The sequence below is a fragment of the Bos indicus genome, chromosome 5 (assembly GCF_029378745.1).
Source record: "Bos indicus isolate NIAB-ARS_2022 breed Sahiwal x Tharparkar chromosome 5, NIAB-ARS_B.indTharparkar_mat_pri_1.0, whole genome shotgun sequence".
NCBI lineage: Eukaryota > Metazoa > Chordata > Mammalia > Artiodactyla > Bovidae > Bos > Bos indicus.
This window is the reverse complement of record NC_091764.1, coordinates 18,802,153-18,946,331: the sequence shown is the minus strand read 5'-3', so window position 1 is coordinate 18,946,331 and position 144,179 is coordinate 18,802,153.

Here is a 144,179-nt window from a genome sequence, read left to right as displayed (position 1 = left end):
AAATTAAGACAATTCAGAAAATACTAGGTTTTTTTTTTTTTAAAAAACCTTACACGTAGTAATTGTCAATAAGTATTAATAGGTATTCATCTTTCCAGATCTTTACAAATATCTCTGTGTATTTACATATATAAACATGTATACATATTCATGCACACAATGTAGTTTTTAACACATACATTTTGTCATTTTTGTTATAGTTCTCTCCCCCCACCCCATTTACTGTGTGTGGGAGATTATTCCATGTTCATATTTAGAATTCTGTAGCATTCTATTTAACAGTTGCATAGCATTCCATAGTATGAACATCTCATAATGTTAAAATTATTTCCCTGTTAGTGGGAATTTTCCTTCTTACAAACAATGCTTCCCTGTTCAATTCTTGACCAAGTATGTTAGCACATGTATATGTCTTTCTATAGGTCAGAGTCCTAGAAATGAGGGTGTTGGGTCCAAAATATATATGTGTTTAAAATTTTGTATAAATATTCCCAAATTTGTTATGAATTCAAAGGTTTTGTCTTATGAGTCAGTAAGAAATATTGACATTGGTATGTCAGTTCATTTTTGAGAGGGTGTTTAGCATGAGTCCAAATTATGAGGACAACTGCTTTCCAATTAATTGTTTGAATAGCTAGTAGATACTGTTCTCACGTGCTGGCCTGAACAGCTGGCCAATAGAAGCACAACTGGATTTCTTTTAACCCCCTACTCCCATGTGCTAAGCCACTGCAGTTGTGTCTGACTCTTTGCAACCCCATGGACCGTAGGCCTCCAGGCTCCTCCATGGGATTCTCTAGGCATGAAAACTGGATTGGGTTGCTAGTTCCTCCTCTAGGGGATCTTCCTGACCCAGGGATCACCCACGTCTCTTTCGTCTGCTGCATCGCAGGTAGGTTCTTTACCACTAGCCCAACCTGGGAGAATTCTAAGTAGGAGGGAGAGCCTGGAACATTGTGTTTGAGCTCTGAGAGCAATCTCTCTACGTATTCAATTGGTTCACAGAGGGAGTCTTGAATTGTCCATTTCTGATATATACTATCTTTAATCGTAGTACATGAAAAAGGGTACTTGTGTGTTTTTTGCTTGTGTGTGTATAGAAATTCATTTATATTTATTAAAGAAAATCTAAAAACAATCAGAAAAGTATTAAGAACATTGAAATCAGCTCTAGTTTCATAACCCAGAGATAAACAACATTAATATGTTAGTGTATATCTTACCAGATATATATAGTTTTTCTTTTTAAACAAAAGTAGTACTACCATATAATACTGCTCTGCAATCTGTTTTATTTTCTCACTTAAAAATATATTGTGAGCTTTCTGCCAGTGTTTAAGAGAAAGCATAAGCAATTGATTTTCAGCTGAGAATTTACAAATAGATTTCAGGTGTAAATGGTGGAATTTGAATTAGAATCCAGGTCTATATGCCTGTAAAACTGTTGCTTTTCTGTCATCCTTGCTGTTTTGGTCACCATAAGGAATTTTATGTGTGGTTTTTGTACTCAAAGTCCCAGCTTTACACTCAGTTAGTGATTAGCTTGAAAGTTATTTCTAAGGGAAGTTAAGGAATATTAGTCAATTTCTCCAACTACAGAACAGTGATGAAGCACATGTGTTTATTCTTTTTTCATTAATGGAAACAACCCCTTCTGTGGAATAAGCAGAGAACTGTGACAACTGAAACTAGAGCGCCATCTGTTGGTCATAGAGTTCTAGGCCCTTAACTCAAGAAAATTATGAAGTAAACTATCACTATCGCTTTCCCCAACAAAGAAAAAACTCTCAGCAGCAATCTTGGAACAAATGTCAAGGAAAGTTAGTAGCTAACAGTTGTAGCCCCAGTTTTTAAAAAGTTATTTATTGAGGTGAAATCCATATATGGTGAAATTACCATTTTATGGTAATTCAGAGGCATCTAGTACACTCACAGTGAAACCTCTTCTATCTTATTCTGAATCATTCCCTTGCTATGCTATGCTAAGTCACTTCAGTCGTTTTCGACTCTGTGCGACCCCATAGACGGCAGCCCACCAGGCTCCCCCGTCCCTGGGATTCTCCAGGCAAGAACACTGGAGTGGGCTGCCATTTCCTTCTCCAATGCATGAAAGTGAAAAGTGAAAGTGAAGTCACTCAGTCGTGTCCGACTCTTAGAGACCCCATGGATTGCAGCCTAACAGGCTCCTCCGTCCATGGGATTTTTCCCTTACTCCTAAGTAAAACCCGTTACTCATTAAGCAGTTTTCCCTGATACCGCTACCTCACAGCCCTTGGAAAATATCAACCTGCATTCTGCCTCTATGGGTTTATCTATTCTGGATATTACATGTACACAGAATTGCAGGGTATGTGATGTTTTGCAATCGGTTTCTTTCTCTTAGCAAAGTATTTTGGAAGTTCATCCATGTAGTAGCATGAATATGTATTATGTTCCCTTTCATGACCAAATAATATTCCATTCTGTGTATATATCAAAATCTGTTTATCCAGTCATCCGATGATGGATGTTTAAGCTGTTTCCACATTTGGCAATTATGAAACATTCTGCTATGAACATGAGTGTCTGTGTATTCTTTGAGTACCTGTTTTCAATTCTTTTGGATAAATACCTAGGCATAGAATTGCATTAGCCTCGATTTTAACATAAAGACATGGATGAGAAGTACCTGGCAATGGGACTAAAGTTGTGGTTTGGTGCAAGGTAAAACAAATTATTTCAACAGAAGATAACAAATCTTTAATGGATCTAAGAAAGGACATTTTCTAATGGTCTACTTCAGTGATTCATTAAAAAACTGTCAGAATTACCTGAGGTGCTTGTTTTAGAATGCAGCTTCTGCTCTACTGCCAGCCCGCATTCTGATTTAGCAGCTTTGGGTGTGGGAAGTACCTGTCATTTTAGAATTTTTCTATCATCAAGAGACCCATCAATCAAGTTAACTTGATTAAGCCTCAGGTAGCTTATCTTTGCTATGAGGGCAGCACAACAAAGTATTGTAGATTTGTCTTGAGGATTAATTTAGAAACAGTGTTTTTTCACAGTGCCAGCAAATATCAGGTGTCAAGTAAATGTCAATAATCTTCTCCTTTGTTTCTCTCAGGAGAGGTGACCCATTTACCTGGCATTTTTGGACGTATGAACTTTTCACAGCAAAAATGATCTCTGAGTACCAAGAAGGGAGCTGAGTGGAGGGTTGATCTATGGAGTTGCATGCGTGCTAAATCATTTCAGTCATTTCTGACTCTTTGCGACCCTGTGGACTGTAGCCTTCCAGGCTCCTCTGTCCATAGGATTCTCCAGGCAAGAATACTGGAGTGGGTTGCCATGCCCTCCTCCAGGAGACCTCCCCAACCCAGGGATCGAACTCATGTGTCTTATGTCTCCTGCATCTGCAGGCGGGTTCTTATTAAGCATCACCTGGGAAGCCCTTGGAATTTCTTGGCATGAAGATAATATGGTACATATTCCCCTCCATAGCTCTTGGCAGTGAGATACATGGAATTTAGTCCCTGCCCTCCTCCATAAAGACTACTATTCTTTCTGGCCCAGGAAGAGCTCCCCATCTCTCTGAAGGTGGTCTCAGGAGCTCCTATGAGATGTTTGACAGAAACTAGGAAAGACCACAAATATTGGTTTGTCTTTTACACAGAAACTTACAGATCCCTGCTTTTAAACACATAGTGTTCATGCAAAGGAAATTCAAAATTGCATCCAATATGTTTTTAACATTTAGATATTCCTTCTGTATTTCAAAATATGCATACCCAAGAGAAATTGTACTATCATAGCTTTGCAAATGAGGTCTGAATCCCAAGCGTGAGAAACTTTTAGCTATAAATATTGTAATTGAGGGAAATGCTTATCTGTAACTGGTTTGCCTTGGTGACACACTTATTTCCAAAATAGAATTATTAAGAGTTTCATAAAAATATTATCAATGTGTGTATGTGCATATGTGTGCAGTTCTATATCTGTATATATGTTTCTTACAGATCAGTGACTTTACTAGTGGTAAATAAGAAAAGCTAAGCCATTAGTTTAGAGAGAAAGAAAGAAATGTATACAAGAGATCATAAATAAGACAGAATAATTAAGTGCAATTTGATGTATTTTTGGAAGGGTAGTGCAGGAGACAACAGACTGCACCCAGGAACACAGCCTTGCATGTGCTTGAAAACATATGCTCCACCTATAACCCAGTGTACTGTGTATTTCAGAGAAGGCAATGGCGCCCCACTCCAGTACTCTTGCCTGGAAAATCCCATGGACGGAGGAGCCCGGTGGGCTGTAGTCCATGGGGTCGCTAAGAGTCGGACACGACTGAGCGACTTCACTTTCACTTTTCACTTTCACTCATTGGAGAAGGAAATGGTAACCCACTCCAGTGTTCTTGCCTGGAGAATCCCAGGGACCGGGGAGCCTGGTGGGCTGCCGTCTGTGGGGTCGCACAGAGTCAAACACGACTGAAGAGACTTAGCAGCAGCAGCAGCAGCAGCAACTGTGTATTTAGTGAATGGCAGCCACTACATTCTCTTTCTGGTTTAATAAGGACACTCCCTCATCAAGTAGATAATGCTATCCCCAGTTTCCAGATGAGAAGGCTGGGGCTTAGAGATATTAGCTAAATGCTTAAAGTCTCCAATCTTTTGGTGAAAGAGCTGGCATTTTTATCAAGGCCATTTTGATTTTTAACAAATATTCTCTTGTTTAGGAATATATGAGAAGGAAATATCTCACCAGTTTCTCTTCTGATCTGGGAAAAGGATCCCTCTGGTGGTTATGACATGTACTCTTACTCCACAAAAAGTCTGTTTAAGACTCCTAGAGGTGTAGAGAGCCTTGGATGTTTTCTGGCTCCATTCCCTCATGCAATTCAATGTTTCTTTGTAAGCGGAGTCTGCCAGTCCCTTTAATAAGGCCAGATTTGAGGCCTTTATCTTTTTGTAATCTATCAAATATTTGCAGTTAGGATTGTAAGGAAATACTTTATACAACCCTTTGAATGACCAGTTTTTCCCAGTCAAGTCTCAAAATATTTATTAGTTAGTTGTTTTGTTCATTAAACTGTTCCATTGTTCAATCATTTAAAACTATTAATGAAGCCAGCTTTTATCTGATTCGGCTTTGACAATACAGTCCTAGATAGCTGTGCATGTGTTATGTGTCATCTTTTAGGAAAAATCATTGCATAGTCATTCTTTAACCTGACAGATAAACTTTTTCTCTGGCCTGAAGTGTTGGATTTTTCAGTTTTGATCTTCTTGTCTACTTTTTTGAAATCTGATTATCACCAAAGAAATCATCCCAATTTTCTGAAATCTGAAAAATTGGTAAGCATACCTTCTGTGTCTTTGTTTAAATAAATAATCATTAAAAATATTGGTTGTGTCTCCTGGTAACAAGCCCCTGTCCTTAGGTGGGTGCCAAAGTAATCTCGTTAACACAACAAGAGAAGTTTTTATTGCTCTTATTACTTAGGAAATTCCAAAGGTTTTAGGAGCTCTGTGCCAGAAATTGGATAAAGGCCGAATATATGTTTCTTATTATAAATCACAATATCATATACAATAATATCACATATATTTACAGGGGTTAATTCTGCTAAATCTCTGTTGTTTGCAAGTAAGAGGACCTCTCTTTTCTTAGAAAAGTGCCCCACCCCCCCAAAATTCATTTGCATCATGAAGATCAGGTTTTGAGAGATCCAATTTGGCTCTTGTATAGAATATTCCTCATGATTGGTACATGGACATTGTTAGTGTCAAAAGCAAAGGTTATTGAGGGAATGTCTTGAAAAAGTCCAAATGAGAACTCATTATACAAGTGTCCATTTGAGCTTGATATTTTTCCATGATAAATTACTATTCTGAAGTGACTGACCCATTTCCCAAAAGGGAATATTTTTAACTCTTTCCTGGTAGCATCAATTCTGGCTCCTTTATCAGTTTAGTTATTCCTTCACTCCACCCTGCATTCATACATCCATTCATTCATTTAATAAATATTTATTGATCAACAACTATGCCAGTTACTCATCTATGTGTTGTGAATACAAAGGTGAACGGGACACAGAATGTGCTGACCTCAAGGAATTTACGTCTGAGGGACACAGAAATGAGCAAGATACTAGAGGCTGTGATAAGAGCTGTCTCTACAAGACACAGGTTGCAGTGATGGAGACCAACCAGGCGGAGGGTGGGGTGGCTATTTCAGAGGAAGTGGTCTGGGAAGATCTCTATGAAAAAATGAAATTTGACCTAACATCTAAAGCAGCCATGTGAAAACTCAATCATTTCCATTCAAATTCAGCTGTGTGAATTCTAAGCCTTTAGAATTCACATTCTAAATGTGAATTTAGAATTCACATTTGTCACATGCCTGTGACATGTGACAAATGTTTTGTTGGCAAGAAGGGTTGGAAGACCAAGCTCCAGATCAGCACCAGACAACCTCAAGATCATTAAAATGACGCCATTTATCAAGGAGGAGGCTACTATGAAAACAAACATTCTAGAGTGCTACTTCCAGTGCCAGACTCTCAAAACTGGGAATTAACACTCAATGAGATTAGGAAGATACCCTGGAGGAAGGCATGGCAACTCCAGTATTCTTGCCTGGAGATTCCCATGGACAGAGGAGCCTGGTAGGTTATGATCCATAGGGTTGCAGAGTCAGACACAACTGAAGTGACCTAGGATGCAAGCAAATTCAGTTCCATTTAAATGGTGAAGCTGCTTCCCAATGGTCACAGGAGTCTCTGCAGACTATTGTGTATATATGTTTTTTTAATTAATTAATTTTTTAATTGACGTGTAGTTGATTTATAATGTTGTGTTACTTTCAGGTGTACAGTGAAGTGATTCAGTTATACATATGCATTCTTTTCAGATTCTTTTCCCATATAGGTTATTACAAAACTGAAAAAGACTCACAGATATAGGAAAAAAAACCATGATTACCATAGGGGAAAGGTGGACAGGGGAGGATAAATGAGGAATTTGGGAATAACATATACACACTACTATATATAAAATAGTATATATATGTAGTAGTGTGCGACCCCATGGACTGTAGCCTACCAGGCTCCTCTGTCCATGGGATTTTCCAGGCAATAGTACTGGAGTGCATTGGCATTTCCTTCTCCAGTGGATCTTCCCGACCCAGGGATTGAACCTGGGTCTCCCGTATTGTAGACAGACGCTTTACCGTCTGAGCCTCCAGGGCAGTCCGTATATAAACTATATAAGCAACACGGACCTACTGTATAGGACAGGGAACTACACTCAGCACTTTGGGTATGTTTGTTTTAATGAACAGTCAGCCAACCAGCCATCCGACTATTGACTAATTTCATTCTTCTTCTCCAAAACAACTACCTATTTGACTGTCAACTGCTTTATTTCTATTACTTTCTGTACCTAATCTCCTGAAGACCATTCTAGAATTTTCTTGGTTTTCCTCTGTGCTAGCTGTGTTCCAACTTCATGTGGATGCCCATGACACACACATGCCTTAAAAAAAAGAGCACATGATGAAAAATTTATGCTAGTACTTATATAACTTCAATACAGTTGTCTAGTATTTTCTCAAATAGGTGACTTGTATTAGTGTTTACACAAAGGCAAGGCTACTGGGTGCTTTCACCTAAGACATATGGACCCAAAGGAAATGTGGACCTCAGGTTCTTGAAGAAGAGAATTTGTGCTCTTGATGCTTGGGAATAGCCTACTTGTAGGGCAATTTTTCTAAGCCACAAGCATGGCTCTCTTCATGGAGGGTGTTCCATAGGTATTCTTTCTCTCTTCCTGCCTTTCATTTGCAATCTTAAATCTTGTCATTAAAATATAAATTTTAGATTTTTTTTTAATTGGAGGATAATTGCTTTTCAATGTTGGTTTGGTTTCTGCCATACAACAATGAGAATCAGTCATAATTGTATATATCCCCTCCCTCTTGAGCTTCCCTCCCAAGATGTGTTTTTATAACATGCATTTCAAGACTTTCCGTATGTATATATCTAATAAAGCATGAAAATCCTTACAAAAATCTGACCACATTACTCCCACATTACTTCTCTATTGCCTTTGAGATGAAGTCCAAGATGATCAGAATGGCACAGTAAGTCCAGTGCAGTCCGGTCTCTGCCTAATGTCTTTAGCCTCATCTCCTGAGTCCACTCTCCTCCCTCCAGCAAAAATAGTCATACTACTAAGTACTGTGTGAATAGTTTTCATGCATTTTCTCAGTTAGTCTTCACAACAGTTTCCTAAATTGCTATTCTATTTCACACCTCTGCATGTTGACCATGGTATTCCCTCCACCTGGAATTCCCTTCCTGCTTTGGCTGGCAAACTGCATCTCAGCCTTCAAATCTCAGCTGAAGAATCTCCTCTGAGAAGCCCTCCTTACTTTCTCAGAAAGAGCTAATCACTTCCTAAGTTCTACTCTGATTATAACTCATACAATTCAGCTGAAGTCTACTCACTCAGTGAGCTTCTAGTACAAACCAGACATTGTCTTAGGCCTGATCATAAACTAATTCAAGTCCTAGTCACCACCTTAATCAATTCGCATCTTAGTGGAATAGATAGACATGGCAATGGAATAATATTATGCATACTGATGAGTGCTGTGAAATTTATTATCATTATGCATAGAATTATTCCATCATTAGACCTGATGCAAAGAACTGACTCATTTGAAAAGACCCTGATGCTGGGAAAGATTGAAGGCGGGAGGAGATGGGGATGACAGAGGATGCGATGGTTGGATGGCATCACCAACTCAATGGACATGAGTTTAAGTAAACTCCAGGAGTTGGTGATGGACAGGGAGGCCTGGAGTGCTGCAGTCCATGGGGTGGCAAAGAGTTGGACACGACTGAGCGACTGAACTGAACTGATTTCTGAGTAGAATTAAGTTGAACTGAATTAAAGATAACAATTTTATATTTATCAGCATTTATCAGTGGGTTGAATGGTGGTCCTCCAAAGGTATGTCCAAGTCCTAATCCCCAGGACCTTGGAATATTACCTTATGTGGCAAGAGTTAATATTAATCTACATGGATCTTGAGAGGAGGAGTTTGTCCGGGATTGTGAGGGAGTGCCCTAAATGCAATCACATATGTCAGGTAAGCGGAGAAAGACACAGAAAAGTGAAGGAGGCCATGTGACCATGTTGGCAGAAAGTGGAGTTGCTTGTGGCTTCGGAAGGGAGCATGGCCCTGAGGACAGCTTACTTTGGACTTCTGGCCTCTAGAATCATGAGAGAATGAATGTCTATCATTTTAAGTCACTCAGTTTGTGAAAATGTGTCAAAGTAGCATGGGTAACTAACATTATAAATTGTGGTCCATCTTTTCAAAACAAGTTCCCTTGAAATTGAAAATAATTTTATGAACCTAATAAGATAGAGAACACTATGAAAAGTTTTATAATTTTTTTCCTTTTTCAGATCCTTTAGTATGAGTTATGGTGCTTTATGAATCTCAAAAATATATATCTATCTGTTTATCCTGAAGTATTTCTCAGCATCTTTTATCACACGATCCTTTTTTTCATGGGCTATATATTAATATCTTTCTGTAGATGTTAATGTTCTATAGAACAGAGTTTTGAGTCTATGAGACTTAAGAGTTTTCTGTAATGAAATCCAAGTGAGAGCATTTGCAATACATACACAGGAAACCACCATGGGTCATGATAAAATACTTCTGTAAATATCTAATGTTTATTTGGCACAGCTTCTCTTGGGTTTAGCTTTGCAAAATCTTCCTCAGGCTTTGTTTTCCTGTTGCCATGGAGCCAATTCACTTCTAAAGGCAACTTGGGACTGGGCCTAAGGAAATAATTGAGGAATTAAGTGACTGTGCTTGGTCTCCAGGGACAGAAGGAAACTGCCAGACCAACTTGTAATCTGGAACATTAGTGTTCATTTTTGGTATACTTTCTCCTCCCTCTGCTATTCTTTCTGCTTCAACCTCTTGGAATCTGTCTTTCTCAATGCAAGTCAGAGCCCAGTGTATCATGATGCATTTTGGTTTGGTTGTGTAAGAAGTAATAGTAACTGCATTTGTTTAGACAAACTCATCATCATTTATATCTGAGGCAGGGTGGGGGGAAATTAGGAAGCAAAGGATTACTCATAATATAGATTAAACTTAGCTGATAAAAAAGTTCTGAGGTTTTATATTTACAATATGAGAGTGTGAGAGAGACATGAATAGATTTGCAGGATCTGGTTAGTGGGGTTTAGTAAGTTTTGCAAACTTTAGAAGATATGCAGGGAATACATTATATGATCCAAACTCCTGGACATCTTGAGGTGTAAAGATAATTATTTCTAGTAATTAGGCAACTTTAGCAGAATAAGGCTGAAGATGGTAAGAAGAAAGACCTTAAAAATGCTAGAAATGTTATTTCTACCAATAGCTCAATTGGAAGGATTCCTCATTAGCCTGTGGCTACAAAGAGTTACTTTTCTTTTTTAAAACTTTAATTACATTGTTTCAAAGCCTTCTCAAAAATTTCAAAATTGCTTATCTAATGTTAGGGCCACTCAAGGAGTTCTCCGTTTTTCTGTGTACCCCAAATAGGTAACTCTCATGAGTCCACAGGTAAACTGGTCAGCTGCAGTCACCTTATTTACCTTTTTAGTTTTTCCTCTTCTGTCCTTGAAGGTGGGTGGAAATAACTTGTAAAATGACTATGTGCCTTGATGTACCAACATTTTCCTGTTTGAATGTCATTTCCAAGCACATAAACATATGCAAATAGACCCTGGAAGTAGAGTAAGAAAGACATGGAAAGAGTGAGGAAGAAATGAAAATCCTGTATATATGTGCTGTGTCTGGGCCCTAGTTCTATCAGCCCTTAATGACAGCTGTAAATACTCATCGCAACCATGGTGCTGCCCACATCTTAAGGTGAACTCTGCCCATATGAGAGAGAAGACTGAGAGAACTCTTTTTCTCTTCCTTTCTTCATTCTTTTCCTTCCTTCCTTCTTTCTTTCTTTCCTCAATTGTTCTTTCACACAGCAAGTATTTATTGAATGTTGACTATGTGAGGGACACTGTGCTATGGGCGGGGAAAAATAGTGGTTAACAAAATACAGTCTTGTCTCTCATGGAGCCTCACGTTTAGGGTGGCATAGAGACCATTTGTAAACAAGGCATCGTAAAAAAATTCATTAAGTATAACTTTGTTAAGTACTATGAAGGAAAAGCTTATGCAACTCTTTGTGCGTGTATGTGTTAAGAACAGTTACCATGAAATCTACCCTTTGAACGGTTTTTAAGTGCACAATACAATATTGCTGACTACAGGCACAATGCCGTACAGCATATCTCTAGAACTTATTTATCTTGTGTAACTGTGACTCTACACCTGTTGAACAGCAACTCCTCATTTTGCCCTCTCCCGAGCCTTTGCAACCAGCATTCTGTGTTTGGCTGTTTTAGACACCTTATATCAATAGAACCACACAGCATTTGTCCTGCGGTTGCCTTATTTCATGTAGCGTAACGTCCTCTGGTTTTAGCCATGTTATCACACACAGCAAGACTGCCTTTTTTAAAAGACCGATTAATGTTCCACTGTACATATATACCACATTTTCTTTATTCATTCATGTGTTAGTGGATATTCGGGTTTTTTCATATCTTAGCTATTGTAAATAATGCTGTGATGAATATGAGAGTAGGGAATCTCTTCAAGATCCTGATTTTAATTACTTTGGATATATATTCAGAAGTAGGATTACTGGATCATATGGTAGTTCTAATTTTAATTTCTGGAGGAAACTTCATACTGTTTTTTATAGTGGCTGAACCATTTTCCATTCCTGCTGCTGCTGCTGCTGCTGCTAAGTTGCTTCAGTCATGTTCAGTCATCTGTGTGACCCCATAGACGTCAGCCCACTAGGCTCCCCCGTCCCTGGGATTCTCCAGGCAAGAACACTGGAGTGGGTTGCCATTTCCTTCTCCAATGCATGAAAATGAAAAGTGAAAGTGAAATTGCTCAGTCGTGTCCAACTCTTAGCAACCCCATGGACTGCAGCCTACCAGGCTCCTCCGTCCATGGGATTTTCCTACCAACAGTGTTTCAAGGGTTTTCTCTCTACCCTTACCAACACTTGTTACCTTTTGTTTTTTGATTATAGCATGTGCTGTGCTTAGTCACTCAATCATGTCTGACTCTGATCCCATGGACAGTAGCCCACCAGGCTCCTCTGTCCATGGGGATTCTCCAGGCAAGAAGACTGGAGTGGGTTGCGATGCCCTCCTCCAGGGGATCTTCCCAACCCAGGGATTGAACCCAGGTCTCCCACATTGTAGGTGGATTCTTTACCAGATGAGCCACCAGGGAAGCCCAATAGCATATGTAAGGTGATATTTTATTACTTCTGATTTGCATTTCCCTCATTATTAGTGATGTTGAGCATCATTTCATGTATACGTTGGCCATTTGTATGTCTTTTTTGGAAGAACATTTATTCAAGTCCTTTGCTCATTTTTCCTCATTCCCTCAAGAGTGTATAACAAGGGGGAACCGACCTCATCTGGAAATGTATGTAGTGTTGCCAGACTGAGAAGACAAAAATACAGAATATTCAGCTAAATTTTAATTTCAGATAGACAAATCTTTTAGTATTCAGTTCAGTCGCTCAGTCATGTCTGACTCTTTGCAACCCCATGAATCGCAGCACGCCAGGCCTCCCTGTCCATCCTCCCAGAGTCCACCCAAACTCATGTCCATTGAGTCGGTGATGCCATCCAACCATCTCATCCTCTGTTGTCCCCTTCTTCTCCTGCCCTCAATCTTTCCCAGCATCAGGGTCTTTTCAAATGAGTCAGCTCTTCACATCAGGTGGCCAAAGTATTGGAGTTTCAGTTTCAGCATCAGTCCTTCCAATAAATATTCAGGACTGATTTTCTTTAGAATGGACTGGTTGGATCTCCTTGCTGTCTAAGGGACTTTCAAGAGTCTTCTCCAAAACCACAGTTCAAAAGCATCAATTCTTCTGTGCTCAGCTTTCTTTATAGTCCAACTCTCACATCCATACATGACTACTGGAAAAACCATAGCCTTGACTATATGGACCTTTGTTGACAAAGTAATGTCTCTGCTTTTGAATATGCTGTCTAGGTTGGTCATAACTTTCCTTCTGAGGAAGTGTCTTTTCACTTCATGGCTGCAGTCACCATCTGCAGTGATTTTGAAGCCCCCAAAAATAAAGTCAGCCACTGTTTCCCCATCTATTTCCCATGAAGTGATGGGACCAGATGCCATGATCTTCATTTTCTGAATGCTGAGCTTTAAGCCAACTTTTTCACTCTCCTCTTTCACTTTCATCAAGAGGCTCTTTAATTCTTCACTTTCTGTCATAAGGGTGGTGTCATCTGCATATCTGATGTTATTGATATTTCTCCCCGCAGTCTTGCTTGTGCTTCTAGCTTGTGCTTCTTCCAGCCCAGCGTTTCTCATAATGTACTCTTTTAGTATTAGGATGCTTTATATAGTATCTGAGGTATACTAAAACCTTATTTCTTGTTTATTTGAAATTAAAATTTAACTAGGTTTCTGTATTTCATCTAGCAAATCTTATGTGTGGGCTTGGGGAGGGAATAGTTAAGGAAGGCCACTTTTAGGAGGTGATATCTGAACTTAGATCTAAAGGGTAATTGGCAACAGAGGGCAAGGGCAATCAGACAGACAGAAGGAATAGAATGTGTACTGATGTGAGAAAGACTGGCAATTTTAGTCATTGTGGGTATAATGTAAGGAATAGCAGGGAGAAATGGCACTTGTTGATGTTGGAAAGTGGGAAGAAACCAGAGATATCAGGGATTAGCAAGCTAGATTAAGAATGTTGGGTGTTATAGCGAATGGACTTGAGGTTGCTAAGAGGGAAGGAGGGAAGAGAGGGATGCACTGGGAGTTTGGGGTTGGTAGATACGAACTGTTACATTTAGAGCAGAAAAACAACAAGGTCCTGCAGGATAGCACAGGGAACTGTTATATATTCAATATCCTGCGATAAAACATAATGGAAAAGAATATAAAAAAGAATGTTTATGTGTATAACTGAGTCACTCTGCTGTACAGCAGAAATTGATACTAAATCAACTATACTTCAATTTAAAAAGAGAGAGAGAATGGGGAAACCGCTCTCCCCCCTCCCCTAAATAGCACGATAGCATAAGTGAATGAAGTTGCTCAGTCGTGTCCGACTCTTTGCGACCCCATGGACTGTAGCCCACCAGGCTCCTCCGTCCATGGGATTCTCCAGGCAAGAGTACTGGAGTGGGGTGCCATTTCCTTCTCCAGGAGGTCTTCCTGATCCAGGGATTGAACCCAGGTCTCCTGCATTGTAGGCAGATGCTTTATCATTGAGCCACCAGCATGATAGCATGTCTGATATTAACTACACTGGGGAGGGGTGATAGAAACTGGGCTCTTGTCCTGAGGCTACAGTGAGTCTCCAGCCAGCCTGAGGCCCATCAATTTACCTCTCTGGATCTCATTTTACCTATGCACCAAGTAGATGTTAAATTGCTGACAAAAGAGATAAGGGAACACAAGTCCTGAGTGCTCCACCCAGAAAGAAAACTCAAGGTCACTTCATCTAAAACCTTTAAGGTAGAACCAGCAATTGACTAAAAACAAAAGCATGAAGAACTTTGAAGTCAGCCTTGGAGGCAGAGCCTGGTTCTCTCACTTGCCAGCTCTGTGGCCATGGGTGAGCAATCAGCCTCTCTCTAAGCCTCCACATGTTTGTGAGCAGCATGAGATTAACATCTTCCTTCCTAAATTGTTGGTAAAATACATGACGAAATAAATGGAAAGCTTGTCACAAAATTACTCATCCCTCCCCCCCTTTTTTTTTGCCTGTATAGATTGGCTGTCGGTTCATAATTTAAAATAATTATGGAAACACTTGTGGAAGTCTAGAAAGTGAGGAGAAAAGAAGCAAATTGTTGCCATAGACGCTATGTATATCAGGGTTTTTGCCTATGGCCATTGTTACTTTTGGAAATAGTTGATCTGTCAGTTCTGGAGGCTCAGGGAAGATGAGGATTCAAAAAACAGATGTCTTGAGACTCGCATGCTATGAAGTGTCAAAAGTTCAAGAGATGCAGGGGGAGAAAGAAAGAAAAACTATGAACCTTAAAAACGTCCTCATTTTCCAGGTAACATTTTAGGGGGTCTTCTAGAGATAATTTGATTCAAATACATTCAACTAATTAAGCAAACAATATCTTTGTGCCTTTTTTTTTTTTTTTTTTGGCTCTTCCCCAGTAGTATACTGGATACCCATCGACCTGGGGGTTCATCTCTCAGTGTCACATCTTTTTGCCTTTTCATACTGTTCATGAGTATACTGTCACCTTTCTTATTTAACTTATTTGCAGAGTACATCATGAGAAACACAGGACTGGTTGAAGCACAAGCTGGAATCAGGATTTTGGGGAGAAATATCAACAACCTCAGATATGCAGATGATACTACTTTAATGTCAGAAAGTGAAGAGGAAATAAAGGGCCTCTTGATGAAGGTGAAAGAGGAGAGTGAAAAAGTTGACTTAAAACTCAACATTCAAAAAAATGAAGATCATGGCATCCAGTCCTATCACTTCCTGGCAAATAGATATGGAGAAAGTGGAAACAAAGTCAGATTTCATTTTCTTGGGCTCCAGTGACTGCAGCCAGGAAATTAAAAGACACTTGCTCCTTGGAAGAAAAGCTATGACAAACCTAGATAGTGTATGAAAAAAAACAGAGACATCACTTTGCTGACAAAGGTCTATAGAGTCAAAGCTATGGTTTTTCTAGTAGTCATGTAAGGATGTGAGAGCTGGACCATAAAGAAGGCTGAACACCAAAGAATTGATGCTTTCGAACTGTGGTGCTGGAGAAGACTCTTGAGAGTCCCTTGGACTGCAAGGAGATCAAACCAGTCAATTCTAAAGGAAATAAACCCTGAATATTGGGAGGACTGATGCTTTGAAGCTGAAGCTCCAAAACTTTGGCCACCTGATGCGAAGAGCTGACCCATTGGAAAAGACCTTGATGCTGGTAAAGATTGAGGGCAAGAGGAGAATGGGGTGACAGAGGATGAGATGGTTGGATGGCATCACTGACTCAACGGACATGAGTTTGAGCAAATTCAGGTAGTGAATGACAGGGAAGCCTGGCATGCTGCAGTTCATGGGGTCACAAAGAGTCAGACACGACTTAGCAACTGAACAACAGTTGTCTTTATGCAACTATTAAGCAGCTTGCAATCTATGTGCTCAGTCATGTCCAACTCTTTGCAGCCCAATGAACTGTGTGCATGCTCAGGTGCTTCAGCTTTGTCTGATTCCTTGTGACCCCGTGGACTGTAGCCCACCAGGTTCCTCTGTCCGTGGGATTGTCCAGGCAAGAATACTGGAGTAGGTTGCACTTTCCTTCTCCAGGCCATCTTCCCAACCCAGGGATGGAATGTTTCCTACGGCTCCTGCATTGGCAGGGGGGTTCTTTACCACTAGAGTCACCTGGGAAGTCCGCATTTACATATACACATATATACATACATAAGCACATCTACCTAGAGGAAAACAAGCAAATCAATTGAATAGATACATGTTTATTGATGTCACAGGGGCATGGATTTTATTAGTAGGGATTTTACACCAGGTTAAGAAGATGGCCTTCCCAGGTGGTGCTAGTGGTAAATGAACCTGCCTGCCAATGCAGGAGATGTAAGAGACATAGGTTCGATTCCTGGGTCAAGTAGATCCCTGAAGGAGGGCATGGCAACACACTCTAGTATCTTGCGTGGAGAATACTATGGACAGAGGAGCCTGGTGGGCTACAGTCCATAGGGTCACATGGAGTCAGACACAACTGAAGCAGCTTAGCAGGCACACACACACAAGGAGAAGATGGCTCTGGAGAGACCTGGAGCATCCCTCAGCCCAAAGAAGGCTGTCCCTGCTCTCCAACGATAGCACTAGCTCTGTGTCCTCCTGCCCAAGCTGTCCTGCTGGTTAGGGCTGTACACCTAATTTGTGACTGAGTTTCTCAGTCCTCTCTAACACACTGGGAACAAATGGTAGGCACTTGCTGTGGTAGGTTAGCATTTGATAAATGTTGGGGGAACTCAACTGTTTACCTAAGGGCTCAGTGCCAAGTAAATGGCAAAATATTTAGTGGACTCTTTCATATGTTGAAAAAGCAGTAGAAGCACAAGCTCAATGAGCTGTTCGTTTTTTCAGCACAGATGTACGTGTGTGAATCTATCCATGGCTGAGTCTAGTCCATGCTTTTGCAAAGCAACTGGCCATATTAGGAGAGGACGTGGTGGCTGAGAATAGCTACGCTAATCTTTTACCAAAGGTGATGTCTGTGACTCTAATTCTAGACTGTAGATTGAAAAACAGAACCCAGAGTGAGCAGAAGGTAAGCATTTACAATTTCGAGTCCTATGAAACATTTAATTTAAATTGATCACAGTTTAATACTGCTCGGAAGTGTTTTTATTTATTTATTTTTTTTGAGCTCCTCTTTTAGAAGAGAGGAAACTTAAGAAAACCATCTGGTGTAAAGGATTCCATTTAAGAAGGTCAACCTCCCACACTTTCCACAGTTATGGTTTTGGGCAAAGGAAACTGCTGTTTCAGAGGATGTCCCTGAGGTACGGATCTTCAGAATCACCAAAGAAAGGTTTAATTGTGTTCAGAAAGGCTGCCTTTCCTCACAGGAAAGGGAGTAGCATGTTTTAGAATTACTGCCAACTGCAAGTAATTCTAAAATTACTTGAGATGAAAATATCAGAGACTCTGAGTTAGAATATTTGAGTGACCTCTAGTCTTCCAGTGGTCAGAGATTTGGGAAATTAGGTGAGGAAACTCTGCCTTCTTGGAGGTTTTGGTCTAGGGAAAAAGAAAGAACAGATGGTATGAAAAGTATATAAAAGTAAAAACCTCAAATAATGTGAAAATGTGTATCTGACACACATTGGTTTTATGCTTTTCCCATTTAACCACTCGGTGCGTTTGTGTTGTTACTCCTTTGTGGGGTTATCCTTTTCTCTGTTTAAAAAATCTGTGTTGGCAATTTATGAGTAAATGTGTGAGACCTATAGGGATGCTCATCAGGAGCTCTGTTCTGGCCAGTTAACATGTGAAATGTACTCAGACCTGCTTCCTCTGGTTTATAGCAAGCTTTCCTAAATACAAATGTGCTCGCTCACTCAGCCATGTCCAACTCTTTGCAACCCCATGGACTGTAGCCGGACAGGCTTCTCTGTCCATGGGGTTCTCCAGGCAAGAATACTGGAGTGGGTTGCTGTTTCCTCCTCCAGGGGATCTTCCCAACCAGGGGTTGAACTCACCTCTCCTGCGCCTCCTGCATTGGTAGGCAGATTCTTCACCACTGTGCCACCTGAAAGAAATGTTAGTTGCTCAGTCACATCTGACTCTTTGGGGTCTCATGGACTGTAACCTGCCAGGTTCCTCTGTCCACAGAATTCTCCAGGTAAGAAAACTGGAGTGGGTTGTCATTCCCTTCTCCAGGGGATCTTCCCAACCCAAGGATTGAACCCAGGTCTCTGGCATTAGAGGCAGATTCTTTAAGCCCTTATAACTAACTACAAAAGCCACTGTCTTAACGAAAAGTCTATGGTCCTCTATTAGAATCATTATCAGTGTCATGACAGAGATGAATTTTTATAAAATCAAGGTTATATTTTAAAATCCAGTTTCCTTTTTGCATTGAGTTCATTGGAAAATGGGTTCACAATGAAATATAATAATTGCCAGGAGTACAAATCTCATATTCCAGGAAGTTAAGAAATTTGAGAGTTACAAGTAAACTAGAAATACACATAATATTCTATTAAGGAAAATAAATATTCTTTATTTCCTCAGTGCACTAAAAGTATGTTATTGTTGTGGAAGAGTTGAAGTTTAGACTATAGATATTTTAAGTATTGTTTATATGCTAGTGAAAGTTGCTCAGTCGTGTCTGACTCTTTGCAACGCCATGGATTATACAATCAGTGGAATCCTCCAGGCCAGAATACTGGAATGGGTAGCCATTCCGTTCTCCAGGGGATATTCCCAACCCAGGGATGGAACCCAGGTCTCCCGCATTGCGGGTGGATTCTTTACTAGCTGAGCCACCAAGGAAGTCCTTTGTTTATATGCTCATCTCTGATAAATACATGAGGTTTTCTAACTCACTTGACAGATATAGTATTTGACAGTACCTGTATAGAATAACCAGCACAGATGGAGTAAATGGCTTTGGATGGCTGGAGACGGGGCTGTAGGCACGGTGCTTTTCCCAGTGGCATGTCTGGTATAAGTGAAGGAGAGAGGTTCGTCCATGGGCCAGAGATGGTAAATGTCCCACGATGTGGGGGACAGCGCTGTGCGGTGTTCTCATCTGTTCAGGTGAATGGAATGTGCTGTGGCTCTCCAATGCTGACGATTCTCCATAAAAAACTCTAGAAATGATTATTCCTGCCTATGGGATTGAAAACAGCTTCAGTTGTATTAGAATGATACTTTTTTCAACATTGGTGAAAATCCTTAAGCAATGAATGCAATTTCACCTACTTGTTCCATAGATAGAAATTTATCCTAGAAAAATAATAAGGGGATTTGTTATAGAGAAAAATGTGTATAATTTTTCTCAACAACAGAATAGTGTGAGCAACCATCTTGACTTGGAAGGTGGGGCCTTCCTCCTTTTTAGCACTGCAATTCCCTCAGTGCTGGGCAAGTCCTGACCACCTAGCTGGTGACCACCCTACAGCAGAAACCTCCCATTTTGCTCAGTGAATGCTTTGAGATGCTACCTAAAAATAGAAAATATGGTCATCAAATTGCCTTCTAAGGCATTTGGGTTTAGTTAAATTCAAGAGTTTAGCTTTTCAGAGTGGACAATATGACCTAGGGGCTGAGATGAATTCCTTGGAGAATTAAAGGCAATTAGAAGAGGTTAAATGAGGAAAGAAGTTTAAAAAAGGAGTAGGCTTGTGGCCAACAAAGGAAATGGAAGAATTTAAGTCAAAGAGAGATGTTAATAAAGTTGTTTGCTACGCAGTGCATAAAGTTTCTTTTTCTTCTTCCCATTCTGGCTGATATTTAAAATTTGATTGATGGGTTAAACAGAAGTTTAGATATAGGAAAAAAGAGAATGAGTCAACAGAAAAATAGAGCCCTGTACATCCCTCCTTGCAAAAACCACTAAAATGTTGTATTGAGAGACAGAAAATGCATAAGGGAGATTCACAGCATGTATAATTGGCCTTGGATTTGTATTCAGAATTTTAAAAGAAAGGAAAAACAATCCTTTAAAAATCAGTGAGAAGCCAAATAAAATAATGCGTAGGCAAAAATATGAACAGGTAAATCATATGAAAGGAAATATGAATGGCAAGTAAATACGCATGAAATTCAATTTCACCAGGAAAATAGAAATACAAATTAAAGCCATACTGAGATATCGTTTTCATACCCAGTACATGGGCTTGTGTGTGCATATGTGTGTTTAAGAATATCAAATCTTGGCACAAACATAGATCAATGGGAACTTACATTCTCTTACATTCTAATGGTGAAAATATAAACTGATTCAGGCATGTGGAGGGCAATTCAACCATATATACCATGTAACATGATTTCAGTGAGCAAACTTTCTGCTAGGTGTGCTCCAAGGATATTCTCTTACACATTGCATACAGATACAGATGCCGATGCAGATTTGTACTGCAGCATTGTTGCTAATTGTCAACATTACTCTGCTGACAAAGGTCTGTATAGTCAAGCCTATGGTCTTCCCAGTGGTCACATACAGTTGTGAAAGCTGGACGGTAAAGAAGATGGAGCTCTGAAGAATGGATGCCTTCGAACTGTGGTGCTAGAGAAGACTCCTGAGAGCCTCTTGGACAGCAAGGAGATCAAACCAGTCATTCTTAAGGGAAATCAAACCTGAATACTCATTGGAAGGACTGATGCTGAAGCTGAAGCTCTAGTATTTTGGTCATCTGATGTGAACAGCTGACTCATTGAAAAGTCCCTGATGCTGGGAAAGATTGAGGGCAGAAGGAGAAGAGGGCATGAGAGGATGAGATGGCTGGATGGCATCACCGATGCAATGGGCATGAACTTGGCAAACTTCAGGAGATGGTGTGGGACAGACTGGCAAGCTGCAGTTCATGGGGTCGCAAAGAGTTAGACATGACCAAGTAACTGACTGACAACAACAATCATTGTTCATAGGGCTTCCCTGATGCCAAAGATGGAGAAGCTCTATACAGTCAGCAAAAACAAGACCAGGAGCTGACTGTGGCTCAGACCATGAACTCCTTATTGCCAAATTCAGACTTAAATTGAAGAAAGTAGGGAAAACCACTAGACCATTCAGGTATGACCTAAATCAAATCCCTTATGATTATACAGTGGAAGTGAGAAATAAATTTAAGGGACTAGATCTGATAGACAGAGTGCCTGATGAACTATGGAATGAGGTTCATGACATTGTACAGGAGACAGGGATCAAGACCATCCCCATGGAAAAGAAATGCCAAAAAGCAAAATGGCTGTCTGGGGAGGCCTTACAAATAGCTGTGAAAAGAAGAGAAGCGAAAAGCAAAGGAGAAAAGGAAAGATATAAACATCTGAATGCAGAGTTCCAAAGAATAGCAAGAAGAGATGAGAAAGCCTTCTTCAGTGATCAATGCTAAGAAATAGAGGAAAACAAGAGACTGGGAAAGACTAGAGATCTCTTCCAGAAAATTAGAGATACCAAGGGAATATTTCATGCAAAGATGGGCTCGATAAAGGACAGAAATGGTATGGACCTAACAGAAGCAGAAGACATTAAAAAGAGATGGCAAGAATACACAGAAGAACTGTACAAAAAAGATCTTCATGACCCAGATAATAACGATGGTGTTATCACTGACCTAGAGCCAGACATCCTGGAATGTGAAGTCAAGTGGGCCTTAGAAAGCATCACTACGAACAAAGCTAGTGGAGGTGATAGAATTCCAGTTGAGCTATTCCAAATCCTGAAAGATGATGCTGTGAAAGTGCCGCACTCAATATGCCAGCAAATTTGGAAAACTCAGCAGTGGCCACAGGACTGGAAAAGGTCAGTTTTCATTCCAATCCCAAAGAAAGGCAATGCCAAAGAATGCTCAAACTACCACACAATTGCACTCATCTCACACGCTAGTAAAGTAATGCTCAAAATTTTCCAAGCCAGGCTTCAGCAATATGTGAACCGTGAACTTCCAGATGTTCAAGCTGGTTTTAGAAAAGGCAGAGGAACCAGAGATCAAATTGCCAACATCTGCTGGATCATCAAAAAAGCAAGAGAGTTCCAGAAAAACATCTATTTCTGCTTTATTGACTATGCCAAAGCATTTGACTGTGTGGATCACAAAAAACTGTGGAAAATTCTTCAAGAGATGGGAATACCAGACCACCTGATCTGCCTCTTGAGAAATTTGTATGCAGGTCAGGAAGCAACAGTTAGAACTGGACATGGAACAACAGACTGGTTCCAAATAGGAAAAGGAGTATGTCAAGGCTGTATATTGTCACCCTGTTTATTTAACTTATATGCAGAGTACATCATGAGAAATGCTGGACTGGAAGAAACACAAGCTGGAATCAAGATTGCCGGGAGAAATATCAATAACCTCAGATATGCAGATGACACCATCCTTATGGCAGAAAGTGAAGAGGAACTCAAAAGTCTCTTGATGAAAGTGAAAGTGGAGAGTGAAAAAGTTTGCTTAAAGCTCAACATTCAGAAAATGAAGATCATGGCATCTGGTCCCATCACTTCATGGGAAATAGATGGGGAAACAGTGTCAGACTTTATTTTTGGGGGCTCCAAAATCACTGCAGATGGTGACTGCAGCCATGAAATTAAAAGACACTTACTCCTTGGAAGGAAAGTTATGACCAACCTAGATAGCATATTCAAAAGCAGAGACATTACTTTGCCAACAAAGGTTCATCTAGTCAAGGCTATGGTTTTTCCTGTGGTCATGTATGGATGTGAGAGTTGGACTATGAAGAAGGCTGAGTGCCGAAGAATTGATGCTTTTGAACTGTGGTGTTGGAGAAGACTCTTGAGAGTCCCTTGGACTGCAAGGAGATCCAACCAGTCCATTCTGAAGGAGATCAGCCCTGGGATTTCTTTGGAGGGAATGATGCTAAAGCTGAAGCTCCAATACTTTGGCCACCTCATGCGAAGAGTTGACTCATTGGAAAAAAGACTCTGATGCTGGGAGGGATTGGGGGCAAGAGGAGAAGGGAACGACAGAGGATGAGATGGCTGGATGGCATCACTGACTCAATGGACGTGAGTCTAAGTGAACTCTGGGAGTTGGTGATGGACAGGGAGGCCTGGCATGCTGCGATTCATAGGGTCAAAAAGAGTCAGACATGACTGAGCGACTGATCTGATCTGATCTGAAATGATGGCTCAATGATAAATAATTTGCCTGCAATGCAGGAGATTCAGGAGATGAAGGTTTGATCTCTGGATCGGAAAGAACTCTTGGAGAGGGAAATGGCACCCACCTAGTGTTCTTGCCTGAAAAATCCCATAGACAGAGGAGCCTGGCAGGCTAGAGTCCATGGGATCATGAAGAGTTGGACACAACTGAGCACAAGCATATAACATAATTTGTTAATTGCAGGGAAACCAGGAAGTAATACATAGTTTATTGTAAGTCAGAACACTTATACCCTTATAATGATGTTTTGCTCCAATGAGGGAATATTAATTAGCACAGCCTCTCATGTTCTTTTCACAGGAAGAGAAGTTACTAGTGAGTCTTACATAAGCAAATGAACTTGCATGGCTTGGCTCCAAGTGGCTCCAGGTCAAAGTGCACATTTTGCTTTGCTTCACTGTACAAATTGTATAGTTCTGCCCTGTTGGAGTGGGGAGGACAGCCCTGTGTGACCACTGCTTATGCCTTAGATGCTGGAGTTCAGAATTAGGATGCCTCTTTGTCCACAGATATAAGCCATATTCTCCAGTTCAATTTTGCCAGTAAAAAGGTGATATCTTGATCTTCCTCTGCCATCCTCTTTTATCTCATTTATTGAATAGGTCAGTGCCAAGGTATGCTATTTATTGAGCCTCTTGAATCCCAACATTAAGGCATTATTAAGAAATACAATTTGGGAGAAAAGAACATATGGATAAAGATGCTCTTAGATGCCCAAGGTGAATAATCTCTGCTTTGTGGACACTATGCTAGGCTGTGACCATGGGAAAGGTTTACCTTAGTGAGCTGCTTCAACTTTAGGAACTTTTTACACAGGTGTGTGTTTGTGTGTAAGACTGTTTTCAGAAGGATGAGGCTAGACACATGAAGTCATAGGCAGACATTATCTAACCCTGCCCTACATTTAAGGAAAGCAAATGTTCAGCTAGCTGCAAGCTTCAGCAGACATTCAGGCCAAGGTGACATCTGAATCAAGTGGTGGGGACTTGAAAATGCAGATTGCCAGGTCCATCTGGACCCACACCTGGAGCAGATATCCAGCTGAGGCAGGACTGGATCTTCTGAGCCCTTCCTCTCTTCCTCCCTCCCTCCCTTCCATCCTTTCTTTTCCTTTCTCTCCTGTTCTTGTTATAAAACCTTGTGTCGAGGGCTGACTGTCAATAGATCTTAGTGAGGGAACTGCTGCTGCGTAGGAAACCCTGACCCAGAAGCAGGCTGTGTATAAATGGTTTAACACCAGTTTCCCCACGAATGTGCGGTGCCAGATGGGTGAGGGGGTGGCCGCTTTTCTGGCCTTGCCCAGTGTTCCAGGACAAAGGGCTCTCCCTGGCGGACCCGGGTGGGAATGGCGAGGCATTCTAGATATTTAGAAGCAGGCCTAGCTAGGTAACCCTAGATTGACGTTTCAAATTCCATTTTACTTCCAAGACTATAGAGGACTTCAGAGGTACAAACCTTAGATATTTTGGATTTATGTGGCTTGCTCACAGGCAGAGAGTCACCCAGTGATATGCAGAAACTAGTTTGTGTTAACTGATGAGAGCTGATTGTTACATTTCCAGTAATTTTGTGAGGTGATTGATATCACATTGGTAGCTTGAATTTGGCTGTGATAGGAGAATTTATTGGAGAAGGAAACAGCAACCCACTCCAGTGTTCTTGCCTGGAGAATCCCAGGGACGGGGGAGCCTGGTGGGCTGCCGTCTATGGGGTCGCACAGAGTCGGACACGACTGAAGTGACTTGGCAGCAGCAGCAGCAGCAGGAGAATTTATGCTTCTGAAATCAGTAAATCCCACACATTCTCCAGGCAAGAATACTGGAGTGGGTTGCCATGCCCTCCTCCAGAGGATCTTCCCAACCCAAGTTCTTGTATTGCAGGCTAACTCTTGACAGTCTGAGCCACCAGGGAAACCCCATACACATGGGTTTCCCCCTTTCCTAACTCCCAGCCAACTGTTAAACCTCTTTCATCAGGTGCTTCTCTATGCACTTTGGACTTGAAAATTACATGAATTCAGACCTGAATTGAGATTCAGTCTGTGATATATGCCCACAATTGGGATGCCTGAGTGGTTACGGGGTTGGACTTAAGATCCAGTGGACATGTGTCTGCCTGGGTTTGAACCCCACTCCTGGTAGAGTTTTTTTGGGGGGCTTCTCTGGTGGCTCAGATGGTAAAGAATCTGCAGTGCAAGAGACCTGAGTTCAGTCCTTGGGTTGGGAAGATGCCCTGGAGAAGGGAATGGCAGCCCACTCCACTATTCTTGCCTGGAGAATCCCAAGGACACGGGAGCCTGGTTGGGCTACAGTCCATCATGTCGTAAAGAATCATAACAACTTATATGATAATAACCATTATTATCATAACTACATAACACTTTCACTTTTTTCACGCTTTCTGTGATAGATGTTATTATTTTCAAGCAAATGACAAAGAGGACCAGGGCACCAATTACAAAGAGCATTTTGGGCAGACTGAAGTAGCGCACTCAATGAAACTATTGCAGACTCAATAATTAGAAAGACAATAAAATAATTTTGTGCCTGGAATAATCTCTCACAGTCTGGTCTATGTAGGAACTCAAAGATAAACTGCAGAGGTTGGAAACACAGGGTATAATAAAACAAGAATAAACAGACACAGGCTAATTAAACTGGGAGAGAAGAAGTTTCTTTAGGAAAACAGTGGATACTCTTGAGTATCAGCAAGACTTATACAAGGGAAATGAAAATTTTAAGGATGGAGCATATAAATAATATTAAAGAAGAATGGAGGTGCAAGTTAAACTAAGTCTCTTAGAGTCATTAGATGGGCTGAGGGAGGAACTACCTTCTTTTGCCCTGTCATTGACTGGGGCCCAGTGAAGAAAGGCAAAATCTTAGGGAACAAACCAGAATGATTGCCCCAGGGAAGGCCAGGATTCAGGGCACTGTTAAGAGGCAACTTTTTTAAACTTTGTATAAGCAAGTTGCTACATTCTTGTTCCTTCAATGGAGGTACTTGAGATTTGTTTTGGAAAGTTTAGAGATTCAGTTCAGTTCAGTGGCTCAGTCATGTCCGACTCTTTACAACCCCATGAATTGCAGCACGCCAGGCCTCCCTGTCCATCACCAACTCCCAGAGTTCACTCAAACTCACGTCCATTGAGTCGGTGATGCCATCCAGCCATCTCATCCTCTGTCGTTCCCTTCTCCTCCTGCCCCCAATCCCTCCCAGCATCAAAGTCTTTTCCAATGAGTCAACTCTTCACATGAGGTGGCCAAAGTACTGGAGCTTCAGCTTTAGCATCATTTCCTCCAAAGAAATCCCAGGGCTGATCTCCTTCAGAATGGACTGGTTGGATCTCCTTGCAATCCAAAGGACTCTCAAGAGTCTTCTCCAACACCACAGTTCAAAAGCATCAATTCTTCGGTGCTCAGCTTTCTTCACAGTCCAATTCTCACATCCATACATGACCACTGGAAAAACCATAGCCTTGACTAGACGGACCTTTGTTGACAAAGTAATGTCTCTGTTTTTGAATATGCTATCTAGGTTGGTCATAACTGTCCTTCCAAGGAGTAAGTGTCTTTTAATTTCATGGCTGCAATCACCATCTGCAGTGATTTTTGAGCCCAAAAATATAAAGTCTGACACTATTTCCACTGTTTTCCCATCTATTTCCTATGAAGTGATGGGTTAGAGATTGAATCCTCTTAAAGAAGGAAACAGCTCTCCAGAGTGGGGTCAGCAAATCTAGACAGATTTCAAAAGAGAAAATGAGGAAGATCAGTATCAGACTCAATTATTGGGGGAGTTTCAGGGCACTGGTTTCTATATATGGGAACAGAGGAATTGCTTGTTGGAGCAATTTCTTAGAGGGAATATGTCTGAGAAAATTAAGAAATTAAAGCTCTACAGGAAGACCCAGCAAGGAATAAATATTAAAGGAGCACACGCTGCAGTAACTGGTCAAGTCCAGACCTGGCTGAAGCTTTAGCTACACGAAACACCTTCCAGCTGAGAGTCTTCAACCAAGAAAGGTGACAGCGGATAAGGTTTGCTGAGCACTGGATAATTCTGGCAGGTTCAGAACAAGCCAAGTTCATATCTCTTGTTAAGAAAGAAATACAGTATAAACTCTGGAGAAATAAGATAGAAACTCAGTATATGAGTCAGAAGTCAAAATGTAAGTTTAAGGAAAGAAGACATTCAGAGCAAAATCATCATACTTCATGAGGTAGAGAAGGAAAGGGAGTAACTTAGGAAGCAGGATAAACTGTTTACAAACCCTGTAGAATCATTCTCCAAGATGCAGAGGAAGAGTAGAGAGTTGTAAACCATTAGAGGATTATCCAGCTATACACACACCACACACTTAATGGAAAGAATGCTGTGCAAGAACATTTAAAAACAGAATTGACAGTCCCTTGAGGAACATGTGAGTTACTGGACTCTGCTACGTGACTAGGGGCACAGACTTCAGAATAACCAACTACAGCTTCATTTTAAGAACCTGCTAAGAAAAAAAACCCCAAAACTACATGATCTTACTTCATGTAGGTTCTTAAAAATAGAATATCTGAAGGCAGAGAGTAGAAAGAAAGTTGGTGGGGCAAGGAAGTGTGAGTAATGAAAGACATCGGCCAAAAGGTACGAACTTGCATAACGTAAAATAAATAGTTCTAAAGATCTAATGTAGAGCAAGATATGAGAATACAGTGGTCCCCCTTATCTGTGGTTTCCCTTTCCAGGTTTCAGTTACCTGTGGTCAACTGCATTCTGAAAATACTAAATGGGAAATTCCAGAAACAAACAGTTCATAAGTTTTAAATCGCAGCAACGTTCTGAGTTATGCGGTGAAATCTCACTCCCTCACACTCTGTCCCACCTGGGACATGAATCGTCCCTTTGTCCAGCATGTCCCTCCCGCCTGTTAGTCACTTAGCAGCCTTCAGGCTGTCAGATCTACTGTCGTGGTATCACAGTGCTGGTGTTCAAGTAGCCCTTCTTTTACTATGACCCAGAGGGATGGGAAGGGGAGGGAGGTGGGAGTGGGGTTCAGGATGGGGGACATATGTACACCCATGGCTGATTCATGTCACTGTATGGCAAAACCACTACAATATTGTAAAGTAATTAGCCTCCAATTAAAATTAAAAAAAAAAATTGTGCCCTGGAGCACAAGAGGAGTGATGCAGGTAATTTGGATTTGTCAAAGAGAAGCTGCAAGCTGCTTGTTTTAAGTAAAAAAGGTGAAAGTTCTCAACTTAATAAGGAAAGAAAAAAAAATTGTACACTGAGATTGCTAAGATCTATGGTAAGAATGAATCTTCTATTAATGATATTGTGAAGAAGAAAAAGACATTTATGCTCGTGTTGCTGTTCCATCTCAGACTGCAGATATTACAGCCAGTGTGTGATAAGTGGAAAAGGTATTAAATATGTACAGTATTTTGAGAGAAAGAGGCCACATTCATGTAACTTTTATGACAGTATATTGGTATAATTGGGTTTCCCAGATAGTGCTAGTGGTAAAGAACCCGCCTGCCAATGCAGGAGACATGAGACCACGAGTTCTATCCCTGGGTTAGGAAGATCCTCTGGAGGAGGGCACGACAACCCGCTCTAGTATTCTTGCCTAGAGAATCCTATGGACAGAGGAGCCTGGCGGGCTACAGTCCACAGGGTCACAAAGCGTTGAACACAACTGAAGTGACTTAGCACACTGCTATAATGATTCTATTTTACTGTTAATCATTATTAATCTCTTGCTGTCCCTAATTTATGAATTGAACTTTATCCTGGGCATGTATAAATATATATAGGAAAAAACAATATATAGAGAGTTCAGTGTTATCCATGGGTTCAGGCATCTACTGGAGGTTTTAGGATATATCCCCTTCAGATAAGGCAGAACTAAAAACTGTATTGAATACAGGAAATTTGCTAAGAGGGTAGATTTCAGATATTCTCATCATACAAAAAAAGTAACTCCATGAGAAGATATGTCATTGGCCTGGCTGTAGTAATTATTTTGTTTCCCTCTACATATGTATAGGAAATCACCATATTGTACACTATATATATATACATGCATAATTTTTCTTTTATAAATAGTAAACAAAATTACCTGCTGAGGTCAGATTCTCTGGATGAGTAAATTCAGAGAGTTGGGGAAAATCTTTTCTAAAAGGTTTATCTTAAGCAAATCTATTGCAAATGCCCGTAGTGAAAGCCATGAAGACACTGGAATGAATGTGTCTACTCATAAGGGTGGATGTGTCTCTCACAAGGCATGGTCCTACCTGAAAGCAACACTAAAATGCCAGGAGCATCAGGTACAAAGGGGAAATAGAAATTAAGAGGGATTGGATATTCTGGACATGAGAAGGCATTTTGAGTTAGATTTCTAGGCTACTATCACTAGAGTTTCTAAGCATGGCAAGAAGGCTATAGTATCTCAGATGCCACAGTCAGAGAAATAAGATAGTAAGCATGAATGGATTTTCCATACCAACCTCCACTCTCTAGATATTTCAAATGGCGAATTCACAGCCTCTAAAGTAACCACTTGCTGGGAGATCTTTCCCATTTGAATTTAAATTCACAGTTTGTAGACAGTGAACATCTGGAATAGATTTATTAGCATTCTAATGAGATTGGAACCAAGTTTTTTGCTCTGCTTTCCTTACCTCAGGTATCACTGAGATTTTGCTATGTTCTTTGATATCATTAACTAATAAGTTCCAGGAACTTAACTTTGCCTGAGATAACTACTTTAGAAGTTACTTTTTTACCCCTGCATTTTATAGATGTTGTACTGGTGCTGGGCTAAAATTCTGTGTCCTATTAATCTTTTGAACCATTTATTAGGTGAGATTCATTATTGAAATTAGCTATAGTTTGAGACCGTGAAGAGACTAAATAAGTGAGTGGGTGAAGTCGCTCAGTCATGTCTGACTCTTTGCAACCCCGTGGACTGTAGCCTACCAGGCTCCTCTGTCCATGGGATTCTCCAGGCAAGAATACTGGAGTGGGTTGCCATTTCCTTCTCCAGGGATTGAACCCAGGTCTCCTGCATTGCGGGCAGATGCTTTAACATCTGAGCCACCAGGGAAGCCCATAGTTTGAGACCTTGAAGAGACTAAATTAGTTCCTGTAAATTCAGCCCAGGCTGCCACTGCTGAAACACTCTGGGTTCTTCTTAGCCACTAGAACCTCTCTAGCTTAGGCTGAGTAAAATAAAAAATTGGAGAGGATAAATTTTAGACTCTTTTCTCATTTATTTCAACTTTAAATTACAGTGGAAACCAATTTGATTTTTGGCTTTGATATCATTGACCTTGAACATTTGAGAAGCTTACACGTTAAATTGGAATTTCTCATAAGTCATATTGAACAATGATGCTGGACAAAATCTGTGATGAGAAATAGAATGAAGAGTGAATTTCAGCTTTGGAATGATGTGCTCTTAGAGTTAACATAACTAATTCATTGCTCTGACATAGAACTTTTTGAGAGGATATTTTGCACTTGAATTTGAGGCTGCTTTCTTTACTGGCAGTGGTTCCAGAAGGAAATCATAGGACTAATGGTTGGTATTAGGGGAATGGCTTTGTAAAGGTAGGGAAGGCCTACCCTAGAAAGAGGAAGGGTGCCTCCCTGTTTGACTTCATACATTTATGGGTTAAATCTAATAGGTTAAGAGGAGCACGGGAAATTGTTATGAAGCACATTCCTTCCACCCACCCTTACTCACTCCCTTCTCTGTTAGGAGTGAAATATATGATTGATCATTTGGGATATGGGACTGCACGTACAGCTCTTGGGAGCTAGCATTGCTTCCAGTTGCTCTCAGGAATGCTGTCATCTTAGTGGTGAAGGTCATGCTCCATGAATGAAGCTTGTGTTGGTCCAGCACTGACTGTGGGTGGTTGATTGTGCGTGAGTGAGTCAATCTAATTCCGAGGTTCAGTATTATGAAACTGATTTCTCTGCAGATATAAGCTATGTTTCCTGGTTTCAGATTTACATATTATAGTTGGTGACATTTTGGTTCTTCATCCAACAATTCTATTATTGCAGAAGGGACATAATCCACACTCCATAATCCATCACTCCACTTCCATGTGGAGTGATCCGCACTTGTATGACATTCCTGACCTCTCTCTATCTCCACTTACCACTTGGAGAAGTGAAGCAACTTACATTATTGATACTTTTGGTGGGGGAAACTGGGCATGCCTCTGTCTTTTCCTCCATTTCAGAATGTTTCCTACAATCGTTCCTGGCCATATCATAAACTTGATGGTAAAGGTTCTGCTCTTACAGGAAAAGCCTGCAGCTGTCCAGCTTCAATTTATACTGTGTGTTTTCACATTGGGACTTCCCTAATGGTTCAGATGGCAAAAAATCTACCTGCAATTCAGGAGGCCCAGGTTCAACCCCAGGGTCAGGAAGATCCCCTGGAAAAGGAAATGTCAACCCACTCCAGTATTCTTGCCTGGGAAATCCCATAGACAAGAAGAGCCTGGCGGGTGATGGTCCATGGGGTCACGGAGTTGGACATGACTGAGTGACTAACTTTCCATCTTATTTGAGAATATTCAACTTTGCAGTAGAGGGCAAGAAAAACAATTAGGAAGGTGAAACTCATAGGATGTGTTTAAGTATAGACAAGTTAGCAATCTGTAAGATAAAAATAGAGATGGATGAAGTAAATAGAGCATATGAGTATTAGAAACAGATAGGAAGGAAAGAAGAATCAAGACACAAATAACCACAATTCATTAAATACATACATATATAGTAGCACTCAATATTTATGAAGATTTAAATAAGCCATCTATTGGGAAAACCCATTTATGGCACCACAAGTTCTCTGCCTGGAAAGTGCAGATAAAACTTTTGGTTGCTCATTAGCTTAATTGCCCCTAGAACTCTTAAATGAAGCAAGACTTGTGGTAACTTAGCCATCTTCTGTCTGTGGACCGCTTGCCCGAAAACTCAACTCTGGTCCTCACAATCACATCATTAGTAGAGAAGGCAAATGATCAGAGACAGGATTCAGGTTCTGTGGTCTTTCCATCCTGCTGTATTCTGTCATAACTGTATTAACCTACCCATCTTTCTGCTCTTGCTTCTCACTTTATATTGATTTAGTAAACTGTGTGATCTGGGAATCTTAACTTAGTCTGTGAACCCTTCTGTTGTATGGCCTCTGGAATAGCTTTCCTGGTGGTATACTTGGAGGCCACCATTGCATAAAGGCAATTTCCCACATGATAAAATTGATTCTCAATTAGCTCAACATTCAGGGAAGATGAGTGTTATTTACTAGATTTTTATACTTCAGTATTTATCAGTAAATAGTTGCATAAAGTATGACTTATAGCTATAATGGGATCTGTACAGTTAACAAAATAAACTAAAATGTATTTATATGTAATAATAAGGATAAATCTCAAATTTACTTTTCTTTCTTCCCATAAAAGAGCAGCCACTCACCCAAGATTCAGCAGAGCATGTGAGTATATGTCTATATCATTAGATATTTTCTAGCTTCTTTGAAGCTCACTGTAGCCATAAGCCAAATTCTGCCCAGTATGATGTGAGCAGGATTATGCATGTGATTGTGTGTGTAATTTCACTGTTACATACTTCAATGTGTAAAGGGTACTGAAAGCCCACCACTGCCTCTCCTTCCCCTTCTGATGGCTGAACACCAGCTCAACTGTTAGGACACCCAAGATGATGATGTTACACCAAGAATAGAAACCTAGGTTGCAGATGCCTTATGGTCATCTGGCCTGGACTGCTGGTCTATCCCTGGACTCCTCGATTGAGTCACGGTTTTTCTGAGTCATTGTATTTTGGGGCTTCTCTGTTATAGCAGCTCCATATGTATCCTAATTAATGTGACACAAAATGATACATTTATTTTAAAATACTTATGCAATAAAATACAGTAAGTCCCCTACATAGGAACCTTCAAATTGCAGACTTTCAGAGACGTAGATGTGCATTCGCACGTCCAATCACGTAAGTTAGTTCATGTGTCTGATGTATATTGTCATGTGCGTGAATCCTCTGGAAGTGGTTGTGCTTTTCTGTACTTTGCCGTATAGTGTACAGTATTGTAGTACAGTATCTTTATTTCAAGCCCTGGATGTCCAAGTGCGTGTGTGTGCTGCTCCTGCTGCTGCTAAGTCACTTCAGTCATGTCCGATTCTGTGCGACCCCATAGATGGCAGCGCATAAGGCTCCCCCATCCCTGGGATTCTCCAGGCAAGAACACTGGAGTGGGTTGCCATTTCCTTCTCCAATGCATGAAAGTGAAAAGTGAAGTCGCTCAGTCGTGCCCAACTCTTCACGACCCCATGGATTGCAGCCCACCAGGCTCCTCCGTCCATGGAATTTTCCAGGCAAGAGTACTGGAGTGGGTTGCCACTTCAATTGTGTCTGACTCTTTGTGACCCTATGGACTGTAGCCTGTCCAGAAGCAAGCATAAAATCAGCTGTGATGTAGTTGTTACCGTACTATTCTTTTCAAGGTACTGTACTATAAGATTAAAAACGTTTTCTTTATTTTTTGTGTTTGTTTTTTTATGGACTATTTGTGTGAAAAGTATTATACATCTATTACAGTACAGTATTATATAGCTAATTTTGTTAGTTGGGTACCTAGGCTAACTTTGTTAGACTTATGAACAAATTGGACTTATGAACACTCTCAGAAAGAAACACGTTCATATGTAGGGGACTTAAGATATAAAATATTTGTGACATGATACACATCAACTTCAGGATAATGGTAACCGGAAAAAGAGAGACAAGAATGGATGCAGGGGTGCTTGGGAGGTGATCTATAATTTGTAAGATGAATTCACAAAGTCATAGGAATCCAGACTCACCATTTGCTTTGCTCATTCACATGTGTCACTTCTTTATCTCAAGGTCTCAATATATTTGCTGGAATCTAGCCATCACATTCTTATTCCAAGTAGACAGCAATAACTTACCACATGTTTTAAAGTTGTTTATTTAATTCTCTTTCTCTTCTACTATACTGAGTCCTTAAAGGGTAGAGATTTTCTTGTATCTGTAGTGCTTAGTATGCATGAGCTGTTTCATAAATAGGGCAACCCTATAATTTGCCTTCCAAACTAGGTTGCTATTAATCATTCCATGGGAACAATGGATGTAAGATGGACAAGCTGGAAAATATGCTCTTCCTGTCAACAAATGTTTGGTTAAAAAGATATACATACCTTCGGATTGGTATGTGTACCTTCACATATCAGTGATATGTGAACATATATCATTGCATTGGAATTAAAAAAATAATGTGCCTCCCTGACTAGACTTTTAGTTACTTGATGACATCAGCCCCCAGTATGGTTCGTGGTACACTGTAAGTGCCCCAGGATGCTGAATAAATGAATAAGGACACGTTATCACCTACCATTTCAGAAAGAGCATTCACCCTTTATGTACTGGAGAGAACTGGTAGAGATTGATGACTCAAATGTTTAAAAAGGAGCACTTCCGGTAGAATGTACAAGAAAACACTTTTATATAGAAGAGGTAGTAGGCATCTTGGTATTTTCTACCATTAATATTTACTCATATGACTGTTTCTGAGAAGGTTCTTTTCCCCCTTGTCTACTTAAACTTCTGTGATCTCCCACAATCTTCAAAGTCCATCATAAGGACTTCATCCACCAGAACTTCAGCATTGTGCCTCACACCATCGAATGTGGTCACTGTGTTGAGACAGGTTATGTACCAAAAACATGTGAAATGTGGAACATCTTTAATTTGAGCATGAGATCAGAAAGGCCAGAGTAACTCCCTTCCCGCACATTTTTTGGCTACCAATTCAGGATAATCAGACCACTTTCAAGAAAATATTTCTTAATTCTCTTTTTTTTTTCCTTTCTGTTTTGTTGTTATATTAGCTGCTTCTAAGGAGACTTGTTTTCCTCTTGTGTGGGAGTCTTCTGCCCAGAGGACAGTTTTGTGTTAAAATTAACACATACTTTGATTAAGTGGTGAAAAGCAAATACCATGAAGATTTACAGAGGTCTTTGTTCAAGCTTTGTGTTGAAAACAATTACTTCCAGACATGCTCCTTACCTGATTACTACTCCAAGTTTCCAAAGCACAATTAAATTTGGTTAAAAATTATAAACTTGTTGGTACACAGTTATTCCTAGACACATATTCAGGCAAGAGTGTCAACATTTAGTCACGGTCTGAGGAATGCAGGGCTCTGGTGATTGAGTTCCTGAGATGTTTAAATATGTAGACAGAGGACTTATCTGTCCTGGGGAGCTTAGTCCTGATAGAGGATTCCAAGTTTCCATCTGCTTGTTCAACAACAACTCCATTGAAAAAGTTTCAGTACACACATATGGACCAAAATAAATACATAACACCTACTCCTTTTTAGAAAGTTCAAAACCAATTAGAAATTAAAACAAATCTCTACCAAAATTCTTCAGGAAGACAACGGTATAAAGTTCCCAGTTTTGAGCATACTGGTTTCAGCTTGCCTTTGCGCAATGAACCAAATTCTTCTAAATGATACCAAAGGAATCTAAGCTAATTATTTTTTATTGCATATTCCAAAGAAAATAAAAAGATCTGAAAGTGGTACTAAATAGACAGGACTGAACTCAGTTCAGTTCAGTCATGTCCAACTTTTTTTGACCTCCATGGACTGTGGTATTCTCTAGGCCAGAATACTGGAGTGGGTAGATTTTCCCTTCTCCAGCATATTTTACCAACCCAGGGATCGAACCCAGGTCTCCCGAATTGTGGGCGGATTCTTTACCAGCTGAGCCACAAGGGAAGTCCAAGAATCCTGGAGTGGGTAGCCTATCACTTCTCTAGAGGATCTTCCTCACTCAGGAATCGAGCCAGGGTCTCCTGCATTGCAGGCAGATTCTTTACCAACTGAGCTATTAGGGAATCTTGAGTAGTTAATTCACTTCTCCTGTTCATGGCCTCATTTTTTCTCAGTGATAAACCTAAACTGAATGATCTGTAAATCTAACTTTAAATATTTGAGTCTATGAACTCAAAGCATGAGACATGGTGAGGAGTACATTTTCTCACCACTAGTCGTCCTTCTTGTGCAGAAGATGAGGATGCTGGATTGAGATGCTTTTAGTTCAGCTGGTTATTTATCAGAAGTAGAAGATGTGCCTTTAAAATGCTTTTTTTAAAGAAAATTTATTACCGTTCTATTTCTTTTTTTTTTGGAGGGATGGTATGGGGAGGGAGGAGGGAGGAGGGTTCAGGATGGGGAACACATGTATACCTGTGGCAGATTCATTTTGATATTTGGCAAAACTAATACAATTATGTAAAGTTTAAAAATAAAATAAAATTTAAAAAAATTATTATTGTTCTATTTCTTCTAGGAGTTCTTTGTATACAGACGTGGGGCTCTGTGTAATAAAGATGTTGATATTTGGGATAAGGTAGTGATGGGACTGCAGTGTATTCAGCTATTAACTCTTTTCTCACAGGAGAGTTTTTATTAGTCTCCATCTGAGTGGCCATGCGAACCTGGTTAGGAATTTGATGTATGAGAGTCTATGGTTTCTAAAGAGAGGAATTTGGAAAATGCTGCCTTTGCCTGGGAATGTATGTGGCAGCTTTCTGGGCACAAGTGCAAGAGGAAACCTCAAGGGAAAAGGACTAGCATTTACTTGCACTGTAGCTGCTATCAGGACAAGGGATCAGCCTTGCCTTTATGTGACTCAGATCTTGACACCCCCAGACGGCTTCTGGAATGAATGACTGACATCTCTAATAAGGGCCTATATCTAGGTGTCCGTTTTCAGATAGAAAATATTCCTCAACTCCCAGCGGCAAAAATAATTGTTTTTTTCTGAAGTAGTTTCAAACCAAAAGCAATTCAAATTCATGCAAAAATACAGTGAAATATATCACCTGTATCCTAGGATGAAAAGAAAGGTGTTGATGACAACATGTTCTTCTCTAAAGTGTATGGTTGAAGTACTAAAAGTTTGTAGAGACTAATTCTTATCACTTTAATTTCTGGACCATCCAAATGAAAATAGAGTTAAATTAACAGTCCTCTTGATGTCACATTAGCTTATATACATTGGGGGGTATGAGGAAGGGGGTTATAGTTGCAATTATATTACTATATATATAAAAACATAACTATATATACTATATTGTCTATAATATATCGTTACATACATATTATATTCTGTATTCTGTATACTATTTTACATTATATTACTATTATGTAGTAATTGTTATAATAATATCTTGAATTTACTGGCATTACTCTTTGCCAGGCACCATGTTAAGTGTTTAACTATTTTATTTGCTGAATACTCATGTGAGCCTATGAGGTACAATTATTAATCCCTCTTTGCCTACAAGGAAAGCAAGGACTAGAGAGGAGCCTGAGAAGACCTAACTAGTATGTAGTAGAGCCTACTTGTATCCATACCCAAACTCTAACTACTGCACTCCACAGCTAACAGCCAAATATTTATCACTGGCCATAAAGCAGTCCATGGGGTTGCAAAGAGTCAGACAAGATTGAGCGACTGAACTGAACTGATAAAGATGGAAACATAATTTTGAAATGAATCAATATTAATAGTGATGTCTTTTCCTGACCTTATCAATGTGGAGGAGAAAACATGTAGAATGTAATTTTATTTTATATGGCATTTGTAAATTTTTTTCAAATTGAAGAAATTAACCTGAATTTATTAACATTTTAATGTTTCACCAATCAGATAAGCCAACATTACTTCCTACTACTGTTTCCACACAACATTTAAAATTAAGTAAAAAGGTAAGATCATGTGTCCAAATGAATTATACTTTTGACAAATATTTTTATATAAATAGTAGTTATGTTCTATACTCTGTCAGTTTAAACAAAATTTCCAAAATCTCCAATTAATTTTAAAATTAAAAAGAAATTCTTAAAGTATTATTATATGCAGGTAATTAATCTTGGATATATAAATACTTTTTCAGTAAGGCAGAATACTAAAACACTGGTCACCAAATATTGTTTTAATCCATATATTTTTTTGCCTCATTTTTATTTTTATATGTTTGCAGGGAGACTTATCACTGGATTATGTTAATGATTTGCTACCTTAAGAAGGTGTAAAATAAATTGGTGTGGCTCTGCTGCTGCTGCGGCTAAGTCGCTTCAATCATGTCTAACTCTGTGCAACCCCATAGATGGCAGCCCACTAGGCTCCTCTGTCCCTGGGATTCTCCAGGCAAGAATACTGGAGTGGGTTGCCATTTCCTTCTCCAAGGCATGAAAGTGAAAAGTGAAAGTTAAGTCGTTTAGTTGCGCCCAACTCTTAGCGACTCCATGGACTGCAGCCTACCAGGCTTCTCCGTCCATGGGATTTTCCAGGCAAGAGTATTGGAGTGGGGTGCCATTGCCTAGGGAGTGGAATTATACTATCTAGAGGGAAATTTTTACTTCTCTCCATTCATGACTTTTGTTGGTATGCTAAAATGCTTGCCAATGACACACAGTTAACAATTACCTATCTTCTATCTCTCTGTGGAAAAGTAGTTACTCTTTTAACACTACAACCACACTCAGAACACTTGCGACATCAGATGTGTGTTCCCCCTTGCCCGCCATGTAATTCTCTGTGACACCTAGGTGTCCTACAATTCAATTCAATTCTGCCACTAACCTGAGTTAGGACAGAACACACAAGCTAAGGATTGGTCCCAGGTTATAAGTAAGTAGGTCCCCAGGTTACCCATAACTTCTGCCTGACGTGGTTACAAATCAGAGGTTCCTATGATTTCCTTCTCTTTGGATTCAATTATTTGCTAGAACAAACTAGCACAGAAGTAAGGAAACACTTATGTTTACCAGTTTATTACACAATAAGGGACATGATAAAAGATACAGATGGACAACCAGATGAAGAGATACATAGAGTGAGGTTTGAAGGGGTCCCAAGAGCAAGAGCTTCTGTCTTTGTGGAGTTGCAGTGTTGCACCCTTCTGGCACTTGAATGTGAACACCAACCTAGAAGTTCCCCAAACTCCCTCCATGTTTCTGGGATTTTTATGGAGATTTTATCACATGATAAATCATTAACTCAATTTCTAGCCCTTGTCTGCAGAATGGTGGAGGGGGCTGAAAGATCCAAGCTTCTAATCATGGCTTGGCCTTTCTGGTGACCAGCCCCCATCTAGGGGCCCATCAGGAATCATCATTAAAACAAACAAAAAACTCCTATCACCCAGGACATCCCAAGGTATTTAGTAACTCTCTGTTAGGAACCGAGGTAAAAAACCAAATATTAGAAGAAAAGGGGCTTCTAGTGCTCTTATCATTTAAAAAAGTACAAGGATTTTAGGAGCTCTGTGCCAGTGGCAAAGACTTACATATATATTTTACTATACACCTGTTATTTCACAGTGACTGAGACTATGTAAGGAACAATAATGATGAAGGAGTACGATCATGTAACAATACATACTACTACTACTAATAGTACAATCAATGTAATAAATGTGCTTTGGTTTATCGAGGGTAAAAGACCCAAAGTAAAGAATCAGGTTGTTCAGAATAGGAAAATGGACAGCAAGAGACAAAATTAGTATGGATGTAGAAAATTGTAGAAGGCTTATAGAAATTAACCTTTACTTCTTTGCCTTATGATCTCTAAAAATAATGAATCTGAAAAGGAGTAAGAAAATATGTTAAATTTCAGCCAAATTTATTCAGTTTTGAGGGAGTTATTTAAGATATAATTTATAAAGAAGGACTTTGTGTATTCCTTACTGCTGAATATATTCATGTAACACTAGAGTTTCATTTTCTCTTTTTCAAAATGCTAAGTGTGCCTTGGCATAGTCTACTCTTTACAGATGTAATACAAGTTTATCCTTTACTTTTCTTTTTTTTTTTTCAATTGAAGGATAATTGCTTTACAGAATTTTGTTGTTTTCTGTCAAACCTCAAAATGAATCAGCCACAGGTAGACATATATCCCCTCCCTTTTGAACCTCCCTCCCATCTCCCGCCCCATCCCATCCTCTGCTGCTGCTAAGTCGCTTCAGTCGTGTCTGACTCTGTGCAACCCCATAGATGGCAGCCCACCAGGTGCCCCCGTCTCTGGGATTCTCCAGGCAAGAACACTGGAGTGGGTTGCCATTTCCTTCTCCAATGCATGAAAGTGAAAAGTGAAAGTGAAGTTGTTCAGTCGTGTCCAACTCTTCGCGACCCCATGGACTGCAGCCTACCAGGCTCTTCCATCCATGGGACCTTCCAGGCAAGCGTACTAGAGTGGGTTGCCATTGCCTTCTCCAATTCCATCCTCTAGATTGATACAAAGCCCCTGTTTGAGTTTCCTGAGTCATACAGCAAATTCCCGTTGGCTATGTATTTTCCACATGGTAATATAAGTTTCCATGGTACTCTTTCCATACATCTCACCCACTCCTCCCCTCTCCCCATGTCCATAAGTCTATTCTCTATGTCTGTTTCTCCATTGCTGCCCTGAAAATACTTTCTTCAGTACCATTTTTCTAGATTCCATATATATGCATTAGAATGTGATATTTATCTTTCTCTTTCTGAGTCACTTCACTCTGTATATGAGGTTCTAGGTTCATCCACCTTATCAGAACTGACTCAAATGCATTCCTTTCTATGTCTGAGTAATATTCCATTGTGTATATGCACCACAACTTCTTTATCCATTCATCTGTCGATGAATATCTAGGTTGCTTCCATGTTCTAGCTATTGTAAATATTGCTGCAATGAACAATGGGATACATGTGTCTTTTTCAATTTTGGTTTCCTCAGGGTATGTGCCGAGGAGTGGGATTGCTGGGTTATATGGTGGTTTTATTCTTAGTTGTTTAAGGAATCTCCATACCGTCTTCCATAGTGGCTGTATCAATTTACATTCCCACCAACAGTGCAAGAGTGTTCCCTTTTTTCCACACCCTCTCCAGCATTTATTGTTTGTAGACTTTCTGATGATGGCCATTCTAATTGGTGTGAGGTGACATCTCATTGTAGTTTTGATTTGCATTTCTCTAATAAAGAGCGATGTTGAGCATCTTTTCATGTGTTTGTTGGCCATCTGTATATCTTCTTTGGAGAAATGTCTGTTTAAGTCTTTTTCCCACTTTTTTATTGGGTGGTTTGTTTTTCTGGCATTGAGTTGTACGAGCTGTTTGTATATTTTGGAAGTTAATCCTTTGTCAGTTGTTTCATTCACTATTATTTTCTCCCATTCTGAGGGTTGTCTTTTCACTTTGCTTATAGTTCCTTTGTTTTAAAACAAAAGCTTTGTTGTTTAAAAGCAAAAGCTTTTAAATTTAATCAGGTCTCACTTGTTTACTTTTGTTTTTATTTACGTTACTCTAGGAGGTGGGTCATAGAGGATCTTGCTTTGATTTATGTCATCGAGTGTTCTGCCTATGCTTTCCTCTAGGAGTTTTATAGTTTCTGGTCTTGCATTTAGGTCTTTCATCCATTTTGAGTTTATCTTTGTGTACGGTTTAGGAAGTGTTCTAGTTTCATTCTTTTACATATAGCTATGCAGTTTTCCCAGCACCATTTATTGAAGAGGCTCTCTTTGCCCCATTGTATATTCTGGTCTCCTTTGTCAAAAATAATGTACCCATAGGTGCATGGGTTTATTTTTGGGCTTTCTATCTTGTTGCATTGGTCTATATTTCTGTTTTTGTGCTGGTACCATACTGTCTTGATGACTGTAGCTTTGTAGTATAATCTGAAGTCAGGAAGGTTGATTCCTCTAGCTACCTTATCTTTCTCAGGATTGCTTTGGCTATTCAAGGTCTTTTGTGTTTCCATAAGAACTGTGAAATTTTTTGTTTTAGTTCTGTGAAAAAATGCCATTGGTAATTTGACAGGGGTTGCATTGAATCTGTAAATTGTATTTGGTAATATAGTCATTTTCACAATATTGATTCTTCCTACCCAGGAACATGTAATATCTCTCCATCTGTTTATGTCATCTTTGACTACTTTTATCAGTGTCTTACAATTTTCTGTGTACAGTTCTTTTGTCTCCTTAGGTAAGTTTATTCCTAGATATTTAGTTCTTTTTGTTGCAATGGTGAATGGAATTGATTCTTTATTTTTCCTTTCTGATTTTTCATTGCTAGTATATAGAAATGCAAGTGATTTCTGTGTATTGATTTTGTATCCTGCAACTTTGCTAAATTCACTAATTAGCTCTAGTAATTTTCTGATACTATCTTTAGGGTTTTCAGTGTACAGTATCATGTCACCTGCAAACAGTGAGAACTTTACTTCTTCTTTTCCAATCTGGATTCCTTTTATTTATTTTTCTTCTCTGATTGCTGTAGCTAGGACTTCCAGAACTATGTTGAATAATAGTGGTGAAAGTGGACACCTTTGTCTTGTTCCTGATCTTAGGGGGAATGCTTTCAGTTTTTCACCATTGAGAATAATGTTTGCTGTAGGCTTATCATATATGGGTTTGGTGTCTTGAGGTAAATTCCTTCTATACCCATTTTTTGAAGAGTTTTAATCATGAATTGGTGCTGAATTTTGTCAAAGGCTTTTTCTGCATCTCTTGAGATTATCATATGGTTTTTATCTTTCAGTTTGTTAATGTGGTGTATCACATTGATTTGTATATATTGAAGAATCCTTGCATTCCTGGAATAAACCCAAATTGATCACAGTATATGAGCTTTTTGATGTGTTGCTGAGTTCTGTTTGCTAAAATTTTGTGGAGGATTTTTGCATCTATGTTCATCAGTGATGTTGGCCTGTAGTTTTCTTTTTCTGTGTGTTGTCTTTGTCTGGTTTTGGTAGTAGGGTGATGGTGGCCTCATAGAATGAGTTTGGAAGTGTTCCTTCCTCTGCAATTTTTTGAGAGTCTTAGAAGGCTAGGCATTAGCTCTTCTCTAACTAGAATTCTAGATAGAATTCTCCTGTGAAGCCATCTGGTCCTGGGCTTTTGTTTTTTAGGAGATTTTTGATCACAGCTTCAATTTCAGTACTTGTGATAGAGTGGTTCATAGTTTCTATTTCTTCCCGGTTCAGTCTTGGGAGACTGAACTTTTCTAAAAATCTGTCCATTTCTTCCAGCTTATCCATTTTATTGTCATATGGTTGTTTATAATAGTATCTTATAATCCTTTGCATTATCTTTTGTAACCTCTCCTTTTTCATTTCTAATTTTGTTCATTTGATTCTTCTCTCTTTTTTTCTTGATGAGTCTGAATAAAAGCTTGTCAATTTTCTTTATCTTCTCAAAGAACCAGCTTTTAGTTTTATTAATCTTTACTATTGCTTCTGGAATTCCATCACCTCCACTAGCTTTGTTTGTAGTGATGCTTTCTAAGGCCCACTTGACTTTACATTCCAGGATGTCTGGCTCTAGATGAGTGATCGCACCATCATGATTATCTGGGTTGTGAAGATCTTTTTTTGTACAGTTCTTCTGTGTATTCTTTCCACCTCTTCTTAATATCTTCTGCTTCTGTTAGGTCCATACCATTTCTGTCCTTTATCGAGCCCATCTTTGCATGAAATGTTCCTTTGGTATCTCTGATTTTCTGGAAGAGATCTCTAGTCTTTCCCATTCTGTTGTTTTCCTCTATTTCTTGGCATTGATCGCTGAGGAAGGCTTTCTTATCTCTTCTTGCTATTCTTTGGAACTCTGCATTCAGATGCTTATATCTTTCCTTTTCTCCTTTGCTTTTCACTTCTCTTCTTTTCACAGCTATTTGTAAGGCCACCCCAGACAGCCAGTTTGCTTTTTGCATTTCTTTTCCATGGGGATGATCTTGATCCCTATTTCCTGTACAATGTCACGAACCTCCGTCCATAGTTCATTAGGCACTCTATCTATCAGATCTAGTCCCTTAAATCTATTTCTCACTTCCACTGTATAATCATAAGGAATTTGATTTAGGTCATACCTGAATGGTCTAGTGGTTTTCCCTACTTTCTTCAATTTAAGTCTGAATTTGGTAATTAGGGGTTCATGATCTGAGCCACAGTCAGCTCCTGGTCTTCTTTTTGTTGACTGTATAGAGCTTTTCCATCTTTGGCTGCAAAGAATATAATCAATCTGATTTCGGTATTAACCATCTGGTGATGTCCATGTGTAGAGTCTTCTCTTGTGTTGTTGGAAGAGGGTGTTTGCTATGACCAGTGCATTTTCTTGGCAAAACTCTATTAGTCTTTGCCCTGCTTCATTCCGTATTCCAAGGCCAAATTTGCCTGTTACTCCAGGTGTTTCTTGACTTCCTACTTTTGCATTCCAGTCCCCTATAATGAAAAGGACATCTTTTTTGGGTGTTAGTTCTAAAAGGTCTTGGAGGTCTTCATAGAACAGTTCAATTTCAGCTTCTTCAGCATTACTGGTTGGGGAATAGACTTGGATTACTGTGATATTGAATGGTTTGCCTTGGAAACGAACAGAGATCATTCTGTTGTTTTTGAGATTGCATCCAAGTACTGCATTTCAGACTCTTTTGTTGACCATGATGGCTACTCCATTTCTTCTGAGGGATTCCTGCCTGCAGTAGTAGATATAATGGTCATCTGAGTTAAATTCCCCCATTCCAGTCCATTTTAGTTTGCTGATTCCTAGAATGTCGACATTCACTCTTGTCATCTCTTGTTTGACCACTTCCAATTTGCCATGATTCATGGACCTGACATTCCAGGTTCCTATGCAATATTGTTCTTTACAGCATCGGACCTTGCTTCTATCACCAGTCACATCCACAGCTGGGTATTGTTTTTGCTTTGGCTCCATCCCTTCATTCTTTCTGAAGTTATTTCTCCACTGATCTCCAGTAGCATATTGGGTGCCTACTGACCTGGGGAGTTCCTCTTTCAGTATCCTATCATTTTGCCTTTTCATACTGTTCATGGGGTTCTCAAAGCAAGAATACTGAAGTGGTTTGCCATTCCTTTCTCCAGTGGACCACTATTGGTTCTTTCATTTCTTTTTCACTTTTCAACCTTTTCATTCTTTCATTTTTCATTTTCATTCTTTCATTTCTTTTCATTTTTTTCATTTCATTTCTTTTTCATTTATTTCTGCTCAGATCTTTATGATTTCTTTCCTTCTACTATTTTGTTGTTGTTGTTGTTCTTCTTCTTCTTCTTTTTCCAGTTATTTTAGATGTAAAGTTAGGTTGTCTGTTCGATGTTTTTCTTGTTTCTTGAGGTAGGATTGTATTGCTATAAACTTCCCTCTTAGAACTGCTTTTGCTGCATCTCATAGGTTTTGAGTTGTCATGTTTTTCATTGTCATTTGTTTCTAGAAACTTTCTGATTTCCCTTTTGATTTCTTCAGTAACCTGTTGGTTATTTAGAAATGTGCTATTTAATCTCCATGTGTTTGTGTTTCTTACAGTTTTTTTTTCTTTCTTGTAATTGATATCTAGTCTCATTGCATTGTGGTCAGAGAAGATGCTTGACATGATTTGAATTTTCTTAAATCTACTGAGGCTTGATTTGTGACCCAAGATTTGGTCTATCCTGGAGATGTTCCATGTGCACTTGAGAAAAGGTGTATTCTTCTGCATTTGGATGGAATGTCCTGAAGAGATCAATGAGATCCATCTCATCTAATGTATCATTTAAGACTTGTGTTTCCTTAGTAATTTTTGGTTTGATGATCTGTCCATTGGTTTGAGTGGGGTGTTAAAGTCTCCTACTATTATTGTGTTACTGTCCATTTCTCCTTTTACGTCTGTTAGCATCTGTCTTATGTATTGAAGTGATCCTATGTTGGGTCCATAGATATTTATAATTGTTATGTCTTCCTCTTGGATTGATCCCTTGATCGTTATGTAGTGTCTGTCCTTATCTCTTGTAATCGTCTTCATTTTAAGGTCTATTTTGTCCAATATGAGGATTGCTACCCCAGCTTTCTTTTGCTTCCCATTTGCATGGAATATATTTTCCATCCTCTCACTTTCAGTCTATATGTGTCTTTAGGTCTGAAGTGGGTTTCTTATAGACAGCATATACATGGGTCTTGTTTTTGTATTCATTCAGCCAGTCTGTGTCTTCTGGTTGGAGCATTTAATCCATTTACATTTAAAGTAATTATTGGTATATATGTTCCTACTGCCCTTTTCTTAATTGGGGTTGATTTTATAGATCTTTTTTTATTCTCTTGTATTTCTTGACTATATAAGTCTGTTTAACATTTATTGTAAAGCTGGTTTGGTGGTACTGAATTCTTTTAACTTTTGTTTGTCTGAAAAGCTTTTTATTTCTTCATCAATTTTTAATGAGATCCTTGCTAGGTACTGTAATCTTGGTTGTATATTTTTCCCTTTCAGTACTTTAAATATATCCTGCCATTCCCTTCTGGCCTGCAGAGTTTCTGCTGAAAGATCAGCTGTTAAGCATATGGGGTTTCCTTTGTATGTTACTTGCTGCTTCTCCCTTGTTGCTTTTAATATTTTTTCTTTGTGTTTCATTTTTGTTGGTTTGATTAGTATGTGTCTTGGTGTTTCTCTTGGGGTTTATCCTGTATGGGACTTTTTGTGCCTCTTGGACTTCACTGACTATTTCCTTTACCATGTTGGGGAAATTTTCAACTATAATCTCTTCAAAATTTTTCTCATACCCTTTCTTTTTCTCTTCTTCCTCTGGGACCCCTATAATTTGAATGTTGATACATTTGATATTGTCCCAGAGGTCTCTGAGACTATCCTCAGTTCTTTTCATTCTTTTTACTTTATTCTGCTCTTCAGAAGTTATTTCCACCATTTTATCTTCCAGCTCACTAATTCATTCTTCTGTTTCATATATTCTGCTATTGATTCCTTCTAGAGTATTTTTAATTTTGGTAATTGTGTTGTTTGTCTCTGCATGTTTATTCTTTAGTTCTTCTAGGTCTTTGTTAATTGATTCTTGCATTTCCTCCATTTTGTTTTCAAGGTTTGTGATCATGTTTACTACCATTATTCTGAATTCTTTTTTGGTAGTTTGCCTATTTTGTCTTCATTTATTTGGACTTCTGTGTTTCTAGTTTGTTCCTTCATTTGTGTAGTATTTCTCTGCCTTTTCTTTTTTTCTCTCTCTTTTTTTTTTTAGCTTATTGTGTTTGAAGTCTCCTTTTCCCAAGCTTCAAGGTTGAATTCTTTCTTCCTTTTGGTTTCTGCCCTCCTAAGGTTGGTCCAGTGGTTTGTGTAAGCTTCCTAGGGGGTGAGATTTGTGCTGAGTGTTTGTTTGTTTGTTTTTCCTCTGATGGGCAAGGCTGAGTAAGGTGGTAATCCTGTCTGCTGATGATTGGGTTTGTATTTTTGTTACACTTGGATAATAGGGTCCAATAGAGAAGCAAATAATTTCTGAGCCACAGAAGAGAAAATCCCAAAGATTACTGCCCTGGAAGACATTGATCAGTTTTGCATCAGCTTAGCAGTTGTATTCAAATACATATAGATACCCACTTCTTCAAATACCCACTTTGAACCAGTTTCACCATCTGCTGGTTTCCTAAATAATGGGTTAAATTTATAAACACTGTGTTTTTAAATTTTTGAAATTATACTTTGACAAATGTTTAACAAAGTGTACTCTGGTGTATACATGTCCAAAGAGATATTTTATGGGGAAAGTGATTTCATATTCATCCTCTTGCCACCAACGTCTGAGGACATTTCACACACACACACACACACACACACACACACACACACACACTCAGAGGCTTCCCTATAGCCCTGTGTTTTCTAAATGTACTTGAACCTGGCAGACTTCTCCTTTCTCCCCACTGCTGCTGCTGCTGCTGCTAAATCGCTTCAGTCGTGTCCGACTCTGTGCGACCCCATAGATGGCAGCCCACCAGGCTCCCCCGTCCCTGGGATTCTCCAGGCAAGAACAGTGGAGTGGGTTGCCATTTCCTTCTCCAATGCATGAAAGTGAAAAGTGAAAGGGAAGTTGCTCAGCCGTGTCCGACTCTTAGCAACCCCATAGACTGCAGCCTACCAGGCTCCGCCTTCCATGGCATTTTCCAGGCAAGAGTACTGGAGTGGGTTGCCATTGCCTTCTCCTTTCTGCCCACTACCTTTGGTTATTATGTATATGTTACATCAGGTTGATTTTTTTCTCCAAAACACATGCTGAGTGTATCTGTCTCTCTCCACCTCTGCTGACACCATCCTAGTTTGAGTTATTACTACCTTTTGCTTGAGTTTAGCATGAATCTGAAACATGGGTTCCCTGTTCTATCCTGCTGCTCTTCAACCCATTTTTCATACAGTGATCTAAGTGATCTTTCAAAAACAAAATTATATTCTGTTTTCGCCTTTTAAAAACTTCCCTACCATGTGTAAAATAGATATCTAGTGGGAACCTGCTGTATAACACAGGGAGCTCGGCTTGGTGCTCTGTGGTGACCTCAAGGGGTGGGATGGGGATAAGTGGGAGAGAGGGCTCTGAGGGAGGGGATATATGTATACATATAGCTGATTCACTTCGTTGTACAGCAGAAACTAACACAGCATTGGAAAACAATTATACTCCAATAAAATAAATACATAAAAAGGGGGAAAAATAAAACCTTCCCATTGGGTTCCCACTGCACTCAAACCAGAATCCAAGCTTCTTCCTCACCAGGCCCTACATGAGGTGCCTCCTGCCTGCCCCTCTCTCTTCAGATCAGAGGCCCCCTCCTCCTCTCTGTCTGTATTCTAGCCTCACCAACCTTCCTTCTCTTCCTAGAATAACCTTAGGGCCCTGCTTCCTGGAATGATCCTCCTCCAGATCTTTACATGATGGTTTCTCCATATCCTTCAGTCTCAGTTTAAATGTCACCTCTTCAGAGAAGCCTTCTTGATCACCTAGTTTAAAATAAGTCCTCCATAAAACACATGATCTGAAAGGAATATGCACCCTAATGTTCAATGAAGCACTGTGTACAATAGCCAAGACATGGAAGCAACGTAAATGCCCATCAACAGAGGAATGGATAAAGAAGATGGGGTACGTATATATATATACACAATGGAATATTGCTCAGCCATTAAAAAGAATGAAATAATGCCATTTGTAGCAACATGGATGGACCTAGAGAATTTCATACCAAGTGAAGTAAGTCACACAGAGAAGGAGAAATATCACATGACATCCTTTATATGTGGGATCTAAACAGAAACGATACAACTGAACTTACAAAACAGAAAGAGACTCACAGACTTAGGGAACGAGCTTATGGTTGCTGGGGGAAAGGGATAGTTAGGGAGTTTGGGATGGGCAGGTACACACTGCTGTATTTAAAATGGATAATCAACAAAGACCTATTGTATAGCACATGGAACTCTAATCAATATTATGTGGCAGCTTGTGGGAGGAGGGGGTTTGAGGGAGAATGGATCCATGTATATGTATGACGGAGTTCCTTCACTATTTATCTGAAATTATCACAACATTGCTAATTGGCTATGTATTTTATATACCCCAATACAAAATAAAAAGTTCCAAGCAAAATAAAATAGATCCTCCATGTATCAAAGAGGCCAAGGAAGAAAAGTCTAATCTTCTAAGTTAAGGGAGCTGAAAACGTGTTGTGTTGTAAATGTCTTCTAGTTTTACTGTAGGGTTGCCTGAAAGTCTACCGTACAGTCTTTTTAAGGATATCTTTGTTCTCTTTTAAAATTCATGAATTCTCATGAATTCCTAGAAGTATTAAGGCAAAGATGGAAGGGAAAAACAGTTGGCTGGGGGCAGGAATTCGGTCTGCAGATAGGCTTTGTGTGGCCTAAACAAGTGTTTAAGTATTTGAATTATTGCCAACATTTAAAGAATTAAGAGGTTTTCAAGTAAACATTTGTTGTGTGTGTGGGTGTTGAAATCAGTTTGACTTTCTCCCTGGGCGATAATCTTGTGAAAGGACAGCACCCTCTAGGCGTCTCCAATTCCCACCCAATTCACATCATTCTTTGGAATGACTGCCTCCACTTTGCAACACCTCTATCATCTCTTACATAATGGCTTGAGAACAACTTGGATGAGACAAGATTTTTTTGCAAGGCAATGGTGATTAAAAAAAAAAAAAACAGAGCTATGTAATTACAGATGTATAATCTGAGTCTTAGAAAGTAATTTAGAGATCCTCTAGGTACCCTTTCTTTCCAGTGAAAGAATTATTTTAATTTTTACAGCCTTTTGAAGAAAGTATTAAACTTTTCTTGGGTGAGGACATGAATCCTCATAGAGATCATATAGATAAGTGGTGGAATCTAGACTCTCTTTCTCACTGGAATTTGTTTCATTTCTAGAGTTCTTCCACACTGCTTCCCTACATGATAGCAGGCTTTGTGTATAACCAGTGTGAGAATCTGGCCAACAGCTAACAAGAATTTCTGCTCAGTTCTCTGGGCTCTGCATCCTTGCCCTAGGCTTTGACTCTAGGCCTCTTTCTGGACCTTCTGTGTCACGGATTCAAGAACCATGTCATGTGTCTCCTCTTGATTTAGCTTGTGGTCTCCTGGCTCATGTTCCTTTCTTGTTGTTGTTTGTTCACATTGTGTTTTGTGTGTGTGTGTGTGTGTGTGTTTTTCCTTCAGATATTTTTATTTAATAAGTGAGTGAGGGAGTGAGTGCTCAGTGGTGTCTGACTCTGTGACTCCATGGACTGTAGCCCATGGCACTCCTCTGTCCATAGGATTTTCCCAGCAAGAATATTGGAGTGGGTTGCCATTTCCTCCTGCAGGGGATTTTCTCCACCCAGCACTGGAATGTGCATCTCATGCAATGCAGGCAGATTCTTTACCACTGAGCCACTGGGGAATCCCTTTTTATTCAATACAGAGTTTTAATTAATTTTCCAAGTTTTATAGAAGTGTAAATGACATAAGGTTTAAGACGTAAAATATGTTCATTTGATATACTAATACATCACAAAATGATTACCAGAGTAGCATCAGTTAACACCTCCATCATCTTACCTAATTAGCATTTCTTTTTTTGTGATGAGAACATTTAACTTTCTTATTCTCTTAGCAATTTCAAGTATATAATACAGTTTTGTTAAGTATAATCACCATACTGTGTATTAGATTCCCCTGAACTTCTAACTGGAAGTTTGTTTCTTTTGACCACACCTCCCCGTTTCTACTCTTATCCACCAACCTGGCTCCTGACAGCAGCAATTCTACTCTCTATTCTTTGAGTTTGGTTTTTTAGACTTCACATAGTAGTGATTTGGATGGGTGGTATTTGTTGAATAGTGCTCAGTGGCTCAGTCATGTCTGACTCTGCAACCGCATGAACTCTAGCCTGCCAGGCTCCTCTGTCCATGGAAATTTTTCGGGCAAGAATACTGGAGTGGGTTTGCATTTCCTACTCAAGGGGATCTTCCTGACCCAGGGATCGAAATTGAGTCTCTTGAATCTCCTACATTGGGAGGCAGATTCTTTATCACTGCTCCTCATGGGAAGCTCCATATTAGTGATACCATATACTATTTGCTTTCTCTGTCTGGTTTATTTCACTTAGCGTAATGTTCTCAAGGTTCATTCATGTAGTCACAAATGGAAGGATCTCCTTCTTCCTCATGGCTGAATACTATTCATTGTATATTTATAATAATATGTTATATTGTATGTATAAATAATATCTTCTTTATCCATTCTTCATCTGCACACAGACACAGAGGTTGTTTCTATATCTTAGCTACTGTGAGTAATGCTACATGATTATGAGAATGTAGGTATCTTTTTGAGATTCTGATTTCATTTTTTTTTTGGCTATATACCCAGAAGCAGAATTGTTAAGTCACATGGTTCACTTCAGTCGCTCAGTTGTGTCTGACTTTTTGTGACCCCAATGGACTGCAGCATGCCAGGCTACCCCATCCATCACCAACTCCTAGAGTTCACTCAAACTCATGTCCATTGAGTTAGTGGTGCCATCCAATGATCTCATGTTCTGTCATCCCCTTCTCCTGCCACCTTCAATCCTTTGCAGCATCAGGGTCTTTTCAAATGAGTAAGTTCTTCACATGAGGTGGCCAAAGTATTGGAGTTTCAGTTTCAGCATCAGTCCTTCCAATGAATATTCAGTATTGATTTCCTTTAGGATGGGCTGGTTGGATCTCCTTGTTATACAAGTGACTCTCAAGAGTCTTCTCCAATACCACAGTTCAAAAGCATTAATTCTTTGGTGCTCAGCTTTCCTTATAGTCCAACTCTCACATCCATACATGACCACTGGAAAAACCATAGCCTTGACTAGACGGACCTTTGTTGGCAAAGTAATGTCTCTGCTTTTGAATATGCTATCTAGGTTGGTCATAACTTTCCTTCCAAGGAGTAAGCGTCTTTTACTTTCATGGCTGCAGTCACCATCTGCAGTGATTTTGGAGCCCAAAAAGATAAAGTCAGCCACTGTTTCCACTGTTTCCCCATCTGTTTGCCATGAAGTGATGGGACCAGATGACATGATCTTAGTTTTCTGAATGTTGAGTTTTAAGACAGTTTTTCACTCTCCTCTTTCACTTTCATCAAGAGGCTCTTTAGTTCTTCTTCATTTCTGCCATAAGTGTGGTGTCATCTGTATATCTGACACATGGTTAGTTCTGTTTTTAATTTTTTGAGGAAATTTCATAGTGCTTTACATAGTGACTGTATCATCTTTCTTTGACATAAACAAACAGTGCATGAGAGGGTTCCCTTTTCTCCCTATCCTTGCCAACATTTGTTATCTCTTGTCTTCTTGATGATAGCCATTTGAACAGGCATGAGGTGATATTTCCTTGTAGTTTTGATATGCATTTCCCTCATGATTAGCAATATTAAGCATATTTTTGTGTACCTTTTGGCCTTTTGTATATATTCCTTGAAAAATGTCTAGAATTTGTATATATTCTTTGAAAAATTCTACCCAGTTCCTCTGCATATTTTTTAAGTCAGATTTTTTTCCTCTTCAGTTCTGGGAATTCCTTAAATATTTTAAATATTAACCCCTTATCAGATTTACGGTCTTCCTTCCTAGCTCAATCAGTAAAAATCTGCCTGCAATGCAGGAGACATGGGTTCAATTCCTGGACTGGGAAGATCCCCTGGAGAAGGAAATGGCAACCCACTCCAGTATTCTTGCCTGGAGAATCCCATGGACAGAGGAGCCTTGCAGGCTACAATCCGTGGGGTCCAAGAGTCGGACACGACTGAGTGACTTTCACTACTATCAGATTTATGCTTTGCAAATGTTTTCTCTCACTCTGCAGGTTGACATTTCATTTTGTTGATTGTTTCTGTTGCTGTGCAGTTTTTTAGTTTGATGTAGTCCCACTTATTTGGAGAAGGCAATGGCACCCCACTCCAGTACTCTTGCCTGGAAAATCCCATGGATGGAGGAGCCTGGTAGGCTGCAGTCCATGGGGTTGCTAAGAGTCGGACATGGCTGACCGACTTCAATTTCACTTTTTACTTTCATTCATTGGAGAAGGAAATGGCAACCCACTCCAGTATTCTTGCCTGGAGAACCCCAGGGACAGGGGAGCCTGGTGGGCTGCTGTCTATGGAGTCACACAGAGTCGGACACGACTAAGACGACTTAGCAGAAGCAACTAGGTACTTTCATACCTGAAGCGATATAGCAGCAGCAGCAGCAGCAGCAATTCTGTTACTGGCTTTGTTTCTATTTTTATGCTAGTGCTATGCCATTTTCATTACTTACTACAACTTTGTGGTATAGTTTGAAATCAAGACATGTGGTGCCTCCAACTTTGTTCTTTTTAGAATTTCTTTGGTTATTTGCAGGTTTTTGTGCTTCTGTATGAATTTTAGAATTGTTTTTTCCTATTTTTTATAGGATATAAAAATATATACTTATTAACAAATTATTATGTCTATCAGTTCAGTTCAGTCACTCAGTCGTGTCCAACTCTTTGCAACCTCATGAACTGCAGCACACCAGGCCTCCCTGTTCATCACCAACTCCTGGAGCTTATTCAAACTCATATCCATTGTGTCGGTGATGCCATCCAACCATCCAACCATCTCCTCCTCTGTCGTCCCCTTCTCCTCCTGCCTTCAATCTTTCCCAGCATCACGATCTTTTCAAATGAGTCAGTTCTTCGAATCAGGTGGCCAAACTATTGGAGTTTCAGCATTAGCATCAGTCCTTCCAATGAACACCCAGGACTGATCTCCTTTAGGATGGACTGGTTGGACCTCCTTGCAGTCCAAGGGACTCTCAAAAGTCTTCTCCAACACCACAGTTCAAAAGCATCAATTCTTCAGCACTCAGCTTTCTTTACAGTCCAACTCTCACATCCATAAATGACTCTGCTTTTTAATACGTTGTTTAGGTTGGTCATATTATACCTATAATTATGTTTAATACTCTTGTTCTTTAAACTTTATGCTAGAATTAAGTGGTTAACATACCACCAGATAATGACATTAAGATATTATGAATTTGACTAGATACTTTTACCAGTGCGTTGTATATTTTCACATGTTTTCATGTTACTAATTAGCATTCTTTTATTTCAGCTTGGAGAATGCCTTTCAGCCTTTCTTGTAAGGCAAGTTTAGTGGTGGTGATCTACTACAGCTTTTTTTCTCTGGGAAAGTCTGTTTCTGAAGGAAAACTTGCCTGATAGAGTGTGCTTGCTTGATAGGTTTTTGTTGTTGTTTTTCATTCAGCACTTTGAATATATTATCCCACTTTCTCCTAGACTATAAGATTTCTGCTGAGAAATTCACTATGAGCTTCTTGGACTTTGATTGCATATCTCTTCCCAGATTTGGAATATTCTCAGCCATTATTTATTTAAATAAACTTTCTGTTACCTTCTCCCTCTCCCTCTTTTGGAACTCCAATAATTGGGAAAACGTTTCTTTTGATGGTATCCAATAGATTGTGAAGGTTTTCTTCATTGATCTTTGTTTTCCTGACTGAATAAAGTTCCTGTTTTTAACTCACAGATTCTTTCTTCCTTTTGATGAATTTTGATATTGATGTTCTCTATGCATTTTAAAATTGCATTTCATTCATTGTATTCTTTAGCTTCACAATTTCTGTTTGGTAATTTTAAAATTTCTATCTCTGTGTTAAACCTATTGTGTTTTTGTATCAATTTTCTGATTTCATTAAATTGTTTCATATAGCTCATTGAGTTTCTCTAAAAGAGCTATTTTGAATTTTTTGTTAAGTATATCCTAGATCTCCATATCTTTGAGATCATCTACTAGAAGATTATTGTGGTCTTTTGTTAGGTGTCATTTTCTTGATTGTTTTTCATATTCCTTGAAGTTTTGTAAAGTTGCTGCCTTTACATGTGAAGTAGCAGTCACTTCCTTCAGTCTTAAATGCATACAAGAGAGAAATACCTTCCATCAGCTCTGCTAGGACACTGAGACTTTCTCAAACCTTCTATGGATACCACCTGCTCTATGTTTCTTGCTCTGCTGCTGCTGCTGCTGCTAAGTCGCTTCAGTCGTGTCCGACTCTGTGCGACCCCATGGACTGCAGCCTACCAGGCTTCTCCGTCCATGGGATTCTCCAGGCAAGAACACGGGAGTGGGTTGCCATTTCCTTCTCCAGTTTCTTGCTCTAGAAATCTTAAGTATCTATGCATGCATGCTAAGTCACTTCAGTCATGTCTGACTCTTCACAGCTCACAACCCAATGGATTGTAGCCCGTTGCCAGGCTCCTCTGTCCATGGAGTTACCCAGACAAGAATACTGGAGTGGGTTGCCATGCCTTTCTCCAGGGGGTCTTCCCAATCTAGAGATCGAACCCACATCTCCTAGGTCTCCTACATTGGCAGGCGGGTTCTTTACCACTAGTACCACCTGGGAAGCCCCTATGCCTTCTCTTATTCCTGCAATACATCAAGTTGAGAGTTGACAGTTTCCCTTCAGTTTTCTGACAGTGGCACTAAAGCTCTAGTGTGTGGTCTCTCTCTGGCTCACAGATCCACGCTGGTTTCCTGTATTTGCTCACCAACCATCTGCCAAAGCTCAGTCTCCCTGCCATAACTGGGAGTACACATGGAGATGGCCACAGGTCACGTGTGATTGAGGTGCGTAGGGTGCTGGGAATGCTCATGAGCGAGTTGGGGAGATCTAGAGGTGAGGCGTCCCCAGCATAGGCTTCCTAATGGTGTCTGCAATATGGTTAGTAAGATCTGCATTCCTTTAATGTCCTGTAAGAATCCTATTTGCCTTTCTTTCCAGCTCCTTCTCAGAACCACTAAATTGGAATCTGCACCTTAATAAGATCCCTGGGTGATTCATATGCCCACTAAAGTTTGCAAAGCGCACATTATATGACTTCTTTTTCAGCCATCATGGAGTAAATCTGCTGCAGTTATCTGCATTCCCATTGGACCAATTCTAGCCAATCAGATATCTGGAGACAGTTCCTTTTTCCTTTGGAGTCATTCCTAGCCTGTGGCCTATGACTGCCTTATTCTTTTCTAGACTCTACTTGGATATTACATTTATTTGGTTGACACGGACAACAGTGTGTGTGTGTGTGTGCTCGCGCGCATGTGTGCACAGGTGCGTGCACATGTGTAGAAATGTGCAGGCGTGAAAGTACCTAGTTGCTTCTGCTAAGTCGCCTTAGTTGTGTCCGACTCTGTGCGACCCCATAGACGGCAGCCCACCAGGCTCCCCCGTCCCTGGGATTCTCCAGGCAAGAACACTGGAGTGGGTTGCCACTCCCTTCTCCAGTGCATGAAAGTAAAAAGTCAAAGTGAAGTCGCTCAGTCGTGTCCGACTCTTAGCGACCCCATGGACTGTAGCCCACTAGGCTCCTCCATCCACGGAATTTTCCAGGCCAGAGTACTGGAGTGGGGTGCCATTGCCTTCTCTGGATTTTCATCAAGATGGTAGGTTTTTTAACTGAATATGAAAAGATAAGGAGGACTTTTTAAAGGTGGAATTTGGCAACAGAGAAGGAAGAAGAAAATCCCTTAGAATCATAACAAATGAAATTAGGCATTTCTTGGTAACAACCCACTTACTAATGCTTCACATACATTTCTCTCATTTAATCCTCACAATTCTATAAATTATGCTTATTATTATCCCTCTTTTACAAATGGGGAAACAGAGGTGCAAAGATACTAATTAACTTGCCCAAGGCCACAAAATAAGTAAATGGTGGAGCAGGCCTTTGATCCCAGACAGTATGAGTAATGCACCCAGGGTCTTAACCACATCACTGCTTATGGAGAAACATGTATCTAGGTTTTAGGAAAATGGAACTCAACCCATTATACACCAAAGAGTCCAGATTAATTGAAACATAGTATATAAAAAGAGAAGTAATTGGAAAGAAGAGACAGCTAGAGAATTTCTACATAAAGGGTCTAGCTCGGAAATCTAGTGAAGGAATTGCTTAGAGTCTTACCTTGATGTTTTGTTTGCATAATGAGTACTCTTTTTAACTTAAAAAGAGTATAGTCGTGGGTGCAGGCAAAGGCTAATAAGTGAGCATGTGTAAGAGCCCTGTAAAGCTAGCTCTTCTCATGGCCAAATCTGGAGAATTTAGCTGGGGCAAGGTATGCATGTTGAACTGGCCCAAATTAATGACTTCTTGGGATTTGTGTGTAAAAGAGATGGGGGAAAAGGGCTAGTGAAGGGCCATGAGAGGTAGAGAGAGGAGTTGGGGAATTACTACAGCAGACTAAGAAGTAGTAAGATTTCAGCTAGAACAGAGGCTGCTAGTTTATGAGGAAATAGACAGTAGACAGCTGTACCTTATGACTGATATGGGCAGGATGGAGTGGAAACAGATGAAAGTGACTCTAGTATTTGTAAACTCAGTGACTATGAGTCTTATAGAATACTAACAAAAATGGAGTAGCTCGAGACAATGTTGATTTGGACAGATTATAGATCTAGCCTCTATTTAAACCCTTGGAAGGACAGAGATCGCTTTTGTGAATCACACAGTCTGTTAAATCATGAGATAATTCAAATTATTATTATTTAAAAATTTAATTTATTCACTTATTTATTTATTTTTGGCTGTGCTGAGTCTGTGTTGCTGTGTTTGGGCTTCTTACTGCGGTGGCTTCTCTTGCTGCAGAACATGGGCGCTAGGAAATCTGGCTCAGTAGTTGTGGCACACAGACTTAGCTGCCTTGTGGCATGTGAATCTTCCTGGACCAGGGATCACACCCATGTCTCCTGCATTGGCAGGTGGATTCTTAACACTGGACCACCAGGGATGTCTCAAATTATTACTGATGAGATAACTAAAGTTCATGTTAAAGGAAAAATATTTCTGAAATCCAAAGCTAATCTTGGAATACTGAGGTCATACTACTCCAAGAATATTTTTTCTATATACAATTAGAAACAGTTTATACATTATTGGGCTTCCCTTGTGGCTCAGCAGGTAAAGAACATGCCCGCCAATGCAGGAGACGCAGGAGACACTGGTTCAATCCCTGGGTCAGAAGATCCCTTGGAGAAGGGAATGGCAGTCTACTCCAGTATTCTTGCCTGGGAAATCCCATGGACAGAGGAGCCTGGTGGGCTAATGTTCATAGGGTTTCAAAGAGTCAGACACAGCCAAACAACTGAGCACACACATACATTATTAAAGCAAAATAAATAGATAATTATGTTTAAAAATTAGTGAAATAAGTGCTTATAACAATATGTGAAAATTTAGATGAAAAACTTCAAGGGAAGATAAAAATTAAATGAGAGAAAAAAAAGTTTTCCAGGGGGAAAGAATAGTTTGTGTGACAATCCTGGGCTGATAAGGAACAGGCAGTGCGTGGGGGGAACTATAATTAGTTCTGAAGAGATACAGCATAGGTAGGTTGCTGCTGCTGCTGCTGCTGCTGCTGCTAAGTCGCTTCAGTCGTGTCCGACTCTGTGCGACCCCATAGACGGCAGCCCACTAGGCACCTCCGTCCCTGGGATTCTCCAGGCAAGAACACTGGAGTGGGTTGCCATTTCCTTCTCCAATGCATGAAAGTGAAAAGTGAAAGTGAAGTCACTCAGTTGTGTCCGACTCTTTGAGACCCCATGGACTGCAGCCTACCAGGCTCCTCCATCCACGGGATTCTCCAGGCAAGAACACTGGAGTGGGTTGCCATTTCCTTCTCCCATGCATGAAAGTGAAAAGTGAAAGTGAAGTCACTCAGTCGTGTCCGACTCTTTGAGACCCCATGGACTGCAGCCTACCAGGCTCCTCCGTCCATGGGATTTTCCAGGCAAGAGTACTGGAGTGGGGTGCCATTGCCTTCTCTGATAGGTAGGTTGGGGTGGAGCAGATCCCAAAGTCTAGTGAGCTAAGTTAACTGTTTAGGATTCATAACTATAGAGGAAACCTGGGGTAGACAATCACTGTGCTGTGCTTAGTTGCTCAGTCATGTCCGACTTTTTGCAACTCCATGGACTGTAACCCGTCAGGCTCCTCTGTCCACGGGGATTCTCCAGGCAAGAATATTGGAGTGGGTTGTCATGCCCTTTTCCAGGCAATCTTCCCAACCCAGGGATCAAACCCAGGTCTCCTGCATTGCAGGCAGATTCTTTACTGTCTGATTCACCTAGCTCAGCTGGTAAAGACATTACTAGTGCTCACCAATATCTGGTTCTCTTCTCCTTTCAGGTCACATTTAAGACTCTGCTTCTCAGAACACTTGCAGTTGTGGGGATGTGACTAGTTCTGGTAATAGAATGTATGTAGCAAAAGAGTTGGACAAGACTGAGTGACTAAGCACAGCACAGCACAGCACAGCAATTGGACTGTGGTAAACAATGCCCATTCCCAAAGAGATTAATATCCCAGTTACAAGAACCTGTGACTATGTTTACTTACATGGCTAAAGTCATTTTTCAGATGTGTTCAAGTTAAGGACCTTGAGATGGGGTAGCTAACCTGGATTATCCAATTAAACTGAAAATGTTAGTCACTCAGTTGTGTGTGATTCCTTGTGACCCCATGGATTGTAGCCCACCAAGCTCCTCCATCCATGGAATTCTCCAGGCAAGAATACTAGAGTGGGTGGCCATTCCCTTCTCCAGGGGATCTTCCCAGGTCTTCTACATTGCAAACACATTCTTTACCATCTGAGCCACTAGAGAAGCCCCTGGATTATCCAACAGGCTGAGTAATTGTAAGGGGCCAGAAGAGATGTGTTAACAGAAGCAGCGAGGAGGGAGGGAGGGAAAGATAGAGAGGGAGGGCAAAGTGGGGAGAGAGAGAGGTAGAGGGATTTGAAGACGCTATACTGCTAGCTTTGGAGATGGAGGAATGGGTTCTGAGCCAAGGAATGTAGGCAGCTTCTAGAAGCTGCTGCTGCTGCTAAGTTGCTTCAGTCATGTCCGACTCTGTGCGACCCCATAGACGGCAGCCTACCAGGCTCCTCCATCCCTGGGATTCTCCAGGCAAGAACGCTGGAGTGGGTTGCCATTTCCTTCTCCAATGCATGAAAGTGAAAAGTGAAAGTGAAGTCACTCAGTCGTGTCCGACTCTTTGAGACCCCATGGACTGCAGCCTACCAGGCTCCTCCGTCCATGGGATTTTCCAGGCAAGAGTACTGGAGTGGGGTGCCATTGCCTTCTCCATCTAGAAGCTAGAAAAAGCAATGAAAAGGATCCTCTCTTAGACCCTCCAGAAAGAACCAGCTGACACCTAGACTTTAGCCCAATGAGACCAGTTGAGCCTCTTGCCCTTCAGAGCTGTAAGATAAAAACTTTGTGTTGTCCTAAGCCACTGTACTTGTGGTAATTTGTTATTAGTAGAAATAGGAAACTCTCACATGTCCTGAGGTAATGAATATCTCTGAAGGATTTTACATCCCTCTCCATCCCCCAAGATTGAACATGGAAGCCCTGTGATGGTAGAACTATGAGACAGGTCCAATCTGGATTGATGATAAAGAAAGCTGCCTGGGAGAAACCCTGGTCTAGGAACAGAGAGGTGTTCTGTCTTTGAAATGATTGAGATTTTGGCTTTGATTCAGAAGCATTGGCTTCTTCTATCCTAACTGTTATGAAACCATTAATGGTTTTTAAGTAGAAAAACTTCTGCATTATTATTATTATTTTATCCATAGTGTGGAGAATGGATTGGAGGGATACAAAGTGGTTAGACTATTTAACTAGAAGACTATTATAAGCATCCATTAAAAATAGAGTCATTACTGGTAGGAATATGAAGAGAAAAAGACAGCTTGAAAGATGTTTCTGGAAGTTGAATCAACAAGATTCAGTGGTTAATTGGATCTAGGAAGTGTGGGAGAGAGAAGATGCAAGGATGACCAAGTTTCTTGTTTGGAAGGTGGATGGTGGTGTCCATTGTTGAAAAAGGAAACACAGGAGAAGGGAGATGAGAGTGCAGAGATGAGGCATTTGTGTTGACCACCCAAATACAGGTACATTATAGGAAGCAGAATATATGGATCTAGATCTCAGCAAGTGTGTTAAGTTGGAGGTTAAAGAATCATCAGCATAGAAATCGTAAGTGGATCCGTTCATTTACACAGTAAGTATTGGAGTGCTTACTGCGTGATGAGCTCTAGGCACTGGGAATTCAGCAAGGAAAACAGGCTAAAAATCTCAGCTCTCATACAGTATGCATTCTAATGGGAAAGGCCAAGATAACTCAGGGAGCAGATGGGGAATGAGGAAAGATGAGGGTTTAGGACCAAAATAAGAATAACACCCATATTCAAAGAATAGCTGAAGGAATAAAGTCCAGACTCTAGAGTCTGATATAAAAGATCCTTCATAACCTGACTTTTCTCTCTCTCTCTCCAGCCTTAACCTTCTTAAGTTTCCATGATACCAGCTTTACTCTAAAGGAGAAGGGGAAAGATCAACAGAAAGAATGAAAACCAGAAAAGTATGATACCAAGAAGACCAGAGGGGAATGTTTTCTGAAGAAAATATTCAACTCTATTAAATGCTATAGAGAGAGCAAGAAAGAGACAGAATGAAAGATATGTGTTCACTTTGGAGTAGTGGTCAGAGGCATTGGCAAGAGTAGTTTCAGGGCCCAAGGAGTTCCCAGAAGGTCTAGGCCTGAGTGGGCTACAAGAGGAGAAATGTTATATGTTTCTTGCATGATAAAATATTATAAGATGATATCTTATCATCTCTCTGTTTAACAACTTATCCCAAAACTTAGGGGGATACTTAAAGCATAAATGTTTGTTTCTTCACACAGTTTTGGAAGGTAAGGAATTCAGGAACAGGTTAGCTGAGTGGTCTAGCTCAAGGTTTCTCATGAGGTTGCCATGGAGATGTCAATCATGGCAGCAGACTCTGAAAGCTGTTCGAAAGAGGTGGTTCCTCACTAGCTATACTGATTGAAGGATCATTGTCAAGAGGCCCTTCTTGGAGGCTGGTTACCACTGTGGGCCATGGCAATGCAGAGTCAGAAATCTTACTTAACTATTTATGTTAGTGAAGTGGCCAGTAGTAACATATTACATTGCTTTCTTAAAAATCTCTGTTGTAAATGTTATTAAAAATAATAGCTTCCCTGATGGTCCTGCTTCCCTAAGATTCTGTGCTCTCTGGTGGCTTGGGTTAGATCTTCCAAGCTGCAACTAAAAGACGCCTAAGATCCCATGTTCCACAACAAAGATCCCTGTTCAGCCAAATAAAAAACAAACAAAAAAAACTTTTTTTAAGGATTTCTTTTGGTGAGGAATCAAGGTACCATTGCTTGAAAGATTAAAAAGAAGTCTGGCAAGAGCTGCAACTTTAAATTATTGTGATCTGGCTTTTAGACTTTCTTTGACACACTTGTGACAGATTGCCCCATTAAACATCTTGGTGAAGAGCCATATTGAAATATTTCTCTATATTTAAGAGATTATAATAAATTATGTATTATACTTGTATTATTTCCTATTTTAATATTATTTCTTTTATTATTTATCATATGTGTTTTACAGTATCTTATCACTTTTTTAAAAAACTCTCTAATCCAGTATTTTCAAAAGAGTGGTCAAAAAAGTATCCAGTTAGCATAGAAAAGGAATTGGCAAAGTTACTACTTTGAGATAGCTAATCTGCTGTGAGATAGTTAATCTACACATTAGTATATTACGTGTTCTGAGAAGCCTTGCAGTAAACAGTGACCTCACTTTATTTGGCTACGATATCCTTTTTTTTTTTCACATTAATATCAAACTGAATTAGTGTTCCTTGGAAAATTCTTTGGAAAAAAAATGATGACCTAATCCTTCTCCTCTCAACTTTTGTTCCATTATGTTGCTGAAAACAACCATAGTAGCCTTCTCATGGGTCATCTGCTTCAGCAGTCTCTCACCTCTTGGCACCAGGAACCAATTTCATGGAAGACAATTTTTCCATGGACGAAGGGTGGAGGGGGTAGGAGGGGATGGTTTGGGGGTGATTCAAGCACATTACACATATTGTGCACTTTATTTCTATTATTATTACATCAGTTCCACCTTAGATCATCAGGCATTGGAAGGTGGAGGCTAGGGACACCTGATCTGCTTTATCCCTCCCACCCAATCCAGTTTTACATGATTGACTTGGCTGTCCTCCTAAAACAAAGTCTGGTCATCCTCATCGCCTCTTTAGAACCATTGGATGACACTCAGAAGCAGGTGCTAATTCTTCAGCATGGTGTGAAAGACCCTTGTGCTACTTCTCCAGTCTTGTATCCGGACATCTTCACAACCCAGATCTGCATGGGATTTCCATAGCTCCTCAAATATACCATGTTCTTTCACCCTGCCATGCCATGTTTTGTACTTTTTTCCTGAAAAGTCCTGCTCTCTTTTCTTACTTTGGCCTTTAGATTTCTTCTTAAATATAACTATCTGAAATCTTTTGGCACTGCCCTGCCAGACAGATTTTTCTCCTCAATAGACTTTATGTTCAAATCTTCCAACCTTGTTTTGCATTTTAACTACACTGAGTTGAAACTCTTTCCAACGAGTCTGGGTGACAAGCCAATCTGGCTCAAGAGTGCAGCTGGGAAGGCATTGACTTTCCTGGAGGGGTTGGATACTATGCAGCTGGTGTTTGGCAAAACTGGAGAAACTGTTTGGCAGACTTGGTTATGACTCTTTCAGAGATCAGAATGGGGATTTTGTGTGTTCTTTAAACGTTGACAGTCAATCAGCTCCTAGTTAAGTGTAATTAGTCCTTTTTCCTCATCTCTATACCACCCAGTGACACTTCACACCTGTATTTATTTACATGGAACAAATCCATTGAAATGGTTGTGTGTTCCTTTTGCCTGTCCTCTGTCTATTAAATCATTTTCTTCTCACAGTGCTCTGTCTGCCTTTTCCTTTTGGGGAATCCCTCTCCTTTGCTCTCACCTTTGCAGTTAGGGGGAGTTGACTCCATGCCACCCTCAAGAGTAGCGTCATGATCCACAGCTATTCAGAGTATTTTATTCCTATGTTCACAGTGATTGGCTCAGGGGTGAGTAACATAGCAAGCTAGATTAATGAGACTTCACGTTTTAAATTTGACTAGAGCTATTGCAGAAGAGGCACCCTTTTTCAGCAGAAGTGGCTAAGTTGGTCAAGTCCCTGTCCATAGCAAGAGGGAGCCACTGCACAAGAGGGTGTGCTCCAGCTGAAAGATCATATCAAAGAAGAAAGGGTTGAGAAACAGAGACCTGTTTGTGATGTCATTTTAGTACCTGATCAGATCAGATCAGATCAGTCACTCAGTTGTGTCCCACTCTTTGCGACCCCATGAATCGCAGCACTCCAGGCCTCCCTGTCCATCACCAACTCCCAGAGCTCACTCAGACTCACGCCCATCGAGTCAGTGATGCCATCCAGCTATCTCATCTTCTGTCGTCCCCTTCTCCTCCGGCCCCCAATTCCTCCCAGCATTAGAGTCTTTTCCAGTGAGTCAACTTTTTGCATGAGGTGGCCAAAGTACTGGAGTTTCAGCTTTAGCATCATTCCTTCCAAAGAAGTCCCAGGGCTGATCTCCCTCAGAATGCACTGGTTGGATCTCCTTGCAGTCCAAGGGACTCTCAAGAGTCTTCTCCAACACCACAGTTCAAAAGCATCAATTCTTCGGCACTCAGCCTTCTTCACAGTCCAATTCTCCCATCCATACATGACCACAGGAAAAACCATAGCCTTGACTAGACGGACCTTTGTTGGCAAAGTAATGTCTCTGCTTTTGAATATGCTATCTAGGTTGGTCATAACTTTCCTTCCAAGGAGTAAGCGTCTTTTAATTTCATGGCTGCAGTCACCATCTGCAGTGATTTTGGAGCCCAGAAAAATAAAGCCTGACACTGTTTCCCCATCTATTTCCCATGAAGTGATGGGACTGGATGCTGTGATCTTAGTTTTCTGAACATTGAGCTTTAAACCAACTTTTCACTCTCCACTCTCACCAAGAGGCTTTTGAGTTCCTCTTCACTTTCTGCCATAAGGGTGGTGTCATCTGCATATCTGAGGTTATTGATATTTCTCCCGGCAATTTTGATTCCAGCTTGTGTTTCTGAACCCAGTCTAAATTGGGAATTTCAATTGTATGAGTCAATTAATGTCTTTTTTTCCCCTTAAGTTAGTTGGAGTGTGGTTTCTATGGCTTGGTGTTAAAAAGCACCTTTTTTGATAATAAAGAATGTATTTGTTTACACAACTCATTTCCAAGTAATTTTAAACTGTATTTTTTCCACTGTAGCTCCTGGCTGGCATATTATACCAGGTACAATCTTTCATTGTATGAATCGCCGAGCCTCCATCACAAAGCAAATATGTGACTTTCCAAAGTTAAAAGATTACTGGTACTAAGAGTTAGTCACTTTGTTGATTCTGACTCTTTGTGACTCCATGGACTGTAGTCCACCAGGCTCCTCTATCCATGGAATTCACCAGGCAAGAATATTGGAGTGAGTTGCCATTTCCTTCTCCAGGGGATTTTCCTGACCCAGGGATTGAACCTGGGTCTCCTGCATTGCAGGCAGACTCTTCACTGACTGAGCCACCAGGGAAGTCCATTGGTACTAAGGATATTATCAAATTCTTCTCCCCCTACCCTTGGAGTTAAACACATTGATTATAAAATTTATTTGTAAAAATAAACAAGTGAGATTATCCAGGAAAACCTTGGGGGAAAATGGGGGGTTTCTCAAGCAGGTATATTAAACACAATAAATTCTCTATAATTAAAACAATATTGGGATTTCCCTGGTGGCCAGTGGTTAAGAATCCACCTTCCAATGTAGGATGCTTGGGTTCAATCCCTGGTCTGGAAAATAAAAGTCCCCCATGTTGCTGGGCAACTAAACCTGTGCACCACAACTACTGAGCCTGTGCTCTGCAACAAGAGAAGCCTGAGCACCGCAACAAAGACCCATCACAGCCGAAAAACCAGCCAACAAAACAAACAAACAAAAAAACCAAACCAAACAAACAAAAATCAGTATCATATTGGCATCAGCTTCCCAGGTGGCACAGATGGTAAAGAATTTGCCTGCAATTCAGGAGACTTAAGAGAAGTGGGTTTGATCCCTGGGTTGGGAAGATCTTCTGGAGTGGGAAATGGCAATCCACTATAGTATTCTTGCCTAAAAAATCCCATGGACAGAGGAGCCTGGAGGGTTATAGTCCATGGAGCTGCAAAGAGTCAGACATGACTGAGTGCACGTGTGCACACATGCACACACACACACACACACATTGGCACATGGAAAGACAAACGAAGGAATAGAATAGAAAATGCAGAAATAAATCCAAAATAATTCTTATATTTAGTTTATGATAAAGATGATGTATGAGTTTCCTATTGCTATTACCACAAACTTAGTGACTCAATATGACACAAATTTAGTAATAGTTCTGAAGATCAGAACTTGGAAAAGGTTCTCAGTGGGTTAAAATCAAGGTGCCTGCAGGGCTGCATTACTTCTGTAGGCTTTAGGAGAGAGCTGTTTCCTTGTTCTCTCCAGCTTCAACAGGCCTTCTGTATTTTATGGTTCATGGCTTGCTGGGGAAGGAAAAAATCTATCTACCCCACTACCCCTTTTGAGTTCTTCTGGCTGGAATAACAATAAAATTGACACAAGCCAGATTAACAGGAGAAAAATAAACAAATTTTAATTCATGTGCATGGAGATTTCATAGAAATGGAACCTAAGAAGTGTCCAGAGCAAGCAGCTTTTACACTTTTTTAGAAAAAGAAACAAATTCATGAGGAGTTGACAGGACAAAGAAACTTGGGTTTTGGGTGCTCAATTAGTGGAGAATCTGAACAGAATTTGGTTTGAGGGCAGTAAATTAAAGAAGTAAGAAGGTTTGTTTATACTGGCTTTTCGGTTCAGATTCCCTGTCATTGGCAAAAGGGTGTCCTTCTATCTCCAGATGCAGGGAGGGCACCTTTCACATGGGAGATTTATTTTTTGTTTTTAGGGAGACAAAAAAGAGGGTCAGCATGCCCCTTCTGCACTGGCCATTACTTAAGTAACTTTAATTCAAAATAATCAATATACCTGTTAGGCATGTTCTAGTGTGGTCTATCCTGGGCCCCTACAGGCTCATGGCTCCCTCCTTTCTTATCAAAGCCAGCAATGTTACGTTTCACCTCAAATCTTTCTCTGACTCTGGCTTACTTTTCTGCCTCCCTCTCCCACTTTAAAGGACCCTGTGATTATTCTGAGCCTACCTAGATAAAAGTAATCTCTTTATTTTAAGGTTGGCTAATTAGCAAACGTAATTCCATCTGCTACTGTAATTCCCCCTTGCCATGTAAACAAGTTTGCAGGTTTCAAGGGTTAGGACTTGAACATTTTTATGGGAGAGAGTGCTTTATTCCATCTACCGCAGATAGCATCTTAAATGAGTTAAAAAATGAATTTATAAAATAAGTGATGTCCAGATAAATAGTTTATGGAAAAAGATAAAAGTGGATTCACTCTTCACATCTTCATATTAATCCTAGGATAAATTTCACATGTACAATTGTCCCTTGAACATGAGTTTGAATTGTGTGGGTCTTATACAGGAATTTTTTCAATAACTGTTTATTATAGTACTACACTATGCTGGGGTTGGTTGAACCTGAGGATGCAAAAGCTCAGATATGGAGGGTTGACAGTTAGTGATACTCAGAATTTTAACTGCCTGGAGGGTCAACATCCTTAATCCTTTGTGTTGTTCAAGAGTCAACTTCCTAAGAGATTTAGATGTAAAACTACAAAACCATACAAGCAACAGAAAAGATATGGGTGAATTCCTTTATAAATATAAGTAGGTAAAGCTTTCCTGAGTGAAAAGTGAAAGTGTTAGTTGCTCAGTTGTGTCCGACTCTTTGCTACCCCAAGGAATGTAGCCCACCAGGTTTCTCTGTCTGTGGAATTCTCCAGGCAGGAATACTGGAGTGGGTTGCCATTCCCTTCTTCAGGGGATCTTCCCAACCCAGGGACTGAACCCAGGTCTCCTGCATTGCTGGCAGATTCTTTACATCTGAGCCACCTGGGAAGCCCTAAATCTTTCCTAAATCTAACACTAAATTTAGAAGCAATAAGGGTAGATAAAGATATGTGTATGTTTGTATATACACACAAATATACACTCAGATGCCTGTATATTGATATACATATTGTTCATGGCAAGAAAAATGACAACTTAGGAGCATGTTTTCAGCTTATCTCACAAATATTTCTAATATTTGAATAACTAGAGAGGAGAAAGATTACTAACACTATAGAAAATTGAGCGAGAAAAACGAATAGTTAAAAAAAGAAGTGCAAATGTCTTTAAAAACATGGAATGATGATTAACATTGCCTATAGTAAGAGAAGGGCTTCCCTGATGGCTCAGCTCATAAAGAATCTGCCTGCAATGTGGGAGACCTGGGTTCGATCCCTGGGTTGAGAAGATTCCCTGGAGAAGGGAATGGCTACCCACTCTAGTATTCTGGCCTGGAGAATTCCATGGACTATATACATCACAAAGAGTCGGACACAACTGAGCAAATTTGTTTGATTTTGATGTTTTGATAGTAAGAGAAGGCTTCCCAGATGGCTCAGTGGTAAAGAATTTTTTGCAACCCCATGGACTATGTAGTCCATGGAATTCTCCAGGCCAGAATACTGGAATGGGTAGCCTTTCCCTTCTCCAGGGGATCTTCCCAACCCAGGGATTGAATCCAGGTCTCCCACATTGCAGGCGGATTCTTTGCCAGCTGAGCTATGAGGGAAGCCATACTTTATCATTACTATTATTATTTATTCGCTGCCCTGGGTCTTCATTGCTGTGCACGGGCTTTCTCTAGTTACAGTGAGCAGGGGCTACTCTCTAACTGCAGTGCATGGGCTTGTCATTGCAGCGGCTTCACTGGCTGCAGAGCACAGGCTCTGGAGTGCATGGGCTTCAGCAGTCGTGACACGTGGGCTCTAGGGTACGGTTCAGTAGTTGCGGTCCACAGACTTAGTTCCCCCACAGCACATGGGATCTTCCCAGGCCAGGGACTAACTCTGTTGACCCCTGCATTGGCAGGTGGATTCTTAACCACTGGACCACCAGGGAAGTCCCTTAAATATTTTGATGTAATTTATCTTAAACATAAATCCTAACAGTGTGATTTATAATAAGAAACAAGTATTTGGTCTCTGTCCACTGTTTCTGGCACAGAGTTCCTAAAACCCTTGGAATTTTCAGTGTTGAGAGTAATAAAGGTGTCATTTGTTATGTTAATGAGGTGACTTTTGGACCTCTCTGAAGGATGGTGGCTGACTGCCAGGAGAATCAACCTTGTTGTTAGAGACTTGGAACTTTCAATCCTACCCTCTTGACCCTGAGAGAGGGGAGAGGAGTTGGAGGTTGAATCAGTAACCTATGGCTAATGATTTAATCAATCATGTCTAGGTAATAAAGCCTCCATTAAAAACCCAAATGGACAGGGTTCAGAGAACTTCTGGGTGGGTGAACACGTGGAAGTTTGTGAAGAGTGGCCTGTCTGGAGAGGCATGGAAGCTCCATGCCTTTTCCCTGTACCTTGCGCTATGCATTTCTTCCATCTGGCTATTTCTGAATTATATCCTTTTATAATAATCCAGTGATCTAGTAAGCAAGATACTTACTGAGCTTTGTGAGTAGTGCTAGCAAATTAATAGAACCCGAGGAAGGGGTTGTTGGAACCTTAAATATGTGACAGTTCAGTTAAAAGCAAAGAGGACCATCTGGGCTTGCAAGTGGCTTTGGAAATGTATGTGTTGGGGGCGGTTTTGTAGGGCTGAACCCTTATCCTGTGGAATCTGATGCTGTCTCTGAGTAGACAGTGTCATAAATGGGTTGAAATGTAGGACACTCACAAGGGGCCTGAGAATTGCTTGTTGCAGATGTGGGGGAACACCCTATTCCCAATAATGGGATTAGGTGCAGAACTTTTACTTAGTCTAATGAAAAGGCCAAAAATCCATGACTTGCCAAAGAGCAAGAAGCCCCCTTGCACTCAGAATTTGGTCTTATTATATTGTTTTCCTCTAAAACATACCAAAGTGCTTGGGACAGAGGCTTCCCTGGTGGCTCAGCAGCAAAGAATCTGCCTGCAGTACAAGAGCTGCAAGAGATACAGGTTTGATCCCTTATTAGGGAAGATTCCCCTGGAGGTGGGCATGGCAACGCCCTCCAGTATTCTTGCCTGGAGAATCTCTTGGACAGAGGAACCTGGCAGGCTACAATCCTTAGGGTCACAAAGAGTCAGACACGACTGAAGCGACTTAGCACTCATGCAAGCACAGTTAGCAAAGAAGCTATCAAAAAAACTACTAATGTCACATTAAAAGGATTCAGGAATCAGCCTAAAGAGGACCCCACAGGCAGAAGATGGAACAATTCCAAAGGTACTAGATAAAAACATAGTTGTTTTGATTAATGTTTTATATGTACAACTATGTGAACTCTGTTAGTCACTTTTTAAAGTTTGTTTAAATTTACTGATTTGGGTCTGATAATATCCTTCACTTTCACTTTTCACTTTCATGCATTGGAGAAGGAAATGGCAACCCACTCCAGCGTTCTTGCCTGGAGAATCCCAGGGACGGCGGATCCTGGTGGGCTGCCGTCTATGGGGTCGCACAGAGTTGGACATGACTGAAGCGACTTAGCAGCAGCAGCAGCATCCTTGTGGATGATAAAGAATCTATCTGAAATGTGAGAGACCAGGGTCCGACCCCTGGGTCAGGAAGATCCCTTGGAAAAGGGAATGGCTACCCACTCCAGTATTCTTGCTTGGAGAATTCCATGAACAGAGGATCCTGGTGGGCTGCAGTCCATGGGGTTGAAAAGAGATGGACAGGACTGAGCGACTAACACTTTCACTTTTCAATTTCATTGAAAAGAATTTAGACGCAACTGAGCGACTAACACTTTCACCTTTCATTTACTGGGCAAGTATTCACACATTACAGCAAAATCAACTTTATCAGAAAAAAGATGGAACAATTTTAGCATCAATAATCATGCTAACTGCAGTGACTTTAATACTAAATATATTTTAATCAGTTGTTTCACAATAATACTTACTAAAAAAAAATCACCACCACCACCACCAAATAAATTGGTTCCATAATGCTAGAGAACCAATTTATTATTAAAAAAAAAATAATATATTCCTTCTATTGGTCAGCACTAGGTAGATGCCTTCCTATATTGTACCATTGGTAACTATTGGGTAGATGAGGGGAAGTTTCCCTTTATAGAAATATTCTAGGAAATAAATGAAGTAATAATACTATTGGAGTATTATCTTTTTACTGCTCCTTGCCACCCCCTATTGATTGCCATTAGGAATCAAGACACAGAGCATCAATCAGTTCAGCTCAGTCGCTCAGTCATGTCCAGCTCTTTACAACTCCATCACAGCATGCCAGGCTTCCCTGTCCATCGCCAACTCCTGGAGTCCACCCAAACCCATGTCCATTGAGTTCGAGAGGCTATACAACCATCTCATCCTCTGTTGTCCCCTTCTCCTCCTGCCTTCAATCTTTCGCAGAATCAGGGTCTTTTCAAATGAGTCAGCTCTTCACATCAGGTGGCCAAAGTATTGGAGTTTCAGCTTCAACATCAGTCCTTCCAATGAACACCCAGGACTGATCTCCTTTAGGATGGACTGGTTGGATCTGCTTGCAGTCCAAGGGACTCTCAAGAGTCTTCTCCAACACCACAATTCAAAAACATCAGTTCTTCTGTGCTCAGCTTTCTTTATAGTCCAACTCTCACATCCATACATGACTACTGGAAAAACCATAGCCTTGACTAGACAGACCTTTGTTGACAAAGTAATGTCTCTGCTTTTTAATATGCTGCCTAGGTTGGCCATAACTTTTCTTCCAAGGAGTAAGCGTCTTTTAATTTCATGGCTGCAATCACCATCTGCAGTGATTTTGGCAGCTTATAAAATTGAAAGAGAGACAGTGTGCTTCCTCCTAATGAACAATACTACATCATCTATAGAGAAGTCTTGTTAAAAACCAAATTTGAATCTGATCAAGCTTTAGATCTAGCAACTGACAAGGAAAATAGAGAACAGAGGAACCTATGAACTACTCCATTGGGATGCAATTAACAAAATGCGAACTGAGGGAAACTAAAGATCTGTAAAGATCAAATGACAGTATTTCCAACAATCAACTTTTAAGCTAAAAAAAAAAAAAAAAAAAAACAAAAACTGGAAACTACCAATTTAAAGAGACTTAAGAGATTCATCAACCAAATTTAATGTGCTAAACTGATAAACAGAAAGAATCAAGCATTCATCTTGTATTTCTTACTAAAACTGGAATAACCCACAGAGCAGACCGCAGCGATGGCACCTGCATTCTGATCATCTTTTTCAGTCTGTGTTTTGGACACTGAATGAACTCCACAGAGATTTACTCACCAGTTGGTGAAGATAATTATCATTATGATAATGCTAATGTATTATTAATGAAAATAACAATGATGATAATAATGTAATTAAATTCTTGAGCCCACCTTATGTGTGAGGAACTGTGTATTATTTCATTTACTTTCCCAGTGATGCTAATGCAAGTACTTTATTACTTGAATATTACAGATATTATTTCCATATTTCCTTATTACAGTTGAGGAAACAGAGGTTTAGATAAATTGAATGACTTGCTCATGATCTCACAGCCAATATTAAGCTAGAAGCTTGTGCTTGAGAACAAGATTCCTGACTGTCCAGGGCTTTTTACCTTCCCCAAGGACTTAATTCACCATAAATGTGAAAGAAAAAGTAACTCTTTCAGTTGCATGTTATCTGACACTATAAATATAGTTAAGCAAGAGGTTCCATAGCCTCTAAAATAAATAATATGAAGAGGAAATTCAATGAAATCCACACCCCGTTTATAGCTGAAGGATCTGTGCCTTTGCACCTCAACTGGAGCTCTGCTTTAAATGGATTGTCATTTCAGGATTGCTTCAGGGACCTATGGTGGTAGAGAGGAATGTTTTAGTCTAATAATATTAACCTGAATATTAAAAATGTGTTATCTAGGGACACAGTGTACTCTTGCATTATAGAGGAAGAAAGGGAAAAAAATTAAAACTAGAGCAGAGAGGTAGAAAGGTGAAGAGGAAAATAGGTTATGGAAATGAGAATTCAGCTGGGGAATAAGCTTAATGGATGATTAGTGAGAGGGGCTGGGGTATATGTAAGGCTGCGCTCACTGCTCACTGCATACTGCGCGGAAGTCAGAAGGACACCGCGCACTGTGTAATGTTTTTGTTTTTGTTTTTTTCCCCTCATATCATTATGGTAACAATTTAAATACTGCTAATATGTTATGGAGGCCTGGCAGACTGGCTGGGTGAGGTGATGACATTCATCTTCTTCTGCTCTGCATTTGACCTCTGTGTCATTCGATTAGGACTCAGTGAGGACCATTTGGATCATGCTGGCAATTATTCTGGATGCAGTAGAATCTGGAAATTTTGTACCAAGATTTATCCAGGACTATGTTCATTTTTATTCGAAAATGAGGATAAATTGGAATGTTTGATCTCCAAGAGTCATTCTTGAATCTACGAACCAGCTAGCCCCAGAAGTGTTGTGTTAATTGCTCAGTCATGTCCGACTCTTTGCAACCCCATGGACTGTAGTCTGCCAGGCTCCTCTGACAATGGACTTCTCCAGGCCAGAATACTCGAGTGGGTAGCCATTTCCTTCTCCAGGGGAACTTCTCGACCTAGGAATTAAACCCGGGTCTCCTGTACTACAGACTCAGAAGAGCGGTTGGCAAGTCGATTTTTAGGTTTGCTTCAAAATACCAAGATATAGTTTGGGCACTATTTTTTGTTGTGTTTCATTTTATAAGGTTGAATGTTAAATTTTATTCTCAATGCATAAAGTATAGAAGAATCATAACAAAGTAATGATGATAATATTTTGAGCATGAAATGTACTAGACCAGGTAAAGTTAGAAATGTGAAAAAAAACATCTAGGGATAGGCTCAGACTATTCAAAGCTCAAACAATCTAAATTTAAATGTCCCTCTATCATGTGACTGACAAAAATCTGTGTCCTTGGGTTTACCCTTCTGTCAAACTTTCTAGTATTTTCTCCTATCTTTTGTTAGTGTCACGCGAGTGTATGTTCCTCGGTTCTTTGTCTCATCACAACAAAGATTTGGAGCGACGGACATTAAAGCCCTCAGCCCATCACAGCTCACCGGTCTTGGACAATTCGTGTTATAGCTCTTAGGCAAGTCAGTGTTACAGCTCTGTTTTATTTAGAAGATAGCAGGAGAGAGAGAGTGAGAAAGTGAGAAAGAGAGAGAGAAAGAGCGCACGCATGCGGGAGAGTGAGAGTCTGTGAGAAAGCGCTTTGGCTCTTCCTTTTATGTTTTTTCCTCCACCTGGGCCTGCCCTATGCAAATTGGGCTTAGCCACAGTGCTGTTTGTTCTACCTGAAGTCTTCACTCTGGTCCTTGGACCTTCCTTTGACCTTCCTTTGTTCTATTTTCGCAGGCTTTTCCCTTCCTCGTCTTTTAGCCACTGCCATTTTGGACTCCTTTTCCCTATTCTACCTACCTAACATTAACTATAGCACAGAGATCACAGAATTATGTTTCCTTCCCCTCTATCCACTCCTTTCCCAGTAATTCTGCCTTCTCTGAAGGCTGAGGGGCTCATTACCACAGAGAGATTTGATTTCTTGAGTTCTCCCTTAAAAAATACCTGACAACATTTTGGAATACCTCAATTAGTTGTGGATTAGATACTGGTTTGTATCCCTATTTTATGAAATTACTAATCCCAGGGAATAACACAGGTGTTGAATATGTTAGGTGCTTAGAAATATAGTTTGTGATTTGATCAAATACATGTCCTGTTCTTAGAACACATGAAGTTCTTCCCAAGCAATTCTTATTTTTGTTTTGGCTCTGAATTAAGCCTTGACTAATTTTGACTGGCTTGTTCTTCAGAATAACAGGGCCCCACCCTGAAGTCCAGCAGCCTCATGCAGTGTAGGATTTCCTCTCTCCAAGGCCAAAGAGTCATTGAATTCACTATTGTGATGACAAACCAAGAACTCTCCACCCTGTAAACAAAACAATTTAAAACACACTGAAGTTAAAAACAAAAGTAACCCCACGTAAATAGGAGAAACAGTAATTTATCAGACAGTTTCTTAAAGGGATCTCTGTTATTTGTGAACCTGCACTTGAATTGTATACACAGACTATGCTTCCATGGTGGCTGTTCTCAAGTTTATTTAGATGTTTAATGTATAAACCTCTAAGACTTTCATAAACTGTTGAACTGATCTCTATATTTTCTTTATTCCTATCCGTGTTATAAATGAAATAAGTACTTAACAATTCATCTATGTTTTGACCTGAGTTATGATTCACTGGTGGAGAAGGAAATGGCAACCCACTCCAGTGTTCTTGCCTGGAGAATCCCAGGGACAGGGGAGCCTGGTGGGCTGCTGTCTCTGGGGTCGCACAGAGTTGGACACGACTGAAGCGACTTAGCAGCAGCAGCAGCATACTTCACTGGTGGCTCAGATGGTAAAAAATCTGCCTGCAGTGCAGGAGAGCCCTGTTCGATCCCTGGGTCAGGAAGATCCTCTAGAGAAGGGAATAGCTACCCACTCCAGTATTCTTGCCTGGAGAACTCCAAGGACAGAAGAGCCTGGAAGGCTATGGGCATGGTGTCTCAAAGAGTTAGACACGACTGAGTGACTAACACTTTCACACAAACCCACACATGCAGTATGCTAGCCATTAGCTATACATGTCTATTGAATAGGGCTTCCCAGGTGGAGCAGTGATAAAGAATTTGCCTGCTAATGCAGTAGACACAAGAGATGCAGGTTTGATCCCTGGGTTGGGAAGATCCCCTGGAGTAGGAAATGCAACCCACTCTAGTCTTCTTGCCTGGAAAACTCCATAGGCAGAGGAGCCTGGTGAGCAACAGTCCAAATACTTGAAATGTGGGTAGTACAAATTAAGATGTACTGTAAGTGTACATGCAGAATTTCTGATGTAGAAGAACAAGAAAAACCTATAAAATATCTCATTAATATTTTTATAGTGATTATATATTTAAATGCTAATATCTGTGATATATACTGAGTTAAATCACATACATCACTGAATTCAATTATTTCTTCTTCTTTAAATGTTACCTCTGGAACATTTAAATTAAATATATGTGGCTCATATATTCTCTTGAGAAGAACATTTATAAACAATATAGATCATTATTAATGATATGCCATATCTGGTGTAAGGAGTTGACCAATGAAAGAAAAAAATCATGTAGAGGAAACTTTGTGTGATTGTGTAATCATCTAGAGGACACTTCACAGCACTGGCAGGTGTAAAACACTGTAGCTATTCACCTATCCTTTCATCCAGGAAACAGATGCGCCCATGGGTACTCTTACTTGCATTCCTGGTGTTGTACATGTTCCAATCAGGGAAGCCAGAGCAATCATTTTCTTAAGGGCTCAAGCAAATTCTTATCCCAGACTTGGGGGTATTTACCATTCTCCCTCCACGTGAGGCCTTCTGACTGCTTCTCATTTACCCCCTAACACATCGTGTTTTTCCTTACTGTGCTTAGTGGCATCTTTATGAATGTGTAACCATTTGAAAGTAGGGGCTATGACTCTTTCATCTTCATATCCACCATAGTGCCTGGTGATTCTTTTTCTTAAGAGAGAAAGAGAAGAAGGGAAGGAGGGTAGGGAAGAAAAGCACAGGAATCCTTCCTGCCTCTAACTGGCAGCATTTCAGTCTGTAGGTGGGGAAGCGGGGAGAGGTGTGGTGGATAATAGTGAGGCTATGGGAGCAGCTGCAGATACCTATCTGTTCCAGGACGCTCATGGCCTTTACCTAGGCCAGTGGTTGTTCCCACCAGGCTCTCCCAGTCCAACCTACCCCTTGTTTAAGTAGGTGAAACTTTCAGAAGTAATTGTTATCACTAAAGCCTTCTCCTGGCTCAGAGCTTTCTGGATACTGGTTCCAGATGAAAATGTCCTAGGTGCACATGGATAAGTCTAACTAAGTGAAGCACATTCATCAATCACTTTGGGTGTCTCAGACCATAAAGAATCTGCCCACAATGCGGGAGACTCGAGTTCGATCCCTGGGTTGGGAAGATGCCCTGGAAAAGGGAATGGCTACCCATTCCAGAACTCCATGGACAGAGGAGCCTGCTAGGCTAGAGTCTATGGGGTCACAAAGATTCAGACACGACTGAGCGACTAACGCTTTTTGAGGATACAAGTGGTTTTTTGAGTGGTGGTGGTTGTTTGGTATGCTTGCTTGGCTTTGACCTCTGTTCTAACATATATTCTTTCTTACTGCACTTTTGACATTTACTAAAATTGACTCTTACTGGGCCCTGATGAAAGAGTCAAGAAATTTCAAGGGGTTAATATAATATGGACCACTTTTTCTTACAAAGTGCAATCAAATTAGAAATCAATAAAAAATAATTAGAACTCTTCCAAAAATTTGAACATTGGAAACTCACTTTAAATTAGACATGGGAAAAAATTAACATGGAAGCTAGAAAATATCTGCTTTTTTATACAGTTCATGGGGTTCTCACAGCTAGTATACTGGAGTGGTTTGCCATTTCCTCCTCCAGTGGACCACATATTATCAGAACTCTCCACCATGACCTATCCATCTTGTGTGGCCTTACATGACTCATAGCTTCATTGAGTTATGCAATCCCCTTCACCATAACAAGGCAGGGTGAAAAAAATATTTATAACTGAATGGTTATAAACCTATCACATACCAAAACTTACAGAAATCTGTTAAAACAGTACTTAGAAAAAATATTATAGCCTGGATTTATTTTATTAGGACAAAAAAAAATATGAAAACTAATGAACAAACCATGCCTTTAGGTTAGTCTTTCTATGGTAACACACAACCACGAATCCTAGTGCTTTCTTATGATAAAAAATTTATTTCCTCCTCATATTACACAAAACTAGGAATCAGCTACTGCTTCTTAGCACACATGTACTTACTACTGTTTGCTGTCTTGATCAAAAATATTGTTTCCTTCCTTCTGCAATCAAAATATATTCAACTGCACCTCTAAGGAAGAAATTCTGAACATTTCATTTAATCTGGGCACAAAGTGAAAAACTTATTGTCTTTCCACAGAGTGAGGATTTGAAGATCTATCAAATAAAACTGTTCAGTTCAGTTGCTCAGTCGTGATCGACTCTTTGCGACCCCACGAATCGCAGCACGCCAGGCCTCCCTGTCTATTACCAACTCCTGGAGTTTACTCAAACTTAGGTCCATCAAGTCGGTGATGCCATCCAGCCATCTCATCCTCTGTCGTCCCCTCCTCCTCCTGCCCCCAATCCCTCCCAGCATCAGGGTCTTTTCCAGTGAATCAACTCTTTGCATGAGGTGGCCAAAGTATTGGAGTTTCAGCTTCAGCATCAGCCTTTCCAATAAACCCCCAGGACTGATCTCCTTTAGGATGGACTGGTTGGATCTCCTTTCAGTCCAAGAGACTCTCAAGAGTCTTCTCCACACCACAGTTCAAAAGCATCAATTCTTCAGTGCTCAGCTTTCTTCACAGTCCAACTCTCACATCCATACATGACCACTAGAAAAACCATAGCCTTGACTAGATGGACCTTTGTTGGCAAAGTAATGTCTATTCTTTTTAATATGCTATCTAGGTTGGTCATATGGAGAAGGCAATGGCAACCCACTCCAGCACTCTTGCCTGGAAAATCCCATGGGTGGAGGAGCCTGGTAGGCTGCAGTCCATGGGGTCTCAAAGAGTTGGACACGACTGAGGGACTTCATTTCACTTTTCACTTTCATGCATTGGAGAAGGAAATGGCAACCCACTCCAGTGTTCTTGCCTGGAGAATCCCAGGGACGGGGGAGCCTGGTGGGCTGCTGTCTATGGGGTCACACAGAGTCAGACACGACTGAAGCAACTTAGCAGCAACAGCAGCAGGTTGGTCATAACTTTCCTTCCAAGGAGTAAGCATCTTTTAATTTCATGGCTGCAATCACCATCTGCAGTGATTTTGGAGCCCCCCAAAATAAAGTCTGACACTGTTTCCACTGTTTCCCCATCTATTTCCCATGAAGTGATGGGATCGGATGCCATGATCTTCGTTTTCTGAATGTTGAGCTTTAAGCCAACTTTTTTACTCTCTACTTTCACTTTCATCAAGAGGCTTTTTAGTTCCTCTTCACTTTCTGCCATAAGGGTGGTGTCATCTGCATATCTGAGGTGATTGATATTTCTCCTGGCAATCTTGATTCCAGCTTGTGCTTCTTCCAGCCCAGCATTCCTCATGATGTACTCTGCATATAAGTTAAATAGGCAGGGTGACAATATACAGCCTTGACGTACTCCTTTTCTTATTTGGAACCAGTCTGTTGTTCCATGTCCAGTTCTAACTGTTGCTTCCTGACCTGCATATAGGTTTCTCAAGAGGCAGGTCAGGTGGTCTGGTATTCCCATCTCTTGAAGAATTTTCCACAGTTTATTGTGATCCACACAGTCAAAGGCTTTGGCATAGTCAATAAAGCAGAAATAGATGTTTTTCTGGAACTTTCTTGCTTTTTTGATGATCCAGTGGATGTTGGCAATTTGATCTCTGGTTCCTCTGCCTTTTCTAAAACCAGCTTGAACATCTGGAAGTTCATGGTTCACATATTGCTGAAGCCTGGCTTGGAAAATTTTGAGCATTACTTTACTAGCGTGAGATGAGTGCAAAAGTGTATTTCCCTCAAAATAGAATAGTGAGTCAGTGAACAATAACTTCAACAAACACTCTTATTGGAAAGAAGATAAGAACTATTACTTGATAAGGCCTTTATTTTTCTTAATCCATTGTTTTTCTAGGTGGTAGAATCATTTCTCTGGAAGAGCATGCATTTCTATTATACTCCTCAGCCACATCTCATAAGAGTACTGGAATAATATGCATCTTTGGGGGGCTGAGCAGCTTACTAAGCCTCCTTTCTCCTTCTAGAAAACTGGGGGCCTCAAAGTTGTTTTATGTCTTAGAAGTCTCTTGGAATTTTTGGCCAAAACTCTCTAAAAAATGTAGGTTTTAAAAAATTATTTGATTTCAGTCAGCAACTAGCACACTCCTGTTCTGAGATGCTCTGTTCTCTCTAGACTTCTAAATAACTTGAGCTACCAGGCTTTGAGGAGAGTGTGGATATCTCTTTTTTGCTAAGGCACTTTATCCAGTTAACATTTCTAAGGGTCACCTTAAGTCAGCCAGTTTTCAACACAGGTTATGAATGGCAATGCCATTTGTCTGGGCATGTATTTTCATCTGAATCTTAATTGTGCCTTTTTGCTCTAAAGCATTTCTATTTCTCTTTCCACTTTAGTTCAGTTCAGTCGCTCTGTCATGTCCAACTCTTTGTGACCCCATGGACTGCAACACACCAGGCCTCCTTGTCCATCACCAACTCCTGGAGTTTAGTCAAACTCATGTCCATTGAGTTGGTGATGCCATTCAACCATCTCATCCTCTGTCATCCCCTTCTCCTCCCGCCTTCAATCTTTCCCAGCATCAGGGTCTTTTCAAATGAGTTAACTCTTCGCATCAGGTAGCCAAAATATTGGAGTTTCAGCTTCAACATCAGTCCTTCCAAGGAAACAGTTTTGTTTTCCAGCTCTAAAATCCCTGTAATTCCTGCTTACTTTCATTTCTCTTTCTTCCCTGATGATTGGGTTATAAATCAGCCCAATTCTTTTCTGAGATGATCTGACAATTCTGGGGGAAAAAATAACCAAGTCACACTGGTAACATTGTGTTTTGAAACCTCTTTCTCTGAAGCCACTCATTCATTAGGTAGATTATCTGCTTTCTAAGCCGTTGCAGGTGATGGCTTGCTAAAGTGTTTTGCGTCTGCATATTGTGGGCCACTGTTTCTTCATACTCTAATAACTATTTATAACTTGTCTCTTGGACCCAAGGTCAATATAACAGATTTTCGGCTTTTTGCAACAGGAGCACTTAACCTTAAGATACTAGTATCTATTTTAGTCAACTTGCTATAATAACAAATAAGCTCAAAAGCTTAGTGCAACAAGAAAAAAATTAATTTCTCACTCATGTTATACAGAATTGTGGGTCAGTTGTTGTTCAGTCAGATGCTTTAAATAGGTCGGGCTCTGCTCTGCTGTCCTCTTATGTGACTGAAAGTCCAGCTTCTGTGGCAGCAGTTCACAATGCCTCTTAATGCTTCCACTTAGAATTAGAAGTCAAAGAGCCGGCATCCTGTCCCTACTGTTCACATTATATTTCCCAAAGCAAATTACAGAATTTAGGCCACAATCAGTGGACAAAGAAATGCAGAAATATATGTGGAAATATAAAGAAGTATTGAGAAGGAAGACATGAATGATGGGAGTATTAACAAAATTTACCCATGATCCCATCTTAAGTGGTTTGAAAGACAGCACATAATAAACTATCCCCATAAAAATAGAAACAGAAAAAAATTAACTGAAACTATCAAAGAGTTATTAACTAAACCAAATTCTTAAAAAGTAACAAACACAGAACTGAGAAACCTCTGACAACTTGGTCAAATGAAAGAGGCTAAAACATGAAAAGGGGACCATCACCAGAAATGTAGCAAAGATTACAAAGAGTAAGGGAATCATACAAACAATTTGGAAAAGATGGGTAACGAATTTGTAGAGCTGTCACTAACACAGCTCTTCACACAGACTGTAAATACTTGAATGACACCACAAAGAAATTGTGTCAGTACTTCAAGATCTTCCCTAAGTTAAAACACCGAATCCAGATAGTATTATAGGCAAGTTTTAGCAAACATTTAAAGAACAAGTGCTTTGACGTTATACAATATTGTAGAGACTACAAAATAAAAAAGAAACTATCTCCCCCTAAATAATTCTACAAGGCTAAGTCAACCTTGGTAGCAAAACCGGACAAGAATAGAAAGAAAATTTATAGAACCATCTTAATCATGAATATGAATGCCAATTTTTTATATATAATATTAGCAAAAAATACCAGGAATATATTAAAAGTTTAATATACCTTCAACAATCTGGGTTTATTCCAGTAGTGAAAGTCTTGCTTACCATTAGAAAGTCAGTTATTATAATTTTTAATATAAAAAGTTTAAATGATTGGGATTAACAGATACAAACTGCTATATATAAAATAGATAAGCAACAAGGATTTATTGTATAGCATAGGGAACTATATTCAATATTTATAACCTATAGGAGTCCCTTGGACTTCAAAGAGATCCAATCAGTCCATTCTAAACGAGATCAGTCCTGGGTATTCTTTGAAAGGACTGATGCTAAAGCTGAAATTCCAGTACTTTGGTCACCTCATGTGAAGAGTTGACTCATTGGAAAAGACTCTGATGCTGGGAGGGATTGGGGGCAGGAGGAGAAGGGGACAACAGAGGATGAAATGGCTGGATGGCATCATGGACTCTATGGACATGAGTTTGGGTAAACTCAGGGAGTTGGTGATGGACAGGGAGGCCTGGCGTGCTGCAATTCATGGGATCGCAAAGAGTCGAACACGACTGAGTGACTGAACTGAACTGATAATGGAAAATAATCTAAAAATATATATCTACATAACTGAATCACTTTGCTGTACACTTAAAACTAACTTAACATTGTAAATCAACTATACTTTAATAAAAAAAAGTTTAAATGACAAAAATTAGGCTATTATCTCAATAGAATCATAAAAAGTTTTGGATGAAATTTAATAGTGGTTGATAAAACACCTAGTATGTTAGGGAGAAAAAAAAAACAAAACTCTTCAATAAACAGGATCTAGAAAAATACTCAGGAAGTATTTTAATAATGGAATATTAAAAATCTCTAGAACTTTCAGACCATAAAAGATAAGGCATCATTCTAGCACTAATTTTATTCAATTTTGTGTCTAAGGCAATGAGGTAAGAAAAAGATGTGAGTATAAAGATTGCAAAGATAGAAAAAATTATCATTTTCAATATAAAGTGTATTGATTATTCTAGATATAAAACCAGATATAAAAATCAATTACTTTCTAAGACAGACAACAAGGAAGAAAATGCAATAATAATAGTAATATGCCAGTTATAGCATTTCTAAGGAATATTAAACACCTAAGAATAGGTGTAACATAAGATGTGTCAGATCATAATAGAAAAAAAGTAATTTTGGGTCTTCTCTGGTGGCTCAGTAGTAAAATATCCACCTGCAATGCAGGAGAAGTAGGTTTTATCCCTTGGTCAGGAAGATCTTCTGAAGAAGGAAATGGCAACCCACTCTAGTATTCTTGCCTGGGAAATCCCATGGACAGAAGAGCCTGGTAGGCTACAGTCCACAGGGCCGCAGCAGAGTTGGACATGACTTAGTAACTAAACAACAAATTCGATTTTATTGAAATATATTAAAGAGACTTGCATAAAGAGATGTGTCACTTTTGTGAATAAAAACCTCAATACAAGTAATATATGAGTTTCAAGATCCTAACATATTTTTGTGAAAATTGGCAAGTTAATTTCAAATTTTATATTGAAAAAAAAAAGAAAGACTGAAAGTAGGTAGAACTCTCCTGGAGAAAAGACCAATGACTGGGCCTCTATTATCAGATATAAAGACTGAAAACCATTTAATAATTAAAATGGTGTGCAATCAGTGTAGAGACAGATAAATGGACCACTGAGACACGAAGTGTCCAGAAACATACCTCTGACTGTATGGAACATAGATTTATAACAGAGATAGGATTATTAAGTAGATCTGGGGACTTAAGTAGAACTGGACAATTGTTTTTCCATGCAGAAAAAAGAAATTGGGTTCCTTATCCCACAGCTTGCAAATTGGGGAATTAAGTAGAGCTGGAGAGTTGTTTTTTCATGCAGAGAAAAGAAATTGGTTCCTTATCCCACAGCTTGCAAAACATATTTTCCCCCAAATAGGTATTAAGTGAATTAGGTGAATTCATTTAATTCTAGGTGAATTAAAACTTAAATGTAAAAGTCAAAATAATAAAACACTGAGAAAATCATATAACATACTCTGCTTAAAAATATATATTAAAGGGCATTAAAATTATCACTATTAGTCTGCCAAGTTGACTACACTATAACTAGAAGTAATATTCATTAAAACATACCATAAGGGGAATGAAGAACTACAGACTTGAAAATGTAGTTACAAAGCATAAGATGCAAACTGCTGCTGCTGCTGCTAAGTCGCTTCAGTCATGTCTGACTCTGTGAGACCGCATAGGCGGAAGCCCACCAGGCTCCCCCGTCCCTGGGATTCTCCAGGCAAGAACACTGGAGTGGGTTGCCATTTCCTTCTCCAATGCATGAAAGTGAAAAGTGACAGTGAAGTCGCTCAGTCGTGTCTGACTGTTAGTGACCCCATGGACTGTAGCCCTCCAGGCTCCTCCGTCCATGGAATTTCCAGGCAAGAGTACTGGAGTGGGGTGCCGTTGCCTTCTCCATAAGATGCAAACTAAATGTACACAAAAAACACAAAGAGCTCTTACTCACCCCCATTCCCCAAAACAATCCAAAAGAAAAGACTTTGTCAAAGAGAAATCATGGATAATCATTAGCTTAATATTATTCATTCCCATTAGCAATTAGGGAAATACAAATTAAATCTATATTGAGATATCATTTCATGTCTACTAACTAGTTTAATTTCAAATATTGGTGAAGCTGTGGAACAATCAGAACACTATGTACTAATAGGGGGAGTTTTAATGGGTGTAACAACTTTGGAAGAAATTGAATACTTTTGTAACATATGATAAAGCAATTTCATGTCTTGTTGTATATTCTAGAAAAATTCATGCACATATTCACTAGGAGAGGAGATACTATTTATAAACACCAAAAACCAAACAACCCCCAAATTTAGAAAGCTAACTAAATGCTCATTATCAGTAAAATTGATAAATCCTATTATTTTTTATGTAAAAAATACCACATATTTCAGAAAAATTAGGAAAAGATTATACCCAGAAATTTGGGTGAATTCAGGAACACTATGTTTGGTGAAAAAATAAATTTAAAAATGCCAACACAGGTAGTAAAACTATAAAGAAAAGCAAGGGAGTGATAAAATGTAACATCATGCTCTCCCTAAACAATGAGAGAATTGAGTAAGATGAAAGACCCAGGGGATAACGAAGGGCAAAGCTAATTATTTTTATTAAATCAGGCAGTCAGTAAATGGATTGTATACTTTTTATATTTATGTATATATAAATATTGGGCTTCCCGGATGGTGCTACTGGTAAAGAACCTGCTGCCAATACAGGAGACATAAGAGATGTAGGTTTGATCCCTGGGTCAGGAAGATCCCCTGGAGGAGGGCATGGCAACCCACTCCAGTACTCTTGCCTAGAGAATTCCCATGGACAGAAGAGCCTGGTGGGCTATAGTCCATGGAGTCTCAAAGAATCTGACCTGACTAAAGTAACAGTGCTTTTATAAATATTTCATATCTATATTCATTTCATGTTCCTTTATAAAACAATAACAAAAAATGCAAGATATAGAAAGAATAGTCATACCTCTGGGATCACACACTGCTCTGACACTATGAACATAATAAATAGGCTTTCCTTTCCTTTAGATGCCAAGTAGGAAAAGAAGGCATCAGGAAAGCCTGTTCCTTTAAAAAAGACAGAGACAGCTCTAATAAAGACTTTAAACTTTGAATTGACAAACCAGCTTTCACAAAGAAAATTTTTTTAATCTGAAAGAGGTTGAATTTCATTCAGTTGATGAATTTTCTCCCCTCCAAGCATTATCAATGAGAATAGGGACTCCAAATATAGCATAAAATAAAACTATACTTTGGGGACATCTAAGCCATTGACTCGGAGAAGGCAATGGCACCCCACTCTAGTACTCTTACCTGGAAAATCCCATGGACGGAGGAGCCTGGTGGGCTGCAGTCTATGGGGTCGCAAAGAGTCGGACACGACTGAGCGACTTCCCTTTCACTTTTCACTTTCACACATTGGAGAAGGAAATGGCAACCCACTCTGGTGTTCTTGGCTGGAGAACCCCAGGGATGGAGGAGCCTGGTGGGCTGCCGTCTGTGGGGTTGCACAGAGTCGGACATGACTGAAGCGACTTAGCAGCAGTAGCAGCAGCAAGCCATTGACTGAGCGACTGAACTGAACTGAACTGAAGCCACCGGGCACACTCGGTTTCAGTTCCATGAGAATTTACAGGGGTAAATTCAAGATGACACTGTGGCACAATAGGAACCTGTCTCCAAACTGGATTTGGGAAAGAAGCGGTCAGAGAAGGCTTCCTGAGAGAGCTGACAACGTGAGACTTAAGAGACGAGGAGGATTTAATCAGGGAAGTTTTTCCATCAGAAGAAGAAGCGCATATAAGGACCACTCTCTTTTCATCTTCCACTGACCCTGGGAGTAACTGATAGACATCAAAGGTATTCTACTTTTCTATGAACTGAAGTGAAGTAAAAGTGAAAGTCCCTCAGTTGTGTCCACCTCTTTGTGACCTCATGGACTATGGTCCGTGAAATTCTCCAGGCTAGAATACTGGAATGGATAGCCATTCCCTTCCCCAGGGGATCTTCCCAATCCAGGGATCGAACCCAGGTCTCCCACATTGCAGGCAGATTCTTTACCAGCTGAGCCACCGGGGAAGCCAAACTGAAGTGCCAATCCTTTACTAAATGCATATTCTGGCCCGAGAGAGCTATGGGCATTTATTCTCTAGTCTAGCCATCCCCGACATTTTTGGCATCGTGGAAGACAATTTTTCCACAGGCTGTGTGGTGCAGGGGATGGTTTAGGAATGACTGGAGTACTTTATATTTATTGTGTACTATATTTCTATTGTGATAGATAATGAAATAATTATACAACTCATCATCACTTGCCACTCACAGATAGGGTTTTGAAATGAGTCTGCAAGTCACTGATTTATTATGGTCTCTGTGTGGTCAAGCCTCTCTGCTAATGATAATCTGTATTTGCTGCCTCTCCCCAGTGCTAGCATCATTGCCTCAGTGTCACCTCAGATTATCAGGCATTAGATTCTCATAATGAGTGGGTAACCTGGATCCCTTGCGTTTGCAGTTCAGAGTAGGCTTCATGCTCCTATGAGAATCTAATGTTGCCTCTGAATTGACAGGAAGTGGAGCTCAGGCTTACGGTAATTTGAGCAATGGGGAGCAGCTATATATACAGATGAAACTTTGCACATCCTAACGGGCCACAGACTGCTGGTTGGATACCTCCGCTCTAGTCTCACACAGCCCAGAGAGCTTCCTGTCCTCAGAGCTCTTATTATTATGTATTATAATGTGTTCTTTATTTGTCTGCCCTTCTCAATTAAGAAATCCTTGAGGACCTCTTTCACTTTATCCATAAAGCCCATCACAGACTTTAGTACAAAGAAGAGTTTAAAAAAATGTTTAATGAGAGTTGAAAGAATAAAAAACAGGATACGATGATCTAGGGGAAAAGGCATATTGGTGAATTGAATATATCCCAAAGGAAAGAAATCTATGAATGTGCAAGATACCAGTTCAGAAGTAAATTGGAGAAAAGATATATTTTAATTCCAACAAATTCCTCTCAGTCTCCATTGACCTTGTGCTATTTAATCCATCAAAGACTGCTGCTATCCTTTAGTAAATTGCTTCAAAATGTTATTGGTTTATAGGTTCTGGGAATTGAGACAGGTTTATCCAAAATATAATCAATATTGGATTGAAGTTTGATTATGAGATCTGAAACTTCAGAAGTGACCCCCAAAGATGATGAATTTTCTGTATAGCATAGCATATTTAATTGTATTAAACTGTGCCACTAAACTGATGATCCCTATAACTGAATTAAAGTCACTGCCACTACCTTAAGTGGTTCTTAGCATTCCAGGTGACACGACTCTGACAAATGAAAAAGACAAAAAAAAAATTGGCATTACATTCTAGGCCTGGAAAGAGTGATATAATGTCACTGTAGGGGCTTGGGGCAGGTATTATAAAGAGAGCTCTCCAATAATAATTGGGCTCTAGCTTTGAATGGATCTTGGGCTTTCTTTTTAAGTAGAAGTCTGTATTATAGGACAAAGAGCTTTATCTCTTGTGACGGGAAAGCTAAGAATAACTGCTCTTTATGAGTCATGCAAACACATTCCAAAAAGAGCTTTCTTCTATTAAACATCTGTAACAGCATTTCCTGTCCTTTCCCACCACCTCAGCCCAGGTAGAGCTGATAGGCAAGCGATAATGGGCAGCAGCTATTTTTATTCTATTGAATTTTATAAAGGAACAAAAAATAATTCACATGGATAAATAATCCAGTTCTCTATCTTCAGAGACAAAATGTGGCCAGGAGTGACCTTTGGGGACAGAAACTGTAGAAGGATTCCTTTTTCAGCTTGTAGCTGGTGCCAATTTCTCACCAGTTGGAGATAATTCTAGCTCTCTGGTTGAATCCTTATTTCAGCATCTTTTATGGGGATGACCATTTGATGTTTGGAGAAAATGTTTTGCCCTGGGTGGTACACAGTTGTTCACAGACAGCTCCCTAATACCGTTTTTCCTTCATAAATGAATCTAACTTGTATTATTTTAGAAAGCTGACATGTAGGGTTCAGCATATAATATGAGGACACTTTTTATATATTTAAAAATCAGAAAGGAACTTTGTTTCTTTTTAGCAAAATCTTAGATTTCTTCATTAAAAATTGACCAGAGAGACTACTCCTTAACTCTTTCTCAACTTGGAGAGATTGTGCAGGGGTTGAATGATAATGACTTTTTGATGATGTTGTTGGCTGTAGAATACTGTTGCCCTTCCATAAAGGGTAGGGGGAAGTAGATAGTCAAAGGTATTTGTTGAATGAATGAACATCCTTCTAAGAAGAGAAACAACCATTGATATATTTTCAGTCTGGATGTCTGTGTTCCCAAGTGTCATGACCTCAGACTGAAACAAACACAAACCAGTCTAGCTAGAATATTATAGTTTCTTTTACTAGTGTAGCAAGCCAGCATATTTCAGGCATCTATTGTACCATGTAAGCAACAGCAGCTGCTTAATGAATCCTCAAATCAGAGACTTTATTTTTTCCTTTACAACCCAGCACGGTGGAGCTAACGGAGGGCAACATTTACAAAAATAATTAAAATGGTGCCAGCTTTTACAAGAAAGAGGAGGGGCCCTGACTAGCAAAGACTTGAAAGACCAGCAGCTGCAGATGCCACTTTGAAGAGACAACAACCTTCCTCACCCTTGAGGGGCGGCAGCGGCTTTACTGTTTGACAGCAACTCTTTCCCAGATGAAAACCCTCTTATGCCTGGAAAGTCATCCAAACAGGAGAAGAACCCTTCCACAGCAGCTATACTGGTTACTAGGATTTTCTGACTGGTTCCAGTTTTCTTTGTGTTTCCCTGCTGCAGAGCAACAGAAGGAAGGGACTGCCTGCAGGGCTTTTGATGTAGTGCACAGAATTTTTTTTCTCCGAATGTATTTCTGTTGCCATCTGCATCAAAGTAACAATTTTTTTTATATTCAATGAATGCCTTCAATTCATATAAACAATTTGCCTAAATTGTTTAATATCTCTGTTTTTTTTTCACCTCTCCCTTGCTGCCCCATATTTCTCAACTAAATACATCTTCTCTTTGAATCCTGTGTTCTTACTTATCCATGTACCCACTTCCTTCCTTCCACATCCTTATGTCCAGAAGAGGGAATAGTAACAGTTTTTGAAAACTTATTGAATTGTTAAATTATTTTTAGGCACAGTTAAGTTAGATAATTTTCAGAACTATGAAATTTGAAAGGCTGGAAGAAAGTGAACATTTTTTTATACCTTTTACTCCATGGGTTTCCACTATAAACTCGGGAAGATGTTGCTTTTGGAGAAAAGAGTCAGTCTTGAAAGATAATTTTTATAAGTCACACAATAAATAATTTAAAAATCAGAAATGTGCAATTCTCCCTTGTTAGGGTGGATATTACAGCTGGCCATTCATATCTGAGGGTTCTGACAGTATTCAGAGAAAAAAATTCCAGAAAGCTTCAAAAAGCAAAACTTGAATTTGCTGCATGCCAGCAACTATTTTTGTAGTATTTATATTGTATTAGGTATTATAAGTAATCTAGAGATGATTTCAAGTATGCATTAGGATGTGCATAGTTTATATGCAAATACTATGCAATTTTATTTAAGAGACTTAAGCATCTGTGGATTTTGGTTTCGAAGGATATTGGGAGGGGGGCAGGGTCTTAGAATCAATTCCCCATGGATACCAAGGGATGACTATATCTTGTTTGGATATTCTTATTGACATATTCATCTAGTCTGCTAAAGTAAGTACACTGCTAAACTATTAGTTTTCTTCTATAGCAGCTGGAAGAGATGGCATTTCAAATGAGGGAATATTTTTCTCATGACTTTTGTGACCACTACCATTTCAGGCAGACCCTTAACGTTAATCTGTGCACCCATGCAGTTCATGCTCTGTCTAAAGGGTGAGCTAGATAATGAGGCCTGGGTGTAGAATGTATCTCTCTATTACCATCATCAAAGTATTTTCATCTTTGTGCAACAGTTATTTATTGAACGTTAGCTAAAGTCTTCTAAGGCTCCAGAACAGTATGCAAAAGAGGCCCTTCAGCAACTGACTATGCTAAAACATGATAAACATTTATATTGGTTTCAGTTGCAAGTAACAGAAAAATGCAAAGTAGCTTACATCAGAAATAGCTGTTTTGATAAACAAATGAAAGTACATGGGCAGGACTGGCATTGGTTATGGCTGGATTTAGAGGGTCAAATGATGTCCTATCTGTTGGATTAGCTCTGCTTCTCTCTGTGGCTTGCCTTCCTTCCCAGACTGATGTGATGGTAAGATGGTTCTAGAAGCTCTTCATATCATTTCTTCTTGAATGGGAAAGAGACAGTATCTCTTACTAATAATTTCTACAAAAATACGGGAGTTCCTTCTAATGGAAATGTCTTCCCCAAGTCTCTTTTGTAAACTGAACAAGGGAGACCAGATTAGCAGGCTTATGTGGATTGATGAAGCCAGGTCACATGACCAAGAAAGGGAATTCAGTGCTCTGATTGGTCATACCTGGGTCATGTGACCAGAAAGAAGACTAAGTGGTCTGATTGGCCAAACCTAAGACATTTGCCCAAAAAGTGGATTCAGTATGGGTTGTTGTTGTTCACTCATTAAATTGTATCTGACTCTTTGTGACCTCATGGATTGTAGCCCACCAGACTTCCCTGTCCTTCACTTTCTCCCTGAGTTTGCTCAAACTCATGTCCATTGAGTTGGTGATGCTATCTACCCATCTCATCCTCTGTCATCCCCTTTTCCTTTTGCCATCAATCTTTCCCAACATCAGGGTCTTTTTCAATGAGTTGGCTCTTTGCATCTGGTTGTCAAAGTATTGGAGCTTCAGCTTCAGCATCAGTCCTTCTAATGAATATTCAGGGCTGATTTCCTTTTGGATTGACTGGTTTGATCTCCACGCTGTCCAAGGGACTCTCAAGAGTCTTCCCCAGCATCACAGTTTGAAAGCATCAATTCTCAGTTGGATAACATTCCCCAGAAGGGAATTCAGTGCTTGGATTTGCCAGGCATATTTGAGTACTTACTATGTTCTGGACTTAGTTCTAAGCACTTACATGCTTTACTTCTTTTTATCTGTTTCTATCATAAACTCTGTGAGGTGGTTATAACTACTATATACATTTTATATTTAAGAATTCAAAGTTTCAAAATTAAGTATTCTGCCTTAGGTTACACAGTTATAAGGAGGTAGAGCCAGGATTTGAGGGACAATGTCTGATTTTGGAGCCTGCTCTCTGAAGCAGTATGATGTTCCATTGTTCAAATGGCAGTGATAGCACCAGAAAAGCTAATTCTTTTTGGGTACTTACTATGCAAAGGCTTTATGTGGATTATGAGCAAGGTACTAAATCTGCTAGGCAGAGCATAGCAGCTTAGTTTCCTAGAAAGGCTTTACAAGCCTGGTGGGCTGCTGTCGATGGGGTCGCACAGAGTCGAACATGACTGAAGTGACTTAGCAGCAGCAGCAGAAGGAGACACAAGAGCTGAGACTTTGCTTGGAGTGAAGTAAGTCTAGGAACACAGTTTACAGTAGCAGTGCAGAGCTCAGCCTTAGGAAGCTGTTTTCAGTAGCAGAAGGATATATGCCTGTTTGTGGGCTGAGAAGGGGTCAAGAGAGGCAGCAATTGATAATGCAAAAGAAAACAGGGTGTTGTTTATGCAGCTGAATCTCAGGAGAGGTGGGAGGGAATGCGACTTGGAGCTTTGATGGAGGTTTCAGCCTTGGATAAGAAGGACACCCTTTCTACTGAGATAGAAGGAAAAAAGGAAGAATAGGTCAAAGGGAATAGATAGGTTCTTTGTTGAAGAAAATATATTTCTTCACATTTATGTTAAGAATACCCAACTCTATGAGTAATAACAGAAATTGCATTTTTATTTCTTCTTTTGTTCCATCCTCTTCAACATCAGGAATCAGTTGACAGCACTAAATCACCAGGTTTGGGGCTAGTTTTACACAGTTGAAAGCATTAGCATTTTAAAGGCATTCATTATGTTCCATTATGAAATTCTTGCTTAATTTGCTTGCTTGGTTATTTATTAACTTTGAATAGGCATTTTAAAAGTGCTTTCTTTTTGTTTTTCTGGTGTTTTTATACTATTTCATATTATTTTATTTTATTGTGAATGTCCACAAAGCACTAGTTTCACAGTTTATTACAGAATAATGTATAGCTTGTTATTCATAGAACTTATGTACATAAATTAACATAAAGTGGGGAAATAGCATGTTTCCAAGAATGAGATAGAATAAGCTAACTAATTAGATACAGCTGCAATGTAGATAATTTGGCAACTGGAAGTGACAACCCATTACTTTATAATTAATTGACTTAGGCCTTTTTAAAATTAATTAGTGAAGAAGTACAGCTGGGCAAAGATTGATGCCCAAGAAGGCTTTGGTACTCCCATCAGAAATCAAGGTCAAGCAAGCGATTATGGCTATTCCACCTTTCTATTGCCTGTTTAGCAGTAATTCAACCAGCTAGAAATTGCTAAAATGCTCCCTGTCTCCTCCAGATTCTGTTGAGTCTCCCAGTAAATCCACAGATAGCTATATTTTCTAAATAGTGACTTATTCTAATTATAGCTCTATTGTCCTGTAGACATTAAAAAATATGTACCACACTGAATGCTTAATATTCACCAGGCCCTTTGATGAACCACTTATACACTTTATTTCATTTTTCCTCACAGGATCCCTATGAATTAAGCACCTTAAGAAATGGCATAGTATAATGGTGAAAGGCAAGATTAAAAAACCTGACCTCGTAGGTTGAGCCGTGCTATTTACTGCTGTGTGACTTTGGAAAATTACTGAACCTCTCTGTCTCTCAAATTTCCTTATCTGTAAGATGGTGATGATTGTATCTTATAAGTATATATAGATTAAGTTAGATAATCTAAATAAAATGATTAAAATAAAATAAGACTGTCATGTAGCTATAATTACTTTTTCCCATCAGTTCAGTTCAGTTCAGTCGCTCAGTCGTGTCCGACTCTTTGCGACCCCATGAATCACAGCATATCAGGCCTCCCTGTCCATCACCAACTCCTGGAGTTCACTTAAACTCATGTACATAGAGTCGGTGATGCCATCCAGCCATCTCATCCTCTGTTGTCCCCTTCTCCTCCTGCTCCCGATCCCTCCCACCATCACAGTCTTTTCCAATGAGTCAACTCTTTGAATCAGGTGGCTGAAGTATTGGAGTTTCAGCTGCAGCATCAGTCCTTCCAATGAACACCCAGGACTGGTCTCCTTTAGGATGGACTGGTTGGATCTGCTTGCAGTCCAAGGGACTCTCAAGAGTCTTCTCCAACACCACAGTTCAAAAGCATCAATTCTTCGGCCCTCAGCTTTCTTCACAGTCCAACTCTCACATCCATACATGACCACTGGAAAAACCATAGCCTTGACTAGACGGACCTTTGTTGACAAAGTAATGTCTCTGCTTTTCAATATGTATTCTAGGTTGGTCATAACTTTTCTTCCAAGGAGTAAGTGTCTTTTAATTTCATGGCTGCAATCACCATCTGCAGTGATTTTGGAGCCCCCAAAAATAAAGTCTGACACTGTTTCCACTGTTTCCCCATCTATTTCCCATGAAGTGATGGGACCAGAAGCCATGATCTTAATTTTCTGAATGTTGAGCTTTAAGCCAACTTTTTCACTCTCCACTTTCACTTTCATCAAGAGGCTTTTGAGTTCCTCTTCACTTTCTGCAATAAAGGCGATGTCATCTGCATGTCTGAGGTTATTGATATTTCTCCCGGCAATCTTGATTCCAGCTTGTGCTTCTTCCAGCCCAGCGTTTCTCATGATATACTATGCGTATAAGTTAAATAACCAGGATAGCAATATACAGCCTTAACGTACTCCTTTTTCTATTTTGGAACCAGTCTGTTGTTCCATGTCCAGTTCTAACTGTTTCTTCCTGACCAGCATATAGGTTTCTCAAGAGGCTGGTCAGGTGGCCTGGTATTCCCATCTCCTGAAGAATTTTCCACACTTTATTGTGATCCACACAGTCAAAGGATTTGGCATAGTCAATAAAGCAGAAATAGATGTTTTTCTGGAACTCTCTTGCTTTTTCCATGATCCAGTGGATGTTGGCAATTTGGTCTCTGGTTCCTCTGCCTTTTCTAAAACCAGCTTGAACATCTGGAAGCTCACAGTTCATGTATTGCTGAAGCCTGGCTTGGAAAATTTTGAGCATTACTTTACTAGCATGTGAGATGAGTGCAGTTGTGCAGTAGTTTGAGCATTCTTTGGCATTGCCTTTCTTTGGGATTGGAATGAAAACTGACCTTTTCCAGTTCTGTGGCCACTGCTGAGTTTTCCAAATTTGCTGGCATATTGAGTGCAGCACTTTCACAACATCATCTTTTGGATTTGCAATAGCTCAGCTGGAATTTCATCACCTCCACTAGCTTTGTTCATAGTGATGCTTTCTAAGGCCCACTTGACTTCACATTCCAGGATGTCTGGCTCTAGGTAAGTGATCACACCATCGTGATTATCTGGGTCATGAAGCTCTTTTTTGTACAGTTCTTCTGTGTATTCTTTCCACCTCTTCTTAATATCTTCTGCTTCAGTTAGGTCCATACCATTTCTGTCCTTTATGGAGCCCATCTTTGCATGAAATGTTCCCTTGGTATCTCTAATTTTCTTGAAGAGATCTCTAGTCTTTCCCATTCTATTGTTTTCCTCTATTTCTTTGCACTGGTCACTGAGGAAGGCTTTCTTATCTCTCCTTGCTATTCTTTGGAACTCTGCATTCAGATGCTTATATCTTTCCTTTTCTCCTTTGCTTTTCAGTTCTCTTCTTTTCATAGCTATTTGTAAGGCCTCCCCAGACAGCCATTTTGCTTCTTTGCATTTCTTTTCCACGTGGATGGTCTTGATCCTTGTCTCCTGTACAATGTCATGAACCTCTGTCCATAGTTCATCAGGCACTCTGTCTATCAGATCTAGTCCCTTAAATCTATTTCTCATTCCACTGTATAATCATAAAGGGTTTGATTTAGGTCATACCTGAATGGTCTAGTGGTTTTCCCCACTTTCTTCAATTTAAGTCTGAATTTGGCGATAAGGAGTTCATGATCTGAGCCACAGTCAGCTCCTGGTCATTTTTGCTGACTGTATAGAGCTTCTCCATCTTTGGCTGCAAAGAATATAATCAATCTGATTTCGGTGTTGACCATCTGGTGATGTCCATGTGTAGAGTCTTCTCTTGTATTGTTGGAAGAGGGTGTTTGCTATGATCATTGCGTTCTCTTGGCAAACTCTATAAGCCTTTGCCCTGCTTCATTGTGTACTCCAAGGCCAAATTTGCCTGTTACTCCAGGTGTTTATTGACGTCCTACTTTTGCATTCCAGTCCCCTATAATGAAAAGGACATCTTTTTAGGGTGTTAGTTGTAAAAGTTCTTGTAGGTTCAACTTCAGCTTCTTCAGCATTACTGGTTGGAGCATAGGCTTGGATTACTGTGATAGTGAATGGTTTGCCTTGGAAACGAACAGAGATCATTCTGTTGTTTTTGAGATTGCATCCAAGTACTGCATTTCAGACTCTTTTGTTGACCATGATGGCTACTCCATTTCTTCTAAGGGATTCCTGCTCGCAGTAGTAGATATAATGGTCATCTGAGTTAAATTCACCCATTCCAGTCCATTTTAGTTTGCTGATTCCTAGAATGTCAATGTTCACTCTTGCCATCTCCTGTTTGACCACTTCCAATTTGCCTTGATTCATGGACGTGACACCCCCTGTCAATAAAAACATTTTTGAGTGCTAGCCCTTTTTAAAATTTTTTACATATATTAACTGACATAATACTTTCCAGAATCATATTCCCATTTTAGATTAGGTAACTGAAGCACAAAGAAGACTGATAAGTTGTATGATATCACCTAAATATTAGTAGAAGAACCAGGATTTACAGGCATCCCTTGGAGATACTGCAGGTTTGGTTCCGGATGACTGCAATAAAGTGAACATCACAATAAAATGAGGCACACGACTCTTTTGGCTTCTCAGTACATATAAAAGTTGTGTTTATACCATACTGTAGGCTATTAGGCTTCCCTCGTGGTTCAGCAGTAAAGAATCTGCCGGCAATTCAGGAGCCACAGGAGCTGAGGGTTTGACATCTGTGTCGAGAAGATCCCCTGGAGAAGGGAATGGCAACCCACTTCAGTATTGTGCCTGGAGAATCTTATGGACAGAGGAGCCTGGTTAGCTACTGTCCATGGGATTGCAGAGTCAGATACGACTCTGCAACTTAGCATGCATGCACGTAGCTATTAAACATGCAATAGCATGTTGTCTCCAAAAACAATGCACAGGCCTAAAAAATCATGCTCTAGGAAAATGGTGCCAATAGATTTGCTCAATGCGTGCTTGCATGCGTGCCCACTCAGTTGTCCAACTCTCTTGTAATCCTGTGGACTGTAGCCTGCCAGGTTCCTCTGTCCATGGGATTCTCCAGGCAATTACACTGAAATGGGTTGCCATGTCCTCCTCCAGGGGATCTTCCTGACCCAGGGATTGAACCTGTGTCTCCTGCATTGCAGCCAGATTCTTCACCATTGAGCCAAGGGGGAAGCCCCTTTGCTCAACACAGGGTTGCCACAAATCTTCAATTTGTTTAAGAAAAGAAAAAACGCATAATATTTGCAAAGCACAATAAAGTGAAGCACAATAAAATGAGCTATGCCTGTCTTTTCAGAAAGTTTAGCTTCAAAGATTGTGCTTTTCACAGTGGGCTTGCTGCGCTTGCCCCAATAAAAGCAATTCAAACCTCAAAAAAAAAAAAAAAAAAAAAAAAGAAAGAAAGAAAGAAAGAAAAGCTTGGGCTTTTAACTACAGTTCATCTTGTTAATTCACATTCACAGATTCAACCAACTGCTACTGGAATTTCTACAGAACCCGCAGATATTGAGGGCCAATTGTATGAGGGCAGTTTTAATAGAAGACTTTATGATCCTTGCATTTGGGTATCTGCTGTGGTCTTGGAACTAATATCCCATGGACACTGAAGGGACAACTGTATTCTACTGAGACTATCCCATTCTGTACAACACCATCTGTATCCTAGACACTCTAAGTAAAAGGCAGTTTCCAGAAGTAGGGCTCAACACAGGAGCTCTTGGCCTGCAATGCTCTGCTGCCCTTGCCCACTTCTTGCACGCCTACTCAAGCTTACATATTTAACAATGACAATAAAATCACCCCACCTAAGAAACTTTCCACAGTGTTCTCATAGTGGAGTTTTTTTGTGTCTTCTGACACCACAGAATCCTATGCTTATGTCTTTTATGACATTCTTATGTCAATTTATTAGTCAAATAGTCAAAAAATATTCATCAATGACTTCGTCAACGGCTTACCACTGAGTTTCCTTCCTCAAGGAACTTACGTCCTAGTACAGTCTGATTTTGAACCTGTGTGATAATAAAAAATTAAGATAATTTCAGACATTGAAAATGGACTTTTGCAGAAGATAACAGCAAGTGAGTGTAGACCAGGATTGGGTATGCTGCTTCAATGGGTGGGTGGGAGATGAGACTTAAACAGTAGGGGGTCACCAGTCATGTAAAGGTAAGTGTGGAGAACATTTCAAAGAGACTGACCAATAAGCCCAAAACCCCTTTTGTAGGATCAGGGTTTGCCACATTTGAAGGACAAAAAGAAATGGAGTGCAACTAAGAATAATATTAATGTATGAACTGCATTTTTACGTGTATGTTAATTTTCCTACTTAAACTGTGAATTCTTTAGGGTTAAGGCTGTGTCCCACTGTCTTTGAGCCCCTAGCATTATTTATCTCCTGGACAATGGTCTTTTTGGCTAACTGGTTGAATCAGTGGTTGACACAAATGAACTATTACCCAAGATGTCTTACTTCATCTTTTGCTTCTCTTCTTCCTGCTTTTTTCGTATGTGTTACTCTACTGAAGTGATTTCTATTATTCTTTTTTCTTTTGCTCTAATATCCTCTCCACATTTCTGTTTTCTTTTGGTCCTGCCTTAGCCCACATCTATTTTCCCATCCTTTGATCTATTTTGGTTCAGGTAATTCCACCTTAAACTACAGGGGTCTAGCGGTAGGTAGGGTCTTTGGTTAGGGGATAAAGATGGTCATATATCTCTCACCTCCCCATTCTCTGTACCCTCTTGCATAGACTCTAAAGGAATCCTAACATTTTGGGGTCAACACCAAAGCTGAAAACATAACAGAGTCCCCAGATCCTTTTTTCGAAAAAGCAGCAAAAGGACGCAAGCTCGTTTTCTTTTAAGCCATTGTTCTGGATGCTGGGTTTGGAAGAAAAAAAGAATAAGGTGAGCTACTTTGGTGTTTCCTGCTCACCTAGTGAGAAGTTTTATTGCTTGATTGCTGTTAGAGATAGAGGTTAAAGAAGTTTAAAAAAGCAAAAAAAAAAAAAAAAAGGAAAAGCCAATTTTAATAGTTAACTCTAAAGGATTCCTTGAGTTGCTTTTCTTCCATCTGAGAGAGAAAAGAAGCGACTCCTGTGCCTTTGTCTTGCAGGGCAGCTTTCTTCTGCTCCCCAGGAGTTTATACTGCTATTCAGGAGGAAAAGATAACCAAGGGTAAGCTCAAAGCTCCCCTGGGGCCATAAAGGCCATCTCTTAAGTTGCTAATCAGCTGAACCCACAAATCTTAGATATATACATTTCAATCAGCTCCCCATCCAGTTTTTTTTCATTTATTTTTTTATTCTTGTCTTTTAGGGAGTGAGTTCTCCCTACAAAGAGTCTGGAAAGAATTTTGAAAATATAAGAGATCAACTTCTTCTTGCCTGTGATCCTTCTTGAGATCCAACTAGGATGACCTAATTCCTCTCCCCGTCCTCCCAGGCACTGTGGGGATTTCTGTGTGGCCACTTTCATTCTATTGCTGCAAACACAAAGGAGCCCAATGACTGTTGCAAAGGAAAGCCTGATTCTTCTTTAAAAGCTATTTTTCTTTTAGTGTCTGCTTTAGCTACTAGTTATAAAATGCCCATATTTTCAATTATTCTAAGAGATGATAAAAATTATCTTGGTGACAAAAAATTATCTTTATTGTCTTAAATAGGAGGCTATTTTCCAGGAATCCAACAATAGAGAGGCAATAATATACAGATTCTAATTGGGGCTCGGAAGTCTGATTGCCTGGGTCAAATGCCTGTACCAACACTTACAGAGATGCCATCTTTGAAGTGATATATTGCCTCTGAAGCTCAGTTTTCTGATACTTAAATGAGAATAATAGTCCCATGTTATAGGATTTGGTAGAGGAGTAAATGAGATAATGCAAGTAAAGCACTGAGCATAGTGCCAAACTCAATATAAACACTCAGCAGAAGCGGTGATTATTTTGGCCATTAGAATAAAGAGGTAGAAAAGAACAAGGTGGCTATGAATCAGAGTACATGAGTCCTCGTGGCCTCAGCTGCTCGTCCTCAGCTGGAATGACCTTGCCAGGAATTAGAGGCTTCTGTACCCACCAACACTGTTCAGGTGGATGCCTGCGTGGTCCCAGGAGGCACAAAATTCCTAACTTTGAGAGATCAGGCATGAATCCTCTTATTTGCCAATGTCATCACAAAGCAGAATTTAAAACAATAAATAAATCTCTCAGAATTTCAAGGGGAGTTAAGACAAAATGAGAAAGAAATCATCAAATCTAATTTGAAAAGAAATGTCTACTGTCAGTCAATGCTGTGTGAGGCTTTCTTGGGAGTCTGGGGGGAAAAAAGGAAAAAAGAGGAAGAAGACCTAGTGAGCCCATTCTACTGGCCTGGTTACAGGGTCCTCACGTGGAGAAGGAGAGCCACGTCACACGTTCCTTCCCATCTCTCTGGATTTGTTACTATTTTGCACTCTTCAGTTCACTTCAGTCGCTCAGTCGTGTCCGACTCTTTGCGACCCCATGAATCGTAGCACGCCAGGCCTCCCTGTCCATCACCAACTCCCGGAGTTCACTCAAACTCACGTCCATCGAGTCAGTGATGCCATCCAGCCATCTCATCCTCTGTTGTCCCCTTCTCCTCTTGCTCCCAATCCCTCCCAGCATCAGAGTCTTTTCCAATGAGTCAACTCTTCACATGAGGTGGCCAAAGTACTGGAGTTTCAGCTTTAGCAGCATTCCTTCCAAAGAAATCCCAGGGCTGATCTCCTTCAGAATGGACTGGTTGGATCTCCTTGCAGTCCAAGGGACTCTCAAGAGTCTTCTCCAACACCACAGTTCAAAAACATCAATTCTTCGGCGCTCAGCCTTCTTCACAGTCCAACTCTTACATCCATACATGACCACAGGAAAAACCATAGTCTTGACTAGATGAACCTTTGTTGGCAAAGTAATGTCTCTGCTTTTGAATATGCTATCTAGGTTGGTCATAACTTTCCTTCCAAGGAGTAAGCGTCTTTTAATTTCATGGCTGCAGTCGCCATCTGCAGTGATTTTGGAGCCCCCCCAAAATAGAGTCTGACACTGTTTCCACTGTTTCCCCATCTATTTCCCATGAAGTGATGGGACCAGATGCCATGATATTAGTTTTCTGAATGTTGAGCTTTAAGCCAACTTACACTCTTAACACCTGCCAATAAAGATTGTCTACACTGAAAAAAAAAAAAAAACAAACCCTCCCCTCTCCCCCACCTCATTTCAATATGGGAGTAGAAATTTTAAAAAATAAGTTTCTTGTTTGCAAATGGGCCCATACTTTATTGAGGAGAAAGGGTACACCTTACTCTTAGGTTGCTGAAGGCTCCCTGTATCATATAAAATACAGGCACAGGTGCTCATTAATGTGCACTGTACGGTCAAAGAGAGTGTGCCATTTCCAATGTGAAGGGAAAAATACACTTGCTATCTGTCTAACCTGGAATGATTTACTTTTACCTCTCTGCATGCTTTTTCTCATCTCTCAAGTGGGAATAAGAACATTCGTCCCTCATCGAGCTGTCAGCAGTAAATGAGAAAAAGCACATGGGCTCACAGTTGAAGCTCAGGAGCTTGGTAAGTGGCAGTTTTTATTATTATTAGCCAAGATTACTTTCATGGATCTTTCTTTATAAAAATTCATTTCTTTTCTATACAGTAGGTCCTTGTTGGTTATCTATTTTAAATATAGCAGTGTTTACATGCCAATCCCAGGCTCCCAATAACTGAATCACTTTGCTGTACATCTGAAACTAACACAGCATTGTTAATTAACAATACTCCAACATAAAATTAAAAAAAATCATTTCTTTTCAACCTGTTAATGGGTTTGCGTAAAGTCAGTTTTGTCCTCATCAAACCATTTTTAGGTGACAAGTTGCCCATTGATACATAAGGGTTAAGAAATTTATTTGGAAAGGGCTCTTAAGTTTTTCAATGGAAATCAATTTAGTTTTTTTGTTTGGGAAGCAAAAATAGATGTGGATGGTAAAAAAATTGACTGGTTTCTCAAATGGACTTCAGAATTGGTATCCTTACTTTCCTGGTGGCTCAGTGGTGAAGAATCTGCCTGTGATGCAGGAGATCTGAGTTTGATCCCTGGGTTGGGAAGATCCCCTGGAGAAGGAAATGGCAGCCCATTCTAGTATTCTTCCCTGGGAAATACCTTGGATAGAGGAGCCTGACAGGCTAGTCCACAGGGTCACAAAAGAGTCAGACACGACTTAGCAACTGAACAACAGCATCAATCTCCTCACTCCACAGATGAGCAGCTCTGAGAAAATTAGATGACGTAATTAGTTAAAGCAGACAGCTAGGCATCAGGAACTGAGGCCATTTCTGCCTCTCCTACCGGCTGGCTGGGCAAGTCCCTTCACCTCACTGAACCTGTTTCTCTCAGCTTCAAAATGAGAATGGAGGACTTTCTACCCACACAGGGATGTTGGGATGTTAGTTAATTGATGTTTGTGTTATACTGGGAGATAAAAGACACTATGGAAATATAAAGTATATGAAAAAGAACAAAGGTGTTAAAAGTGACTGAGGGTGCAATGGAAGTAATGGACACATTGGGCAACAGAACGTAGAGGATAATAAAGTTGGTGCAACACTAAGTCATTGTATTGATACTGGAGCTCATTGAAAAGAATATCTTTTGATATGCAATCATTTCTGAGTATTACAACACTTTTCTTCTTCTCCAAATAAATTCTGACCTTAAAGATGGGAGGTACTTATCTTAATTAAGGCTAGGTCTTTTGCACTCTTAGGTGAGTTAATGTGACCTTTGTAATCCTAATCCTTGATGCTGCGAGTGTCATTCTGATGATACTTATTGTATTTTTATGGTATTTTTTTCTAGGTCAGAGACTGTCTACCCAGGAAAATTAGCTAGATAAAAAGTTAATAAAATGTTTTCTAGAAGTCGGTCTTTTTCGTTCCCCAATTCAGTTCAGAAGCCAGTTGGACTTTATTTCTGCTCACGGCAATAAAAATGAACTTGATCAAAGTGACTTCTTTTTTTTCCTGTTACTATTTCTTTTCTGTTCCTATTCCTGAGCCATCTGGTTTGACAACCGTAAGAGCTAAAATACTTTCCGTTGCAGTCTTTAGAAATGCCCCCTAGAGGCAAATAAGCATTTGGCAGAACCAGTAAATAAAAGTATAAGAGGATGTTTCCTGCTTGTTCTTTTTAAGGTGCTGTGTGAAAGAGGGCAAGAGGTAAGAACAGCTGCTGTCTACTTGGCAGATTTATAGAGACTTTTCCAGGGGGACAATCATTTGCAAATCCCAAAAGAATTTGATCTCATTTCCATTCTACAGTAAATAAAGTAATAGCACCTTGTTATTCAACCGTGTGCCAGTGACCTTGAATAATTTTAAAAGTGTGCAGAAATCACCCTTCGCTCTGAAATACATGTGTTAGTACTGACTTTCCCCACCCCATCCATCTTTCTCATCAGCTTTACCAATGTCTTTGCTAACTAAAAACATCCCAAAGAATAAGATTTTTGAGGGGCCCTGGGGTAAGGTCTGAGAAACACACAGTCCACCCATTCAAAAATATATTTTTTGGAATTGACTTGGAGAATGGCTGTCTGGTTCTAAAATCATAAACTAGCATTTGATGACATTTTAGAATTTACACATTGTTGTACTTTTTATACTATATATTGATCGTATCTCATTAATCTTTTCCATAAATATATTAGGATTACAGAGATCAGAAATCAGAATAAAATCAGAAATTAAGCAAACAAGAGACATTTGAGCTTTTGCTTCCTTGGTTTTTGCACAGAAAAAGTTGAGGGTTCCTTGGAAGCTAAAAGCCAATTGGCCTTTCTTCAAAAAGTGCTCTGGGTGAATGTTAGGAGAAGATGCTGGAGGAACACAGAGGGAGACCTGATATCAGACAAGAGGGGTTTGTGGTTTGTCATTTCCCTCAACACTGTACAATATATTGAATTTGTTTTTAAAATTCGCTCCGGTAAAAGTGCTTGCCAGATTCATGCATGAAATCTTCAGTTTGACATAGGAGTCTTTTCCATTTTTTAAAACAACAAGCTATAAATAACACAGACAATGACAGGATTGTGTTGGTTTCCTCCTGACATACCCTGCCTGAGGGCCATGGTCAGAATCCTGAGGTAGAAAGCAGAAATTCTGTCTGAGCTACAGGGTGATCCATCGCTTTTCCAAGATTAGCTGAGGAGGCAGCTTGCAGGAAGCAGTCCTCCTCTCCAGGCACTTGCTGTGGGGCTTCTTGAATTATTTACTGTGTAAGAGAGCTCCTGGCTTTGAGCACAGGGAATGTGGTTCCCCAGGCCACAGAGGCTCAAAATAGATGCCTATCTCTCTCCCTTCTCCCAATTTATGGACAAGCAAATTATCCATCCTCTCACCCCTCCCCCAGGCATGCATTTTTTTTTTTTTCCCCCTTCTGGTAGCAAGGGACAGTAACACTTAATTTCTGCTTATTAGGAGTTGCTCTCAGGATGGCTCACTTCCCCCAGGGGAGAGCTTGTGTAATGGGTGACACGGAATCACATTCATAAATTCACTGTGATTCATCTCAGTGCTATTACAAATGGCAGGCCCTTCAAAATTAGCACTGCATTTAAGCACAGCCACAGAACAGGAAGATTGCTTCTGGGCATGCTGCATGGTTCATGATTTTTCTGTGTTCCAAAGTGTGTGCTTTAATGACTCATTAAGTACAAGCTTTTATCTGAACCAGTTAGCCCATCATTAATTGGGACGTGTTTCACCCAGCTAACTTAAGGCAACTGCTGTTTTACTTTGATTCCTCTGGTGAAGACAGCGTAATGTGGACCCCAACTGCCTTCTCTCTTCTTACTATTCACCCTATACACTCATCTGGCCATGTTCATAACGGCAGCCTTGTATGCCCTCAGCATAAAGGGAGATCCTAATTGACCTCTAGGGAATCGGGGAGAATTATTATGAGACCAAAAGGAATTATGGCTGTTTCTGTTTGCCTTGCACAGAATAGGTACTTAGCAAACATTTGAACTTTGTATGGTTTTGCTACTTTTAAAAATCAGATGGAAAGTGTGGGAGGGGTGAAAAAAATCTGGGAAAATTAGTATTTAATCCCTAAATTTGGAAAGAAAGATATTTGGTATTAATGCAGCAACTCAGACCAAGGTAGATGGTCTTTGTCAAAACTGAATCCGTATATTTAATTCATTTGGTTCAAAAGCTTTTATTGAGCATCTATTGATATGACTTACCAAGAAATGCACTGCATGCTGGGAATAGAATGATGATCCCTTGAGAATCCTCTAGTCGTAAGGACAGTCATGAAATACATCATTTAGATATGCCAAGTGTGCTTTTAGTCCTAGAGTTGCTGAGGCTATAGTTTGCTCTCAAATGTGAAGAGCAATTAGACAGGCTTTTGCCACGTGTGCATATGGCAAACTATAGCCTCAGTGTTCCATTCTGGCGGTTTCCTTGAGCATGCAGACCCTCTAAATAAAGGCAGTTCTCAAGTAAAGTTATGTTTACTGACAACTGAGCTCATTCTACTGAAAGGTAGGCTCCATGTTCTCTGAAAGGAAGAATGTCCATAGGTTGGGTAATATCTTAAAAGTCTCACCTGGATTTTATTCAGCATGCTTTCTTGGTATTCACAGTCAACCAGAGTCTATACCAGGGGTCAGTAAACTTTCCAAAGAGGGACAGAGGAGTATTTGGGTGTCCCCAGTGGCTTAGTGGTAAAGAACCCACCTGCCAATACAGGAGACATGGGTTCGATCCCCGAGTCAGAAAGATGCCCTGGAGAAGGACATGGCAACCCACTCCAGTATTTGTGCCTGGGAAATCCCATGGGCAGAGGAGCTTGGCCAGCTACATTCCATGGGGTCACAAAGAGTCGGACAACATGACTTAGTGACTAAACAACGACAACAAATATTTAAAATTTTGCAGGATAGGCAGTTTCTATAACAACTATTCATAGTAGCTTTTGCAGCTTGAAAGCAGTTATAGACTATATGTAAAAGAACAGCTATGACTGTACTACGTGCTAGTAAAACTGTATAAAACAGGAAGAGGGCTGCATCTGGCCCATGGGGCATAGTTTGGTGATGATACAGCATTAAAAAAATATATCTGGCTATTCAGATCAGATCAGATCTGTCACTCAGTCGTGATCGACTCTTTGCGACCCCATGAATCGCAGCACACCAGGCCTCCCTGTCCATCACCAACTCCCGGAGTTCACTCAGACTCACGCCCATCGAGTCAGTGATGCCATCCAGCCATCTCATCCTCTGTCGTCCCCTTCTCCCCTGCCCCCAATCCCTCCCAGCATCAGGGTCTTTTCCAATGAGTCAACTATTCGCATGAGGTGGCCAAAGTACTGGAGTTTCAGCTTTGGCAGCATTCCTTCCAAAGAAATCCCAGGGCTGATCTCCTTCAGAATGGACTGGTTGGATCTCCTTGCAGTCCAAGGGACTCTCAAGAGTCTTCTCCAACACCACAGTTCAAAAGCATCAATTCTTCAGTGGCGCTCAGCCTTCTTCACGGTCCAACTCTCACATCCATACATGATCACTGGAAAAACCATAGCCTTGACTAGACGAACCTTTGTTGGCAAAGTAATGTCTCTGCTTTTGAATATGCTATCTAGGTTGGTCATAACTTTCCTTCCAAGGAGTAAGCATCTTTTAATTTCATGGCTGCGGTCACCATCTGTATTTTGAGCCCAGAAAAATAAAGTCTGACACTGTTTCCACTGTTTCCCCATCTATTTCCCATAAAGTGGTGGGACCGGATGCCATGATCTTCGTTTTCTGAATGTTGAGCTTTAAGCCAACTTTTTCACTCTCCACTTTCATTTTCATCAAGAGGCTTTTTTAGTTCCTCTTCAATTTCTGCCATAAGGGTGGTGTCATCTGCATATCTGAGGTTATTGATATTTCTCCCGGCAATCTTGATTCCAGCTTGTGTTTCTTCCAGTCCAGCGTTTCTCATGATGTACTCTGCATATAAGTTAAACTTGTGGTCAAAAAACATTTAAAATCTTTAGGTAAAAATCAAAATTTCAGATATTGAATACTAAAACTAGTGCTTTAAAATCTTAAAATTTCTCTTATGTAGTGTCTGCTTTATAGAAGAGCTTCCCTGGTGGCTCAGACGGTAAAGAATCTACCTGTAATGCAGGAGACTGGGGCTGGGTTCCTGGGTCTGAAAGATATTTTGGAGTAGGAAATGGCCACCCACTCCAGTATTCTTGCCTTTGAAATCCCATGGATAGAGGAGCCTGGACAGCTACAGTCCATAGGGTCACAGACAATTCTATGCTAGGCAATTGGGATACAGAGAAATGAACCTTTGTGCTCATTCTCAAGGTACTTATAAGAGAGCAGGAAGGCATCTTCTACAGATGAGGAAATTGGCACTTCCTTGGTGATCCAATGGCTAAGAATTCGCTCCTAATGCAGGGAGGCTGGGTTGAATCTCTGGTCAAGGAAATAGATCCCACATACTGTAACCGAATTGCATGCTACAACTATATCTTTCACTTCACAACTAACACTCAGTGCAGTCAAATAAATAAATATTTTTTAAAAAAGAAGAAGAAAAAAGAAAAAGAAATGACTTGCTCTTGGTTGCATGCTTAGTCAGTCACATGTCTGACTGTGTTTGTGACACCATGAATTGTAACCTTCTAGGCCCACCAGGCTCCTCTGTCCATGGGCTTCTCCAGGCAAGAACACTGGAGTGGGTTGCTGTGTCCTCCCCCAGGGGATCTTCCTGACACAGGGATCAAACTTGCATTTCTTATGTTTTCTGCACTGGCAGACAGGTCCTTTACCAGTAGCACCACCTGGGAAGTCCCTGCTCTTGGTTCAATTCAGTTCAGTCTCTCAGTCGTGTCCAGCTCTTTGCGACCCCATGAACTGAAGCATGCCGGGCTTCTCTGTCCATCACCAACTCCTGAAGTTTGCTCAAAGTCATGTCTATTGAGTCAGTGATGCCATCAAACCATCTCACCCTCTGTCATCCCCTTCTCCTCCTGTCTTCAGCCTTTCCCAGCATCAGGCTCTTTCCCAATGAGTCAGTTCTTCACATCAGGTGGCCAAAGTACTGGAGCTTCAGCTTCAGCATCAGTCCATCCAATGAGTATTCAGGACTGATTTCCTTTAGAATGGACTTTCCTTGTGGCTCATTTGTAAAGAATCCACCTGCAATGCAGGAGACCTGGGTTCAATTCCTGGGTTGGGAAGATGCTCTGGAGAAGGGAAAGGTTACCCACTCCAGTATTCTGACCTAGAGAATTCCATGGACTGTATAGTCCATGGGGTCACAAAGAGTCAGACACAACTGAGCAACTTTCACTTCACTTCACTTCCTTTAATGTTGACTAGTTTGATCTTCTTGCAGTCTAAGGGACTCAAGAATCTTCTCCAAAAACCACAGTTCAAAAGCATCAATTCTTCAGTGCTCAGCATTCTTTATGGTCCAACTTCACATCCATATATGACTACTGGAAAAACCATAGCTTTGACTACATGTACCTTTGCTGGTAAAGTAATGTCTCTGCTTTTTAATATGTTGTCTAGATTTGTTATAGTTTTTCTTCAAAGGAGCAAGCATCTTTTAATTCTATGGCTGCACTCACCATCTGCAGTAATTTTGGAGCCCAAGAAAATTAAGTCTCTCACTGTTTCCATTGTTTTCCCATCTGTTTGCCATGAGGTGGGACCAGATGCCATTAGTTTTTTGAATGCTGAATTTTAAGATAGTTTTTTCATGCTCCTCTTTCACTTTCATCAAGAGACTCTTTAGTTCTTTTTCACTTTTTGCCATAAGGGTGGTGTCTTCTGTATATCTGAGGTTATTGATATTTCTCTCGGCAATCTTGATTTCAGCTTGTGCTTCATCCAGCTCAGCATTTCGCATGATGTACTCTGCATAGAAGTTAAATAAGCAGGGTGACAATATACAGCCTTGATGTACTCCTTTCTCAATTTTGAACCAGTCCATTGTTCATGGCCAGTTCCAACTGTTGCTTCTTGACCTGCATCAGATTTCTCAGGAGGCAGGTAAGGTAGTCTGGTATTCCCATCTCTTTAAAAAATTTCCACAGTTTGTTGGGATCCAAATGGCCAAAGACTTTAGTTTAGTCAATGAAGCAGATGTAGATGTTTTTCTGGAACTCTCTTTCTTTTTCTATGATCCAACAGATACTGGCAATTTGATCTCTGCTCTTGGTTAGGCAGTAGCAAAGTCAGGGCTCAGAATCAGGCCTCCATGAGTTCAGGCCTCTTTCCAGCACAGCACTTTATCCGGGAATGTGAAGATCATTGAGTCAGAATGGAGTCTATGAGAAGGAAGAGAGGATGTATGATTCATCAGGTTTTTCATGCTTTTGAACCTTTGCCTCAACCACCTGCTAGAAGTAAGTGAAAGAAGAAACTGAAGCTGTTTTCTTAACAATGCTTAGAGTCAGGCCATTCATGGCTCATGCTAACAAGAGAAATCACCCAACTTCCTTTGTTGCTGGGAGTTCACAGCTCACTGTATGTTCACTGAAGGCATCTGCCAGACTTCAAAAGAGTTTTGTGGTCATTTGGCAGAATAATCTCATCCTTTCTTAAGGTCTTTGTAATGCTCATAGATCAAAAAACAAAGACATCATTGCTAAAGCTAAAGAGGTCACTAGGAAATTTATTCTGTAGTGTTTTGATATGAATTCAGATAACAAATGTAACACAACAGCCAAATGCGAGTCTTCCTGCAATCTTATTCTTATGATATCCCTGCAGTGTTTGACAGTATTCTTCTCCACACTCTCTTTGAGAAATCCTCTTCTGTATAGAATTCTTTTCTTCTAAAATGGAGATTTTCTCAAAACACAGTCCTGAACTCTCTACATTTTGGATTCTTTCTTCTGTCTCCGATGCAGGAGACAACAAGAGACGTGGGTTTGATCCCTGGGTCAGGAAGATCCCTTGGAGTATGGAACGGTAACCCACTCCAGTATTCTTGCAGGGACAATCCCATGGACAGAGAAGCCTGGCAGGCTACAGTATATGGGGCCACAAAGCGTCAGACATGACTGAGCAACTGAGCACACGTTGTCTTTCAGTTCTTTCTGTTTTGGGGAGTTCAGCTCTTACCTCTAATTGAAGAAACAGGAAAGAAAGAGAAAGAGAAAATATTTACTTGGTACTTGAAGCTTTCTAAGCATCTAGAATTAGAAAACAAAATTCTTTCCTTCAAGGATTTCATAATCTAATGGAGACAGAGAGGAAACAAAAAAGATTATGGCTCTATAGATGGTCGATGCTAGTGGAGGTATACACGGGGTAATAGGTGAATAGCTGGGGTGTGGAGAGGCAACTGTGAATGTTTTCAGAGGAGGGACAGCTGCCCTGAATACAGAAATCTGAATATGGATGATCAGAGTGAAGGAATCTGACCCTCTTTAAGATTGAATTTGCGACTCCTCAGTATTTATCCAACTATGACAACAACCCATTACTACCCACTTTCCTTAATGCTTCCTGGACTAGATCAGAGCTTTTGGAGGTCAAGGTTGGGCCTTATTCTTCATAGTGTCTTCAGCATCTGAGCAGTGCCTGGCACTTGATAGGCTCCAATAATATTTACTGAGGATAAAAAGGACTATTCCTACTTTACCACCAATAAATGAGTCTCAGCAATTGGAGATGAATTTATTCATGACCAAACAGTGCGTACTGAGAGATGTGGACCTTTAAACAGAGGCCTTTGCCTCTGGATCACAATGCGAGTTCTTCACCTTTTTTTGCTTCAGTTTATGTAGTAATACGACACCTCAGGTCCTACCTTCACTGCCAAGCTTCAGTTTCATGTCTTTCATCCTTTTTCACATTCTCTCTGGATGCACTATCTCAAACACAGTATGGCCAAAATAAAACTCATCTTTTTCTAGGATGGAGATGATTCTGTAATATCGATATACGTGATATCAATACCCATTTTCTTTTGTTCTTAGACTGTAGTGTGTGGTGGTAGTGGTTTAGTTGCTAAGTTGTGTCTGACTCTTGCAACCCCAGGGACTATAGGCTGCCAGGCTCCTCTGTCCATGGGATTCTCCAGGCAAGCATACTAGGGAGTTAATAAAAAAAAAAAAAAAAGAAGGCAGGGGTAACTTAGCTGACAGAATGTGACAATTTTGGCACATAGTTTCTCCCATGCCATGATAATTAGCCCTCAGTATTGGTCAAACCTTACTTTAGAGCAGGACCATTCAACAGATATTAAATATGGGCTACAAACATAAACCTCACATGCTATTTTAGATTTTCCTGTAGCCATACTGAAGAAAGTAAAAAGAAAAAGAAAAAAGAAATTTTATCAATTACTCAATAGCCACATACTGACTCATATAGACCAATGTAGTTCTAGACAATCTTCACAAGGATTTTATAAACTACAAAATAGCATTATATTTCCAAGTCTTCTCCAATCATTTGCATTTGCCTTTTAATTGAGTACCTTATTGCTCAGATCCAACCGATTGGAAGGCAGATGGTGTTTCCAGGGGACCTCAGCAGCAATACTGAGGAGAAAAGCTATCAGGAAAAGAGATCAGTGCTGCAATTCTAGGTCTTTTTATTGATGCATTTTTGATCTGAAAAACCCCAAATGTATTTGACAGACATGTTTACAGAGGTGACATGTTTACAAAAGTAATGTGTTTACAAGAGGCCTGTGGCTTTCAGATCTCCAGTCTAAGACCAGGAGGATACTTATATAGTTCAAGGGAAGAGAAGTCATAATAAAGCATTTGACCATCAAAGTCAATTGCTTGGAGTAGACTGCAATGTTAAGGGAAGTTTAATGTTTTCTACTTACTTCACATTCACTGCTTCTTCCATGTAACTATATATGGTTATTAACACAGATCCTAATGTGGATCACAATAAACTGGAAAATTCTGAAAGCAATGGGAATACCAGACCACCTGACCTGCCTCTTGATAAACCTATATGCAGGTCAGGAAGCAACAGTTAGAACTGGACATGGAACAACAGACTGGTTCCAAATAGGAAAAGGAGGATGTCAAGGCTGTATATTGTCACCCTGCTTATTTAACTTATATGCAGAGTACATCATGAGAAACGCTGGGCTGGAAGAAGCACAAGCTGGAATCAAGATTGCCGGGAGAAATACCAATAACCTCAGATATGCAGATGATACCACTCTTATGGCGGAAAGTGAAGAGGAAAAGAAAGAGAGGAAAAGGAAAAAAAAAAAAAAAACAAAGTCACAAAAATTATAAAGAAAATATAGGTAAAAAATTGATAACAAATACCAAAAAGCATAAATTAAAAACCTATTTCTGCTTTATTGACTATGCCAAAGCCTTTGACTGTGTGGATCACAATAAACTGTGGAAAATTCTTCAAGAGATGGGAATACCAGACCATCCAATCTGCCTCTTGAGAAATTCGTATACAGGTCAGGAAGCAACAGTTAGAACTGGACATGGAACAACAGACTGCTTCCAAATAGGAAAAGGAGTTCGTCAAGGCTGTATATTGTCACCCTGTTTATTTAACTTATATGCAGAGTACATCATGAGAAACGCTGGACTGGAAGAAACACAAGCTGGAATCAAGATTGCCAGGAGAAATATAAATAACCTCAGATATACAGATGACACCACCCTTATGGCAGAAAGTGAAGAGGAACTCAAAAGCCTCTTGATGAAAGTGAAAGTGGAGAGTGAAAAAGTTGGCTTAAAGCTCAACATTCAGAAAACAAAGATCATGGCATCCGGTCCCATCACTTCATGGGAAATAGATGGGGAAACAGTGGAAACAGTGTCAGACTTTATTTTTCTGGGCTCCAAAATCACTGCAGATGGTGACTGCAGCCATGAAATTAAAAGACGCTTACTCCTTGGAAGGAAAGTTATGACCAACCTAGATAGCATATTCAAAAGCAGAGACATTACTTTGCCAACAAAGGTCCGTCTAGTCAAGGCTATGGTTTTTCCTGTGGTCATGTATGGATGTAAGAGTTGGACTGTGAAGAAGGCTGAGCGCCGAAGAATTGATGCTTTTGAACTGTGGTGTTGGAGAAGACTCTTGAGAGTCCCTTGGACTGCAAGGAGATCCAACCAGTCCATTCTGAAGGAGATCAGCCCTGGGATTTCTTTGGAAGGAATGATGCTAAAGCTGAAACTCCAGTACTTTGGCCACCTCATGTGAAGAGTTGACTCATTGGAAAAGACTCTGATGCTGGGAGGGATTGGGGGCAGGAGGAGAAGGGGATGACAGAAGATGAGATGGCTGGATGGCATCACTGACTCGATGGACGTGAGTCTGAGTGAACTCTGGGAGTTGGTGATGGATAGGGAGGCCTGGCGTGCTACGATTCATAGGGTCGCAAAGAGTGGGACACGACTGAGTGACTGATCTGATCTGAAAAATCTAGAGTAAAGTTTGGAATTTCAGAAATACAGTGTTAAAGAAAAGAAGAAGAGAAAGAAAGAGAGAAAAAAAAAACCTCTCACTACTTGCAGATGACATGATCCTCTACATAGAAAACCCTAAAGACTCCACCAGAAAATTACTTGAACTAATCAATGATTATAGTAAAGTTGCAGGATATAAAATCAACACACAGAAATCCCTTGCATTCCTATACACTAATAATGAGAAAATAGAAAGAGAAATTAAGGAAATTTCTATTTACCATTGCAATGAAAAGAATAAAATACTTAGGAATATATCTACTTAAAGAAACTAAAGACCTATATATAGAAAACTATAAAACACTGGTGAAAGAAATCAAAGAGGACACTAATAGATGGAGAAATATACCATGTTCATGGATTGGAAGACTCAATATAGTGAAAATGAGTATACTACCCAAAGCAATTTATAGATTCAATGCAATCCCTATCAAGCTACCAACGGTATTCTTCACAGAGCTAGAACAAATAATTTCACAATTTGTATGGAAATACAAAAAACCTCGAATAGCCAAAGCAATCTTGAGAAAGAAGAATGGCACTGGAGGAATCAACCTGCCTGACTTCAGGCTCTACTACAAAGCCACAGTTATCAAGACAGTATGGTACTGGCACAAAGATAGAATATAGATCAGTGGAACAAAATAGAAAGCCCCGAGATAAATCCATGCACATATGGACACCTTATCTTTGACAAAGGAGGCAAGAATATACAATGGATTAAAGACAATCTCTTTAACAAGTGGTGCTGGGAAAACTGGTCAACCACTTGTAAAAGAATGAAACTAGAACACTTCCTAACACCCTACACAAAAATAAACTCAAAATGGATTAAAGATCTAAACGTAAGACCAGAAACTATAAAACTCCTAGAGGAGAACATAGGCAAAACACTCTCCGACATACATCACAGCAGAATCCTCTATGACCCACCTCTCAGAATATTGGAAATAAAGGCAAAAATAAACAAATGGGACCTAATTAAACTTAAAAGCTTCTGCACAACAAAGGAAATTATAAACAAGGTCAAAAGACAGCCTTCAGAAGGGGAGAGAATAATAGCAAATGAAGCAACTGACAAACAACTGATCTCAAAAATATACAAGCAACTCCTACAGCTCAATTCCAGAAAAATAAATGACCCAATCAAAAAATGGGCCAAAGAACTAAATAGACATTTCTCCAAAGAAGACATACAAATGGCTAACAAGCACATGAAAAGATGCTCAACATCCCTCATTATCAGAGAAATGCAAGTCAAAACCACAATGAGGTACCATTTCATGCCAGTCAGAATGGCTGTGATCCAAAAGTCTATAAGCAATAAATGCTGGAGAGGGTGTGGAGAAAAGGGAAACCTCTTACACTGTTGGTGGGAATGCAAACTAGTACAGCCACTATGGAGAACAGTGTGGAGATTCCTTAAAAAACTGGAAATAGAACTGCCTTATGACCCAGCAATCCCACTGCTGGGCATACACACTGAGGAAACCAGAATTGAAAGAGACACGTGTACCCCAATGTTCATCGCAGCACTGTTTATAATAGCCAGGACATGGAAGCAACCTAGATGTCCATCAGCAGACGAATGGATAAGAAAGCTTTGGTACATATACACAATGGAGTATTACTCAGCCATTAAAAAGAATACATTTGAATCAGTTCTAATGAGGTGGATGAAACTGGAGCCTATTATACAGAGTGAAGTAAGCCAGAAGGAAAAACACCAATACAGTATACTAACGCATATATATGGAATTTAGAAAGATGGTAACAATAACCCTGTATATGAGACAGCAAAAGAGACACTGATGTGTAGAACAGTCTTTTGGACTCTGTGGGAGAGGGAGAGGGTGGGATGATTTGGGAGAATGGCATTGAAACATGTATAATATCATATATGAAATGAGTCGCCAGTCCAGGTTTGATGCACGATACTGGATGCTTGGGGCTGGTGCACTGGGACGACTCAGAGGGATGGTATGGGGAGGGAGGAGGGAGGAGGGTTCAGGATGGGGACACATGTATACCTGTGGCGGATTTATGTTGATATATGGCAAAACCAATACAATATTGTAAGGTTAAAAAATAAAATTAAATTAAAAAAAGAAAAAGAAAAAAAAAAAAGAAAGAAAGTGAAGAGGAACTGAAAAGCCTCTTGATGAAAGTGAAAGAGGAGAGTGGAAAAAGTTGGCTTAAAGCTCAAAATTCAGAAAACGAAGATCATGGCATCTGGTCCCCTCACTTCATGGGAAATAGATGGGGAAACAGTGGAAACAGTGTCAGACTTTATTTTTCTGGGCTCCAAAATCACTGCAGATGGTGACTGCAGCCTTGAAATTAAAAGATGCTTACTCCTTGGAAGGAAAGTTATGACCAACCTAGATAGCATATGAAAAAGCAGAGACATTACTTTGCCAACAAAGGTCTGTCTAGTCAAGGCTATCGTTTTTCCAGTGTCATGTATGGATGTGAGAGTTGGACTGTGAAGAAAGCTGAGCACCGAAGAATTGATGCTTTTGAACTGTGGTGTTGGAGAAGACTCTTGAGAGTCCCTTGGACTGCAAGGAGATCCAACCAGTCCATTCTGAAGGAGATCAGCCCTGGGATTTCTTTGGAAGGAATGATGCTAAAGCTGAAACTCCAGTACTTTGGCCACCTCATGTGAAGAGTTGACTCATTGGAAAAGACTCTGATGCTGGGAGGGATTGGGGGCAGGAGGAGAAGGGGACGACAGAGGATGAGATAGCTGGATGGCATCACTGACTCGATGGACATGAGTTTGAGTGAACCCTGGGAGTTGGTGATGGACAGGGAGGCCTGGCGTGCTGCAATTCATGGGGTTGCAAAGAGTCTGACATGACTGAGCGACTGAACTGAACTGAACCGAACGCAATATTTATTAACCACCTACTTCCTGATGGCTCAGAAGGTAAAGCGTCTGTCTGCAATGCAGCATACCCGTGTTCGATCCCTGGGTTGGGAAGATCCCCTGGAGAAGGAAATGGCAGCCCACTCCAGTATTCTTGCCTGAAAAATCCCATAAACGGCGGAGCCTGGTAGGCTACCGTCCATGGAGTCGTGAAGTGTCGGACATGACTGAGCGACTTCACTTTCACTTTCCTTGTCTTTAAGGTCTTTCCTGTATCTTAAATTCAGAAACCATAACACTTTCTGAATTTTTCCTCTCCTCTCTCTAACTGGATACCGAATCCTGCAAATTCTTTATTCATAGAGTTGCTTACATCCTCTTTCTTCTGTTTTATTCTTAATGCTGCTTTGTGGCTTTATCAAATTTATTGCTTCACAGTTTGACCAATGCAATGATCTCCAAAATGACTTTTGTATCTCAAGATAGTTTTCTGCTTCACATCCCCTTTTAACATGACATCAGTCTTTCTAAGCAACTTATTTTGAGAACATATCCCTTCCTCAAATTGGTCTTTACCTGATGAAAACAAAAAACTAAAACTTCCAATCTCTTCACTTTATAAATAAAGACATTTAGACTGATTAACAGTTAGTCACTTAACCAGAGCAAAATAGCTGAAAAATGGAAGAGCTGGATTTAAACCCTGGCTTCCTGATTGTTAGTCTTGTATTCTTTCTACTACACATCCTGCTTGTAGCATAATGTCCAAGCTCTTTCATCTTTATTCCAGGCTTTGCCCCATTTAAATCCTATCTATCATGCCAATCTCCAATCTAACTCACATACCTAACCTGTCAACACATTATTCCTCAAAAAGCCATTCATCCAGCCAGTGTAAAAATGTTTATTGGGCATTTCATGCCTAAGTCATTCTGTTAGATGCCTGAAGGGACCAATCTTCCCTGGCTGTGTGGGAGATAAAGCTGGCAAGGTGGGTGAAGGCCAAAAGCACTGACAACACTGAAAGTCAGGCTAGGAGCTTAGATTTAATTCATTAAACAGGGTAGTACAACAGACAGCTTTTGATTAAGAGTGTGAGATGACAAATCTGGCAGAGTATGCAGAACATATTAAAGTCAGCAGAGCTTGGAGTAGTCCTGAGATTGTAAAGTGGTAATTCATGGAGAGAATAAAGCTTAGAGGTGGTTTTTGTTTGGCTCACAGATTGTCTCTCTGTGTGTATGTTCAAATACAATCAGTTGCTAATGTTTAAAAATTAGACGTTTACATAAAAATCAATATTTAAAATTCTCTTGAAAAATTACATAATCTGGTTGTGTTCTTACATGGCAAGAATCAGAACGTGTCAATGGGGAGCTGACTAATTTAGACAGGGCATGCTTTTACTGGCTGGATTCTACCCTGTATGTTACCTGTCTGATACTTTAGGCATTGAGACTGAGATTAATCCACTAGAAGTAGGACTATTAGCAGTAAGGACCAAGGGAGAGAGCAGCATCAGAAATACCAATGATGGTTTGAGTCAAGAAAAAGTGAGAGAGTACTGATATGATTTGCATATGCTTGCAGTACCCTTTAAGGCTCACCTTGGTCACACTTCCATATACTGGCTGAATTCAGTATGACTTCTCTCTATGATCATCCCTATGCCCACCACTCCTGTCTACATTGCTTTCTAATGATCTGTTTATATATAATCTCTTTCTAGATTCTTCAAAAATAGTGTCGCCTTTGGCAACCCCATCTAAAAGAAAAATAAGCTAAAAAAACCTTAGAAATAAATGGGCACTTATGGTATAAGAGATAATACTTTAGCTATATTAAAAGAAATTTTAGGAAAATATTTGCGGGAAAACAGTTTTAGGAAAGAAGAAATCTTACTGACCAAGACTTGCAAAGTAGAGTCACATAAAGAGAGAGTCTTAACCTCTTGGGATCCCCAGGTGGCACAATGGTAAAGAATGCAGCTGCTAATGCAGGAGATGCAGGTTTGATCCCTGGGTTGGGAAGATCTCCTGGAGCAGGAAACATCAACCTACTCCAGCACAGTTGGACACAACAGAGCACGCACTTAACCGCTTTAAGTAAACTGTAATTTTAAGGCAAAAACATTCTAAAGAAAATTTTAAAACTTACATGATTGAAGATAAAATGTTTTCGTGGCACATCTGACAAACAATGACTTCTTGAATATATAAAGAATACCTCAAATTGATAGGAAAAATGGTATATTATACAACATATATATCTTTAAACACTGAAATACCAACTTACAGATAAAACTCAACTAATCAATCAACATGAAAAGTTGCTCAATTTTATGGGTGGCCAGGCAAAGGCAAAAAAAACAACAATCAAATATCACCTTTTGCTTTTCAAATTGCAAAAATTGAAAAAAAATAGCATGGAAGTGTTGATAAGGATACAGGGAAATGGTACTTTCATATGTTGTTAATAGGAAAATAAATTGCTAAGCTTTTGCAAAATAATATTGAACGGTGTGTTAAATTAAAAATAAATGCACTTTTTGACCTAGTAATTCCACATTTCATAACCTATCCTATAAAAATAACAGCATCAGTGCATAAAGATGTGTGTCCAAGGATATTTAATACAACTTTACATGAAATGATAAAGCACTGAAAACAACTTGAATGTCCATTGACTGGAGAATGGTAAAATAAATTATGGTTATGTGGCAGAGTATAAAATATTAGATGGGAAATGTTGAAGAAAATAGATAAATTATAGATAGAATGATGTAATTACAAAAACAAATGATGAACTCCAGTTCGTGGGATAATAAGTAAAACACAGAAAACATGGAGGAAAGTAGAGGAAGATGAAGAAGGAGATAGGCCAGCTTGTTTAGGCAGGAGTGGGAAAGATTGGTGGAGTGGAGGGAGATTATTTAAACTCTATGGGTCTCTGTATCTGTTTACAAGTATGTACTCATTCATAATTTAAAAAAATGGAGAAAATCTAAAATATTTCAGTTTATACCCAGATAGAGATCCTATCAAAAAGCATAGATGGGAGTAGGAGGTTGGTGTTAGCAGTTGTAAGCTTCTATGTATAGAATGAATAAACAACAAGGTCCTATCGCATAGCACAGAGAACTATATTAAATATCCTGTGATAAACCATAATGGAAAAGAATATTAAAAAAAAAAAAATATATATATATATATATATATATATATATATATATATATATAAAAGAAGGAAATGGCAACCCACTGCAGAGTTCTTGCCTGGAGAATCCCAGGGACGGGGGAGCCTGGTGGGCTGCCGTCTATGGGGTTGCACAGAGTCAGACACGACTGAAGCGACTTAGCAGCAGCAGCAGCATATATATATATAATTAAATCACTTTGCTGAACAGCAGTAATTAACACAACATTGTAAATCAAAAAGACCTCAATTTTAGAAAAGCAACATTTGTCTGTTTAAACAAAAGAAATGCCTCCTCAGGTTTACTGTCTATACTAAGCCTGTTAGTCATCTTTCATAGAGTATCTTTCTCTCCAAATTACCAAACTTTATAAAAAATACACATGTGCAGAGATGGCAAACCGCCTGAGTGTGACCACTCCTCCTTGTCATGCTCCTAGCAGATATGGCTGACCATACCACCTATCCCAGTGGATGCTGCTGGAATCTTAGAGTGCTTCCCAACACTGGTCTAGAGACTGTTACTACCAGTCAATCAGAATAGAAGGTAAAATGATACCATCTGCCATTCCTGGTATAGTCAAAAGAGCATGTATATGGGCTCGAATCACATATTCATCATTTTAGAACCTGGAACAGTTTAATAAGCCTATCAGAGCTTCAGTTTCTGATAAAATCGGTCATTATCTTCTTGATAGTTTTTTTATGAAGAGTGAGTGAAATCCTATCCTGGCTACAAGGGCCCTTCATCATCTCTCTACATTTGCTTGTATCTAGTTAAAACTTTCCACTTAGAATGTCTATCATAGCTACTTTGCTCTTATTTATGCTTGGTCCTTGCATTTGGATATGTTGCTGAGGGGAAGATATTGATTCAGCTTAATCTGGAAAACAATAACTCTCATTTTCTATCCATTATATCCATCACTTCTAGAGAAAAGGCGCAAGAAGTAACTCTAGGGGTGAGTCTGCTTTCCCAAAATTTACTGTCCTGAGTTAGTTTCATCAGTTGTCATGTGGTTTCCCTTTTTTTGGTAAATTATCACTCAGACTCTATTCTCATATTTATTTTGAGACTTCTTAGTAGATTTTAAATTCTTTAACTCTTTTTTTTTTTTTGCCTGTACTGTATATATAAAGATTTTGGTAACTGCCTAAAATATGCCATGTGGTCTGAGTTCCATGGAGCATACTCCAATAGAGTTAATCAGGGACATGAACCAGTCCAGAACAGAGCTGAGGAAATGTCAGGGTTTCATCCATCTACCCATGCATGCATCAACCATTTATTGAAGGCAAACTCTGTTCTCAACTCCAGAATAGATGCTGAAGATTTAAGAGTCAATGAAACTGACAAGCCCTCTTCTTTCATGGATGCTTTAGTGAAAGAAGATGGGCAAATAGCTACATTAAATAAATAGATAAGTGATATGATTTGAAGTATTACTAAGTACTATGAAGAAAAGTAGAGAGGGTTTGAAAATGAGAAGATTATCTTGAAGCCAAAAGGTGAAAATGCTTGAATGAAGTGGTTAAATAAGAAATCTAGAAAATAGGAAGTCAGCAAGATTGGATAAGTAATCAGATCACAGGTGATTGAAGATAACAATGTGGCCAGCAGAAAACACAAAATGGGCCAGATATATAGGGGATGCTTACCCTCTGTCTCTCATTTAGCTTCTGAGAAGGAATTTCTCTCAGAATGTGAGCCAATAGGTTGATGGATGTGATTAAACTGCTGCTGCTGCTGCTAAGTCGCTTCAGTCGTGTCCGACTCTGTGCGACCCCATAGACAGAAGCCCACCAGGCTCCCCCGTTCCTGGGATTCTCCAGGCAAGAACACTGGAGTGGGTTGCCATTTCCTTCTCCAATGCATGAAAGTGAAAAGTGAAAGGGAAGTCACTCAGTCGTGTCCGACTCTTCGTGACCCCATGGACTGCAGCCTACCAGGCTCTTCCGTCCATGGGATTTTCCAGGCAAGAGTACTGGAGTGGGGAAGACTACAGGAAAGGTAAGAAGGATTTTCTTTCTAAATTGTATCTAACCTATAACATACTAGGAAGGTTTTCATAATTTCCTTAATTTCCAAAGGAAATTAAGGTCAAGTATGATTATTGCACAAAAGTTAAAAAAATATTCCCTTCCTCTGAGGGTATCAGAATGAAGCCCCTTACAAATTATTACATAGATTACAGACTTCAGCACAATACTTAGGCATGTGATTAAACTACAGAAACAAATTAGATGCAATTAAACATTTTCAGCTCTCCCATGTACCTGAAACCAAAGCTGTGAAAAAAGGGTGTATCTCAGGTAATTAATTGCCAAGAAATGTTTAATAACTTCTCCTCTGCTACATTTAACATGAGGTGTGAATGCTTCGTTTCCAACTTAGTCACCACATTCCCTGGAGTCATGGGCATGTTTCTGCGGCCCACTAAAGGAAAAACCCTAGAGCACAGCTTATTTAATTTGCAACTCTTGCCATACTACTTCACACCTGAATTCTTTATCCTTTGGGCACATGGTTATAGAACCACAGTGCACTGAGTAACATCCACTTTATAGGCAGAACTTTCATCTACCCACAGTTTCTTCCTTCTTTTTTTTTTTTTCCTGTAAAAGCATTTGGCTGACTGTCTCAAAATGATAGCAACCAGACTTCTCTCTTTGTAGCCTGACAAGTCAAGGACCCTGCTGAATTCAAGAAAGAGATGGCTTTTGCATCATTTTGTTTTAATAACAGAGTGGAAACTCCTTTAATGTTAAGATTCTCTAGGTAAAAACACTGTATTAAAAGTATTGACTCCCCTTGTTAGTTGTTTGGCCTGAGGCAACCCAGCCCTGGAGTCTGCAGGCTCTGTGATAGGGTAATGGTGACCTCCAGGAGGGCTTATGCCAAGGGGCACCCCCCAGGACTGCAGCTGCCAGTGCCCCCCACCCCCACCCCCATCCCCGTGGCAAGCCACTGCTGACCCACACCTCTGCAGGAGACCCTTCAACAGTCGCAAGAGATGAATGTATGTCCTTCTACTCGACCATGTTGAAACAATCTTGGCATTGGGATTATTTAAAAGCTTCCCAGGAAATTGGAATGTGGATCCAGGGTTGAGAAAATGAGTTTGCACTGACTGAATAAAACAAGTAAGAAAACTTCCTTAGTGGATGAGTCTTTCACATTCGAGGGAGTAAAGAGTTCAATAACCTGCACACAAAAATGCGGCTTGGAAAAACGTCTTAGGCTCAGTGGTAAAGAAACTGCCGGCCAGTGCAGGAAAACGTCAGAGACACGGATTTGATCCCTGGGTTGGGGATCCCCTGGAGAAGGAAATGACAAGCCACTCTAGTATTCTTGCCTGGGAAGTTCCATGGACAGAGGAGTCTGGCTGGCTGCAGTCCATGGGGTCGCAGAGTCGGAGACGACTAAGCATGCATGCCTCAACAGCTTGGGCTCCAGTGAAGCTCTGCCCTATGAAGCCTGTAAATTCTCTTCTCTCGTCCAGCTTCTACCCAATCTGCTGTCCATAAAACTTCATTAGCATTCCCAGAAAAACAAAAAAGAGTATTGACGCTTAAAAATTATAGGTGCCTGGCGTCTTACAAGGTAATACTGTGGGCCAGCTTTCTCCCCAAGGCCCATTCCGGCTTTTGAACATATTTAGAACAGGAGGCATTGAGAGAAAGTTTATCTTAAAAAACAAAAAAAAAATCCAAATATGTAACAGACGGGATAGTGGGTAAATGTCAATTATAGTTGCCAGAATTTGCAAAAGCAGATGTCCTTGGCTTTGAATTTAGCTAGATGACAATGGAAATGGGTTACTGGCGTTTAAGGGAGGATTTGCAGAGGCGGTTGGGTTAGGTCTGAAGATCCTTTTGGTGAAGAGCTAACATGTCCAATTTCTGACAGAAAGAGAATTAATACCAGCTTCAAAGGTGGGCAGAACTGTTTAAAATTGAGATTTCCACACCTAAACTAAAAAAAAAGCCTTTAAACTATCAAAAAGAAAAGAGATGAATTTTATTTTGTGCTTAAAGATAAATTGAATTTCCCCACCCTGGTTTCCATTTGGGTAACTCTGGGAGCTATTTTTTTAATCTAGCTGACTTGAAAAATATAACAAATACAGTCAGATTATATATACTTTACCTCAGCACAGCTGATCAAAAAGTGAAAAATTCAGGTCCTCTGCTGATGTTTTGTTTTCTACTCCATTTACCAATTTTTTTGGCTTTTCATTTGACCCACCCACTGTTGCCCTACTCAGCACTCACTGTCTCTGAGCCCCTCTCCTCTGTTCCAACACAAATTCTCGAAAGAGACACAGATTTATCATTTGGTTCAGTCTCACAATTACCCTCAGGATCATTCTGTATTTTTCTGGTCTTGATCAGGGATTGGTTTTTGCATTTGGAAATACTTCAGCAGTGAAAAAAGTCTTCCACAGTCTTGACAGAATATATCCCCTCTCTCTTTCCTCCAAGACATAATCTGGGGAAGCTCAAGAGAAGCCATCTCTACTCTGAGGATTGAAATTTATGTCCATTTCCTAGAGCAGGAAGGGGTTTCTCCTAGATTTTGTATATTAGGTTTTGTGAGGAAAAGTGAGTTCTATCAGCTGGCATTTAAAAGTTCAGTGAAGTGTATGTGAAAAGAGACATTCACGAAGGCTATTTTGAGGGTCCTCCCTCAATACAGTTTTAGGATTTGTAGTTTTAAGTTACAGACCACCAGGCAGGTATTCTTGCCTGGGAAATCCCACGGACAGAAGAGCCTGGGGGACTACAGTCCGTAGGGTTGCAAAGAGTTCAGCAGGACTGAGAGACTAAGCACATTGTAGCACGCACAAGCAGTCACCCTTAATTACTTCTTGCTTGGGCGGGCTCGCTCCTCTGGCCACAGAATTCTCCAGGCAAGAATACTGGAATGGGTTACCTGGCCACAGAATTCTCCAGGCAAGAATACTGGAATGGGTTACCATTTCCTTCTCTAGGGGATCTTCCTAACTCAGGGATCGAACCTGGGTCTCCTGCACTGCAGGAAGATTCTTTACAGTCTAAGCCACCACAGAAGCCCCCACTGGGAGTTCAGTTCAGTTGCTCAGTTGTGTCCAACTCTTTGCAACCCCATGAATTGCAGCACTCCAGGCCTCCCTGAACATCACCAACTCCCGGAGTTTACTCAAATTCACGTCCATTGAGTTGTTGATGCCATCCAGCCATCTCATCCTCTGTCATCCCCTTCTCCTCCTGCCCCCAATCCCTCCCAGCACCAGAGTCTTTTCCAATGAGTCAACTCTTCGCATGAGGTGGCCAAAGTACTGGAGTTTCAGCTTCAACATCAGTCCTTGCAAAGAACACCCAGGACTGATCTCCTTTAGGATGGACTGGTTGGATCTCCTTGCAGTCCAAGGGACTCTCAAGAGTCTTCTCCAACAGCACAGTTCAAAAGCATCAATTCTTCGGTGCTCAGCTTTCTTCACAGTTCAACTCTCACATCCATACATGACCACTGGAAAAACCATAGCCTTGACTAGACGGACTTTTATTGGCAAAGTAATGTCTCTGCTTTTGAATATGCTATCTAGGTTGGTCATAACTTTCCTTCCAAGGAGTAAGCATCTTTTAATTTCATGGATGCAGTCACCATCTGCAGTGATTTTGGAGCCCCCAAAATAAAGTCTGACACTGTTTCTACTGTTTCCCCATCTATTTCCCATGAAGTGATGGGACCAGATGCCATGATCTTAGTTTTCTGAATGTTGAGCTTTAAGCCAACTTTTTCCACTCTCCTCTTTCACTTTCAACAAGAGGCTTTTTAGTTCCTCTTCACTTTCTACCATAAGGGTGGTATCATCTGCATATCTGAGGTTATTGATATTTCTCCTGGCAATCTTGATTCCAGCTTGTGCTTCTTCCAGCCCAGCGTTTCTCGTAATGTACTCTGCATATAAGTTAAATAAGCAGGGTGACAATATACAGCCTTGACGCACTCCTTTTCCTATTTGGAACCAGTCTGTTGTTCCATGTCCAGTTCTAACTGTTGCTTCCTGACCTGCATATAGGTTTCTCAAGAGTCAGGTCAGGTGGTCTGGTATTCCCATCTCTTTCAGAATTTTCCACAGTTTATTGATCCCCAAATCCTAACCGGTATAAAAATTACCTGGGGATTTTATTAAAAGTATAGGATTCTTGTACCACTCCCAGAAATTTGGATTCTGTTGGTCTGGAATAAGGTCAAAAATTTATAATACAAACAGATTTTTAAAAAAATCCCTAGGTGACTAATGCTTTGTACAGTCAGGTTGGGGAGGCCATTGCTCTTCTCACATTAACCAGCTTATTTTGGAACTGAACCATGACATTCTCCTCATTAGTAGCACACACTGGATACCGCAGCTAACTGGTTCTGTTTGGGAATATATAACCTTGTTTCTGATCTTGCTAGAGGGTATCCATGTGAGAAGATAACCCTTAGTGCTATTTGCTAGCATGGCTCAATAGGTGATCTCAGTACTGCCGTTTTGTTTCCTATTATACAATTTCAAAAAGTGTTTTAACCTTCAAGACAGCATCTACATTTGAGTGGAGATAAATGGGAAACCTAGATAGCAAAAAATGTCTTTCCCAGTACGAATGGCTTTACACATTTTAATGACTCTCAAAAAAATCCTTATTTAAACTTTTTTATCCAAACAGAAGTTACATATGTTTTAATGATTTACCACAACTTTTAGAAAGAAATGTCCTTATTATCTTTTTAATATTTTCCCCTAGGTTAGTATGAGAAATAATAGATCTTAGATAAAGACTGTGCACAGTATATGTGTGTGTAAATAAAGTCATTAAACTCTGATTGTTCGTTTTTTCTCAAAGGCAGGCAGACCTCTTCCAACTGCGAGGTCATCTCATTATTTGTGATGATACATCTTTCATACAAGGCTCCTTTGTGCACCTTTTATGACTACTATCATAGAGAAAATCAAAGACTAAAGGAGTCTCTTTGTATCAAGGTGAGATACAAAGATACTTTAAAAGGATAGCAGGTCAAGAAAAAAATCCTCAAAACTCTATCCCTTGAAGAGGGCAAAGGATTTTAATGGGCTAGTTGACTTACCTAAGTCTACCTGGAACACATTAACCAAAGTGGTTTACTGAGTAATCTCTCTCAAGCAAGGGCATAGCAGAAATTCCAAATAGAATTTGGGAGTTCAGGAAAGCTCTGTGCTCAGTGAAGCTGAGCCAGGCCCCAGGCTCCAGATGGAAGCAGAGCACACTGATTAGAATCAGTGCCAGAAGAGATAAGGAAATGTTCCGAGTTCTGTGCTGCTGAGTTCTGGGTCACTGGTTTCTCAGACTTCAGTGTGCATGAGAGTACCTGGGAAGCTTGTTTAAAATGCAGATTCCTGCCCCAATGGGTGGGGCACCAACCATTGAGATCTTTGATTCATTAGGCTTGGAACAAACAAATAGTTATTTTAATTAGCTAGCCCTGAGATTTAGATCATACTTTCAGGTATACTGCTCTAGATAATGTATTTTGTAAAAATCAAGTCAGATTTAAAAGTAAATATTTTTCCCATTTGTAAAAGAAATGACATGATTGTTGCAGAAAATATGGAAAGTTCAGAAAAATAGAAGAAAATGACTCTTCAAAAACCATAATTTGAGCAATCTGTGATGTTTTCTGCTAAGATCTCTCTTCTTTTTTTGCAAACTCCAGTGGATTTCCTCCTTGGGCTTCCCCACTTAACACCTCCAGATGGAAGTTACTCTTAGTTTTAGTATATTCAAATGCAAGTATGGATTATGAAAACATTATTTTATGTCTGGTCAAAATTAGCATTATAAGGAATCTCTTGTTACTAAAATTGATTTGAAATGTAATTATTGCCATCATAACATTCCCTCATACTTCAAATCACTTAATCATTTCTCATTGTTGTATGTTTCAACTTTTACTACTATTGTAAGCAATGTTGTATTATCTATAATAAACGTTATTGTACATAAAGCTATGTCTCAAATTATTGTAATATACCTTCTAAGAAGTAGATTTATGAGGTGTTTAAATGGTTTAGGCTTCTTACAAAATATAGCCAAAAGACTTTCCAAAGGATAGTTTAAAATCAATTTTATTGCTACCAATAAAAAAAGAGAATACTCATCTTACCACATCCCCCCCAACAGTGTTATTTTAATGTTCATTTAATATGGAAAACTATATCATTTTTTTTTGGTTACTATTCAAATTGAATATTATTTTTCAAATATTATTGTCTTTGTTAGGATCACTATAATATCAGTACAAGTCCTAATGATTTTGTGAGGAATCAAGGTTAAAAATGAATGCCCCATGCAGTTGAAAGAATGTGCAGTTGGGAGTCAGGAGATGAAAGTTTTTTCTTTAATGCAAGTTACTAGCTGTTAACCACAGACCAATGACTTAACCTGTCTTTGCCTGAGCAGAAGATGGGAATGATTTGTTATTATAGATGTCATGAGGGTTAAATGAGAGAATTGATGCTTAAGTGTTTGGAACAAAAATTAGAAATGACAAAATATAGTTTGATTTTATTTTTGCCTCTTCAATGAGTTAACTATAAAAAATATCACTGGCCTATTTAGGATAAAACTTGTCAGCCACATTAATTCTATTATTGCTTACATTTGTTAGTACCAACTACATGCCAGTGACACAATAGTTATTGAAGTAAAAAACAAAATTAGTGAGTCAAGGTCCCAGAACTTGAGAACTGAGAGTCTAAGAGGTAAGAAAGATAATAGAAATTAAAAGACAAACAGACAGACACACATAAGTGTGTGCATATGAATACAATTTAATAAGTATTATCATAAGAATATTAAACACAAATATTAAGTTGTATTCATACATACACACTTGAGCTCCAGTCCATGGAGTCACAAAGAGTCAGACTAAGCAACTAAACAACAACAAACAACAAATAATAAGAATATGTAAAAATATTGTGGGAAAAAAGAGAAGGGAAGAGCAAAAATTTGGGGAGGGCATCCATAGAATGAACATTTATGCTTGAGGTAAACAGGAATTCACTATGTAGAGAAAGGAGGGGAGTGACATCACAAGAATGGGTGGAACAAAATGCAAAAAAGCATTGAGATGTGAAAGACCAAGAAATATGAAAGACTGGTGGTGTTGAAATGTGGTGCCTATAGAGTATAGAGACCAAGAAAGCAGAATCTGGTTGTAAAGGTCCTTGTATGTACTTTTACAGAATTTACACCTAACCATATTTTAGGGCTCAAACAAAACCTTGTGTGCACCAGGACATACGAGAAAGGAGCAGTGACCCGACAAGAGACTGACCCAGATTTGCCTGTGAGTGTCCAGAAGTCTCTGGCGGAGGCATGGGTTGGCAGTGGCCTGATGCAGGGTCAGGGGCACTGAGTGCAGCAGTGCATGCACTGCACCTTTTGAAGGAGGTCGCCATTATCATCATTACCTCCACCATAGTTTGGCCACAGGTCAAACAAGAGGGAGGGGACACAGCTCTGCCCATCAACAGAAAATTGGATTAAAGATTTACTGAGCATGGCCCCATCCATCAGAACAAGACCTGGTTTCTCCCGTCAGGAAGCTTCCATAAGTCTCTAATCCTTATCCATCAGAGGGAAGACAAAATGAAAATCACAGTCACAGAAAACTAACCAAACTGATCACATGGACCACAGCCTTGTCTAACTCAATGAAACTATGAGCCATGCTGTGTGGGGCCACCCAAGATGGATGGTTCATGGTGGAGAATTCTGACAAAATGTGGTCCACTGGAGAAGGGAATGGCAAACCAGTTCAGTATTCTTGCCTTGAGAACCTCATGAACAGTATGAAAAGGCAAAAAGATAAGACACTGAAACATGAACTCCCCCGGTTGGTAGGTGCCCAATATGCTACTAGAGAACAGTGGAGAAAGAATAAAAGATGGAGCCAAGCAAAAACAACACACAGTTGTGGATGTGACTGGTGATGGAGGCAAAGTCCAATGAGGTAAAGAACAATATTGCATAGGAACCTGGACTGTTAGGTCCATGGATCAATGTAAATTGGAAGTGGTCAAACAGGAGATGGAAGGAATGAACATCTACATTTTAGGAATCAGCAAACTAAAATGGACTGGAATGGGTGAATTTAACTCAGATGACTGTTATATCTACTACTGTGGGCAAGAATCCCTTAAAAGAAATGGAGTAGCCATCATAGTCAACAAAAGAGTCCTCAATGCAGTACTTGGGTGCAGTCTCAAAAAGAACAGAATGATCTCGGTTTCTAAGGCAAACCATTCAATATCACAGTAATGCAAGTCTATGCCCCACCCAGTAATGCTGAAGAAGCTGAAGTTGACTGGTTCTATGAAGACCTACAAGACCTTCTAGAACTAACACCCCAAAAAGATATTCTCTTTATTACATGGGACTGGAATGCAAAAGTAGGAAGTCAAGAGATACCTGGAGTAATAGGCATATTTGGCTTTGGAGTACAAAATGGAGCAGGGCAAAGGCTGAGAGAGTTTTTCCAAGAGAACGCACTGGTCATAGCAAACACCTTCCAACAACACAAGACATCACCAGATGGTCAACACTGAAATCAGACTGATTATATTCTTTGCAGCCAGAGATGGAGAAGCTCTATACAGTCATCAAAAATAAGACTGGGAGCTGACTGTGGCTCAGATCATGAACTTCTTATTGCCAAATTTAGATTAAATTGAAGAAAATAGGGAAAACCACTAGACCATTCAGGTATGACCTAAATCAAATCCCTTATGATCATACAGTGGAAATGACAAATATATTCAAGGGATTAGATCTGATAGACAGAGTGCCTGAAGAACTATGGATGGAGGTGTGTGACATTGTATAGGAGGCAGTGATCAAGACCATGCCCAAGGGAAAAAAAAGGCAAAATGGTTATCTGAGGAGGCCTTACAAATAGCTGTGAAAAGAAGAGAAACTAAAGGCAAAGGAGAAAAGGAAAGATATACTCACTTGAATACAGAGTTCCAAAGAATAGCAAGGAGAGATAAGAAAGCCTTCTTCAGTGATCAACGCAAAGAAATAGAGGAAAACAATAGAATGGGAAAGACTACAGATCTCTTCAAGAAAATTAGAGATACCAGGGGAACATTTCACACAAAGATGGGCACAATAAAGGACAGAAATGATATGGACCTAACAGAAGCAGAAGATATTAAGAAGAGGTGGCAAGAATACACAGAACTATACAAAAAAGATCTTCATGACCCAGATGACCATGATGGTGTGATCAGTCACCTAGAGCAAGACATCCTGGAATGCAAAGTCAAGTGGGCCTTAGGAAGCATCACTACGAACAAAGCTAGTGGAGGTGATGGAATTCCAGTTAAACTATTTCAAATTCTAAAAGATGATGCTGTGGAAGTGCTGCACTCAATATGCCAGCAAATTTGGAAAACTCAGCAGTGGCCACAGAACTGGAAAAGGTCAGTTTTCATTCCAGTCCCAAAGAAAGGCAATGCCAAAGAATGCTCAAACTACCGCACAGTTGCACTCATCTCACACACTAGCAAAATAATGCTCAAAATTCTCCAAGCCAGGCTTCAGCAATACATGAACCATGAACTTCCAGATGTTCAAGCTGGAGTTAGAAAAGGCAGTGGAACCAGAGATCAAATTGCTAACATCCACTGGATCATTGAAAAAGGAAGAGAGTTCCAGAAAAACGTATACTTCTGCTTTATGGACTATGCCAAAGCCTTTGACTGTGTGGATCACAACAAACTGTGGAAAATTCTTCAAGAAGTGGGAATACCAGACCACATGATCTGCCTCCTGAGAAATCTGTATGCAGGTCAAGAAGCAACAGGTAGAACTGGACATAGAACAACAGACTGGTTACAAATCAGGAAAGGAGTATGTCAAGGCTGTATATTGTCATCCTGCTTACTTAACCTATGTGCAGAGTACATCATGAGAAATGCTGGGCTGGATGAAGCACAAGCTAGAATCAAGATTGCCAGGAGAAATTATCAGTAATCTCAGATATGCAGATGACACCACCTTTATGGCAGAAAGTGAAGAACTAAAGAGCCTCTTAATGAAAGTCAAAGAAGAGAGTGAAAAAGCTGGCTTAAAACTCAACATTCATAAAACTAAGATCATGGCATCCAGTCCATCACTTCATGGCAAATAGATGGGGAAACAGTTACAGACTTTATTTTGGGGGTCTCCAAAATCACTGCAGATGGTGACTGTAGCCATGAAATTAAAAGACGCTTGCTCCTTGGGAGAAAAGCTATGACCAACCTAGACAGCATACTAAAAAGCAGAGACATTAGTTTACCAACAAAGGTCTGTCTAGTCAAACCTATGGTTTTTCTAGTAGTCATTGATGAATGTGAGAGTTGGACTATAAAGAAAGCTGAACACCAATGTATTGATGCTTTTGAACTGTGGTGTTGGAAAAAACTCTTGAGAGCCCCTTGGACTGCAAGGAGAGCCAACCAGTCCATCCTAAAGGAAATCAGTCCTGGATATTCATTGGAAGGACTGATGCTGAAGCTCCAATACTTTGGCCACCTGATGTAAAGAACTGACTCATTGGAAAAGATCCTGATGCTGGGAAAGATTGAAGGCAGGAGGAGAAGGGGACGACAGAGGATGAGATGGTCAGATGGCATCACCGACTCAATGTACATGAGTCTGAATAAGTTCCACGAGTTGGTAATGGACAGGGAAGCCTGGCATGCTGCAGTCCATGGGGTTCAAAGAATTGGATACAATTGAGGAACTGAACCGTACTGAACTGATATTTTAATTTGGGGCTTCTCTGGTTGCTCAGATGGTAAAGAGTCTGCCTGAAATGCAGGAGACCTTGGTTTAATCCCTGGGTGGGGAAGATCCGCTAGAGAAGGGAATAGCTACCCACTCTAGTATTCTTGCTTGGAGAATTCCATAGAGAAGCCTGGCAGGATACAGTCCATGGGGTTGTAAAGAGTCAGACATGACTGAGAGACTAACATTTGTATGTATGTATATTTTAATTTAGTATTCATGATTAATACTTCCAATCCCTGTTTCAAAATGGCAAATGTTGGCCAAGACCTAGGTATTGCTTTTATATCATAATTTGTAGGATTTTATCTTTTCAGGTTGGATAGTCAGTATGAATGCTTTGTTAGTGATAGCCTCTGCTTAACTGAAGGAAGCAATTGCTAATAAGCATGGTATCTGTAATTCATTTAACAAATACATACTAAAGTGCTTACTAAGTACAAGGCGCTGAACATATGGTGAAATTGCCACCTCTTTATGAAGATTACATTCTAGAGGAGAAAGTAGTCCTTGAACAAGTTAGAAAATGTAAGTAAGAAAGGAATTTTAATAAATTCTATGAAGGAAATAAATAGATTTTGAAAGCCTAAGCCCTGGGCTAGGTTCTGGCAACTTAGTGGTACATGAAATGGGCAAGGTTCACATGCTCATGGACCTTACAACTCTTTCTAGTGAGTGAGGAATTAAGAGTTGAAGAGGAAGTAAACTTAGATAAGGAGGTAATAGAAGGTTCCTCTACAAAGAGGCTATTTTAGCTAAAGAAATGAAAAATTCAAAAGCAGGAGGAAGAACATTCCAGGTAGCGGAAAGAGCAGATGCAAAGGTTTTGAGCAGGAAATGGCTTAGCTACTGGAGGAACAGAAAAGAGACCAGCGTGGCTCTAATGAAATGAAGAAGATAGAAAGTTTAGCAAGATGAGGTAAGAGACGCTAAAAAGATCACTCCAACTGCCAAGTAGAAAACTGGATTAGAGAAGGGAAAGAGTAGAAGCAAGAGGGCAATTTAATTTAGCAGGTTGCTGCTGCTGTCTAATGAGAAATCAGGATGGCTTAGATAGAGTCAGATGGATGGGAATGTATTTTGACACTATTTATTGTGAGACCTGCTGATGAATTAGACATGGGAGTTGAAGGAAATATAGGTGACAAGGGTGTTTTCTACATTTTTAGACAGAACAGCTAATGGATGCTGATGCCATATGATGAGATGTTAAAGACTGAGGAAAATAATAGATTTTGAGGGGAAAAAATCAAGAATACCATTGTGAGATTTATATAGATGTATATGCAGACATTCCAATAAGCAGTTAGAAACCTGCATTTGTTATTCAAAGGAGAGATTTCTTCTGGACATATACATTTGAGGAAACATTGACTTCATAAACAAATTTGAACTGTGAAGGAGAAATATTGTATGACATCCCTTATAGATGGAAAATAAAAAGAAATGATACAAACGAATTTACAAAACAGAAAGAAGAGACTCCCAGACTTAGAGAAAGAATTTACAATTGCTGGGGGTGGGGGCAAGGGATAGTTATGGCATTTGAACTATAAATGTACGCAATGATATATTTAAAATGGATAACCAATGAAGATTTACTGTATAGCACATGGAACTCTGCTCAAAGTTATGTGGTGGCCTGGACGGGAGGGGAATTTGGGGGAGAATGGATACATGTATATATATGATTGAGTCCCTTCTCTGTCATATAGTTCACCTCAAACTATCACAACATTGTTAATTGGCTATTCCCCAATATAAACTAGAAAGTTTAAAAAAATTAAAAAAAACAAACAAACAGACTGTGGATATAGAAGAAGAGCTAAAAAGAGAGGATGAAAAGAGAAGAAAAGAAGACTCATAACAAAGCTCAGAGTTGGACACTGGGAGTTAAAGCCAACAATGGAAACTGAGAAAAAATAGGCAGAGATGTAAGAAGAACAAGAGAGAGGGGCTTGTTACAGAAGGTATAGAACACATGTTTTTTCGTAGGTTGAATGTTTTCCTCTGCATCACAATCCATGCAGTTCATGTGGGGCTGGTTCTTTCCTTATACCGACTCCTCACCAACTCCAGGTTGGATATGGCACCAAGTTTGCTCATTTAAGGTTTTACTATGACTTCTCCTGGGGTTTCCCAGATGGCTCACCGGGTAAAGAATCTGCCCGCAATGCAGGAGACACAGGGGATGTAGGTTCGATCCCTGGATTGGGAAAATCCCCTGGAGAAGGAAATGGCAACCCACTCCAGGATTCTTGCCTAAAAAATCCCATGGGCAGAGGAGCCTGGTAGGCTACAGTCCATAGACTTGCAAAGAGTTGCACACGACTGAGAGACTAAGTAATCCTTGGCTATTATATTCTGCCAGTACTCATGGGGGAAGAGGCATTTCCCCCTCTAATTAAGACCAGTAAAGAGAAGGATGATGGAGATAAGTCTAGAATTGCTAATAGCCTTCTTTGTTGCCACATGAGGTGAAACTGCCTAACAAACAAGATAACAGCAGAAATGTAAGCTGAGAGAGAAAAATAAATAGGTTTCTGATAATATTGTCTATGGTCCCTTAAGCTAGCATAATTCCTTGAACTTCCTTGATAAAGAAGCCAGTAAATTCCTTTTGTGTTTAAACAAATTGGTTTGAGTTGTGTTCCTATTACTTGCAACCAGAAGAGTTGACTATTATAGATGCCTATGAGAGGAAGTGTTTCAAAAAGAGTGAATTAGTCAATTATGTGAAAAGTCATCGAAAGTTGAAAAAGATGAGATGCACTCATCTGATTTAGCAATGTAGAGTCACTAAGGTGTTAGTGCAGTGTGCAGACTGGAAGTCTACATGGAGTGGAAAAAGGAAAAATTAGAAGTGGTTAGGTGGTTAGGTAAAGACAGTAAAGGTGGCAACTTGCTGAAGAAGACTTTTTATGAAGCAAAGAAGCAAAGTTACTGCTGGATTATGGTACCAAAGGAGAAGCAAGGAAAATCTGCTCTTTACTTCTGATCATTCATTTGTCAAATCTTTATCAAAGGACTCTGATGCTGGGACTGATTGGGGACAGGAGGGGACAGAGGATGAGATGGCTGGATGGCATCACTGACTCAATGAATGTGAGTCTGAGCAAATTCCAGGAGACAGCAAAGGACGGGGTAGCCTGGCATGCTGCAGTTCATGCGGTCACAGAGTCAGACACAACTTAGCGACTGAACAACAACTATTTGTTAAGGTATCTTAGGCCTAGAAAGATTTTTAAAAATCTACCGTTACCATCCCTTGCACTAGAAGTAATGATCGTAGGCTATTTTTTAAAATTAATTTATTTAATTGGCCATACGTTGACATGAATCAACCATGGGTGTTCATGTGTCCCCATCCTGAACCCCCCTCCCACCTCCCTCCCCAACCCATCCCTCAGGGTCTTCCCAGTGCAGCAGCCCTGAGCGCCCTGTCTCATGCATCAAACCTGGACTGGCGATCTGTTTCACATATGGTAATATACATGTTTCAATGCTATTCTCTCAAATCATCCCACCCTCGCCTTCTCCCACAGAGTCCAAAAGCCTGTTCTTTACATCTGTGTCTCTTTTGCTGTCTCACATATAGGGTCATCATCACCATTTTTCTAAATTCCGTATATATGCATTAATATACTGTATTGGTGCTTTTCTTTCTGACTTACTTCACTCTATATAATAGGCTCCAGTTTCATCCACATCATTTCATCCACCTCATCATTGATTCAAATGCATTCTTTTTAATAGCTGAGTAATATTCCATTGTATATATGTACCACAGCTTTCTTATCCATTCGTCTGCTGATGGATATCTAGGTTGCTTCCATGTCCTGTCTATTGTAGACAGTGCTGTAATGAACTTTGGGGTACATGTGTCTCTTTCAATTCTGGTTTCCTTCGTGTGTATGCCCAGCAGTGGGATTTCTGGGTCGTATGGCAGTTCTATTTCCAGTTTTTTAAGGAATCTCCACACTGTTCTCCATAGTGGCTGGACTAGTTTGCATTCCCACCAACAGTGTAAGAGGGTTCCCTTTTCTCTGCACCTTTCCAGCATTTATTGTTTGTAGACTTTTTGATAGCCATTCTGACTGGCATGAGATGGTACCTCATTGTGGTTTTGATTTGCATTTCTCTGATAATGAGGGATGTTAAGCATCTTTTCATGTGTTTGTTAGCATGATGGTAGGCTTTTAAATGCAAATAAAAATTGTATAAGGGAAGGTGGCAAAGATGTGTTAAAAAAAAAGATCATGTCATCTGTCTGACTCATAACATTTTGTATTTCTGCAAAATACCACCCCCCAAATTGCCCCAAAATGCTTAGTACACATTGAGGTAGACCTGCTTCTTCCAAGGAAAGAGGAGAATTCTGATTACTCTGGGATTATACATTTAATGAAGAGCTATTTCAAATTAGTTAGATCATCTTTTACCAAGTTATCTTTGGTAAGAACTGTAATAAACAGCTATGAAATCTCATTGGAAGAAAAACAAAAAAATAGTTCTTACAATATGCCAGATACTATGTAAAGAGTGAGACAGAATAAATGAAAACACAGTTTTGGATACCTAAGAAATCAGTATCCAGAATGGGGACAAATATAAGCAATTCAAAACTTTGATAAGAATCATGATAAAAATAAACACAAGGCTCCTTAGGGAATCTTCAAAGGCGTGTACACCTTAGAGTCTGAATCTTTTCAATAAGAAGTGGAGTTTAACTGAATCTAGCATGGTGAATGGGAGAAGGCAATGGCACCCCACTCCAGTATTCTTGCCTGGAAAATCCCATGGACAGAGGAGCCTGGTAGGCTGCAGTCCATGTTGTCGCTAAGAGTCAGACATGACTGAGCAACTTTACTTTCACTTTTCACTTTCATGCATTGGAGAAGGAAGTGGCAACCCACTCCAGTGTTCTTGCCTGGAAAATCCCAGGGACGGGAGAGCCTGGTAGGCTGCCGTCCATGGAGTCACACAGAGTCGAACACGACTAAAGTGACTTAGCAGTAGCAGCAGCAGCATGGTGAGTGGGACTTGGGAAGATGACTGGTCTCCCTTACTTAGCAGTTTACCTGCTTCTCACAGTATGATCCAGCCAGTGTGCATGCGTGGCTCTCCACACAGCCACACACAGGAAATGTTTGATACCAGCTGACTTAGCTATCATTAGCTGCAGACTCCTATCTCTATATAGATACGCACAATTAATAAACTAACATTGGTTAGGAATAGGCAGGACATCAGCTATAGATTCATTTTGTGACAGTATTGTTTACTAGGGCTGTCATGACAAAAACAACAAGGTGGCTAAAACAACAGAAATGTATTTTATGAGTGCTGAAAATCCAAGATGAAGTTTCAGAGTTGTCTTCTTCTGAGGCCTCTCTGCTTGGCTCGCAGATGCTCACCTTCCTGCTGTGTCCTCACCTGGTCTTTGCATGGTATCTCTTTATGTGTCCAGATGTCCTTTTCTCCTAAGGAGGCACGTGTGTGTGCAAAGTCACTTCAGTCATGTTGAACTCTGTGCACCCTATGGGTTGTAGCCTGCCGGGATCCTCTGTCCATAGGATTCTCCAGGCAAGAATTCTGGAGTGGGTTGCCATTTCCTCCTCCGGTGGATCTTTCCAACCCACAGCTCAAACGCATATCTCTTATGTCTTATGTAATTTCTTTTCTCTTATGTTATGGCATTGGCAGGAGCATTGGTTTTAATTACCACTAGCACAACCTGGGAAGGCCTCTTACAAGGATACCAAATAGGATTAGGGCCCATCTTAACAGTGTCAATAGGTCTCGAGCAAATCACCTCTTTAGCATATTGAGCATTCATCTCTTTAGCATAATCAGCTCTTTAAAAACCTTATCTCCAACACAGTCATATTCTGAGATGCCAGGGTTAGGGCTACAACATAAGAATTTGTGGGGACACAATTTCAGCCCATAATAGTAACCCTGGAAACTCAACATGGTAATCACGCTGAGATCCAGTTTCCTTATGTATACAAAAGAGGAAGAGCAGAGTGCCCTGGATTATGTCTGGATGGATTTCAGAATCGACAGAAGGACTTGTGGGCTGGCGAACACTTCTATTTCCTACTTGCTTAAATTGATAGGCACTCGTATCTTCTGGAAAGTGGTAAGGGAGAAGGTTTGTTGTTGTTTGTTTTGATTTTGAGCTTTGTCATTTGAGAACAAGGAAGGAGCTGAAAGTCAGTGTCCCCTTGAATTTGCATGATGTCCTGGTAGAGGACTGAGTGATTTCTTTGAGATTCTGGGTGTAGACAGTCCTCCTTTGAGACTCAAAAACAAACTTCTATATATCACTGGGGAAAGGGCTATTCTTTCCATTTTCGTAAAGCACATAACATTGCTTTTTCATTTCCATTATATTTCAATCCATCAGATCAGATTTGCAGCATAATAAACAGCCTCCAGATCTCGGTGGTTCACAAAAACAAGCATTTATTTCTTGCTCAAGTTATACATCCGCGATGGTGAGAAAGCTGTAGTTGCCCTGGCTCTGTTTGGCTCTGCGTGGCTCAGTTCCCCGTGTCTTCTTCCTTCAGTCCCCGTATGGGACACCATTTACAGAGCAGTGAGGGAAGAGCAATGAAACTGATGGAGACAGGTGATGTCTCCCATATCTGCTCAGATGTGGCAAACATCTGAGTCTCCTCACAGGCCATTGGCCAAAGCAAGTCTAATAGCTAGGCTAGCTAGGCCTGAAGTCAAAAGGCAGGGAAATGTGTAACAACCATGAGGGAGACAGCAATGAACTGAGATATATAATCCTCTTACAGGGAAAGAGGGGGCGAATATTGCAAACAATTATACAACCCACCACATGCTGCTGTTTGCTACTCATTTGAAAAAGTCTGGCCCTCATCCACATAGATAAAGTGAAGAACTACGCTGGTTTATCTGGATAAATCACGTTACTGTATTTTTCCCAAAGGCTGATTCACTCCCTAGTGATTCGCTTTTGCTGTCCTTCAGAGCTATATGTGTAAGCAATCAGGATTTTCCTGAAAGTAGAAATATCAAGTCAATATGCCAAGCAGTCATCTTCAGAACCAAATGATAACATTTACAGTGAAGTTCAAACATAGGCACAGAGGTGGCAGGAGAAATTTTCTGCCAAAGTTTGAGTCAAAAGAAGTCAGGATGGCAGCATATGTGGTGTATGAAAATGGTTTAAGTTGTCTTGGAGTTCAGTATGGAACACATGTGTGTGCTATTTTAGTTTTTTAAAAACGAGTTAAACACTGAATTCAATTTTTAGAGCTTGGTACCATTACATATTTAAATTACATAACTCACAAGCCCTGCTTTGATTTCATGCTCACCATGGGAACTTCTCAGTTGTTCATTCACTTATCGTTCATTCCTTCATTCATATATTATCAAACATTCATTCAACCCTGAGTAGGCTTAGTATTTGAGCGCTGAAGAATTGATGCTTTTGAACTGTGGTGTTGGAGAAGACTCTTGAGAGTCCCTTGGACTGCAAGGAGATCCAACCAGTCCATTCTGAAGGAGATCAGCCCTGGGATTTCTTTGGAAGGAATGATGCTAAAGCTGAAACTCCAGTACTTTGGCCACCTCATGTGAAGAGTTGACTCATTGGAAAAGACTCTGATGCTGGGAGGGATTGGGGGCAGGAGGAGAAGGGAACGACAGAGGATGAGATGGCTGGATGGCATCACTGACTCGATGGACGTGAGTCTGAGTGAACTCCGGGAGCTGGTGAGGGACAGGGAGGCCTGGCATGCTGCGATTCATGGGGTCACAAAGAGTCGGACACGACTGAGCGACTGAACTGAACTGAACTGAGGCTTAGTATTTAGCATTAGAGAGACAAAGATGAACAATCATGTCCCAGCCTGGAAGAACTCACAGTCTAATAAGAAACAGAGACATGTGAAAAAAGAATTACAATATGAAAGACGAGTGCACAAGGTAGCCTGGTGAAATGGAAAAAAAAAAAGTGTTCTCTAGAGCAGACAGATCTGGGTTCAGATCGCAACAATTGCCAGGTGTGTGACCTCAAGCACTTTACAAAAGTTCCCTGTGCCCCACCTTGCTTATCTCTAACGATTATTATACCTACTTTATTGGTTTTCATGAGAATTAGGAATAACATGTATAAAACAACAACTACAGTTTCGGAACATAATACATGCTCAATAGAGGTAGTGTTGTGATATTTATTGGATGACTCAAAATAATTCAGTTTGGAGTGAGGATACAGCTGGAAAATTTTTTCTAAAAAGGTGAAAGTTGAGAGGGAAGTGTATTCAAGGTAAAGGACAAAAGTGCTGTATGGGAAGGGGGAAAATGTGTTTGGATGCCTCTGGTCACGTAACACATACAAGTGGGAAGAAGCGAGATGTGAAAGTGTGAACATTGGGTGGGGCAGAGCATGAAGTTTATGTGCCAAAGTAAAAAATGTTGAACTTATGGACTCTTTCCTTAAAACTATAGCTGTTTGGCTGTCTTCCACTCGCTTCCTCTACCCTAGGTTGCCACCTGTAACTTGGGACAAATATTTCTAAGGCTTTTACTGTGGTCATTAGAAGATAAGACGTTATTGCCTCCTCCTGCTCCTCCTCCCTGCATTCCTTTCCTCCGGCCCTAACTACCCCATCCCTCTGCCGGTTCTTCACTCAACTCTGACCTGAAAGGTTGTGTTACCTCCCACTAGCTTTCTGCTTTGTGAGACATTCCTCATGACTGTTCTGCTTGTCTTGAGGTTTCTATTTCCAGAAGCTAGTTAAGGATCTTTAATGAGCTCATCCTCGAGACCAATTATTTTATTTTGGAAATATAGGCCGTCTTTGAAATTGCTTTACAAAAACATTTTTCTGTTTTCCTTTGAAAACTTTTTGATGTCATTCATCCTATCATTTCTTTCATCACATTCTATTTTGAAATTGCTTGCTTCCATTTTTGAGCATCTTTTTTTCTTCAGCAAAGCATTTCATTTCTCCAGTCCTTTAACATGGGCAGGTGGAACTAGAAATTCCTATGAAGATTTCTTGTTTTTAATTCCAAAACATTCCTCTGCTGCTGCTGCTGCTGCTAAGTTGCTTCAGTCGTGTCCGACTCTGTGCGACCCCATAGACGGCAGCCCACCAGGCTCCTGTCCCTGGGATTCTCCGGGCAAGAACACTGGAGTGGGTTGCCATTTCCTTCTCCAATGCATGAAAGTGGAAAGTGAAAGTGAAGTCGCTCAATCGTGTCCAACTCTTTGCGACCCCATGGACTGTAGCCTACCAGGTTCCTCCGTCCGTGGGATTTTCCAGGAAAGAGTACTGGAGTGGGGTGCCATTGCCTTCTCCGAACATTCCCCTAAACTCATTCAAATGCAAAACAGTCAAGGATTGTTCAAACCTTGCCCTCTTCTGACACTGGCAGAGAGAAGAGGTGTCCTCTGAAACTCTGAGATTTTCCCTTACCTTGCAGGAAAGCACAAGAAATGCCCACACCAACAGATCAGTATCCTGCTTCTAGAATCAATACATTATTAATATGCAAGAAAATGGCTTTAAAAGCAACTTTGCAAACCTCACTATGGGATAATATTGAGATCGCTTATATTCATCCTCTCTTCCTTTCTCTTGTTTTTTCCCATTTGTATTGCTCAGTCTTCTGTCTCATCTTTCCTTCTTTATTTTTAAATTTTCCTACTGACAATATTACCACTGGTTTGATTTTCCAATTGTAACTTTTAAATTCTGTGTAATTTCTCTTTATTTTCATTTTTATCATCTGCCCTTTATAATTTCTCCAAGTTTTTTGGTGGCCTCTTAACATTCTTTTAAATATCATCAACCTAAGATTTCACCTGAGACAACCTCATGGACCCCTTGGTAGAATATTTATTCTTCTTGGGGTCAGCTTCATTGAAGTATAATTTACACAAAATACACTTCAGCAACCTTAAGTGTATAATTAGATGAGCTTAGCATAGGTAATCACTAGTTAAGATATAAAACATGCCCATCAACCAAGAAACTTGCCTGTTGACCTTCTACAATGAATCCTCTGCCTCCAACCAGTTCTTTCAATCCTTGATCTGGGTTCTATCACTATAATTTTGCTTTTTTTGAAAATTTCATATAAATGGAATAATACGGTATATAGTCTTTTGTGTCTGTCTTCCTTCACTTACATAATACTCTCAAGATTAATCCATTTTGTTGCATGCATAGGTAAGTCATGTCTTTTTATGGCTGAGCAATATTCAGTTGTAGCGAAATACCACAGTTTGCTTATTCATTTACCAGTTGATGAACATTTAGGTTGTTTTGAGTTTTGGGATAATAGGAATAAAGCCATCACGAACATCTGCATACAAGTTTTTGTGTGACCATATGTTTTCATTCCTCATAAATGTACGAGTGAGATTACCGGGTCATATATCATGTGTTAACTGTTAGGGGAAATGCTGACTGAAACCACCCACCCTGGCCAGGCACCATAGTAACCATTTGCGTAAGTTATTTTATGACAGGAAGTCCTGGTAAGAAACACAGAACTAACAAGTCACCACTAATCAAAAGAATTTGAGAAAGGTCAAAAGGAGATTCCACTTGTCCCACCACCTCCCAGAATCCTCCTCGATGGAATCCATCTTGGT